General features: G+C 42.9%; 5 protein-coding genes across 5 annotated transcripts; all 5 read right to left on the reverse strand.

Annotated features, from left to right (window-relative positions):
- Positions 1 to 492: 492 nt before the first annotated feature.
- LOC310989422 (calpain-15-like) lies at positions 493 to 29,988 on the reverse strand (the record flags this gene model as incomplete). Its single annotated transcript, XM_083976486.1, has 14 exons — positions 493 to 670; positions 1,415 to 1,593; positions 3,169 to 3,314; positions 5,453 to 5,691; positions 7,269 to 7,430; positions 8,238 to 8,390; positions 9,473 to 9,598; positions 11,088 to 11,311; positions 12,074 to 12,257; positions 13,427 to 13,635; positions 17,029 to 17,480; positions 18,968 to 19,253; positions 20,587 to 20,953; positions 29,828 to 29,988. The coding sequence occupies 14 exons, from the start codon at positions 29,986 to 29,988 to the stop codon at positions 493 to 495; spliced, it is 3,066 nt and encodes a 1,021-aa protein (XP_083832612.1).
- Positions 29,989 to 38,460: 8,472 nt separating this feature from the next.
- LOC310989797 (trypsin-like) lies at positions 38,461 to 43,917 on the reverse strand (the record flags this gene model as incomplete). The annotated part of the gene is made up of 6 exons (XM_083976946.1): positions 38,461 to 38,730; positions 41,630 to 41,769; positions 42,215 to 42,483; positions 42,568 to 42,727; positions 42,856 to 42,876; positions 43,866 to 43,917. The coding sequence occupies 6 exons, from the start codon at positions 43,915 to 43,917 to the stop codon at positions 38,461 to 38,463; spliced, it is 912 nt and encodes a 303-aa protein (XP_083833072.1).
- A 2,045-nt stretch (positions 43,918 to 45,962) lies between these two features.
- Positions 45,963 to 55,705, reverse strand: LOC310989798 (chymotrypsinogen A-like; the record flags this gene model as incomplete). The annotated part of the gene is made up of 7 exons (XM_083976947.1): positions 45,963 to 46,223; positions 46,757 to 46,896; positions 47,907 to 48,175; positions 48,259 to 48,421; positions 48,548 to 48,568; positions 49,293 to 49,404; positions 55,634 to 55,705. The coding sequence occupies 7 exons, from the start codon at positions 55,703 to 55,705 to the stop codon at positions 45,963 to 45,965; spliced, it is 1,038 nt and encodes a 345-aa protein (XP_083833073.1).
- Positions 55,706 to 56,688: 983 nt separating this feature from the next.
- On the reverse strand, positions 56,689 to 58,955 carry LOC310989799 (chymotrypsinogen A-like; the record flags this gene model as incomplete). The annotated part of the gene is made up of 6 exons (XM_083976948.1): positions 56,689 to 56,949; positions 57,159 to 57,298; positions 57,765 to 58,033; positions 58,118 to 58,280; positions 58,404 to 58,424; positions 58,871 to 58,955. 6 exons carry the CDS (start codon positions 58,953 to 58,955, stop codon positions 56,689 to 56,691), a joined length of 939 nt encoding a protein of 312 aa, XP_083833074.1.
- A 3,800-nt stretch (positions 58,956 to 62,755) lies between these two features.
- On the reverse strand, positions 62,756 to 73,825 carry LOC310989800 (transmembrane protease serine 9-like; the record flags this gene model as incomplete). The annotated part of the gene is made up of 13 exons (XM_083976949.1): positions 62,756 to 63,040; positions 63,884 to 64,023; positions 64,391 to 64,662; positions 64,747 to 64,915; positions 65,036 to 65,056; positions 65,402 to 65,492; positions 66,044 to 66,052; positions 70,269 to 70,466; positions 71,659 to 71,798; positions 72,292 to 72,560; positions 72,649 to 72,805; positions 72,900 to 72,920; positions 73,768 to 73,825. 13 exons carry the CDS (start codon positions 73,823 to 73,825, stop codon positions 62,756 to 62,758), a joined length of 1,830 nt encoding a protein of 609 aa, XP_083833075.1.
- Between the last annotated feature and the right edge of the window lie 70,354 nt (positions 73,826 to 144,179).

Genomic DNA, 144,179 nt, shown 5'->3' on the forward strand with positions numbered 1-144,179 from the left:
CTTTACTAAACTATTCTTTCACATTCTCGTTGGTTTTGTTTTGTTTATGTCTCTTCATGCTCTGCTTGCTTTTCTGCAGGAGGTGGAAGACGTTGAGTGTTTCACAGGGTTTGAGGGTGTTTACAGATGTTTATGTTCTACAGGCATAAAATAAAAGCTACTGTTGAAAAAAAAAAACGTAATTAAAGTGCTCCAGGAATGTGTATTATGTTGTGTTTGTGTTCTTGTGGTGTGGCCAACTTTTTTTTGCACTTTGCAGCTGCACCTGAATAAAGCAGCAGAAACAACCATGTTTCATAGGGAACTACTTTTGTCCACCAAAGAAATAGTCCCTGTGGAGGAAGGAGACAGAGATGCGTCCTGTCAGAGTCAGTGAGATGTTTCAGTCTCAGAGCAGCTCTCAGTTTGTACAATATGATATGATGTAAAACAGTCCAACACCGTCTCACAGCTGTCGGACCCGATCCCGATCCCGGTCCCAGAGGTCAGAGGTCAGAGCGGTCGAGGCTGGTGCAGACCGGCCGTCTCGGGGCTCAGGGCCGGACTGTGCGTGGCCTTGGAGGGACTCCAGTTCCCCAGAGACGCCTGCACGGCCTTACGGTGAGCCAGTCTGTGTGTGATGGAGAAGCCGGCGTTTCCCTCCAGCTGAGACAAAACCACCAGCACCTGTCTGAGAGGGAGAGAGAGGGAGGGAGGAAGTCACATGACTGAGCACACACACTTCACAGAGAGAGGTTTAAAGGTCCAGTGTGTAATAATCGTCAAGATTTATTGGCAAAGTCTGAATATACTACCCATGAATGTATTAGTATAAGTGTATAATCGCTATAAAATAAAATCTGTTTGGTTTTCGTAGCCTTATTCTTTTATATCTAGCTGCAAACTAGAATCTGAACTCTGGATGTCACGGTTTTCCTCCCATTTTACACACAACAACCTGTAGGCTGTTAATGTTGCAGACATTAAAATAGTTTAATTGGACGTTTCTGTGTGGTATTAAGCTACATTCGTTACATTTAGATTGAAAGGATTGAGTTAAGTAAGAATTTATTTAACTTAATGACTGTATTCTCATATTTATTAAGACTTGAGGTGCAGTTTTTAGACCTCTGACCTCATCTGAGCACTTTAAATGGCATAAGTGGGTAAATTTTGTCTCCTTTCAATATTAAATTTATATAGAAAAATGTTTAAAGAATTTTTTTGGTTGTTAAATTGATTATTTTGTTGTTTTGAAGTGACTCAACGCGATACAGCTTCAGCAGCGCGCAAAAAAAGTTTCACTGAACGAACCCCGTCGGCTCGGTTTGGCAGGTTTAAAAAAAAGCCAGAGGTAAAGATGTGTTAGTTGGCCCTCGGGCTGGATGTGTGTGTGTGTGTGTGTGTGTGTGTGTGTGTGTGTGTGTGTGTGAACCTGTGCAGCGGGGGGATGCTGTCGATGGTCTTGAGGCTGCTGCGCGTCGACACCACGTTGAAGCTGTCGCTGCAGTCACACGACACGTGCAGGTGGTGACGGGGATGACGGTTCTCCACCATGACGATGAGCCCGGCCCAGCCGTGGGTCAGGTAGTAGCAGGTCATCCCCTCCCGGCCCTACACACACACACACACACACACACACACACACCACACACACACCACACACACACACACACACACACACACACACACACACACAGTGTAAAAAACAGTTAAAGGGAAACTATGTAAACTCAGTTACTGTACTTTCCAGACTATAAGCCGCTACTTTCTTTCTTTTTTCTCTGCTGCACCGTGACACAAACGCGCTCCGTAACCCGTAATCTTTTGTTCATGATGGTTAAGACTACACAAACACACACGTCGTAACATCGTATATGTTATGTAACATTTTCCACCGCTCCATTTATTGATTTTTCACCAGCTTCCTTGTAAACAAATGCACATGGAGGAGAGGAGCGGAACCAGAACAGACTGTCACAGTTCCCTACTGTCTTTCTGTGTAAATATCTCATGTTACAACATGAAAACCTCCCTCTTATATTCAAGTGTGGCCGATATATGTATTTTCTTTTAAATTTTAGCTGGTACGGCTTATACTTATAGGTGGCTCTATAGTCCGGAAAGTACGGTAACTTTAAATGTATTCACTTTCAAACTTTTTTGTAGACTTCTTTGTCTGTTTACGATGATGATGTTATTGTAAATATCATTATGATTTTGTCTTTATTTGTTACTTCGATAAAGACTTCAAGTATTTCATGTTCACAAAACACCATGAATAAGTAGAAAAAGCATTTCCTGAAGAAAATGCAGGTGAATAAATGAAAGTAGCTGAAGTTATGGCTTTAAAAAAGTGTTGAAAATCCTGCACATTTATACTGGAATCTAAGTCTGGAGTCTCCTCCTCTGTGTCTCTAACCCTCCTCTCCTCCATGTGCATCTGTTTTCAACGAAGCCGGTGAGAAATCAATCCATGGAGCGGTGGTGGATAAGGTTATTTATCATCTACCATGTTACCATGTGTATATCTGTGTAGTCTTATCTGTCATCAACAAGAGATTACAGGTTACGGGTTAGCGCGTTACGTTTGTGTGGCGGTGTCGCCATGGAGACGAGAGCTGGGACACCGGGTCGGAGGCTCTGATCTTACAAGGTTGGTTTTCAGCCAAGAGACGCTCCATTCTCCCTGCAACTAGTTACTAGTCACTGATTTAAAGGGATAGTTCAACATTTTGTCATATTGGCCCATTGCCATAATCCCTATAGTCATAGCAGTAGGTTCGTTACCTTTAATTGTCGGTGCAAGCTATTTTTAGAACGGCGGAGCAGAGCCGTGAGCTGCTCAGAGCTACGCTACGGAGGCTCATTATGGGATTTCTTGGTTCCCCTCATCAAACTCATCAAATACACAATCCAACAACTCCACAAAGCTCTGGTGGACAAGTTGTGAGCTGCACATTCACCACACTATGAGATAACACAACGTTACCAGACAGAGTTGTTTTAGAGGGAAATTCATGCAAAACCGCTGATGCGCGTTGCCTTCAAGGACAGTTTTTCGGCAAACAGTGTCTGTATTTCCCTCTGGTTTTGTGAATAAAAAGTTTTTGCAGCATAAAAACACAGAAGAACATGAACATGACTCCTCCTGCTGAGCCTCTGTGTTTATCGACGTGTCACTGTCACCTCGTGTCTCTCTCCTTTGGTCTCCGTCAGCTGGACGATGGCGTCGGCGATGGTGGTGTTGGACGCCGTCACCTGCTCCACCATCACCAGTCTGGAGCTGTAGACGGCCAGCGTGAAGCCCGGAGCCTCGGCCCGGCCCCCGCCCGCTGGAAACACACAGCTACAACACTTAGACAGTGTCCCACCGAGGGAGGGGGGTTAAAACCACTGGACTACAACACATCTGGGTAACCCTTTTAATTTACAGGCTGTTAATTACGTAATAATGTCAAGAAATAACAATTAATTGTGTCATAATGCCTAGAAATAACAGTCGATTTCATAGTAATGTATAGCCTAGAAATAACGATTGATGGCATAGAAATAAAATATCAGTCAATTGCAACGACATCTGGCCTTTCCCAAAAAATCCAAAGCATGAAAAGCATGTGTAATCTTTTACCTTTATGAAAAACATGACATTACTGTGAAATTGACTTTTATTTCTAGACATTATCACGTAGTGAACAGCCTGTAAATTAAAGGGTTTCCCACATCTACAGGTCGGTGCCGTTAATGCAACAAGATGATTAATAATCGATCATCTGAAGTCACCGCAGCTGTTCAAAGTTAATAATTTTGAGGATTTATTCTTGTATTCAAATTAAAATGTGTTTACTTTAGGTTGTGTTTGTTTTGCTCTCTTTGGTTTAGGAGGCAGGTGATGTGAGTGTGCTGTCAGTCTTGTTTACATAAAGTCTTTGGATCAGGTTTCAACTCTTCTTTTGTTTGAGAAAGTTGTTTAAAATGATGAAATAAACACATAAAGCCTCATGCAGCAGCAGCAACAATAGGGACTTTAAACAACGGCGGATTTTGCGACGGCTACGGCACCCGGAAATAGATCTTATAGCCGGCTGATCTACTACGGGGAAACAAGCGATCTCACGTAGTCACTACAACGCCTGGTTCAGATGAGTGGATTACATGGTTCTCATTGTATTTTTGAAATGAAACGTGTTCTCCAATTGATAGTGACACACTAACCTATACATTACATGTTTCAGCAAAACACATTCTGAAAATGTAAAGTATGGAAAGTTGACATGGTAAATCTAAATTCTTAGATTTGTTCACATCATATAATAGCAAAAACCCTTATTCTGAAATTAAATTGCCGTCTAAGCATAGAGCAACTCCTCTCTGGCCCTTTTGAGAGACATTTTGACATGACAGCCGCAGCAACTTGCTTAACGACTACTACGGATTTGACAGCTAAGGCACCAGCGTCAGGAGAGATTTATTTCCGGATGCCGTAGCCTTCACAAAATCCGCTGTTGCTTAAAGGGATAGTTCACCCAAAATTGAAATTTCACTCATTATCTCCTCCCCCTCATGTGGACTAAGGGCTGGGAGAAGTTTCAGAGTCCTCCGTGGCTTCTCTGAGTTACAGGGGGTCTCGGCGTAGCACTGCATGTCCATATAACGGTTGCAAATGGATACCAACTGTCTTTCGTACCAAAAAGACACACCAAAAAACATCCAAATACCTCCATGCTGCTGAATTCGAATTCGTCCGAACCGGGAAGAGGAGCTTTGAGAAGCTTCCGCTACAAAACAAGCTTGAAATATAGACATATTTAATTTTTTTCGGGACAATTTCTCATGTCGGGGCTTCAATACAAGAGGGACATTACATACGAGCAGCATGGAGGTATTTGGATGTTTTTTGGTGTGTCTTTTTGTTACGAAGACAGTTGGTATCCATTTGCAACCGTCATATGGACATGCACTGCTACGCCGAGACCCCCTGTAACTCAGAGAAGCCACGGAGGACTCTGAAACTTCTCCCAGCCCTTAGTCCACATGAGGGGGAGGAGATAATGAGTGAAATTTCAATTTTGGGTGAACTATTCTTTTAAGTCACAAGACATCAATGATGACAGACTGGGACTAGACTAAGTGGCAGAGGGATACGACCACGAGGCGGCTCTACGTTGCTTCCTGTTTCCTGTTTCCTCTCACCAGCAGTTACCCAGAAGTCCCTATTACAACCTTCATGATGGAGGAGTTTCTGCAGGATCAGACTTACAGTAGTTTCAGACACGTGCTCCTACTAACATGGAAACTGGTTGTGTTTTGTTCGACCTGTAGAGAACTGCTGCTGCTGCTGTTGTTTTGTAGTTACTTACTACCTTTAAAGGACGATTCTGGGTAAATCCAACCCGTGGCTCTAGTTTCTAATATTTTAGCTCTAACAGACTGAATGTTTAGATTCAGACAGGAGGTGTGTTCATGTGTTTACCTGCTCCCTCTGTGCCGCTGCTGCTGCCGCTGCTGCAGCTGTGCCAGTGGTTGAAGGCGCAGCACAGCGCTGCGTACTCGCCCGGCTCCAACATGACGTCGCAGCCCACGAACCGGCGGACGGAGCGGCGGCTGTGAGCGAGCAGACGGCCCAGAGCCAGAGTCCCGCAGCCGTCGTAGGAGGCGCGGAACACCAACACACACAGGTCCAGGAGGTGACTCTCCGCCGTGTCCCAGCGCCTGAGGAGGAGCAGGGAGATCAATACCCGATCAATACCCGATCAATACCAGATTAATACCAGATTAATACCAGATCAATACCAGATCATTACCAGATCAATACCAGATTAATACCAGATTAATACCAGATCAATACCCGATCAATACCCGATCAATACCAGATCATTACCAGATTAATGCCAGATTAATACCAGATCAATACCAGATTAATAGCAGATCAATACCAGATTAATACCAGACCAATACCAGATTAATACCAGATCAATACCAGATTAATACCAGATCAATACCAGATTAATACCAGATCATTACCAGATCAATACCAGATCAATACCAGATCAATACCAGATTAATGCCAGATTAATACCAGATCAATACCAGATTAATAGCAGATCAATACCAGATTAATACCAGACCAATACCAGATTAATACCAGATTAATACCAGATCAATACCAGATCAATACCAGATTAATGCCAGATTAATACCGGACCAATACCGGACCAATACCAGATTAATACCAGATCAATACCAGATCAATACCAGATTAATACCAGATCAATACCAGATTAATACCAGATTAATACCAGATCAATACCAGATTAATAGCAGATCAATACCAGATTAATACCAGATTAATACCAGACCAATACCAGATCAATACCAGATTAATACCGGACCAATACCAGATTAATAGCAGATCAATACCAGACCAATACGACTGATAACAGATAAAATGAAGTCTGAACTGACATTTCATACAGTTTAATTACTATAATGTACATTTATGTTTTTTAAACGACTTCAATCTTCCTGATCTTCGTCTAAAACCAAACAGAACTGTATTAAAGGGATAGTTCAACATTTTGGCAAATTGGCCCATTGCCATAATCCCTATAGTCATAGCAGTAGGTTCGTTACCTTTAATTGTCGGTGAAAGCTATTTTTAGAACGGCGGAGCAGAGCCGTGAGCTGCTCAGAGCTACGCTACGGAGGCTCATTATGGGATTTCTTGGTTTCCCTCATCAAACTCATCAAATACACAATCCAACAACTCCACACCGCTCTGGTGGACAAGTTGTGAGCTGCACATTCACCACGCTATGAGATAATAACACAACGTTACCACACAGAGTTGTTTTAGAGGGAAATTCATGCAAAACCACTGATGCGTGTTGCCTTCAGGGACAGTTTTTCATCAACAGTCTCTGAATTTCCCTCTAAAACAACTCTGTGTGGTAACGTTGTGTTATTATCTCGTAGCGTGGTGAATGTGCAGCTCACAACTTGTCCACCAGAGCGTTGTGGAGTTGTTGGATTGTGTATTTGATGAGTTTGATGAGGGAAACCAAGAAATCCCATAATGAGCCTCTGTAGCGTAGCTCTGAGCAGCTCACGGCTACAAAAAATAGCTTGCACCGACAATTAAAGGTAACAAACCTACTGCTATGACTATAGGGATTGTGACAATGGGCCAATTTGACAAAATGTTGAACTATCCTTTTAAATGAATATTATTTGTGTTGATGTAATATTTAGCGGCGCTGACCTCTTGTTGTGTCACTCCGTGCTCCTACCTGCTCCCCTGCTGGAACAGCGCCAGCTCCACCGACGTCCTCTCCAGAACCGTGATGGACACCACCGTCACCGGGACGTCGGCTCCTCGGGGGAAAACGCCCGGGACACGGAGCTCCTGCCAGTCGGAGTGGATCTTACAGATGTCGACCGAGTCAAAGTACCTGACGGAGACAGACACACACAGAGGTTCTTCTGTCTTTTACATCTCCAGGAGACAAAGTGAAGCCTCGTTAAAGGGACATTGTGTAACTTCTCCTGTTATCTAATCACGAAAATCGATTATTTCGTTCAAAAGTACGTTTTTCAGAGATCTAATAAACATTTCTTCAGGGCTGAAATCATTCGTTTTATTTATTTATATAATCAAACCACTTATTCCATCTCTTCAGACATTCTGGTTCTTGATTTCTGACTCTATATGTAATTTTTTTCCATTTCCAGAATATTGTTTACAGTTAATTTCCAGTTGTTAAAAGAAGGTGAGATAGATTTGAGAAGAGAACTGAAGAGAACAAATTTGTGTATGTATATATTGTATTTTTGTTTCTATTTTATGCCTTTTTTTTTTCTCCAACTGTCTTTGTCCCACCCCCCCTCCCCTTTTATTATTAATACTCCCCTTACTATTATTATTATTATTATTATTATTAGACTACTATTATTAATATTATTATCTTATTTTTATTTTTTATTCTTATTTTACTTTTTATTTTATTCATTTATTTTTCCTTTGATGTTTTTCACAAAAAAATGTCATAAATGTTGCAGGAATGTTCCAGTGACTGATAAGATATGTGCTGGAATATGAACTTTGATGGCTGTCGTCCGTCTGCCATCTAACCGATTTCAAGTGAATGCAGCATGAAAAATACGACTGAGTTGCTTGCGATCTACAACCGCACTGCTAGATGGGAGGAATTCCTACACAATGCACCTTTAACCCATCGACCAATCAGCCGTCGGTTTACCTGATGAAGTCCCAGAAGTCCATCCAGAAGAGTCCGTCCTCGGCTCTCTGGGCGCTCAGCTCCCTCTTCAGCGGCGGCGGCCAGCTGGGCCAGTCGTCGGCCCACGGTCCGGTCCAGGAGAACCGGCCCCACGGGTTCCTCAGCTGCAGCAACCTGGACCAAAGGAACCAGGAGAACAGGTCGTTTCCTCCCATGAGACCACTCTTCCCCTTTCAGAATAAAAGCTCACAATATCCTGATGATTTGCCTTGAAAAAGTCTTGATAGCCCTTGAGCTTTTCCACATTTTGTCACGTTACAACCACAAACTTTAAATGTATTTTATTGGGATTTTATGTGATAGACCAAGAAAAAGTAGAGCATCAATGTGAAGTGGAAGAAAATTATTCATGGTGCTCAAGATTTAAAAAATAAAAATCCGAATACTGTGGCGTGCATATGTATTCAGCCCCCTGAGTCAATACTTTGTTGAACCACCTTTCTCTGTCTTTTGGGGTTTGTCTCTAGCAGCTTTGTACATTTACAGCTGCAGTTTTTTTTTTGTTTTTACATATTTTTATTGTTTTTTGTTATACAAACATACAGCAGATATATCCACAGTAATAACAAAGTATGATTAATTAAAAGAAAAGAAAAAAAGAAAGAAAAATGCAGTTACAGAAGAAAAAAAATGTAACATCAAATGTTTACTTGAGGTGGGGTTAAAGAAGAAATGAAATAAGAAATATAAATGATAATGGCTGCAGAAAAGATTACAGGGTTAGAAGCAGGAGTTAACTGTTGTGCATGTGAGATTGTCTTTGATCTCTGAGTGACTGGCAGACTTTTGAAAATATGGCAACAGCTTCAGTTTTTGCCCTTTTTTCTGTGCAGTGACGTTCAGGGGTAAAAAATCACATTAACCAGGTGAGAGAAACACTTTAAAGAGCTGTTATTTTAAAAATACATATTTCTATATTGGACCCTGAACTGATGTAGTTTTGTTTCATAATCACACTGAAATACTCACTAAAATAACAATATAAGTTGGCATTTTTTTTGTTTGCTCTTATTAATGAAAGAGAACATGCTGCAGCTGATTTTACAATGCAGCACCTGCATCTGCAAAATTGTAACGTGGCAAAATGTGGAAAAGTTGAAGGTGTGTGAATACTTTTGCACGGCTATGTAAATCTGTGTAGTGTTGAAACAAAAAAAAACAATCCTATGCACTTCACCGTGTGTCCTCCTCATCACCTGTGAGAGTCCACGTCCCGCACGTCGAGGACAGAGTAGGCGTGTCGCGGCCGCAGACCCAGAGACTCGTACTCGCTGTCGTCCACCTTCATGTTGCCGCCGCCACACGACGCCCCCATCAGGAAGCTGAGGGAACAGACAGAGTTTATAATATAAATATTTATCAGACATGTCTTTTTACTTATAAGGTCTTATTATGAGGAAAGCATTCCTGCTCACCTCAAAGACTATTTCACCACAAACTCTCAGGTCCACACTTATTCAACTCGTCGAGCGTTAGATCTGCATCCTCCAAAATGTGTTACAACCAGGGGTCAATATACAATACGGTACAGTGGTGTCGAACTATGAATACATATTCCCACTTAGCAAAAAAATGCTCATCTGTACAAGGTTATACAGTAGGATGTCTGAAACACCATTTAATTTTTGTTTTGTAAATGGAACTGCTCTGGCATAAGTAATGGCTGTACTGACATGACACATTTTTTATCTTCTTCTGTAATCTCCTTGAAATTATTTCTTGTTTGTTTTATTTGGTTTGTTCTTTAGTAGATGTCTTTTGTTTGTTTCTTAATTTTTAAATTGTACTCTTTATGGTTATTCATATATTTCGATTATTATTCTTTTTGTGTAATTTCCTTGTACATTTTCATTTATTTCTATGGTCTATATACTTCTGATTGTTCATTTGTATATTTTGTTTTCTTTATTATAATATTATATTTTATTGTTAACTATAGGTGGAGGCACCTGATAAGCTCCTTGAGTTTTTGCCTCTTCCTGCACTTTAAACAGGGTTCCTACAGCTTAAGCCAAGTTAAATTTAAGACTTTTTAAGACGTTTTTAATGCCACTTGAAATGAAATTTAAGACAGACTTCACATTAAACACAAAAGCAAAAAAAAAGCAAAAAAAAACGTCACCACATACATAGGGTTAGGGACAATTTTACCCACTTTCCTATGTGGTCCAAGGTAAAGCAACTGCTACATGAATGATTGGGGGGGGGGGGGGGGGGGCTATGAGTGAGATCATTTAACAGCTGTGTAGTTGTGGAGAGGAGATGATGAACTAAAAAGGACACGTTTGCTCGTTCGTATGTTTCCATCCAAAGTGATTAAAATAACTGGGAAATGCACATTAAAAGAAATTTGAGTTCTGTGTGTTTCCATTAAAAGTACGGACTTTGGTGAAAACTACAAACTCGCACGAGTTTTCCACAGCTGTCCTTTCAAAATAAATGCATAAAAAGTCAGAAAAAAAAAAAAAAACTGACTCGGGAGCTGGTGGCGGTGAGAGATTTAGCGTTGACGGCCGCCACTAACTTCTCTATGTTGGAATGATACCAATTATTTAGAGATTTGAGACTAATTACAATCATAAAATCCCACTTACCAAGTGTTAACATTTTTAAGACATTTGAAAAATTGATTTAAGACATTTTAATGCCAATTAAGGCCTTGTTTTTAGATTAATGAATTCAATGCCTTTTAAGACTTTTTAAGGATCCGTAAGAACCCTGTTTAAATTGCTAAATTGTTACTTTTACTTGTGTAATTTTTAACTGTGAAAATAAATAAAATCTAAAAAAACCTCCTCCTCCCTCTCTCACCCTGCTTCTTTGGAGCTGAGCATCTTGGCCCAGATCAGGTCGGTGTCGATGGGCTCCTCCTTGGGGTTGGTGGCGCTGAGCTGCAGGGCCAGAGACTCGCACGGCGCGCCGGTCAGCGTGGACAGACCCTCGATGGCGCGGCCGGCCTGCAGCGCAAAGTACGAGCCGTGCAGCTTGGCCAGAGCCTTTTCTATCAGAGGAACCCAGAGCTGCTTCCTCTGTGCCTGTGGAGACACAACGATTCAAGTTTGTTTATGAAAGACTTCCTGTTAATACTTCATATCGCAACTAACTGAATAGCGTTCTTTCAGTCGCCCCTTTAGGACTGTGCTTTTCCTTCTACGGTCGCTTAGAAATATCAACAACTTTACGGCCGAGTATTAGGGCCACATTGAGAATTTTTTTTTTTTTGAGACTTTAACAGAATAAAGTCATCATATTACAAGAAAAAGTCACAATTTTACAAGAATAAAGTGGAAATTTTGTGAGGAAAAAGTCGTCATTTTACAAGAAAAAAAAAATGTTACAAGGAAAAAAAGTAATCTTTTTTTGAGAATCAAGTGGAAATTTTACGAGAAAAAAAACAAAATTTTACGAGAATCAAGTGGCAATTTTATGAGAAAAAGATAAATTCACGAGAAAAAAAACAAAATTTTACTAGGAAGAAGAAGTCAATGGCAATTTTTTGATGAAAAAAAGCTGCGATTTCCATCTGGTTCTTTAAGCAGGATAGATGCATTTTTCTTGCATATTCTTTTCAAAGTCCTGATACTGAAGACAATGAGGTGCTCATGTGCCAAAAGATTAAGTATCTCCTTGTTTGTGAAACCTAGACTGAAGTACAACTTCACAAAATGCTCCACGGCCTCATTTCAACAACTTTCCTCCTCTCAAACATATATTATGACTTCATTCTCGTAAAATTATGATTTGCACAAAAATTATGACTTTATGCCTGTGCAGTTGGGTGCAGAAAGGCGGTTGACCTGAGAGAAGAGGAGGTGGCCGCTGTCGTCACACGGCAACATGTCGTCCACCAGCACCGTGGTCCAGGAGCCGTCCTTACACAGCCGCACCTGATAGGCTCCTTCGGCGCAGAGCGAGCGCGTCACCATCACCTTCTCCACCAGCTCCGGACGTTCAGCCAGGACAGCCAAGGCACTGAGGAACCTGAGGTCTCACACACACACACACACACACACACACACACACACACACACACACACACACACACACACACACACACACACACACACACACACACACACACACACACACACACACACACACGATTACCTCATTATTTCATGGTGTAATCACCTCTGTAACCCTTTAAAAGGAATTTCTGCCCATTAAATAAAAACGTTCACCTAGGCTCCGAGATTAAAGGTCCAGTGGGTAATGATTGTCAAGGTTTATTGTTAAAATCTGAATCTACTACCCATGAATATATTTGTATAAGTGTTTAATCGCTATAAAATAAGATCTGGATTTGGTTTTTGTAGCCTTATAATTATTCTTGTATATCTACATATAGCAAGGGTCTTGCTTTAGAGAGTGTCGCCATCTTGCACCGCCATGTTTGTACGGCAGCCTGAAGGGAAAATCCATTTCCAACAAACACTTAAACAAACTTGAGGACGAACTGATTAGAGTTTAGTGGCTTAAAGCCCCAGTATGTAGGAATTCCCCCCATCTAGCGGTGCGGTTGCATATCTGAACGTATTCTTGATGTTGCATTCAGGTGAAATTGGGCAGACGTCAGACAGACAACAGACGCTGCATGTAACAGGATAAACAAGTGTCTATGTAAACAAGTGGTCCGCCAGCACGAGGCAAAACAATACAGGCAATGTGACAATATGTTGTCATGGTGATGTGGTATTGTTTTACCGTCTTTCTCTGGTGGAGTAAAATGACATCCGGTTGGTTTGCCGACGGCCGTCTGCCTGACTGCACCTGAATGCAACACCAGTGCCTCCGTCCTTCCTCACACTACACAGTGGTGACAGTTTTAACAGGCCGAGCCCACAGCTCCGCTCAGTTTCCGTGGTTACCTACGGTCACGATGCAACATGGCCGCCTCGGTTCGGTGCGTCGCCCACTTATGTATTTGTAACGACTTGTAACAACTTGTAACAACTCATTCTAAGGAACCAGAAAGCTTTCATTTGTATGCAGCTGTGATTCCACTTCAGTGAAATACGTATAAATACAATATGTCTTTCATAAATTTATGACAAAACATCTAAGTGGCGGAGGGATACGACCACGAGGAGGCGGCGGCGGCGGCGGCGGCGGCGGCTCTCGGTTGCTTCCTGTTTCCTGTTTCCTCTCACCAGCAGTTACCCAGAAGTCCCTGCAGGATGTCGGACGGGCGAGGCATCCGGAAAACGGACCACTTCACCGCCCGCTCTCGGAAGTTGGAGCAGTTGATTTCTTGAGGACGAAGCCACTTCCTGACGCGGTGCTGGACGCTGTCGTCGGTCGGGAAGCCCACGGACTTCGGACTGGGAGGGAAACTGTCGTCCACAAACGTCACCGCGTTCTGAAGAAGACGAAGAAGAAGAATCGTCATTACAGCAAAGAGAAAACTTGAAACTACTACAACGTAGTAAACGTCACTGTTGTTGTTATATAACTTTTACCTTCTTCTTACTGCCCCCTACTGGACTGGAGGTGTGAATGCATTTGCCCTGACTTCACTTCATTACTGTTAGAATCGTCCACTTGATGATACAAGCATAACATTTTTGCGCTAATACTGTCTAAGCATCACTCTTTTGGAAAAAGGCCCTGGCTGCTCCAAAAATTCAATATGGCGGCCATTTTTCAAGATGGCTTCCAGGTATTGTACCAATATGTCCGATATAAACATGTTATTATCAAAATCAGCTGATTTTGGTCAAAAGTATTTTATTATGAGTGCCACATTTCATTATTACAAGTGAAGATGGCGAGCAAGATGTCCGCATTGAAACCAGTTGGAATAACTCATGATCTATTAAACATACAGTAGAAACACAGTTTTTTAGTTCTTTACAAAAGTTTTGGGGGTTTTAAATCCCAATAGACCTGTTAGTTTTCTTGTAAGAGCAGAACTTTAGTAGGTGGAAGAAAGTTGAACCCCAAAAACCTGTGTATAGAACCAAAAACTGTGGTGTGTCCCAAATCGCGCACTTGTGCACTTACACTTAATATTTTGAGTGCATAAGTGCGTTCACACTGAGCAGTGCGCGAAAATGTAGTGCGCTATGCGCACTCAATTGGCGCACTCAAACGGCCAGAAAATTGAGTGTGGATCGATGCATACTTTCCACACTTAACGGCCGCCATCTTGGTGACGTAGCGGAAACACGTCACTACTTTTCAAACGGCAGCGGTTGCTTTGAGCAGCGACGGAGCTGACACCGGCGTAAATGTCTTTAAAAAACACTCTTAACAGCACAACAACAACACTAACACAATAAAACACAACTTAATAGCTCGTTTTGATCGGCAAAAAGCGCTGTCAAGTGCCGGCGATAGGGTTACAACGGCCGGTTGCTATGGTTGCAATCAGAATTTAAAAAATAGAAGAAGCAGCTGTCGAGTCATTTCCGGTCAGTGCGCAGCAGCAGTGTTTGATTTGAGACGGTACTAACCTGTCGAAATTTGAGTGCAGTGCACTGCTTTACAGTGTACTGTAAAGCAGTGCACTGAGAGAAGTGTGCGATTTGAGACACAGCACTGGTTTCACGGCGGCCATCTTGCACGCCATCTTCAATACAACATTTCACATGGCTTTTATGACTAAAACAACACCTGTAATGATGAAATGTGAGACCCATGAAATACTTCAATTAATTGATAATTACATGCTGATATTGGACATATTGGTACAATACCTGGAAGCCATCTTGAAAAATGGCCGCCATATTGAATTTTTTGAGTGGCCAGCGCCTTTTTCCAAAAGAGCGATGCTTAGCGAGTATTGGTGCCAAATTTCATGCTTCACTATCACCAAGTGAACGATTCAAATGGAAAACGACATTAATCTGCTGCACAGTGGAAACAATGAAGCTGGTGACATCAGGGGCCATTGGGGTTTTTTGTCTTTCCATAAAAGAAATTAGCATTGTTTTTTTAATTTTCTATACAACAGTTATCACATCATACGACCTCATGAGTTTGACTTTGTCCAGTTTTCTCCCTGAACTCAAATATTTTCATTCTTTGTCTCAGTTTAATACTGATTTCGCTTTTTGTTTCAACTCGTCTTTTCTCTTTTCGTGTCTTTTCTCTCTGTTCTCTGTGACTCATGAGCTCCTTCACCTCATGTGGAAACTATGTAACAGCCGGAGCTGAAGTCGTCCTCGGTGAAGACGGTGGAAACTCAGACGACAACAGCTGGATGGCGTCACGGCCCAGGGTGGAAACAGCTGTGCACATCTGCTCCGGTCCAGAGAGCAGCTACGCAGCTACGCTCACATTAACTGGTGTGTGGGTGAAACATTGTGTTTTCAGATTCTGTTCAGTTTGAACACGACACAACTAATTCAAACAGAAAACAATAACTACAACTTCCAAACCTTTAAATAAAGAAGATCAAAGAACGCGTTCCTCTCAGTGTTGTTTTTGGCAGGCATTTTAGATTTAGTCTTAGTCTTTTTGACGAAAATACTTATTAGTTTAAGTCAATTTTAGTCATTTCTATATGTGATAGTTTTAGTTGACGAAAACTCAAAAAGGTTTTAGTCTAGTTTTAGTCAGTTAACAAATTAATTCAATAAAGGAATGGTTTTACACATAATGTTTCCACCCAATGGCAAATACTTTATGGTCTATGGTCTAAGGATTATGCATTAGCCTACACACAGATAAAGTGGTAACAGTAGCCTGGTGCATTCAGTTTTTTTTCTGCTGGATTATATTTAAAATACGTCCATATATCTTCTCGTCGAGTGACGGCAGGTGTGTTGAGCAGAATGTGCGCTGCATGCCAGGTGGTGGGTGTGACCACACAAGGATGGGATGCAGCAGCGTTGCAGATACTTTTTGATTTTAATTGACAGATTACACGCACAATAAGCAGAAATGTCATGCATTTTGAACATCTGACCATCCACCCACCCACACAGCAGTGTTGTTCTTCTGCCCCAACTCATATTTGTATTTGTACTTTTCTTGTTCTTGCATAAAGAAACCACATCTAAATCCTAGGAGGTCTAATTACACTGGGGTTTAACTTCACATTAAAAGCCCCTGACATGAGCAGGATAGTTTGTCTTTAAACCGACTAGACTTCATCACAGTGAATGGACCTGGTTGTTGTTGTTGTGTGGTTTAGTTTAGTTTATTTAAAGTGTAAAATCACCATGGTGCAACATGGTCTCGGTACGCTTTGCAAAATTAATTACAATAATTTACACAAACAGTTAAATGATCAGAAAAAATACAGGCCAAATAGGCAAACATAGCCTACTGTGGAGGACAGGAGAAAGAACAAACAAAGAACGCACAGGGAGATAGGACACTCAAATTTTGGGGGAACAACCAGAAGATGAGAATTTACAGAGCGGAGAGGGGGCGGTGTGGAATATAGGGTATGAGTAATTCAGACAGGTATGATGGAGCCAGGCCATTCAATGCCGTATATGTAAGGAGAAGGACCTTGAAATCAGCTCTGGCCTGGACCGGTAACCAGTGGAGAGATTTCAGGACTGGAGTTATACGACTGTGTCTATGGGTTTTGGTCAGTATTCTAGCGGCTGAGTTCTGTACAAGTTGAAGGCTATGAGTTGTAGAGGCGGGAAGACCGGAGAGGAGAACGTTACAGTCGTCTAATCTGGAGGATACTAGAGCATGAAGGACAATTTCAGCGTTGAGACGGGACAGAACGGGGCGGATTTTGGCGATGTTACGAAGGTGAAAGAAAGCTGATTTGGTGTTTGTGTCGCACCTCTCTGCAGAAGCTGACGATGTTCTCCCACAGCTCCTTGGCCTCTCCCTCGTCGCTCTGCCTCAGCGCCTCCACCAGCATGCTCTCCTTCCTGCGGTGCGGCGGCGGCGGCGGCGGCCTCAGCAGCGCGGCGTGCTGCTGCGGCGTGTGGCAGGCCAGGCAGTGCTTGGCCCGGACCTCGTTGATGAGCGTGCACGCCGGACACGACCACTCCTCCGTCCTGTTGACGGGCGGGAACGCCACGGAGGAGGCGTCGGCCGCCGGCGACAGAGGCGACATCTCCTCTTTCAGGATGCTGAGCCTGCGGCCGGACGGCGGCGGCGGCGGCTCGGGCTGCGACGGATGAGACACGGCGAGGGAGGACGGAGACGGGCTGATGCTGTGAGTCTGACTGAGACAAACATCTGGAGGAGGAACCTCTCTGCGGCTGCAGGGAACCGGGTGGTTGTGACCTGACGATAGAGAGATGACACAATTACTGGTTTTAACAATTAACCATAACATATCGGCAGATGTGGTGCTAAAGTGAAGGTAAATGCACAGATACTGGTCCATTTATATTTACCTAACGTCACACTGAATTGGGAGGAATTTAAATGTAAGCGTGTCATTTGTAATAATAATAAAAAAACCCTGAATAAAATAAACTAATCGCATTCAGTGGCGGCTCCAGAGATTTTCTGTTGCAGGTGCTATGGGGATGCTCAACACTTGAGAGAAGGTGCTTTGAATTTTGGGGTGTTTCATTTCATTATGGAAATGAACCCCCCCCCCTCACGCGATTTGTGTTTATTCATCTTAACAGAGCGCGCGAGGGATTAATACACACATTCACACAGGCTACACACACATACGGGCTACACATGATACACAGACACACAGCTGAGTGGCCGAGGTGCGGCACGGAGAAATGCGCATCTGGTGGCGTGCCCCCCCCAGTGGGTGCTCAACCTGGTCAGTCGAGCACCCACGGAATCGGCGCCTATGCGCGGCACATTAACTATACTTGTTCCGTGACTATAAGCAACGTCTCTGCTATAAGCAAATGTAAAAGTATTCAACACAAGGGCTATAGATACAACATAGATAAGCCTGCCAATGTAAACCTCTGAAAATAATATCTCTGTGATAACGAGCGGTGTGTTGCACCTTCACGGTCCCAATTCTTGGGGGTGCTGGGCAGGTGCTATGGCTATGATAGGGGGAGCTACAGCGCCACCTAGTGCCTCCCTGGCGCCGCCACTGATCGCATTTGGTATAGATGACACTCAATGACATTTCCCCAGGGGGATTAATAATTGGTCATATATTTATAGATAATAATTTTATGTAAATAATTAGTAATTTAAAGGAATAGTTCACCAAAAAATGAAATTCAGTCATTATTGACTCACCCTCATGCTGATAAATATTCCGGAGTCAAGGGATATAGTCCAAAGTTTACTGGAAACTACGTCAACAGGACATTTTTACAGCCTAAACAGTCCTGTGTTGAATTTGTCTGGTGTGCGCTCTCGCGTTCACGTGATGCACGTGGACGTGACTGGACTTGCCTCAATGAGGTAGTTTCCAGTAAACTCTGGACTATCTCCCTTCAGGACACTTGGATTGCAGTGGACGAGCAGTGTGGAGGAATATTAAATGTTTTTTGTGTAGTTTTATGGACGTTTTTGTGTCGGGCCCTATTACGCTCATATAAAGTTTTCGTTGGACTACGAACCGGCCTCCCGGGTCTCCAGATGCACTTTGAGGAATAAAAAACTACTCCAGAGTATTCATCAGCATGAGGGGGAGTCACTAATGACTGAATTTCATTTTTTGGTGAAATATTCCTTTAAGTGTATTTTGGCTATTACACATTCATTGTGTATAAAAGAAATTAAGTAATGCATGATAATCGTGATAATCAATAAACACCGTGATTATGTGACATCACTACCTGACGAGGACGGCGTGGTTGTGTAGGACGCCTCCACCGGTAAACACTCTCCTCTGGTGGATATGGAGAGCGAGAGCCCCCCCGCCGCCGCCGCCACCGGCTCCATCTCTGTCTGCTGCTGCTGCTGCTGCTGAGCTCCCGTTTGGTCGCAGACGTCGGGAATGAGCAGCGCCTCGGCGGGGATCTGGGGGAGGGACAGTTTGCGTGGGCCGCCGCAGGCCGAGCAGGACATGGAGGTGGGCGTGTTCTGCAGCGTGCACCTCAGGCAGTCCCACGTCAGGTCCTGCTGCTCCGCCGCCACCGCCGCCGCCGCCGCCGCCGCCGCCGCCACCTGCTGCCATAGACAAAGATATTCAATAAATGGAAAGATACTCCATGAGAGGCTGCTCAAATGATAGAAATGGTTTCACTTCCTGTCTCTCTAAGTGGGCGTGGCCAACCGTCACCACCTCGTCTGTGATCGTGTGTGTGGATTTATACAATTTGTAGGTAGATGAAAGTGAGATATTTATATTTTCTTATGATAACATTAAATATTTACACTACTAACAGTCATATTTAGCATGACAAAAATAATTTAAATCATTTTGTTTGACGTTGCCTAGGAGATCTGTGCCAAATCTGGCGAGAGTGTGTCGTCGTAGAGACAGAGACAGGTCTGGAACAAAGTGGATTTTCTCCTGATGTGTCCGACTGAAAGTTGCCATGTTGGTGTCAAACTGTTCAGAAGAGATGTGGCTTGTGAAAAATGAGTCCAAAATTTACTTCAGTGACTGTGGGGAGAAAGAATCGACCATAATCGGTGTTCACGTTCAGTTTTCCCATTGGAGTCAATACATTCCAGGCTGCCTCTGGTCTCCCTAAAGGGGCGTGGCCGTGCAGAAGCCTAGTGACATCATACAGGAAGCTGACTCCTCATGGAAGGTCTTGGTTTATAAACCATACACCATCTTGGTAAGGGCAACTCTCTCCCTCAGAGGATTAAGCCTCTGCTGCATGTTCTGCTATAATGACCAGAACTTGCTCAGTTTTTGTCCGACTTCAAAACGGTTTGATTTTTTATGAACGTCTATGCAGTTATGATGCAGCATATTTAGAATCACGGATCATTTTAATCATGTACTTTTTTTTTGTAAAAGTAACATTATAGTGACATTATGCAAATAGTTAAAGGGACAACAAGGAGTTTTGGAAAAGTGAAGTGTCTTCACACTACATTTATGAGCCTCCGTACCGTGAAATTCTTTGACCGGCGCAAGACAGACTCATGTTTTCATTCATCAAGAATTAAAGTCAGAGGTTGGAAGACGATCACATACCGTCGTAGTTCCCACCATATACGGAGATTCGGCGGCGTTATTCTCGCTATTAAAGTAATAGCTACATACTGATTTATTTTTCACAGAGTTATGAATCGTTTTTTTTTAGTGCAGATGACTGGATCACCATCTACTGCACTGTAACTGCAGCCAGAGTCAGAGCAAGTTGCCCGTTCCAATATGGCCGACTGTGATCTACGCCTGCATGCATGTAGTCTGATCGATCTACCCCCTTGCCTGCTGCTGCTGCTGCTGCTGCTGCTGCTGCTGCTGCTGCTGCTGCTGCTGCTGCTGCTGCTGCTGCTGCTGCTGCTGCTGCTGCTTCCTGCTGTGCTGCCGGCTCTGCTCGGCGGCCGGCGGCCTCAGGGGGCCGGAGCAGCTGCTGGAGCGCTGGGGGCGGAGCTGGAGCTGGAGCTGATGATCCTCCAGCGAGTCGTAGCCGCAGAGCGAGCAGGCCGGGCTGCCGCGCGAGTTGGCCAGCGTGCAGCGAGGACAGGACCAGCCGCCGTCCTCCCGGCCCGACCCCCCCGGCCCCGTCCAGCGGGCGTCGGGGCGGCGCCGCGGGGCCTCGCAGATGGAGCAGCGGGGGGCGCCGGCTGCGTTCAGGAAGGTGCAGCAGCCACAGGCCCACTGGCTCCTCTGCATGGGCATCGAACCTGAAGAGAAACTGGAGGGAGAATCAGAAAAAACTGAATCAGAAAAACATTTATTGTCCCTGCAAAAAGCTGTGGAAACTCTTGTTGGACGTGTTCACAGATGTGCATAGAATAAAAGAAACACAAGTTAAAAACACAGTACATACACATACAGAATAAGGCCATTGAAAAGAGTTCATAATGAGTTCATGAGATAAATGATTTTTTCACTAAGTTTGTCCTTGCTTGAGGACACTGTAGTGATTCCATTCATAACCATTCACCTCATACAACTTTTAGACGGCATTGATAAAGATCTATACGTATAAGCACTATCCAGGTTGTATGAGGACAGACAGAGGTGTAAAGTAGTAATGAAGTAAAGTACCAAAAAATGTGATAGATAGATAGATAGATAGATAGATAGATAGATAGATAGATAGATAGATAGATAGATAGATAGATAGATAGATAGATAGATAGATAGATAGATAGATAGATAGATAGATAGATAGATAGATCTTTATTCATCCCAAAGGAAATTCTTCTGCCAGGATGCTTCAAAGGGAAATGTGCAAGGAAGATGTTTTTCTTTTTTATGTAATAATGTGAGAGCAAGTGGGGATGTGGAGCATGGAGGTTTAGGTTGGTTAGTTTGTAGGGAATCTCTACAAATTTGGACTAAAAGATGAACTGAATCACATTTGGTGATCAAAAGGTCAAAGGTCAAAGCAAGCTGCCGCTCCTTTTCAAGCATTCGTTGTTAATTGATTTGAACATTGGCCTTGTTGTTTGGGACACGATAACATGTATTAATCATTTTATATGTCTTTCCTTTTCTCTCTTTGTAACATGTTCGAAATAAAGAATAATCAATCAATCTATCCAATCTCCAATCTGACTCTGGGACTTAACCTGGAACTAGTCCGTGGTGGCGGAGGGATACGACTTCTCCTCACAGGTAATAATAATTAAAGTTCTGAGCTGATTTTGTCTCATTATTAATAGTCACGTTCACGTGTCGGCAGCTGAGCTGTGGTGAGGAGCAGAAACATGAGAACTGTCTTCATGTGAAAACTCTGGATTCAATCTCTGGAGAGCAAAAGGCAGAAAGAAGCCGCCGGAGCAGCAGCAGCAGCAGCAGAGGAGGAGGGAAAAATCCAAATATAAACGACTGCATTAACACTTCTTGCATTTTCTACCCTGTGGCGGCTCAGGGGGAGAAAATTAAAATGCATGAATATGGAAATGATAGAACAGAAGCAAAAGAAGAAGAAGAAACAGAAGCTGCACCACAGTTTAAACTGTTTCTGTTCCCTCACGTTCGGTCTCGGCCCGACGCCAAACACGCTGCAGAAACACAGCCACACGTCTGAGATCTGCTCCTGATTGTGCTCGGAGCAGACCCAGATTATCTGAGCTGAGCCGAGGACGGCGTCGGGCCGGAGGAGCCGAAGTGGAGGAGGAGGGGGGGGGGGGAGTAGGGGGGGGGTCGTCTCTGTGGAGACTGGCCCACATTTTCTCAGTGGCTTTGGCATCGGGCCTGAAACTCCCGGCACAGAGCGACGTGGACGGAGCGGAGCGGAGCAGAGCTCAGGTGTTACACAGTCAGCATCACCTGCTGCTGAATATTAATATTTATTACACTATAAACTTCACGTTATTATCTGTCCTCTGTCTTTCAAGCTTATGATTTTTTAAGAATTTGCACTTTAAAGGAATAGTTCAACAAAAAATTTAATCCAGTCATTATTTTAAAGCAGAAGTAAGCGATCCGGTGGTTTTGTCTAACTTCCTGTCAGCCGATGGAGTTAGCAGTCCCCGCCCTCGTCCCTACGTCACCACATTCAGGCGCATCCCTTGGCTGCACACACAGAGAGGACCGCCCCTTTATGCCGTTCTCTCTCCTCATTGGATAAAGGTTGTAGGATACGAGAAAAGTTTTCTCCTCGGCTCAGAGCAGAGCAGAGTGACTGACAGACCCGTGTTTCAGACCAAACACTCTATAGAAGTGATTGCTGTCGGAAGATATAACTATTTAAGACTTAGATTAACACAAACATTCACCTTACTTCTGCTTTGAGTATATATTTTTTTGGCATTTTTGCCTTTTTTTTTTAATTTGACAGCACATAGTGAGATAGACAAGAAAGGGGGAGGCAGAGAGAGGGGGAATACCATGCAGGAAAGGTCTGCCCGACGCGGGATTCGAACCGGGGACGCCTGTGTTGAGGACTGTAGGCTGTGTTGAGGCTGCCTTAACCACTGCGCCACGCACCACCCCAAAATTCAGTCATTAGTGCCTCCCCCTCATGCTGATGAATACTCCAGAGTAGTTTTTTATTCCTCAAAGTGCATCTGGAGACCCGGGAGGCCGGTTCCTAGTCCAACCAAAACTTTATATGAGAGTAATAGGGCCCGACACAAAAACGTCCATAAAACTACACAACAACCATTTTATGTTCCTCCACACTGCTCGTCCACTGCAATCCAAGTGTCCTGAAGGGAGATAGTCCAGAGTTTACTGGAAACTACCTCATTTAGGCAAGTCTGGTTTCGGGTAAACTCTGGACTATCTCCCTTCAGGACACTTGGATTGCAGTGGACGAGCAGTGTCGAGCAGCAGATATTTAAATTCTATTCTCTCTTCTATAAACCTTTTCGTGACCAAACAGTTCATTAATTAATCATAGATAACTGTCAGACTAGATGAAGCTAGAAAAACTTACATGAAAGTTAGGCCTACTTTTAATTATGAATTATATTAAATTAACCTTCTAAAACAGAGTCAAAGCTCCTGGATAATTTCCTGATAATTGAGGTGTAAGGGCTTCAAAGCTGTTATTAATCAGCAGTTATAAAATGTGTCACCTTACTCCCTCTAGATCTTTATCTGATTGGTTTACTCGTGATTTTTTTTTTCTCACCTCAAACACTTTTGTAATTAAGAAGTTTGTTCTTATGAATCAGGTCTGACAGTGTGCAGCGTCAGCGCATTGACTTTATTTATAGAGAAAACACCATTTTTTTGTCCTGATGTCTTCTTTCACAAGACATTTAGACACGTTCAGAGTCTGATGTGTCGCATGCTGCACCTCGTCCTCCACCCGCTGTGACGGTGCACAGGGAAAACGATTTATGTTCAACATGAAATGATGGAAAGTTGGAAACGGTTTTCTGCTGCACAGAAGCTCAAAGTAAAAGATTCATTGTCATTTAAAGCTCCAAAAGACGTTTGTGTTAAAGCTCCATACAGTGTAAAGGTAGATGTTTCTATTAAAGCTCCATACAGTATAAAGGCAGATGTTTGTGTTAAAGCTCCATACAGTATAAAGGCAGATGTTTGTGTTAAAGCTCCATACAGTATAAAGGTAGATGTTTGTGTTAAAGCTCCATACAGTATAAAGGCAGATGTTTGTGTTAAAGCTCCATACAGTGTAAAGGTAGATGTTTGTGTTAAAGCTCCATACAGTATAAAGGTAGATGTTTGTGTTAAAGCTCCATACAGTATAAAGGTAGATGTTTGTGTTAAAGCTCCATACAGTATAAAGGTAGATGTTTGTGTTAAAGCTCCATACAGTATAAAGGTAGATGTTTGTGTTAAAGCTCCATACAGTATAAAGGTAGATGTCCATGTGTAGTGTGATTATAAAGCAGCTCTAGGTTCTATATTAATACTGTGAAAGTATCAAAGCCTCAGTCCTAGTACTAGTAATGTGTTGTAATATTGTCTATTTTCTACTTAAAATGTATTTTAACCTTTTGTATTGTAACACCAACCTGCCTAGAGGACTCCAGATGGAAATTAGCCCACGGGCTACAATCTGGCACATTTGCACGTACTACGGTACATGTTTTATTAATGTGCATTGTCCTGACTTTTAAATAAATAAATTACAAATTACAAAAATTACAGAGAAATGCACACAGCCTGTATTCAGAAACTGAGCCTTAAAACCAGCCGTCAGGACTTCCTGTCACTTTGTGATGTCACAACAAAGCCCCGCCCCCTCACCACCTGGACCCACCATCCAACAACTTTGCATGATTTTGTTTTTTTCTGAGCGTTTTATTATGAAATGCTCTATTTTTATTAGATCACTTTAGAAAACAGTCATTTATTGAGAGATGTAAAACCACGCTGACATCAACTGATCAACATTTCAAAAATAAAACAGGAAAATATGAAGCTTAAACGTCTCTGGAACTACTGATTTGTTTGATTTGAGATTGAGAACAATAGTAATTGAATCTATTTTATGAGTCTCTGTGTTTATTGTTCTTTTCTTCCAGACGTCCCTGTTTATGAAGTGCACTCTGATCTCTCTGCACCAGACCAGATGCTGAGTGGTCTGGTCTGCAGATCTGAATCCCCTCCGGAAAGCTCAGATGAGCTTCTCCAGACCAATCGTCTGCCGTCCAATCACCAGGGATTTCCCCGGTGGCGTTACATTTCCTGTCAGCGAGTAACTTGACTCCCGCTGGCGGCGAGTCTGACGCTGGCCGGGACAGTGTGGCAGCAGAGAGGGGACGGACGCTGCCGGACGGAGCAGAGATGCCGACCGAGACAGAGATACAGGAATAATTCATAAGTGGAGGTTTGAGGACGCTCGGGGAGACTGAGGTTTATTTTATATCGACCGGCTCATGGAGAATTCATGACGACGTTGCTCCACTGTAGAATATGAATTAAATATCCACTCCGTTCAGCCGCTGCATTAAAAGGCGCAACTTGTGGCGTCTTATCATTAATAAATCATCATAAAACTCACAAAACGACGGTCGCAGAGAGGAAGAAACTCACATCGGGAACATGTGTCTGCTTCCTGTTTTCTGGAGCTCAGAAGACACCGACACTCAGAGACGTGTCAGAGACGTGTCAGTGCAGCGGCAACAACAACTGGAAAAAGTCCAGGGACGTTAGTGAGGACGTGTTGAGTCCGGCTCTGTCCTAACTTCTTCAAAACTACTGTTTTAAAGGGATAGTTCACCCAAAATTTAAATTTCACTCATTATCTACTCACCCTCATGTCGATTAAGAGCTGGGAGAAGTGTCAGAGTTATCTGTGCCTTCTCTGAGTTACGGGGGGGGGGGGGGGGGGGGGGGGGGGTCCGCGCAGCAGTATTTGTCCATATAATGGTTGTCAATGGATACCAACTTTCTTTGTCCAAAAAGACACACCAAAAAACATCCAAATACCTCCATGCTGCTCGTCTGTAATGTCCCTCTTGTATTGAAGCCCCAACATGAGAAATTGTTCCGAAAAAAATGTAATAAGTCTATATTTTAAGCTTGTTTGTAGCGGAAGCTCCCAGTGTCTCGGTTCACTGCTCTTCCTGTGTCAGTGCACCGGCGGAACAATTTCTCATGTTGGGGCTTCAATACAAGACGGACATTACATACGAGCAGCATGGAGGTATTTGGATGTTTTTTGGTGTGTCTTTTTGTTACGAAGACAGTTGGTATCCATTTGCAACCGTTATATGGACATGCACTGCTACGCCGAGACCCCCTGTAACTCAGAGAAGCCACGGAGGACTCTGAAACTTCTCCCAGCCCTTAGTCCACATGAGGGGGAGGAGGTAATGAGTGAAATTTGAACTTTGGGTGAACTATCCCTTTAAGGCACACATCCTCTACATCTACTACTACTATATACTGTAAATTCTCAAATAAAAGCCGAGTCTCAAACAGACGCCGGTTTCCTGTACTGGACCGGGTCTGGCTCCAGCTGGCAAATAAAAGCATCAAGGTTTCAATTAGAAGTCGAGTCTGTTTCTATTTTCTACAAGTTCTTGTACGATCGCCCATTTGAGCAGGATTATTCATATGTTTTAGACCCGGTGTCACCGGTTCTCGTGTTGTTCGGAGCGCGCATTTATTCAAAAAAAGTTGAATGCTTTAGTGCTGATTAAACTTGTAAATGAATCCTTCTGTTCTGACTCTGTTAAACAGGAACAACAGAACCAGTGGAGAGGAGTTTCCATCTTTGCTGAGCAGAAGATTTGTTCTAAATTAAATAAAAGCCTGTCTCTCCAATATAAGGTCGGTTCAGCAGGTGAAGCAAACAAAAGCCCAGAGCTTTTTCTATTGGAGGATTCACGGTTCTCTTAATATCATCAGTCCTACACAGATGCTGCAGATCTTAAAGGGATACTTCAACATTTTGGCAAATTGGCCCATTGCCATAATCCCTATAGTCATAGCAGTAGGTTTGTTACCTTTAATTGTCGGTGCAAGCTGTTTTTTAGAACAGCGGAGCAGAGCCGCGAGCTGGTCAGAGCTACGCTACGGAGGCTCATTATGGGATTTCTTGGTTTCCCTCATCAAACTCATCAAATACACAATCCAACAACTCCAAAATGCTCTGGTGGACAAGTTGTGACCTGCACATTCACCACGCTATAAGATAATAACACAACGTTACCACACAGAGTTGTTTTAGAGGGAAATACAGAGACTGCTTGATGAAAAACTGTCCCTCTTGACTTTTCGAGTCATAGAGAGAGACTTGCGAGATGTAATATTCAGACATGCAAACTTGTCGTAGGAGGAAAAGGTATTTTTTTTAAAGTAAACTACTACAAACAGTCATTTTTAATAATCTTCTGGATCAAAACTAGATGGTCGAAGCTCATCGCGGCTTTTTCTTTTAACGTTTTAACTTGGGAGTCTATGGAGATTGACTCACTGTTGGAGACTCACTCTAGTGGTCAGGGGAGGAACTGCAGCTTCTCTGAGGTTGATGCTCACTAACTGGATCTAAGTTTATAAAACACCTAGAAATGATTATATATAAATTATTCATTTTACCTTCAAAAGAATCAACAAAGATCTGTGTTTTTATTCCCCAAATTTTGCCCCCAACATCAGCACACACGCTGAGCGAACTGTTTGGTGACCTCGGGTTCGCATGTCTGCTTTTTTTTGCTGATAATGTTGTTACAGAGGGTTTTAAATGAAATATTAAACGGCCTGTGGCGTCGAGGCTGCCTGCTCTGCACCGGTTCACCCAGTGTCTGAACCTCGGGCTGTGGAAAACACAACATGTTTATCAGAGGAAGTGAAGTGTCCCGGGGTTTTGTTTATGAGCAGATGAGGAGGGTGTGAAGAGCCGAGTTCACGCTGAATCTACACGTAGAGGCTGAGACACGACCACACACACACACACAAAGACAAACAGAGACAAACAAACAGGGTTCACAGGAATTTTCTCTAGACTCGAGTATTAAACTGATGTTGGAGGACAACAGCAGGTTTCTGCAGCGCGTTACAGTGAGAGCGTCTCAGCTCAGAGAAGCACGACTCGTTAAAGAGATAGTTCACCCAAAATTGAAATTTCAACTCATTATCTCCTCCCCCTCATGTGGACTAAGGGCTGGGAGAAGTTTCAGAGTCCTCCGTGGCTTCTCTGAGTTACAGGGGGTCTCGGCGTAGCAGTGCATGTCCATATGACGGTTGCAAATGGATACCAACTGTCTTCGTAACAAAAAGACACACCAGAAAACATCCAAATACCTCCATGCTGCTCGTATGTAATGTCCCTCTTGTATTGAAGCCCCAACATGAGAAATTGTCCCGAAAAAAAATTAAATAAGTCTATATTTCAAGCTTGTTTTGTTGTGGAAGCTTCTCGAAGCTCCTCTTCCTGGTTCGTCAAAACAAGCTTGAAATATAGACTTATTTAATTTTTTTCGGGACAATTTCGCATTTCAGGGCTTCAATACAAGACGGACATTACATACGAGCAGCATGGAGGTATTTGGATGTTTTTTGGTGTGTCTTTTTGTTATGAAGACAGTTGGTATCCATTTGCAACCGTTATATGGACATGCACTGCTACGCCGAGACCCCCTGTAACTCAGAGAAGCCACGGAGGACTCTGAAACTTCTCCCAGCCCTTAGTCCACATGAGGGGGAGGAGATGATGATTTCAATTTTGGGTGAACTATCCCTTTAAACTGATGTTGGAGGACAACAGCAGGTTTCTGCAGCGCGCTACAGTCGGAGCGTCTCAGCTCAGAGGAGCACGACTCGTTAATGAAATATAAAACTCATTAGGTCTGATGTTACACTCACTGATGTTCATTATCTGAACCAGCACGAGTCTGTTGACAGGTTTGAGAGAAGAGACATTTCCTCAGGGGGGATCCCACTGTTCCTCACATTCGCCTTCACGACCACAACGCTTTGCCAAATGCTGCATTTAAAGGGATAGTTCACCCAAAATTCAAATTTCACTCATTATCTACTCACCCTCATGTGGACTAAGGGCTGGGAGAAGTTTCAGAGTCCTCCGTGGCTTCTCTGAGTTACAGGGGGTCTCGGCGTAGCAGTGCATGTCCATATAATGGTTGTCAATGGATACCAACTTTCTTCGTCCAAAAAGACACACCAAAAAACATCCAAATACCTCCATGCTGCTCGTATGTAATGTCCCTCTTGTATTGAAGCCCCGACATGAGAAATTGTTCCGCCGGTCAGTGCAAATCACGTGAGATTTGCACTGACACAGGAAGAGCAGTGAACTGAGACACTGGGAGCTTCTGCTACAAACAAGCTTAAAATATAGACCTATCTAATTTTTTTCAGAACAATTTCTCATGTCGGGGCTTCAATACAAGAGGGACATTACAGACGAGCAGCATGGAGGTATTTGGATGTTTTTTGGTGTGTCTTTTTGGACAAAGGAAGTTGGTATCCATTCACAACCGTTATATGGACATGCTCTGCTACGCCGAGACCCCCTGTAACTCAAAGAAGCCGCGGAGGACTCTGAAACTTCTCCCAGCCCTTAGTCGACATGAGGGGGAGGAGATAATGAGTGAAATTTGAATTTTGGGTGAACTATCCCTTTAATGACTCCCCGGGAACTCAGACTGCTCTCCCTCTCTTCCCCTCTTACCTGCGCTCTCGGTGCCTGCTGGGTCGGGGAAGCTGCCGGGGGATGAAGCTGCTCTGGCTGCTCCTCAGACAGCCCATGACGGGGGAGGGGGGCAGGGCTGCACCCCGGGGGGCAGCTTCACCCTCGGCCTCGTCAACGAGGGAGGAGGTGGAACTTCCCATGATGCCGCTGGCTCTAAGTGGAGAGGCCCTGAAAGAAGAGAGAATAAAACACTCAGAGAAAGTAAAAATCCTGCAAAGTTGTTGTTGGATGGTGTTGTCCAGGTGGTTAGGGGGCGGGGCTTAGTTGTGACATCACAAAGTGACAGGAAGTCCTGACGGCTGGTTTTAAGGCTCAGTTTCTGAATACAGGCTGTGTGCATTTCTCTGTGGACTCAGGCTTTGATACTTTCACAGTATTAATATAGAACCTAGAGCTGCTTTATAATCACACTACACATGGACATCTACCTTTATACTGTATGGAGCTTTAACACAAACATCTACCTTTATACTGTATGGAGCTTTAACACAAACATCTACCTTTATACTGTATGGAGCTTTAACACAAACATCTACCTTCATACTGTATGGAGCTTTAATACAAACATCTACCTTTATACCGTATGGAGCTTTAACACAAACATCTACCTTTATACTGTATGGAGCTTTAACACAAACATCTACCTTCATACTGTATGGAGCTTTAATACAAACATCTACCTTTATACCGTATGGAGCTTTAACACAAACATCTACCTTTTACAAATATCTAAGTCTTTAGTTGCAGTCTTGATCAACAAGATGTATATATTAGTGTTAGAAAATTCACATTTAACATTTTAGACAAGGTCAGAAAGATTTCTCATAGACAACCACTGTTACATCAACATACTCTATATATCTAAAATCTAAAATATTGGCATCATATTCTATTAAAAATGACTTGTATTTTCACATCATATTCAACACTGGCTGTCTTTGTGAGGTAGTCCTCCTGACCTTGTTTAATATATTTAATTGATGGTAACACTTTAAAACAAAACAAATAAAAAAAATAAAAAGATAATTAACCGTAAATTATGATAAAACTTATTTAAAATATAAAAAATTAGATTTTCCCTGATGTGCATGCATTTCACCTCTGTCTTATGTATTATGTCAAACAGTGACAGATGTGATTGACGGATCAACTGTCATGACACAAGTGACAGAAAACTGAGAACTGATGCATCAAATGTTGTTGTTTCTTTTTTCAAACCGGAAAGAGGAATATTCTTGATAAGATAAGATCCCTTTGACCTCAGACTGCGAGCTGTGTGATATTGATCAGTTTAAAAAGAGCCACTCAGTCGACTCGACTCGACACACACAACAGGGTATAGGGTGACATTGCTGCGACTCAGATGGAGGAAACACACAGATGTCATCATGTACTGTCATGTGCTGCTTCAGCTGCCTCTGCTCTCTCCACTGTTTTGTCCTTGAACAAGGACTTAATCTCTCTAATAACCTCAGGAGCTCACACTTTAAAACACACACACACACACGGATACACACTCCTCCGAAGATTTCTATTCTCAACCAAAATCCTCTACTGTTTGTTTGCAGAAATGTAAAATCACATCATCTGAGTCTTTTATCTCCAAGTGAAAAAAATAACAACCATTGCAGTAACAATTGTAATTTAAAACAGTTAAACCTGCGCTAATACTGTTTGATGTGGTTTGCATGCACCCAGGTGAATTCCTCTGTACCTCGATGCAGATGCCTCCCTGCTGATACTGAAGTTCACATCAGACTTTATAGGTAACCTGGTGCACCTGCAGTGAACAGCTGGTGGCTGCTGGACGAGAAGCTGCAGCGCGAGCGGCACCGAGGAGCTGGAAACAGCCGGTGTCCTCGAGGAGGAGGAGGAGGAGGAGGAGGAGGAGGAGGAGGAGGAGGAGAGCAGAGCAGGACTCACCTGACCGCTGCTGCTGCTGCTGCTGCCGGGACGGGCTGAGCATGAAGAGGACGGACGATCCTGTCAGCTGTCTGAGGTCTCCATGCATCCTCCTTCCTTCCTCTAAGCGCCCATATGCACAGTCACCACCGCTCTGCTCACCATCACTGTCAAGCCACAACAAGTCATGATCACTTCCTGTTGCTGCGTTCAAAATAAAATGCCTACAGCAACTATATTTCTAACTGGCATCAAAACAGAATATGAAGGAAAACATAGCATGACTGTGTCACATATTCACTGTTCTCAGGTCGTTGAAAATTGATTGTCAATTTTTGATAATTAATAAATTGTTTGATTATGCTCTTTTTTTTTGAGGATTTGTGATTTTTTATGTCAAATATGATGGTAGTATCTTATGGTGTCTCCAACCATCTCGTAACATGTACAAGCAATAGAGAAAATAATCTGCAGATTAATCAATGATAAAAAAAAATATCCTTAGTTGGTGTTTAAACTTACAGATAAAGTGGTTAAGTTTTGTTTTCATTCACAAATAAACAAAAACTTCACTGTAGGAATCTCATGAGACACCAGTGGACTAGTTGGACTGTTGGATGTCAGATCATTACTGTGGTACAATATCATGTTAGATTATTAGATTAATTAACAATCAAATTATAATAACTGATTAATTTTAATTAATTGCTAAAAACTTCAAAACAAGTCCCTTTAAATGACATGCAAAGTCTGACTAACAGGCTAAAATCTACAAATCTCCAATTAGTAATGCTATTAAATGACCGAAATTACATAACTGCTTTGATGATTTTTTTTTTAATTATATATTTATCTTTTAAAGCAACAGTGTCAAAGTCAGCCCAGTCTTGCTTCACAAATGTGTCATAAATGACTGTAAACTAAATATCTCTGCCTTTGACAAAATGTTCATTATCTTTTAACTTTTAATTACTCAGCCATTTCAGAAATGACCAAAAATAAACATTCAGCAAAAACATCATTACCAACCATCCCAACTTAATCAATTAATTCAGAAATATGTTAATTAATACAATTATACGTTACATAGGTTATATAATATGGGCTAAAAGAGACCATCTTTAGAAAATAACATAAGAAGAATCTAAATGAAGTCTAGTGTCCCTGTCCATCCTGTCCTCCTGACTTTTATTTTGAAGGCGGCTTCCTGTTAATGGCGGCCTTACTGTTTTCAGCTTGTCGCTGCTCTGCTCCTTCAGTCCTCCGCCGCTGGCGACGAGCTCCTTTTCCTCCAGGGACATTTAGGACACCGGGCAGCCGTCCGTCGGGACATATCGACCTCTTCTTCGGTCCAGGACTCTGGAGGCTCAGTAGGACCCAGACTTCAGTTTAGTTCCGCACCCTCAAACCAAACTCCATTCAAAATGTACCATAATAACATCATCAGTCTTCATAGTAACGTTACTATAGCTACACGTAAGTTAACGTTAATCGAAGTTCCTTTCAAACGAACCGTTGCAGCTTTCTGGTTAATTCGGCACATAAAAATAATTATCACTAACTGACATTTTATGAAAAGAAAAATAAAAACTTTGTGTTTCTGTTATGATCTAACCACTACACTAACTCATAAGGAAACTATTTCAGTTGTTAGCAAAGTAATTAAACACTTTTAGATTTAGCTGATAGTAACGGCGGTTAGCTGTTAATCCGTCTTGTTAATTTACTGATTCACCGTGGTCGCCATTTTTTCCCCCTTCTTCATAAAATGGAAAAGGACGTGTTTCGTAGGCGGGAGTTTCGTCCCGATCCGCTGAAAAGTTTTGCTTTAGTTCGAGTTTAACGAAGTTCATCGTGTCCCTAGTTGGACGATTCTGACAATTACCGGTAATATGAAGACGAATCTGAGTCATCCATGTTGTTATTTTGTGTTGTCTCAAGGAAGTAGTTTTGTCCCGCCATTATGGTTGCGTTCAAGGAAAAGGCCGACAGTCGGACTTTCCAGGTTTTGTCCTAAAGATGAAAAGACATACAAAACCAAAAAAACGCTAAAACACTGCAGCAATTTGAATTTTAAAAATATATATTGGAGATTCAGCGTGACCTTCAGTTTCCACTGACGCCAATCTTTGTAAGTATAAACCATAATGGTTTTCTCAAATGACTAGATTTAAAAGTATTTTCCTTGCTGTTTACAGTTCGGTTAATATAGCAAACTAGCTAGCTAGCTTCTTTCCTAGAACTAAACTAGGAACGAAAAGAAAGCTTAATTTTATTGCTAATTTACCACTATATTTAACCCATTTAGTCGCCTACAGAAGATACATCAACAAACATCTGTGATGTTCTAAGTAGGCTACAATTTTGTAGCACCTGTCCTTTTCTAGAGTATTTCTATTTTATGCTATTTTATACTTTTTATCCCAGCCTGGTCAGTTGCGTACATGAACTGATGAAGCCTCTTGGATGAGAGGTGAAACGTCTTCCTAGACAAATAACTAAGTCCAGTTGCTTTCGATTTAACCTCCTTTGAAATATTTAGGGTAAGTGTACCTATTAAGCCCACCAAATCTGCTTTTCAGCCATTTTTAATATATACCACCCCAATTTAAGTGAAAACATTTTAGTTCAAATGACAGTCTAATGTCTAATTTGAAGTGTCAATCATTCATTTATACCAATTTTTAATGTTTTTATTGTTTAATTTGTCAAAATATACCAAAAATCTGGCATGGGCTTAATGGGTACTTAATGTACCCTTTAAGCCCATGGGTGTTCCAAATAAACCCACTTCATGATTTGTTGATAAATACATATATATATTTAAAAAAAAAATTAAATCCAAAGTTATTCTATTAAAATATGTAATCTCTTAGCTCTCAATAGCTATTTTAATTTTGTCTCCACTCCTCTCCTCGGCCCTGTAAATGGCATTTGAAATAAGCATGAACGGCCTATTTGCTGTGTTGTCAACACAGAAAAAGCTAAACTTACAACATGTCTTATCTTTGGAATGTAGCCAAAAAACTATTCATGAACAAAATAAAAATTAGAATGGAAATTACTCTTCAGTACTTAAGCTTTCAATATTTGTTGTCATTTTGTCTGTATCTCTATCCTACATTATACAATTGGCATTTACATCTGGCCAAACTTTCTGGTCCAGCCAGCTGGTCGAAAGTGTTTTAAGCTAGATTTCTGAAGACCCAATGACTGAGAGAAAGACAGTTTCCTGGTTCAATACTATTTTAAGGATAATAAATGAATCAATTTAAGTATTTACAACTAAACAAATAACTTTTTAAACATAAAAACACAGCTTAAATAGAAACAATTAATAAAAATGAATGAATTGGTCGATGCAATATCACTAATATTTAAATTTGGGTATTTAATTATCTGAATTATGAAGCTGATTGATTAGGTGAGGTCAAACTTAGGCAGGAAAATGGTTCAAAAGTCAAAAGGAAGAAACTCTCCATTGAAACACAGCCAGTGGGCTTAATGGGAGCAGGTGGGCTTAAAGGGAACATCAGTGAATTATTGGTTAAAAATCAGAATATTTTTATTCTACAAACATGACATTTAAAAACAACTACATGACATGAATCTATATAAGCTGCACTAACATAACATGAAAAGTATTAATTGATCATGTATTTAAGTAATTAGCTATACTCATTTACATCTGCCCGAAATGGAGTGATTTTTTTGCTACTGTCCCCTTTAAGCCCACTTGGTAAAAATGTTAATTAAAAAATAAATAAAGATAAATATTCATATCTATTATCAATTTAACAATACAATCTGATATTCTCCATACAAAAATGTAAACTATCCATGTTGATCATGCTTTATGTCATGGCAATGAACAATGCTATGCAGTGGCTGCATAGATCCAGCATGTGGGCTGTTTGCTAGCATGCTAAAATGCATATTTTGAATTCAAAAGAAAAACTATTTCTAATTCTAGTAAAATTCTAACACATGTTTTATTTAAAGCACTAATCTCTTAAATTTTGGTAACAAATGAGTACTTGGCTAAAGTCGGAGTAGAAATATGGAATAAATATTGTTTTTTCAGGGCATCAAAATCACTGAAGTTTTTTTGCAACTTCTTCGGGAGCAGCAGGCACATGTCACACATATGCTTCGAAAACTCAAGATTGACAAATCTGATTTGCTTAGAATAAAAAGTATGATTTATGTAACAAGCTGCTTCATTGGAAGAACCATGAACCAGCAAAAATGATGATGTACTTTTTTTTTTATTTGACTCAGAAGTCACAAGTGGGCTTATATGGTACATGGGCTTAATAGGTACACTTAGGCCCAATCCCATTTCACCCCTTGGCCCTACCACTTACCCCTACCCCTCCGTTTTGCGCGTTCACGTGTAGGGGTAGGGGTGTCCCAATCCCCGTTGGACAGAGGGGTAGGGGGAAGTGGTAGGGCTACATAGCCCTCCAAACGGAGATTTTTCAGAGGCACACTCCAAACGGAGGGGTATGAAAAGTTTCCCAGAATGCATCTTGCGGACGCCGGCAGCGGTGGCTGTAAAACGAAAAGCTGTTTTATTTCTCACTGTAGCGCGGTTATTACGTCACTTTATTAAGTTTTAATATTTTTTCTTGCGAGAAAGTAGCTGTTTAGGTCCCAAATGTGCAGTTAGTTTACCCAAATGACGGCGGGTTAGAAATTTGCTCCGACGATTTTTCGGAGAAGTGAAGCTCCAGGAGGAGCGGCTCCTCACAGAGACAGCAGCCGGTCTGCAGCGCTGCTCCACCGGCCAAATTACGTCCTTGTCCCGGTCCCGCCGGGAGAGAAGGCGGTCGTTAATTAACTTATCCGCGGGTTTTTAGAGGTTTACCACCAGCATGTTAAATTATTTTCAGCATTTAAATGTTGGTCTCATTGATGAAATCTGACAATTGTGGCAGTAGCACTAGTTTATTTGGATGAAAAGTTATGCTTCATGTACCAGTCAGAGGAGCAGGCAGCGCTGCCTCTGGGCTCTGTGTACAGAAATCACCACATTTACATCAGTAAATAAATGTTTTACAATGAACCGATCAGTCTGCATTAAGTTTTATCTTATTTTATTAAGTTATATGGAACACGCTATTTGATTTCTGGCAAAAGCTCGCCGCATCAGCTTACGTAAAAGCCAGTGAGACTACGTGATGACGTATGTGATTGTTGAAGGGGTGTCCCAATTCGGAGGGGTTGACTTTCTACCCCTACCCCTTGTAGCTCCGTTTCAAGGGGCGAGGGGCAAGGGGTAGGGGAAGGGGTAGGGGTAAAAAAGAGAAATGGGATTGGGCCTTACCCTAATACTGCACTCCATCTCAGAGGGAGATTATGTCAAATTTTATTTCATACAGCTAAATACCAGAGAAATATTGTATAGTTTAATGTTGGAGTGGCAGAATATCAATGACTGTATCTATATGGCATTGGAAAGGACTGAGGCAAACACTGGCACAGCTTTGCAGAGGAAACAGGTTATGTAACGCATCATAAACAGTATTGTCTCATCTTATATATCCCTGTTTGGAAAGAGACTCATTACTTCTGCATGTGTTTGTACTACAAACAAAGTACGCCCATACTTTTCAAATCCTGTTTTAGCCTAAAAGGGTGTTGGGGACATCTGTGGTATGCAAACTACTATATTTTACATCGTAAAAAATGTATAGAAATTATTTTCATAGTTTTATTTACCCATAGGATAGTAAAACTCTGTTTTTGTAATAAAGGGGCAAAAACAATCCAACTGGGTGTTTTGCAGAGAGAATCAAAAGACACCATTAAAGTAAGGGAGAGACAAATGAAAATATGATTACTGATTTTATTTGGTTTCAGGACAAATGAACCTCGAGGTATACAGCCAATCAAATATATGAGAGTATACAGAGCCTGCCAAAGGCATCAGCAAACTAAGCACCTGCTTAGGGCCCCGGACCATTATGGAGCCCCCAGAGATCAAGTCACTTTTTAAAGCTGTAGTGTTTAACTTATGTCGATCCATAGAGAAATTCTGCGTAATTACAAAAATCTTTAATTGTTGCTGTTGCAGTTTATACAAAAACAGATGATGTGTTTACAGTAAATGCATTGTCTATCGGTTTATTTTGTTACTTTTAGTGGGCCTAGGTGACATTCAGTATCCCAGTAGTCTCTCAATTTTATTAATTAGGCCTAAACCTCAGGCTGCACTTTTAGCTGAATTTGGTACCATGTCAGAATAAAAACCATAGATGGGTAAAAACATGCCAGGCTATGATGAAGATTCGTAATGACAGGTTAGAAAAACAAAATACATTTTTAGGTTAGTAAATAATCCATAATCAGTATTATTGACAGTAATAGAGGGCCCAAAAATGAAAAAAAAAATCCTTAGGACCCCATGTATGGAGACTTGGGCTGGCCCTGAGAGTATAAATTTGTTGTTGTTATTTGGCTTTATTCAGGAGCATTTATCCAACCTGACCGACTCATCGTGAAACCGAGGACGTAGACAGAGAGCAGAACACTGATCTGCCGCAGGTGATCTGTTTTGTTATTGCTGTGCTGATTTTATGCTGTCTATGTGTGTAATTCACAGTCCATCCATGTGTGTTTTTAACTGTCTGTCCACTGCTATTGTGATGTCATCTGTCTGAGGTCTTTGCCTCCTACCAGGCCATTGCTTAAATAAGAATGTTTTCTTAGCAATTTTGCCTGGTTAAATAAAGGTTGATGAAGAGGATGAAGATGATGACTCCGGTGGTTGGACCCACACTGGAGGAGGCTGCCGTGACGAAGCCCGGCTGGTTGGTGGTGATCTGGCCCTGGATCCAGGACTGATACCGTGACACTCTGGTGAAGCCTCCTGGAGCTTTGGGCAAAGCACAGCTCTTTCCGAACATGAAACTCGCCACTCCACCCTGGACCCACCTAGAGCCAGTTTTAGTCATCATGGGGCCGCCACCATCGCCCTGCACATAACACAATTAACACAACGGTTAGTAGAGGAAGACAAACTCAGATTTATAACTTTAGTTGATACCATTTGATTCCTGTTATTCTGCATGTGTTGTAGTGTTTGAAAATTACAGTTGCCCTGAGAGCTCAACTCACTGTAGCTTAAGAAAACACACGCAAAGACCCAGTTAAGATGACAGTACGTATTTGCAATGATATCTCAGTCATGCAATAAATGTACTTTTAGCTGAGCATTTGTCCTGAGCTGGGTACGTTACTTTTCAGAATTTGTGCATGTTTGTGTCTTTGAACATGTTCCAAAGCTGCAGTGAGTTGAACCTTCAGGGCCACCGTATTTTATGCCCACTTTCAATAAACCAATCATATTCCTTTCATAATGGTGTTTATTGTATTTATTTATCAGCATGTAAAGCTCATTATTTAATGCTGCACAACACACATGTCTTTTACTATTGTGTGTGTGTGTGGGGGGGGGGGGGGGGCTGCAGGATATGCAGGAAACAGCCTAATGTAGTAATTTTTAGTTGATAGAGAGACAAGACAACAGCTGTGTCTGAAATCCCTTTCTACTCACTATATGACCAGGCCATTTTGTAATGGTGTCTCGTGATTATTAATGTTCACTATAGAGTGACTCAATCTATCCCACAATTCACAGCGAAATGTAGTGAACATCCGATGGTCACGGATCGCCGTTACGATCGCGGTCGGAACGTTTTAATTTCTCAATGTAATACGTAATTAACTTTGTGGCGGTGTCTGAAAGTGTTTTTCATTTGATCAGTGAGTTCACTATATAGTCCAGTAATATAGTAGGGGATGAGTGAGTAATTTTGGACACAACAATGTCAGTGACTTATTTCAAATCACTGCTGAAACACATTTTAATTGACATACTCCTGATGTCCTTTTATTGCTTTTATTGTTTTTGTCTTAATGCATTTCTCCTTATGTCATTTGATGTGTCTGTCAAAGCACTTATTAATTGGTTATCTTTAGATTATTATTATTATCGTTATTACTATTATTATTATGGTGTCATAAAGAATAATATAATAATAATAATAATACATTTTATTTATAAGTGCTTTTCCAAAAGCTCAAAGACACTTTACATAAAAAAAAATAAGTTCAGTTCAACACTAATAATAAACATACAAAAAGAATGCAGGCCCCCTAGTGGTTGGGACGCCGGCGTCCCAAATCAATAACACACGAACGGCGTCCTTAATATAACGAAAAGTAGGCATGCTGTAATGAAAACTCCACCACAGACCTTTTAAGGACACTTTCAGCAACAGGTAGAAAAAAAAATGAAGTTTCTAAGTGCTACGGTTTTTTCACAGTCACTGAAAATGTCTCAAACAATATCAGACTACGGCAGCCCACAAGCGACGTCACGTCAACAACGAAGGTGATTTAAACATATATGTACCATCTGTACACCTCTTCTTTCACCACCAAAAAATCGTTTTCTGTCATATAAACAAAAGCAAAGCACAAAAATGCAGTTTTTACCCCATCAAAGGTTTAAACAAGCCTGCTCACTCAACACAAACAAACCCGGAAGTCATTTTCGAGTGCCGAAAAAGACGGACAATAATCAATAATAGACCCACTAAAACACTGAATAAAATTACAAGCTTACCCTTTTTTAAAAGCTGAACATGTGCTCGAAAATAATCCATTGATTGATTTTATCCATCGTGACCAGATATTCCACAGCGTTTTACGTAACTCCGCAGTTCTAATACTACTCGCATTCTCCGGCAGACTGCGCACCCGGTTTTGCGCATCTCTCGTCGCCTGTCAATCAAAGTCACGGGGGTGAAAACTTTTTGGTCCAATAGCAGAGACTCTAAGGTGTGACCTGATATATAATGATCCCTGATTGGGCAAAGCTTAAGCCTGCACCCAGCTGGTTCATGTGGTTCCCTCTCCCCCTAGTGTCAACATGTAAGCAATACAAGTCGACACAAAAAGTGTGTTTTTACTGCCCCAAGTTTAATTAAAAATAATAATAAAAGACAAAATGAACTATTTCAAATGTCCTTGTTAATTTAAGCCATCACTGATGGTTGTGGGATGTTTACTTCTGGAGTTTTAAAGGAAAATAACAATATAATACAGGCGAAAATAGGTAAATTCATGTTTGGATGGGTTTTGGACACTAAATATTCATCCCCAGAAATAAAATTTTCAAATGGCATTTTACTTATGTAACTGGTGTTCCTAAAACCCATCAAGTGTGTGATTGGCCCCAATAGGTTATCTGTTGGAAAAAAAAAAATCTCACTAAAATCTTGCAGTGTGCATTTTAGCCAAATTGGACAATTTTGGACACTGTACATCGCCAAGGGACACTGTTTGGAAAAACTCTATAGTGCCTCAGTAGTTTTACATATCAACCTAAAATTTGGTACACATGTGGACAGGGAGTGTGTGAACCATATATGTAAAATTCAACCTGTTTTATAATTAGGATTTTGATATATCACCTTTTCACCAAAAATTTCAAACTCGTTTTTTTTTTTTTTCAAAAAAAATTAGCAATTCCAGAAGCCCATTTTTTTATGGAATGACTCAATTCAATATTTTATACATATAGATGTAAAGGGACAAAGGTTGTCTTTCATTTAAGCCATAAACCATAGTTGTGGGATTAGTACTTCTGTGGCTATTAAGCTTTAATTGCAGTGATACAAAAACAGGCGGAAATTGCCAAAAATGGCCTCTGCATGAAGAGGTTAACATGGTCTTGAAGGTTGGGAGGTGAGTGCAGGTGTGAATGGGTTTGGGGAGTGAGTTCCAGAGGGAGGGGGCAGCGATGGAGAAGGCTCTGTCTCCATCGCTGTATGTACCAAGAGGTGAAAAGCTTCAAGACAGACTCACAGAGCAGATGTTCTTCCCTCCTGAGGAGGTGCCGGCACAGATCATGTTGTCCGTGATTCCTTTGTTGATTTTCTTGCACTGACTGTTGGAAATGATGGGAATTTTCACCTCCTGCAGCGGCTTATTAGAAGGAGGAGGTGCTGAGGAAGAGAAGATATGTAACATGTTAACAGAACGTTAACTGAAGGTTTGGGAAGAACCAAGTCCTAACTTCTCATATTCTGGGAAATTGTCTGTGATGACATGATCCAGTTTCACGAAGTAGCGAGCTGGGATCTACCGCCATCTTGGAAGTGCCTGACTCCGCCCCCGAACTCATAGCTGATCCAAAACAAGGAAAAGGGGTGGAGCTTGTGAGAAGCTGAGACTTGGGTGCTTGTCACTCAAAGAGGCCACGCCCTCAAAGTGATATTGTTAATAGCCGGCTACATGTTTATTTCTGCTGTAAAGTTAAAGGACATGTAACATGGGAGTCTGTGGGGACTGAAATCACTGTTGGAGACTCACTCTAGTGGTCAGGAGAGGAAGTGCAGCTGCTGTTTCAGTCACTACTCATTGACATTGATATATCATATATGTACTTACTGTTAGTCTGGAGGTATCCCCAGCCGGTGACCCAGGTATTCGTCCCTGCCTTGTAGACGCTGTCAGCTGCTGCCAGACACACAGGTCTGACCCAGTTGGTGAATGTAACCGGTGAGGACAGTTTCACCAGGGCGATGTCGTTATTGAATGTGTTGCTGTTGAATCCTGGATGACTGATGATCTGGCTCACTGTGCGGCGCTGCTCATTAGGATTTGACCCTGATAGTGTGTGATGTCCAAGGTAAACCGTCACACCAGAAGTGCTGGTACTGAGAACGACAACAAGACAACATGTGACTACATTTTTATTCCTCTGTTTGGACAGGTGAGATGTATGATGTGTCAGAGCTCACCCGCGGAGACTCTGAGCGGCCGTCAGGACCCACTGGTTGTTGATGAGGGAGCCTCCCCAGTAAAACTTGTTTACTATTACAAGGGCCTGCCATGGCCACGCCCCCTGAGCAGCATCCTGACCTCCTACGATCTTTGTGTTGAGCGGCGCGATGCCGCAAACTGAAGGTAAAGGATCAAAGTTCATGTTTGTTTGCTGCTTATCTGTGAGACACCGCGTCACTCTCCACCTGATGTGTTTTAATTATTCAAACCTTAACTGATAAATTAAATAACTGAGCCAAACTCACCGTCTGACTGAGCGTCGATTCCTGTGGAAGAGAGTAGGCACAAGAAATAAACATAGATCAATAGAAATAACAGTATTATAGAAGATGCCTATGTTTTTATTGGTATATTAGAGACCTCTCCCTGTTTTCTTTTCTGTCTATTCACACAGAAAATAAACATTAAACCATGTAGAAGTGATAACAGTGATTTATATGAACACAGCATCCCATCATCATTTCTGGGAAACACAGTTATATGAATTATATGAAACACAATATATCATGTTAATCATTGACCTTTACCAGTTTAGGGAGGAGGACTTTGTTCCTTCTTTATGCTCAGCTACAGAGCTGCAATTAAGAGAAGGTCGAACTGTTCCTTTGAAACTGAGGCTGTTTACATCCTAAATAAAAATCTAAGATTTCAAAAAGATATTTATACTTATATATATTATATAACAATATTGATATAGATGTAGATGTAGATACTTGTGGAGTTGTAGTAAAAAGCAACTGGACTCTTCAACGTCTTCAAGCAAGAAAAGAAGTCCAGTTGCTTTTTACTACAACTCCACAAGAATAAGATGACCTGGATGACTGAGAACCTTCACAGACGTAGATGTAGATACAAATGCTGTGTAAAACTTTCTATAGTTTCTTCTTTATTTTTGTTTTTATCTAGTTGTGATTTATTATTTTGTACTTGTTCTACTTATTTACCTGTGACACCAAGTCAAAATCCTTGTGGGCGTAATAGCTACTTGGTAATTAAAGCTGCTCTGATTAAAAAATAAAGAGGTAGTTTAACAAGAATGATGTATTTTAGGTGTTGTGTTGTTTCAGTGTAGAAAATGAGTTGATTCTATTGTTAAATACACAAACAGCACTGTAAGAATAAAATAATGAATTGTCTGAAGTTATCCAATCTGTTAAGTTCAGATATTTTTTTCACTGCCATCACTACAAATACAAATTAGCTGATCAACACTGATACTCTGCTGGAACCAGGTCAATTTAATAGGAATACTCACCTGTGAGTGTCGACACCAACAGCACGGCAGCACAAAGCAGCTTCACCTCCATGATGCAGACGGTCTTCAGACTGAGTCGAATCAGAGTCGCTACTGACGGAGAGATTAGTGACTCAAGAAGTGGAAGTCACAGTTTTAAATACCTCCTGTACACGTGCTCACCTGACTGCACCTGACCTGATCACATGACCACCAATTCTTAGCTGCAAAAACAATATACATGTCATATGATATTATAATAACCCCCTCAGGTGGAATGGGACTGCCACATTTTAGACTTTATTGCCGAGCAAGCAATGTTAAAATGATGACTAACAAAAACCCTATTCTCTGGTTGAACATACAGTAGAAAAGACCTGCTGTTACCCCTCTTCCCTTCAAGCCACGCTATTTTCAGCTCTACTCACTGTAAACCCAAATCATTAGCTACTTCAGTCATTTCCCATATGGTTGACCATTCAGTGACACTGGGATGCCATTCAAACTTGATAAATGTGGACTGACGGTATCCAAGACAATTGGCCAGAACTAAAGGAATCAGCAAAAGGCATGCAGGTATTGAGGACAGCTACTGTACCTTGGGATCCCGCAAAAAAAATGAGAACCACAAAGCCAAATACCTACACAGAGGAAGACAAGTCCTGTAAAGTCAGCTGAACAGAAAGATCATTCATCCAGACTGGAATGATCCCATCCAATTACTGGCCAATTATTTTCCTCCACCAGTTGCTGGTAACAGTGACTTGGGACTGCAAGGTCTGATACCCAATCTGTCATTTGGACTTGATAAGTGTGGTCGGATGGTTTCCAAGACAATCAAAAATCAACATAGCAGGTGTTGAAGACTGCTACAGTGCAAGTACCTTGGGATCCCACAAGCAAATGGGAACCACAAAGAGGCTGGAAGGAACTCAGCAACAGCCAAATACTTACACAGAGGAAGGCAAGTCTTGTAAAGTCAGTCAGTGGGGCTCTGTAAAACAGCTCGGCCAACTGCACAAGCCACCATCCAATGCAGCATGTACCAAGGAGTTGCTCTGTCCCTGCTGCTACTCTACACATGCCCGATCCCCCTCAGCCAGATTGGTACAACGAATGGCTATGCAGAGTGGAGCAACCATCAGTCACCTCCTCCATTGGTGAAGACTGAACTGAAGACTACCAAAAGGTAACATGGCAGATGTTGTGGACAGCTACAAGTACAATGGGACCCCACAAGCAAATTGGAACCATGTAGAGGCTGTAAGAAAATTAGCCACAGCCAAATATCTATACAGAAAAAGGCAAATCCTGAAAAATCATTTCACTGGCAAATCCTGAAAAATCATTTCACTGGAAAGACCAAGATCTGGACTATTACCATCTATGTCCTGCTGGTCATCAGGCGATAGAGGCCACTGATATCAAGATAAGTGCATGGAGGGCTTCACTCCAAGTTGAGCCCCCTGAAGCTGTACTCCAGGGACAAAGAAGGAGTCCGAGGATCAGTGAACATCAGAGCCACAATCCAGGATGAGACAACAAAGATCAATGAGTATCAGCAAGATGGTCTGAGTCTGAGTCGCTCAGTGAACACCCTGCACAGCAGAAGCCCGAAGAGGAATAAGAATTCAAACAAAAACAAACCCTTTGTCCATGAAGAAGTAATAACAGTGATTTATATGAACACGGCATTCTGATAAAATTACTGGGAAACAGGGTTATATGGATAATATAAAACAGTTCATTATGTTAATCATTGAACTTTACCATTTTGGGGAGGAGGACTTTGTTCCTTCTTTATGCTAAGCTCAATAAAAAGCTGGCAATACAGAGAGTTACACTGAAGTTGAGGCTGTTTATTGTCCAAAATAAACATCTAAAATTTCAAGAAGATATTCATATTATTATGAAAAGGATTGGATGGAGAATCAAAAGACACTGGAAAGTAAAGAAGAAACAAATAAAAGATGAATATTGATTTTATTTGGTTTCAGGACAAATTAACTTCAAGGTAAACAGCCTATCAAATATACGAGAACATAAACTTTGTTGTTGTTGTTATTTGGCTTTATTCCGGACCATTTGTCCGACCTGATTGACTCATCATTAAACCTCCTATGAGAGGACGTAGACAGAGAGCAGAACAGTGAGGATGACTCCGGTGGCTGGACCAACACTGGAGGAGGCTGAGAAGGTGACGAAGCCCGGCTGGTTGGTGGTGATCTCGCTCTTGATCCAGGACTCATACTGAGACACTCGGGTGAAGCCTGATGGAGAAGTGGGCAACGCACAGAAGAATCCAATTATGAAACTCGACACTCCACCCTGGACCCACCGGGAGTCAGTTTTAGTCATCATGGGGCCGCCACCATCACCCTGCACATAATTAACATGACAGTTACGGTTAGTAGAGGAAGAAAGTAGTGGTAACATTTGATTCCTGTTATTTATTATGTATCACAACTAATTATGAATGTACTGTTAGCTTAGTATTCGTCTTTAGCTGGGTACATTACTTTTTGCATGTGTCCTATATTCCAAAGTTGCAGTGAGTTTAACCCTGAGGGCAACCATATTTTAGCATCACTTGCAATAAACCAATCAGATTCCTTTTATAATGGTGTTGATTATATCTATTCATCAACACACAACATGCCTTTTTACTTCCTAATCATTTGCTTGTGTGTTAGTAGGTTACAGGTCAGGACATGTAGGAAACAGCCTATTGTGGTAATTTTTGGGTGATAGAGAGACAAGACAACGTCAGTGACTTATGACCTTATGACCTTTCATTTGACTGTCAAAGCACGTAAGAATAGGTTATTATTTTGTTATTGTTATTATTATAATTATTGTGGCGTCATAATGATATACATACAAAGGGGTGAAAAGCTTCCAGACAGACTCACATAGCAGACGCCCCTCCCTCCTGAGGAGGAGGCGACACAGATCATGTTTTCCGTGACTCCTGCGTAGAATTTCTTGCACCGAGTGTTGGAAATGACAGGAAGTTCCACCTCCTGCAGCGGCGCATGAGAAGCAAGAGACGCTGAGGAAGAGAAAAGATGTTCGAGTTAACAGAACGTTAAGCCAGAATCACACAATGCGATTTCAGCCTGATTCTGTCGTGGCCGACATATTCCCATTGTTGGGCCTGATTATGTGCGTCTGGAAAGAGTTAGAATGGACGTGTAGTGTGACATGACTGACGACAAGCGATTTTGCTCTAGGATGCCCCAATGTAAAGTCTGGCGTGTTCGAATTTCTTCTTCGCTGTCATCTCCTATGACGTGAACCTTGATGTTGACCAATAGGATGACAGAGTGCTCTGATGCATTGTTTACACACGGTGAACATGTGCTTCATGTGCACAATATAGATGGGTTTCTTGTGTACAAACAATATTAGGTGTGCACGCAACCAGAGGGCAAAAGACTGCTTCGGAGTGAACTGATATCAATGTAGATGCCGTATTGTTTGTAAGTTCTCCCTGACTCAATTGCAATAAAATGTAATTTCGTAGAAAAATATTTCATGCATCACAAATCAGAATAACACTTGCTGAAATGTCCATGAATTTCATTTAACTACCAGGTTGTGATGGTTGTTTTGGATGTCTACAATATCAGGAGACCCATATAATATTCCCAGTGACGAATGGATTTCAGATATGTCCAAATGGCCCGCTATCATATGGCCCGACATTTACAGTGATCTCATAGATTATTAGCCCAGTGTGTACACAAATGACAATTTGCGTGCATATAAGTCTTTATGTGCAAAAACTTTTATTTATGTTTTGTTTATATTATTTTTAGTTTTATGACACGGGTGCTGCACAGACTCTCGCCGCCTGTAGGACCTCCAGGACCCCTCCAGGAAATTATCATTACAGACCAAAGGTGGTTTTGTTAAAACATGTTTATTTCTGCTGTAAAGTTAAAGGACATTGTAACATGGGAGTCTATGGAGACTGACTCACTCTAGTGTTCATGACAGGAAGTGCAGCTGCTGCTTCTCCATCTTTCAGTCACTACTTCATATTCTAGTGATACTTACTGAAAGTCTGGAGGTTTCCCCAGCCGACAACCCAGGTGTTGGTCCCATCCATGTAGACACTGTCAGCTGCTGCCAGACACACAGGTCTGATGTAGTCGTTGAATGTAACCGGTGAGGATAGTTTCACCAGGGCGATGTCGTTATTCAACGTCATGCTGTCGTATTCTGGATGTTTGATGATCTGGCGCACTGTGCGGCTCTGCTCATTAGGATTTTGGCCTGATAGTGTCATACGCCCGAGGTAAACCATCACATCAGAAGTGTTGGTGCTGAGAAAGACAGCGAGACAACATGTGACTACTTTTTATTCCTCTGTTTGGACAGGTGAGGTGTGCAATGTGTCAGAGCTCACCTGCGGAGACAGTGAGCAGCCGTCATGACCCACTTGTTGTTGATGAGGGAGCCTCCACAGTTGAACCTATCGTATATGTGAATGCTGGCCTGCCATGGCCACGCCCCCATATCAGCATCCTCACCTCCTACAATCCTTGTGTTGAGCGGAGCAGTTCCACAAACTGAAGGTAAAGGGTCAAAGTTCATGTGTGTTTGCAGCTTATCTTTGAAAAATCTCAACATGAACTGAATCAATTCAGATTAAAATCTTTAATAATGATTAAATTAAACAACTGAGCTAAACTCACCGTCTGACTGAGCGTTGATTCCTGTGGAAGAGACACAAGGAAAAACACATACCGGTAAATCAATAGTAATAACAGTATTATAGAAGATACGTGTGTTTTTATTGGTATATTAAAAACATTTCACATTCAAAGTGAATTCCCATATAAGAAGAGCACAATTGTATGCAGTCGTTACAGAAAAATATACAAAACAAGAAATATATACGAACTACTACTACTTATAATAATAATAATAATAATAATAATAATAAAAATAAAATGATGAAGTGATAACTGTATCATATATTTCTAATATTATTTCTGGGAAACATTGTCACAGAGCTAATACTGTAACTACTGTTAATCGTTTTGGGGAAGGAGTTTGTTCCTTCTTTAAAAAAAAAAAAAAAAAAACACATTTTAATGTCCAGTTTCTTTTTTTATCTATATTTAGTTGATATTTATTTTTTGTACTTATTTACCTGTCACACCAAGTCAAAATCTTTGTGGGTTTTGTGTTGTTTCAGTGTAGGAAGTAAAGTTGTTTCTATTATATACACAAACAGCACTGTGGGAATGATATTAATAAAATGTCTGAATTTCCTATAAATATAGTTAATCAATCTGTTCAGTTCAGATATTTTTCCTCCGTCGTCACCACAAAGACAATTCAGCTGATCAACACTGATGCTCTGCTGAAACCAGGTCAATTTAATATTAATATTTTGCAATTTTTAAAAATAATATGTAGCAGGCAGCACCTCACCTGTGAGTGTCGACACCAACAGCACGGCAGCACAAAGCAGCTTCAGCTCCATGATGCAGACGGTCTTCAGACTGAGTCGAATCAGAGTCACTACTGACGGAGAGAGAAGTGACTAAAGAAGTGAAGGTCGCTGTTTTTAAACACCTGTACATGTGCTCACCTGACTGCACCTGATCTGATCACGTGACCACCAATTCTTGGCTGCAAAAACAATATACATGTCATGTGACACATTATTATAATCCCCTCAGGTGGAATGGGGCTGCCACATTTTTGACTTTATTGTCCAGCAAGCAACATTAGGATGATGACCTTTTAACTCATTGGCTGCCAGCCATTTTCAGAGCAGAGAGCCCCATACTGCCAGCCGTTTTAGAGCATTTTGACTGATCTTTCAAGACCCACAGAGTATTGTGTTCTATGAGTATACAGAGGCTACTAGAAAAAAGAGTAGACTCTCTTCTTTCACCAGGAAAAAAAAGTTTTCTACCTTTTTCCGTTCTTTCGTAATCGGGAGTAGAACATAGGCTGGTTTCACCAAAAACACCAGTTTTTGACCAAAACTCTGAGAAAACGAGCTTTTTGTGAAAAGAAACATGTCAAGCAGAACAGTGACTTTGACGTTAATATTTTTTTGCTTTAGTGACACCTCACACATCTGAATAGTGTTTTCCTTCTATAAAACAACACCGAGAAAGGACTTTTGATTGCAAAACAATAATTTATTTACAAATATGTAACTGTGTGCAATTTCAAGACTTGACAAAAATGAACTTTTTTGTACAGAACGTTGATAAGCTGTCACAGCAAAAGCGAATCGTGTGAGTGAGTGTCATGTGACTCCTCTCCTCTCCCCTTCTTCCTCTCCTCTCTCCTCTTTCCTCTCCTCTCTTCTCCTCTCTTCTCTCCTCCTCTCATCTCCTCTCCTCTCTTCTCCTCTCTTCTCATCTCCTCTCTTCTCTCCTCCTCTCCTCTCTTCTTTTCTCCTCTCCTCTCTTCTCCTCTCCTCTCTCCTCCTCTCATCTCCTCTCTTCTCTTCTCCTCTTCTCTCTTCTCTCATCTCCTCTCCTCTTTTCTCCTCTCTTCTCATCTCCTCTCTTCTCCTCTCTCCTCCTCCCCTCTCTTCTTTTCTCCTCTCCTCTCTTCTCTTCTCCTCTCCTCTCTCCTCCCCTCTCCTCTCCTCTTTTCTCCTCTCCTCTCCTCTCCTCTTTTCTCCTCTCCTCTCCTCTCTTCTCATGTGTGTGCATGTGTGAGTGTGTGTGGCCGTGTGTGTGCATGCGTGTGTGTTTTCACCACTACACAGAATAGTTCAGCTTTGTGTGGTAAGCTGTTGTCGTCAATGACAGCCAATGAGTTAACCACGAACAAAAACCCTCTGCCATGGTTGAACATAGAAAAGACCTGCTGTTACCCCTCTTCATTCCAGCCACCTCTACCCACTGTAGACCCGAATCATTAGATAATTCAGTCATTTCCCATACAGGTGAGGTGATCATTCAGTAATGACATTGGGATCTCATTCAGACTTGATAAGTGTGGTCTGATGGTATCCAAGAGAATTGGTCAGAACTTAAGGAATCAGACTACAAGAAAGAAACTCTGTGAGGCCTGACAAACCAATCTGTGCACCACAGACATCGACTACAAGATAGCCAATAACGTGATGCCTCGCAGATGAATCCTGGAATACTTGAACTCTACATCTTCAACAGGACTCTCAACAGGACTCTAGGAGCCTTCATCACGAGTTGCTCTGTCCCTGCTGCTGTTCTGCACAGACCTGAACCCACTAAGCCAGATCATTACAAAGAATGGGTATGCATACTAGCTACAGAGTGGAGCAACCATCAATCACCTCCTCTACACGGACACATTTAAGCTACGTACAGTATGACACTGGTGACCCAGACACCGACACACCACCAGGGTCTTCAGCAACAATGTTGGGATGTCATTTGGACTTGATAAGTGTGGTCGGGTCGTTTCCAAGATATGGAAATTGGTTAGACCTGAAGACTATAAGAAGGCCACCAAGCAGATGTGGAGGATAGCTAAGAAAATTTGCCACAGCCAAATACCCACACAGTAAAATGCAAATCCTAAAGAATAATCTGAATGGGAAGAACAAGATCTGAGCCCTCAACATCTACGTCCTGCTAGAGGCCAGTGATATCAAGACAAGGAAGTTCCTCACAGTGAATGAAGGGTTTCACTCCAAGTCCAGCACCCTAAAGGCTGTACTCCAGGGGGAAAGGAGGCAGAGGATCAGTGAATATCAGAGCCATCAAAAAAATGGTCTGAGTTGCTTGGTGAACACCCTGCACAGCAGAAGCCCAAAGAGGAAGAACATTTCAAACAAAAACAAACCCTTTCTTTATGAAGAAGTAATAACAGTGATTAATATAAACACGACATTCTGATGAAATTAGTTACTAGGAAACATTGAATAAATAATATAAAACACAATGCATTATGTTAATCTCTGAACTTTATCATTTTGGGAAGGAGGACCTTGTTCCTTCTTTATACTGCGATCAATAAAATAATTCATAGTATAATGAAAATAATTGAACGGTTCCCTGTATCCTTATCACAGTTCTCTGAAACGCTGTTCCAGATCTGTGAGGTGTAGAGACTGAATGTGAGGATGGAGGCCTGGATGGTTCATAATGTAGCAGCAGATCAGAGACCAGATCCAAGACCTGGGGTGACCCGATCCTCTTCCTTGAAGCAGAGACCTGGGTGATGGAGAAAATTATCAGTAGAGCCCAAAGTTGTTTTTGTTAAAACATGTTCTGCTGCAAAGTTAAAGGACATTTTAACATGCAAGTCTCTGTCATCCATGTTGGCCAGAAAACAATGAAAATGCTCTGTGCAGATATGCTGCAATTCACTGTAATCATTTGCGGCCAGTTGCATTTTAATGGCTGGCAATAGTCTTGATATTTTTTAACAGTGTTTCATGTGTCCATGCAAACCATTGATGAAGCTTACCCAATTTCACAAAGGAGATCCCATTTTCTTCATACAATTTCTCCAGTGCAGCAGTGTTTTTTGCTCCACCTTTTTGTAAATAAACATGCTGCAGCTTAAAGCAGAAGTAAGCGATATTTTTGTGTTAATATAAGTTTTAAATAGTTATATCTTCCGACAGCAATCACTTACATAGAGTGTTTGGACCGAAACACGGGTCTGTCAGTCACTCTGCTCTGCTCTGAGCCCAGGAGAAAACTTTTCTCGTATCCTACAAGTTTTATCCAATGAGGAGAGAGAACGTCATGAAGGGCTGTGTGTGCAGCCAAGGGATGCGCCTGAATGTGGTGACGTAGGGACGAGGACCAATAGATCCATGACGAGGGCGGGGGCTGCTAACTCCATCGGCTGACAAGAGGTTATGGTGCGTTCAAGTCGTACCAGTTCGATCTAGTACGAGTTCACGGGTCGGAAGTTACGAGTGGCCGTTATAGTGACTTTCACAGGTAAAACAGGTCGGAAATACACGAGTGGGTTGCCTGGAACGCTACAAAGTCGTAAGTCGTGACTTGAAGCTGTAATTTACGGTTTCAAAAGCCTGCCTGGAACGCAGCATTAGCCAAAACGACCGGATCGCTTACTTCTGCTTTAACCACAGAGTGATTAAATGTCTCACAGTTAGGAACGTTATGATCAGTTGATTTTTTATGCAGTTTTCCAATGTGGGCACAGCAAGTCGCCGTAGTTTTGGCACAATGCCGTTGTACAAACCGATGTTAACAGCAGCCTGTGGACAGACCAACTTTGTTATCCAGTCATCCAAGCCTGTGTCTTGGAAAAGCCTCACAAGTCAATCTGTTATGGCCTGCTCAGTTCGGTCAGCACCCAGTTCAATTAGTCCAAGAAAGTCCAACGTAAACTCTGGATGGAGACACAATGTAAACAAATTCCTGCTCATTTTTTTTGTGATGTCCTCATCCATCAACAAACTGCAACTTAGCACTTAACTCTGACATTCACTCCACTCTGCTTCAGTAAAGTAATATCCTCAGAATAGGAAGACATGGGACGTGCGTGTTTAGCTTGCCACTGTTCTTCATTTAGCTTGTCTCACCATCTGGAAAGTGGACAACTGGATATTTCTTCTCGGCTAGCTTGTTTAGGTACATGCTGCTATATATGCAGCCTACTGAGACTGTTATTATTCTGTCACCTGAGTTAATGAGGTGCACGTGTCGTGTGTTTGGAGCTGACGAGAGAATAAAGAGTGAGACAACGCGGCCCTGAGGAGGAACTGTGAAGGACTCAGCTGTAAAAACACGACCGAGTCCAGTAGAGCTGTAACTGTGTAGTGGAAATGCGTTCAAACCTAATGGTAACTATCCTGGAAATCCTGCTTTCCTGCACATTGTTTTAAAGCAGAAGTAAGCGATCCGGTCGTTTTGGCTAATGCTGCGTTCCAGGCAGGCTTTTGAAACCGTAAATTACAGCTTCAAGTCACGACTTACGACTTTGTAGCGTTCCAGGCAACCCACTCGTGTTTTTCCGACATGTTTTACCTGTGAAAGTCACTATAACGGCCACTCGTAACTTCTGACCCATGAACTCGTACCAGATCGAACTGGTACGACTTCACAGGTCGGAAATACACGAGTTACGGGTTGCCTTGAACGCACCATAACGTCTTGTCAGCTGATGGAGTTAGCAGCCCCCGCCCTCGTCATGGATCTAATGGTCCTCATCCCTACGTCACCACATTCAGGCGCATCCCTTGGCTGCACACACAGCCCTTCATGCCGTTCTCCCAGGAGAAAACATTTATCGTATCCTACAGTTTTTATCCAATGAGGAGAGAGAACGGCATGCAGGGCTGTGTGTGCAGCCAAGGAACGCCGTGAATGTGGTGACGTAGCGACGAGGACTGTTATGGTGCGTTCAAGGAAACTCGTATTTTTCCGACCGTGAAGTGGTACCAGTTCGATCTGGTACGAGTTCACCGGTCGGAAGTTACGAGTGGCCGTTATAGTGACTTTCACCGGTAAAACAGGTCGGAAAAACACGAGTGGGTTGCCTGGAACGCTACAAAGTCGTAAGTTGTGACTTGAAGCTGTAATTTACGATTTCAAAAGCCTGCCTGGAACACAGCATTAGCGAAAACGACCGGATCACTCACTTCTGCTTTAACATAAGAAAAAAAAAAGATTTTCTGGGATAAAGGGGCAGATTACATAAGATTATTCTTCTTTCTGCTCCCTTTTGTTGAGATTTGGGAGGTTTTTGTTTTTATTGTAGCTTATTCAAATGCAAGATCATTTTTCTGACTGATTTATTGCCCGATGCCATGTATCTCGCTTTCTTTCCCCCGCCCTCCGCCCGTTGTCTTCGTTGTCACTTTGTTGTCACCTTGTAGCCGCTCACATGGCTAATTAATATGCACATGCTGACCATATATGGTTGTGTCTAGGCATTCCGGGGGCGGAATATGAGGTGTGTTCAAGTGCGCACCATTCTTGGATCCAGTTTGATTTATCAAAGAGAAATTGCGGAGAGTTGTGCACGCACAGTTTGATAGATCTGAAAAAGGTGTAAATATTTTGGGTGTCTTTTCGCCGTAGGCCTAAGCAAAACATTTAGTAGCAGCAGTTGTACACTGCTTACTTACAGTTTTGATAAATGAGGCCCCAGGCCCTGAGCCAGAGCCCAGACGCTCACAGTTGCAGCTTCTCCGCGGCTCATCCGCTGCGCTGTCCATGGTGCTGAAGGTCACAGGTTAACTTGACAAACAAACTGCAGCATAGTTCTGTTTGTTTATCATGTGTGTCAGTTTTGTTTGGGACTTGATAGTTTAGTTGTTGAGTTTAAGAACATCACTCCCTCATCAAATCAGTGATAGGCATGCTGAAAAGAAAAAAGAGAAAGAGACGCGCCTGGGTATCACAGCTGTGTAAAAAAAAAAAAAAGATGACGTGTCGGAATAGCGATACCAAAAAGTGTCGGAATAGCGGCATGTCTAGATAGAGGGATGTCGTAATAGTGGGATGTCTAAATAGAGACATGTCGGAATAGCAGGATGTCTGAATAGCGGGTGGACCCCCTTGTTTATTAGCAATCGCTTTCACCACATTCATGTGCCCCTTGCTCTTTTCATGTTTATCAAATAGAGGATGATTGAAATTATTTGATCCTTTATAAAACACACCTGTTTTGTCTGCTAGATGTGGATGTGAGCGACAAATCGTGCACCACATTTCAGTGCGCTCCTTAACATCAAGCCACAGCACATCTTGGAGCCACTTTTCAACCTGTCAGAAAAGTGCGCGGTGACACATGTGACGTTACAAATTTCTTCATTTTTGTCGCACGTGTACCTGCATACCCGTTGTGTGCACCACGGGATATCGGTACTGGTAGTCAGGAGTCTTACCCAGCTGGGGACCCATGTGCTCATCAAGGTCTTGTAGACGCTGTCAGCTGCTGTCAGACACACAGGTTTGGCGTAGGCTAGTGGGTGAATGTAACCAGTGAGGACAATTTAACCGTAGTGTTGTTATTGAGGCTGTTGTTGCTGCTGTATAGTGGATGTCTGATGATCTGGGTCACTGTGCGGCTCTGCTCATTAGGATTTGGGCCTGATTGGGTCTGATTGTGTGTGACGTCCGAGGTAACCCGTCAATACCCTGAACAGGAGAAGTCCAAAAAGGAAGAACATTTCAAACAAAAACAAACCATTTGTTTATGAAGAAGTAATAACAACAATTAATATAAATAGTGCATTCTGATACAATTACTGGGAAACGGGATTGAATAAATATGAAACACAATACGTTATGTTAATCATTGAACTTTACAAATTTGGGAAGGAGGACTTTGTTTCTTCTTTAAAAGCTTGCAATAAAGAGAGTTACACTGAAGTTGAGGCTAAATTAAAATCTAACATTTCAAGAAGATATTCATAATATTATGAAAATAACTGGACGGTTCCCTGGATTGGTATACTTTTTAATGACAGTTGTTCATTTTTGCTTTTATCGATATTTACTTGGCGGAAGAAGGGGACCAATGATTAGTGAGCACTAGAGCCACAATCCAGGATGAACCAAAAAAGATCCATAAGAAGATGGCCCCAGGTGATGGGTAGCTTAGTGAACACCTTTCTCAGCAGAAGTCCAAAGAAGAAGAAAAGGGACAAGAGGCAAGAAGGCAAATACAAACCAACTGTGTGTTTTGAGAGAGCGATCATCAGACACCGGAAAGTAAAGAAGAAACAAATGAAAATATGAATAAAAAAAAGATTTTATTTGATTTCAGGACAAATGAACCTCAAGGCATACAGCTAAACAAACGTATGAGAACATAAACTTTGTTATTATTTGGCTTTATTCAAGAGCATTTATCCGACCTGACTGACTCATCATTAAACCTCCTATGAGAGGACGTAGACAGAGAGCAGAACAGTGAGGATGACTCTGGTGGCTGGACCGACACTGGAGGAAGCTGAGAAGGTGATGAAGCCCGGCTGGTTGGTGGTGATCTCGCTCTTGATCCAGGATTCATACTGGGACACTCGGGTGAAGCCTGATGGAGCAGTGGGCAATGCACAGAAGAATCCGATTATGAAACTGGACACTCCAGCCTGGACCCACCGGGAGTCAGTTTTAGTCATCATGGGGCCGCCACCATCACCCTGCACAGGATTAACATGACAGTTATCTCATGTTGTCCCGTTATTGCTTTGATTGTTTTTGTCTGAATGCATATGTCCTTATTACCTTTGATTGGTTGGTCAGAGCACTTAGGAATTTGTTATTATTTTGTTATTATTATTATCATTATCATAGTGTCATATAGAATAATGTGGATACAAAGAGGTGAAAAGCTTCCAGACAGACTCACATAGCAGATGCCCCTTCCTCCTGAGGAGGTGCCGGCACAGATCATGTTGTCTGTGACTTCTGCATAGAATTTCTTGCACTCTTTGTTGGAAATGACAGGAATTTCCACCTCCTGCACCGGTGCATGAGAAGCAAGAGGCGCTGAGGAAGAGAAAAGATGTTCGTGTTAACAGAACAGATAACGTTAACTGAAGGTTTGGGAAGAATCAAGTCCTAATCTCTCACATTCTGGGGTGACATCTGGGACCCCCCCCCCCCCCCCTAACTCATAGCTGATCCAAATCAGGGCAAAGCAGCGGAGCTTGTGAGGAGCTGAGACTTGGGTGTATGCCGGCTTGTGGCAAACATAGGCTGAAGCTGCCTGTCACTCAAAGAGGCCACGCCCTCTATTATATAATTCTGAACATAACCACTTGTAATGAAGGAGGAAATTATCATTACAGACCAAAGGTGGTTTTGTTAAAACATGTTTATTTCTGCTGTAAAGTTAAAGGACATTGTAACATGGGAGTCTATGGAGACTGACTCACTCTAGTGTTCATGACAGGAAGTGCAGCTGCTGCTCTTCATCTTTCAGTCACTACTTCATATTGATACTGCTACTTACTGAAAAACTGGAGGTCTCCCCAGCCAGTGACCCAGGTGTTGGTCCCGTCCATGTAGACGCTGTCAGCTGCTGCCAGACACACAGGTCTGATGTAGTCGTTGAATGTAACCGGTGAGGACAGTTTCACCAGGGCGATGTCGTGATTCAACGTCATGCTGCTGTATTCTGGATGTTTGATGACCTGCGTCACTGTGCGGTTCTGCTCATTAGGATTTGGGCCTGATTGTGTGTGACGCCCGAGGTAAACCATCACTTCTATATTGCCTGACCTGAGAAAGACAACAAGACAACATGTGACTACTTTTTAATCCCTCCGTTTGGACAGGTGAGGTGTATGATGTGTCAGAGCTCACCAGAAAAAACAGTGAGCGGCCGTCAGGACCCACTGGTCATTGATGAGGGAGCCTCCACAGTAGAAAAAGCCTAATATGTGAAAACTGGCCTGCCATGGCCACGCACCCTCAGCAGCATCCTGACCTCCTACGATCCTTGTGTTGAGTGGCACGGTGCCACAAACTGAAGGTAAAAGGTCAAAGTTCATGTGTGTTTGCAGTTTATCGGTGAGCAATCTCAATATGAACTGAATCAATTCAGATTAAAATCTTTTATGATTGCATTAAACAACTGAACTAAACTCACCGTCTGACTGAGCATCGATTCCTGTGGAAGAGACACAAAAAACACATAGATCAATAGAAATAACTGTAGTATATAAGATACCCTATGTGTTTTTGTTGGTATATTAAAAACATAATTTAACATTCAGAGTAAATTCTCAGATAAGAAAAGTACAATTGTATGCTGTCGTTACAGAAAATATACAAAACAATAAATATACTACAACTATAATTATTATAATAAAATGATCACAATCTTTGTTCATGAAGAAGTGATAACAGTTCTATATATTTCTAACATCATTTCTAGGAAACATTGTCATAAAGTTCATTAATCCGTTCAGTTCAGATATTTTTCCTCTGTTGTCACTACAAAGACAAATCAGCTGATCAACACTGATGCTCTGCTGAAACCAGCTCAATTTAATATTAATATTTTACAATATATAATATAATAATATAATATAATAGGGAGCAGGTAGCACTCACCTGTGAATGTCGACACCAACAGCACGGAAGCACAAAGCAGCTTCACCTCCATGATGCAGACGGTCTTCAGACTGAGTCGAATCATAGTCAATACTGACGGAAAGAGAAGTGACTAAAGAAGTGAAGGTCACTGTTTTTAAATACCTGTACATGTGCTCACCTGACTGCACCTGACCTGATCACCTGACCACCAATTCTTAGCTGCAAAAACAATATACTGTACATGTCATGTGACACATTATAATGACCCCCTCAGGTGGAATGGGGCTGCCACATTTTAGACTTTATTGTCCAGCAAGCAACATTAGGACGATGACCTTTTAACCACGAACAAAAACCCTCTGCCATGGTTAAACATAGAAAAGACCTGCTGTTACCCCTCTTCATTCCAGCCACCTCTACCCACTGTAAACCCAAATCATTAGATAATTCAGTCATTTCCCATACAGTTGAGGTGATCATTCAGTAGCCTAATGACATTGATTGGGATGTCATTCAGACTTGATAAGTGTGGTCTGATGGTATCCAAGAGAATTGGTCAGAACTTAAGGAATCAGACTACAAAAAAGAAACTCTGTGAGGCCTGACAAACCAATCTGTGCACCACAGAGATCGACTACAAGATAGAGCCAATAACGTGATGCCTCGCAGATGGATCCTGGAATGCTTGAACTCTACATCTTCAACAGGACTCCAGGAGCCTTCATCACGAGTTGCTCTGTCCCTGCTGCTGCTCTGCACAGACCTGAACCCACTAAGCCAGATCATTACAAAGAATGGGTATGCATAGGGGAGAGTGGGGCAATGTGAGACACCGGGTAATGTGAGACACCCCCTATATCTAGAAAACGGAACACATTTATGGTCATCTGACCATTATGTTTTCAAGCCCCTTCCATTTCCCCATGGCTATGAAGGAGAGGACCTCATGATGCTGTGGAAAGCATGTTTTTTTCACAAAAATATGATTTTTGCATGTAAAAGTAAATTTTCTTGCAGTCAACTTAATCAACTTTTGTGCCAAAGCAAATTGATTCAGGTAGAAAAACTTCTATGATACATGATGATGAACTACCAACACATAAAACCATGTAATGATGCTGGCTGAAAATTAGCCTGAATTTCTAAGAGAGGTCGTTTTTTCTAAAATAGGGGTGTTGGGGTAAAGTGAGACAAATGCTGCGGGGTAAAGTGAGACCATGGATGTATTATAATAAATCCATGAGTGAGACACTGTGAGCACACCACACACAAAGATTTACACTAGAATCTCGTCCCCCAAGCCAGAAATCTTGCGTGATCAATGATCTGTAGCCACACTGCTTTGTTATGCTAGGTGCTCTCAGTCAGCTCACTTTTTTTATTGGTTAATTAACTCAATTTTAGTCATATTCCACTTTGTCGGCTCCCCACACACACAAAAGGACTTTTGATCAAAATGGTCACCATTGTCGGGGCCTACAATCTGACCCCCAGACTATCTAACTGGTTCTATCTGTCATTTGAATGTTAATTAAAACATTTTGTGTTGTATTTGATTTTGGTTTTGAGTCACTTTGCGTTGGCTTAATTAAAGTGCTTAATTGACCAATCCCCATGATTCTGCTACTAGTCCCACATTAGTTCTGGAAAGTGTGGTTGTCAAGCTAGCTGTCAGGACTCTAACTGTTACAACATGTGTTGTTATGGTAGTTTCAGAGTGGAAAAAGTAAGTGTATCAGTTTACCCCATTGATTTTTCTAGTCTGTCTCAGTTTACCCCTGACCTGGGGTAAAGTGAGACACGAGACCACTTTTTTTTAAAACAATCATATTTTCACTGTCCTTCGTCCTAAATACATTCTGATAATTTCCATTGCTAGGCAACATCCTGAATTAATGGGAAATGTGTAAATTTTACTGATAAATCATTTTAGCTCGCTTAGAGGGGAGCAAATGTAAAAAGTGTCTCACTTTACCCCACTCTCCCCTACTAGCTACAGAGTGGAGCAACCATCAATCACCTCCTCTCCATGGACAAATTTAAGCTACAGTGACACTGGTGACCCAGACACCGACACACCACCAGAATCTTCAGCAACAATGTTGGGAAGTCATTTGGACTTGATAAGTGTGGTCGAATTGTTTCCAAGAGACGGAAATTGGTTAGACCTGAAGACTATAAGAAGGCCACCAAGCTAATGTGGAGGATAGCTAAGAAAATTTGCAGTAAAATGCAAATCCTGAAGAGTAGTCTGAATAGAAAGAACAAGATCTGGGCCATCAACACCTACGACCTGCTAGAGGCCACTGATATCAAGACAAGGAAACTACTTAGCCTACAGTACAGTGCATGGAGGGTTTCACTCCAAGTTCAGCACCCTAAAGCTGTGCTCCAGGGGGAAAGGAGGAGGCTGAATGTTACGCCCCAGAACTTCATTGGCCCGGAGATCAGTGAAGATCAGTGAACAATGAAGATCAGCCATCAGAGCCACAAAGATCAGTGAACATCAGAGCCGCAATCCAGGATGAGACAACAAAGATCAATCAGGAAGATGGTCTGAGTTGCTTAGTGAACACCTTGCACAGCGGAAGCCCAAAGAGGAAGAACATTTTAAACAAAAACAAACCCTTTATTTATGAAGAAGTGATAACAGTGATTAATATAAACACGGCATTCTGATAAATTACTGGGAAACAGGCTTGAATAAATAATATAGTAAAATACAATGCATTATGTTAATCACTGAACTTTACTGTTTTGGGAAGGAGGACTTTGTTCCTTCTTTATACTAAGCTCAAGTTACACTGATGTTGAGACCGTTTGCGTCCCAAATAAAAATCTAACATTTTAAAGGTTGAATATGGAGAATGTTTATTAAAAGCTATATTTTTTCAAAAATAACACATCCACAGGGCATTTAGAGGGGTGCAGAATAGAAAGTATTGCTTTTCCATAAAAACTGACACCAGGTTAGAGGCTCTGATTGCAAGCAAGCCTCCACTCTCCATGTAACAAGTTACAAGTAATTTATCTAATATCACAATTAGTCCGAAATTGTTTAATGAAGGTAAAATGAAACATAATGTGGCCCAGGCAGGATTTGAACCCCAGTCTCCCAGGTAAGAGACCATTCTATCGATGGGATACATAAATAAAATATCGTGCATAGTTCTCCTCTGTGCTCCTCTGATCAGAGTGGCCTCCCTGACAACAGGGACTATCTTGATTAATAGATGGTGGTATTCTGCTCATTCTCCATATTCAACCTTCAAGAAGATATTCATATTGATGTTGAGCTTTGCAGCTTTCACTCATGCTGAACTCAGAGAATAAGCTGACGGAGGCAGAGATATTCTTTAGCTTCTTTTAGCATATTTATTTGAGACTAGCACACACTCACATGTTTCTTGAGCCATGGAGGAATGAACTCCCAACTTCCACCGTACAGAAAACAACACTGGGCGTGGCTTAAACAAAACATGATGACACAGCATGAGCTTCTGGCCTTTATGCTTACGACTCACTGTGGTGAAAACAAGATACTGCATCTATACAAACAGCAGTACAATCACATCTCACATTAACACAGTCTTAATATGTATAGTCGTAATATGAAAATAACTGGACAGAGAATCAAAAGACACTGGAAAGTAAAGAAGAAACAAATTAAAAGATGAATATTGATTTTATTTGGTTTCAGGACAAATGACAATAAAGAAGAAACAAATGAAAAGATAAATGTTGATTTGGTTTCAGGACCAATGAAAGTAAAGAAGAAACAAATGAAAAGATTAATGTTGATTTTATTTGGTTTCCGGAGAAATTAACCTCAAGGTATTCAGCCTATCAAATGTATGAGAACATAGACATTGTTGTTATTTGGCTTCGTTCAGGAACATTTATTCAACCTGACTGACTCATCATTAAACCTCCTATGAGAGAGAGCAGAACAGTGAGGATGTCTCCGGTGGTTGGACCAACACCAGAGGGAGCTGGAGCTGAGTAGGTGACAAAGCCCGGCTCATTGGTGATGATGTGGCTCCTGATCCATGACTCATACCGGGACACTCGGGTGAAGCCTGATGGAATATTGGGCGAAGCACAGATGAATCCAAGTATGAAGCTCGACACTCCAGCCTGGACCCACCGTGAATCTGTTTTAGTCATCATGGGTCCGCCACGATCACCCTGCACAGGATTAACACAACAGTTAGTAGAGGAAGACAGGCTCAGATTTATAACTTAAGTAAAAGTAGTGATTCCAAGTGTTTTAAAATGATGGTGGCCCTGAGGGCTCAATTGCAAAGACCCAGCTAAAGAGGCAAAGCCAACAGTACATATTTGCAGTGATATCCCAGTCTTGCAACAATGTTATAATCATTAATTATTATAACAAACCAAACAAACTCACCTTACAACACTGAAAGATAGTGGTCTTCACAACTAATTGTGAATGTTTCTTAAGCTGGGTATGTTACTTTTCAGAATTTGTGCATGTTTGTGTCTTTGTACATGTTCCAAAGTTGCAGTGAGTTGAACCTTCAGGGCCACCATATTTTAGGCATCACTTGCAATAAACCAATCAGATTCTTTTCATAATGGTGTTTATTGTATTTATTCATCAGCATGTAAAGTATTTAAAGCTTGTTGTAATGCTGAACAACACACAACTTGCCTTTTTACTTCCTAATCATTTGCTTGTGTGTGTGTTAGTAGGGCTGCAGGATATGCAGGAAACATCCAATTGTGGTAATTTTTGGCAGAGAGACAAGACAACGTCAGTGACTTATTTCAAATCACTGCTGAAACAGATTTTTAATGATTCATGATGTTGTCTTTTTTTTCTTTATCTTTTTTTATTCTCTCCATGGTGTCCTTTTGTTGCTTTGGTTGTTTTTTTGTCTGAATGCATATTTCCTTATGACCTTTGATTTGTCTGTCAAAGTACTTAAGAAGTGGTTATTATTTTGTTATTATTATTATCATTATTGTGATGTCATAAAGTAGTGAAAAGCTTTCAGACAGACTCACATAGCAGATGTTCTTCCCTTCGGAGGAGGTGACGGCACAGATCATGTTGTCTGTGATTCCTGTGTAGATTTTCTTGCACTTTTCGTTGGAAGTGATGGGAATTTCCAACTCCTGCAGCGGCTCAGAAGAAGGAAGAGGTGCTGAGGAAGAGAAGAGATGTTAGTGTGAACAGAACAGTAACTGAAGGTTTGGGAAGAACTAAGTCCTAACCTCCGCCTCCAAATCAGGACAAAGGGGCAGAGCCTGAGAGGAGCTGAGACTTGGGTGCATAGTGGCTTGTGGCAAACATAGGCTGAAGCTGCCTGTGACTCAAAGAGGCCACGCCCTCATTTACATAATTTTGAACATAACCACTTGTAATGAAGGAGGAAATTATCGGTACAGACCAAAGATGTTTTTGTTTCTGCTGGAGACTGACTCATTCTAGTGTTCAGGAGAGGAACTGCAGCTGCTGCTTCTCCATCTTTCAGTCACTGATATATTGAGATATTGATACTGGATACTTACTGAAAGTAAAGAGGTCTCCCCAGCCGGTGACCCAGGTGTTCGTCCCGTCCTCGTAGACGCTGTCAGCTGCTGCCAGACACACAGGTCTGATGTAGTCATTGAATGTAACCGGTGAGGACAGTTTCACCAGGGCGATGTCGTTATTCCACCTCCTGTGCTGGTTGTATCCTGGATGTTTGATGATCTGGATCACTGTGCGGTTCTGCTCATGAGGATTTGGGCCTGATTTTGTGTAACGTCCGAGGTAAACCATCACATTTTCGGTGCGTGCCCTGAGAAAGACAACAAGACAACATGTGACTACTTTTTAATCCCTCTGTTTGGACAGGTGAGGTGTATAATGTGTCAGAGCTCACCAGTAAAAACACTGAGCGGCCGTCAGGACCCACTGGTTGTTGATGAGGGAGCCTCCACAGCGGAACCAGCGGTATCTGTGAATACTGACCTGCCATGGCCACGCCCCCTCAGCAGCATCCTGACCTCCTACAATCCTTGTGTTGAGCGGCACAGTGCCACAGTCTGGAGCTAAAGGGTCAAAGTTCATGTGTGTTTGCAGCTTATCTGTGAAAAATCTCAACATGAACTGAATCAATTCAGATTAAAATCTTTTACAATGATTAAATTAAACAACTGAGCCAAACTCACCGTCTGACTGAGCGTCAATTCCTGTTGAAGAGACAAGAAAAACACACAAATCAATAGAAGTAACAGTATTATAGATGATACTACATGTGTTTTGTTAGTATATGTATGTTGTTTCAGTGTAGGAAGTAATTAGATTCTATTGTTAGATTGATAAATACACAAACAGCACTGTGGGAATAATATTAATAAATTGTTCCGATTTCCTGTAAATAGAAAGTTAATCAACCGGTTCAGTTCAGATATTTTTCCTCTGTTGTCACTTCAAAGACAAATCAACTGATCAACACTGATGCTCTACTGAAACCAGGTCAATTTAATATGAATATTTTACAATATTTTTTATAATATGGAGCAGGCAGCGCTCACCTGTGAGTGTCGACACCAACAGCACGGCAGCACAAAGCAGCTTCACCTCCATGATGCAGACGGTCTTCAGACTGAATCGAATCAGAGACAACTGACAGACGGAGGAGTGACAAAGAAGTGAAGGTCGCTGTTTTTAAATACCTGTACATGTGTTCACCTGACTGTGACTGGCCTGATCACCTGACCAACACTAATTAGCTGCAAAAACAATATGTCATGTGGTGTTTAGCTCAGTTGGTAGAGCACCCGCCCCATGTGTTGAGGCTATAGTCCGGCCCTATCCTGCGTGTCATTCCCCCCTCTCTGCCTCCCATTTGCTGTCTCTCGCAACTATCCTGTCATTAAAGGCAAAAAAGCACCCCAAAAATATATGTCATGTGACAGTGACACTTTATGATAATCCCCTCAGGTGGAATGGGGCTGCCACATTTTAGACTTTATTGCTGGGAAAGCAACATTAGGATGATAGCCTGTTGGTGACAGCAAAAAACTCCTCTGCTATGGTTGAACAGAATAGACCTGCTGTTACCCCTCTTCTCTTCAAGCCATGCTATTTTCTGCTCTACCCATTATGTGGTCAAATAGTATCCAAGAGGTCAGAGGTGAAAGAATAAGATTACCAAAAGGCAAGATGTTAAGTACCTTGGGATTCTGCAAGCGAATAGGAACCACAAAGAGCATACAATGAAATCAGCCACGGCCAAATACCTACACAGAGGATGGCAAGTCCTGTAAAGTCAGCTGAACAGAACGATCAAGAAAGATTGAACAACACCTACAAAACGCCCTGCTGGTCATCCAGATGGCATCGACCCCATCCAACTACTGGCCAATACTGTACCTGTCTCTGTACAACATGGAAGCTCCTGATGAGCAGGGCCCAGATACTGTAGGGATTGGGGGTCCAAAGCACCAGTTGCTGGTAGATAAAGCAGTGACCTGGGACTGTAGGCCCAACAAACCAATCTGTGCACCATGGGGATCGACTACAAGAAGGCCTATGACTTGATGGATCCTGGAATGCTTGAACTCTACATCTTCAACAGCAGCCTCCATCATGAACTCACTGGGGCTCTGGAAAAGAACTCTAGAGGCCAACTTCAAGCCAACTGCACAAGTCACCATAAAATGCAGAATGTACCAAGGAGTTGCTTTGTCCCTTCTGCTGCTCTGCACAGGCCTGAACCCTCTCAGCCAGATCATTACCAAGAGTGGTTATGCATACTAGCTACAGAGTGTTGCAACTAGGGGTGTCATCGACTAAGGATTTTCATAGTCAAATCTGATTTGTCAGATTTTGCCTTTCCGTCATTGATTCATCATCTCATTTGTGTCTTTTTCCGCTCTGGAAAAAGTTAAAACACCAGAATGAACACATTTCACATGTCAGTTGGCATGAGATAACAATAACAGGACCTCCTCCATCTATCCTTTTCCTGAGCTCACGTGCATGACATCACTGTCTCTCTTTTGGAGACGGTGCAGCAATGACGAGTATGAGTGTGTGCTGTGAATTAACAAGTGCGTATGGGGAATGAAAACGTGAAGTCCCAAATGGTCGACTATTTGGAGACAGCCAACCATCAATCACCTCCTTTACATGGATGAATTTAAGCTACAGTATATGACACCAGGTGACCCAGACACCGACACACCACCAGGATCTTCAGCTACAATGTTAGGATGTCATTTGGACTTGATAAGTGTGGTCAGATTGTTTCCAAGAGCAGGACATTGGTTAGAAGACTGAAGAATACCAAAAGGCAACATAGCAGATGTTGAGGATAGCTACAAGTGCCTTGCGATCCCACAAGCAAATGGGAACTATGAAGAGGCTGTAAGAAAATTAGCCACAGCTAAATACCTATACAGAACAAGGCAAATCCTGAAAGTCATCTGAATGGAAAGAACAAGATCTGCATGGAGGGCTTCGCTTCAAGTCCAACCCCCGAGGGTGTACCCCAGGGGGAAAGAAGGAGGCCGAGGATCAGTGAACATCAGAGCCATCAAGATGATGGTGTGAGTTGCTTGGTGAACACCCTGCACAGCAGAAGCCCAAAGAGGAAGAACATTTCAAACAAAAACAAACCCTTTGTTTATGAAGAAGTAATAACAGTGATTAATATAAACACGGCATTCTAATAAAATTACTGGGAAATATGATTAAATAAATAATATAAAACACAATGCATTATGATAATCATTGGACACCATTTTGGGAAGGAGGACTTTGTTCCTTCTTTATACTAAGCTCAATAAAAAGCTTGCAATAAAGAGAGTTACACTGAAGTTGAGGCTTTTTACATCAAAAATAAAAATCTAACATTTCAAGAAGATATTCATAATGTTAGGAAAATAACTGGACATTTCCTTGGATCCTTAAACTGTAATGTTGCACACTGCACTTTCAATGATAGTTTCTTTTTCATTTTTGCTTTTATCTATATTTAGTTGGCAAAAGAAGGGGACCAAAGATTAGTGAGCATTAGAGCCACAATCCAGGATGAACCAAAAAAGATCCATGAGTAGTACATCAAGAAGATTATTAGTGAACCTTTCTCAGCAAAAGTCCGAAGAGGAAGAACATGGACAAGAGGCAAGAAGGGAAATACAAACCAGCTGTGTGTTTTGTAGGGAGAATAAAAAGACACCAGAAAGTAAAGAAAAAACAAATAAAAAGATGAATATAGATTTTATTTGGTTTCAAGACAAATGGACCTCAAAGTATACAGCCTATCAAATATATGAGAACATTGTGATGCCCATACTTGTCCCCTTGTGATTGTGTCTTTCTGTGTGTCAGCTGTTGGGTGTGTCCTTGCTCATGTGTCTCTTGGTGTGTCTTCTTCCTCCTGTCTGTCTGCAGGCGCTTCTCTCTCTCTCTCTGCTTCCCTCCTGCAGGCACACCATGTTGGTTTGGTTTGGTTATGCTGCCTTAAGTTCTCCTTTTGCTTCTGTTTCACATGATCAACACCTGCATTCATGCACTCTTCACTCACGCACACCTTACATCACTGATTTCACTGATCCTCCACACTCCATAATGTAAATATTTTCTTTGATGATTTAATTTGGTTAAATTTGGTTCAATAAAGCATTCATTAGAACATTTAGATAGTGTTGTCTCCCTTTTTGTTGTGACCCTTTGAGCCAGGTCATGACAACATAAACTAAGTTGTTGTTATTTGGCTTCATTCAGGAGAATTTATCCAACCTGACTGACTCCTCATTACTGAAAACCCCCGATGAGAGGCTGTAGAGAGAGAGGAGAACAGTGAGGATGGTGACTGATTGGTAGTGAATTATTCTGAAGTCGCTCCACAGTTGCCATCTTGGAAGTGTCTGACCCCGCCACCCAAACTCCTGGCTGATCCAAAACAGGGCAAAGGGGCAAAGCTATGTCAAAGCCAAGGACATTGTGACATGGCAATCTATGGAGACTGACTCACTCTAGTGGCCAGGAGAGGAACTGCAGCTGCTGCTTCTCCAACTTTCAGTCACTACTCACTGATAATGATATTGATGTTGATACTTAATGTGAGTCTGGAGGTATCCCCAGCCAGTAACACATGTGTTCGTTCGTAGATGTTGTCAGTGTCAGCTGCTGCCAGACACACAGGTCTGATGTAGTTGGTGAAATTAATCCGTGTGGACAGTTCAACCAGAGCAAGCAATGTCGTTATTGAGGCTGTTGTTGCTGTTGTGTAGTTGATTATGGGTCACTGTGCTGCACTACTCATTAGGATTCAGACCTGATTGTGTGAGATCTCCGAGGTAAACCATCAAGACAACATGTGACAACTTTTTAATTCCTCTGTTTGGACAGTTTAGGTGTATGCTGTGTCAGCTCACCTGGCTAAACACTGAGTAGCCATCAAAACCCACTGGTCGTTAATGAAGGAGCCTCCACAGATAAATGAGCTTTCTATGCTGGCCTGCCATGGCCACACTAATGAGCACATCAGCAAGATGGTCTGAGTTGCTTAGTGAACACCCTGCACAGCAGAAGCCTGAAGAGGAATAACATTTCAAACAAGAACAACCCCTTGTTTATGAAGAAGTAATAACAGTGATTAACATAAACATGACATTCGGATAAAATTACTGAGAAACAGGATTTAAATAATAATAATATAAAACACAATGCATTATGTTAATCATTGAACTTTTAACCCATTTTTTGGGGGAAGGAGGACTTTGTTCCTTATTTATACTCAATAAAAAATTTAAGCTCAATAAAAAGCTTGCAATAAAGAGAGTTACACTGAAGTTGAGGCTTTTAACATCAAAAATAAAATTCTAACATTTCAAGAAGATATTCATAATGTTATGAAAATAACTGGACAGTTCCCTGGATCCTTAAACTGTAATGTTGCACATTGCACTTGTTTTGTTTTTTTTCAAGATTGTTCCTATTTCATGTTTGCTTATTTCTACATTTAGTTGGCAAAAGAAGGGGACCAAAGATTAGTGAGTATTAGAGCCACAATCCAGGATGAACCAAAAAAGATCCATGAGTACATCAAGAAGTTTTTTAAGTTAGTCAACCTTTCTCAGTAAAAGCCCGAAGAGGAAGAACATGGACAAGAGGCAAGAAGGGAAATACAAACCAGCTGTGTGTTTTGCAGGGAGAATCAAAAGACACCGGAAAGTAAAGAAGAAACAAATGAAAATATGTGTATATATTTTATTTGGTTTCAGGACAAGGTATTCAGCCTATCAATATACGAGAATATAAACTTTGTTGTTGTTATTTGACTTTATTCAGGAGCATTTCTCCGACCTGGCTGACTCATCATTAAACTTCCTATGAGAGGACGTAGAGAGAGAGCAGAACAGTGAGGATGACTCTGGTGGCTGGACCGACACTGGAGGAAGCTGCTGTGATGAAGCCCGGCTGGTTGGTGGTGATCTGGCTCTTGATCCAATACTCATACTCGGACACTCTAGTGAAGCCTGATGGAGATTTGCGCATAGCACAGCCTTCTGCGTTTCCAAAAATCGTCACTCCACCCTGGATCCACCTGGAGCCATTTGTCGTCATCATGGGGCCGCCAGAGTCACCCTGCACAGGATCAACACAACAGTTAGAAAGACAAACTCAGATTTATAACTTGAGTAAATGTAGTGATACCATTGGATTCCTGCTATTTTACTAATAGACTAATACTAAGCTAACAGTACATGTTTACTATACTGTCTCAAAGGGAATATCCACACACTGGATTAAGGCTCCCATTTATTGGATAATTGCAAGGTTTCGACCAAACGTGGTCTTGAGGAAGACCACGTTTTGTCGAAACGTTGGGCACTTCCAAGATGGCGATCAGTAGATCAGTAGATCCAGGCTCTCTCTCTTCGACCAAATGTGGTCTGTGCCTGAGGAAGACCACGTTTGGTCGAAACCTTGCAATTATCCAATAAATGGGAGCCTTAATCCAGTGTGCGGATATTCCCTTTTTTCTTTTTCAATGATCCTATATGACTATCCGGCACTTGGCCTAAAATAGGCACTGGATGTGCGCACAACTACTCTGTTTTTCTACAATACTGTCTCAACCATGCAATAATCATTATTTATTATAATACACCAAACAAACTCACTTTACAACACTGACAGGTAGCCGTCTTCACTACTAATTATGAATGTACTGTTAGCTTAGCATTCACCTTTCGACGGGTACTTTCTAAAGTTGCAGTGGGTTGAGCCTTCAGGGCCACCATATTTTGGGCGTCACTTTCAATAAACCAATCAGATTCCTTTTATAATGGTAAACTGCCAACAGAATGTGAAGCTAAGTGTTCAAGACGTGTGGTTATGTTACACAATACCCAATATATGATATACTTGATATGATTTGATACATGATTTCAATTGGTACAATAATGTTTTGCATTTTCATTGTCACTCAGTACAGAACTATTAATCCCATATGAGCCAGTACACAGCCTTGGATCCTGGATCAGGATGTGTCTGGTTGTTCCCCAGTTGAGGCCTTAATGTGAAGGTGACCACACCTCAACTTTGGAACGACCAGCCTGAAGAGACGAGGTAGAGTCACACTCTCATGATGCTGTCTTTCCTTATTATCTTTTTATTGTCTCCATATCATCCCTTTATTGCTTTTATTGTCTTTGTGTGAGTGCATGTGTCCTTCTTATGGACTTCGATTTGTCCGTTGAAGCACATAATAATTCATTCTTCTTCTTATTATAATGTTATAAAAAACAAGAGAAAAGCTTCCAGTCAAACTCACATTGCAGATGTCTTTCCCTCCTGATGCGCCAGCACAGATCATTTTGTCCGTGACTCCTGATCCGTAGATTTTCCTACACTGACTGTTGGAGACAATGGGAAGTTGTACCTCCTGCAGCGGCTTGTTAGGAGGAAGAGGCACTGAGGAAGAGAAGAGATGTTAGTGTGAACAGAACATTAACTGAAGGTTTGAGAAGAATCAAGTCCTAACATCTCACATTATGGGGTGATGTGACCCATTTTATCGAAGGAGAGAGCTTGGATCTACTGATCGCCATCTTGGAAGTGCCCTGAGTCCTAACTCAAAGCTGCTCTAAAACAGGGCAAACGGGCCTATGAGGAGCTGAGACTTGGGTGCATGCTGGCTTGTAATAATAATAATAATAATACATTTTATTTGTTGGTGCCTTTCAAAGCACCCAAGGTCGCCTTACAGATAAAAGAACAACAATAGAAAACAACAGCACAGATAACAGAAAACATTAGAGCAGTACAGTAGCAAAATAAAGTAACAAATAATAAACATGCAAAATGGATGGATAAACTATTGGGATTAAAGGGAGTAGGCCGACAGGCAGAACTTCATCCTCCTCACTCACTACTCATTGATATTGATTTAGATATTGATACTAACAGTTAGTCCGCAGGTCTCCCCAGCCGGTGACCCAGACCTTCTTCCCGTCCTTGAAGACGCTGTCAGCTGCTGCCAGACACACAGGTCTGATGTAGTTGGTGAATGTAACCGGTGAGGACAGTTTCACCAGGGCGATGTCGTTATTGAGGCTGTTGCTGGTGTATAGCGGATGTCTGATGATCTGGCTCACTGTGCGGCGCTGCTCATTAGGATTTGACCCTGATTGTGTGTGACGCCCGAGGTAAACCATCACACCAGAAGTGCTGGTGCTGAGAAAAACAACGAGACAACATATGACTACATTTTAATTCCTCTGTTTGGACAGGTGAGGTGTTTGATTGATGTGTCAGAGCTCACCTGCGGAAACACTGAGCGGCCGTCAGGACCCACTGGTTGTTGATGAGGGAGCCTCCACAGATATATATGCTTTCTACACTGACCTGCCATGGCCACGCCCCCTGAGCAGCATCCTGACCTCCTACGATCTTTGTGTTGAGCGGCGCGACGCCACAAACTGAAGGTAAAAGGTCAAAGTTAATGTGTCTGCAGCTTATCTGTGAAATCTGTGGTTTTATAATGATTGGATTAAACAACTGAGCCAAACTCACCATTTAACTGAGCGTCGTTTCCTGTGGAAGAGACACAAGAAAAACACATAAATCAATAGAAATCACAGTATTATGTTTATGTTGTGTTTTTATTGGTATAATAAAAACTTCACTTCACATTCAGAGTAAATTTGTCAGATAAGAAAAGCACAATGTGTGGAAAAAAAGAATTCTAACTAAATTAAATATAACTGCTCTGCAGAGGATGAAGTTTGCATAGTTTATGACCTTCATGATGTAATATTAGATAATAGCCTACGCCTATTACATAAGCACTTTACGACCACTTCCTGTTGCCTCCACTGTCTAGTCACACATGAAACCTTTGTCCAACAAAAAGTGATAATCTAACATCATTTCAGCTGAACAGCTACATATAATATTGTGTACATATTTTTTTCTTTTGCTTTAGTTTCTTCATTATATCTGTCTTTATTTTTTATTCATTTTTAAAAATAAATATGTAGTTGCTCATTTTTTGTACTTCTAATTATTTACCCGTCAAAATCCTTGTGGGTGTAATAACTTTGGAAATAAAATCTGCTCTGATTCTGAAATAAAGGCATAGTTTAACAGGAACAAAGTCACAATTTAAAGTGAATTTAGTGTTAATTTAATGTTTTATGTTGATTTAGTGTAGAAAGTGAGTTGACTCTATTAATAAATATACAAACAGCACAGTGGGCATAAAATCATTAATTATCTGACGTTATAAAATCTCTTCAGTTAAGATATATTTCTTCTGTCATCACTATAAAGCCAAATCAGCTGATCCAACACTGATGCTCTGCTGAAACAAGGCCAACTTAATAATAATATATATATTTTTTACAATGTTTATTTATAATATGGAGCAGGCAGCGCTCACCTGTGAGTGTCGACACCACCACCAACAGCACGGCAGCACAAAGCAGCTTCATCTTCATGATGGAAACGTCTCCAGACTGAGTCGATGTTGATGGAGGAAGAGGTGACTTAATACCTGTACATATATATTCACCTGGCCCCACCCACAAACCACCAACTCTAACACTCTATCAATGATCCACTGACATCCCGTAAACGACTATATGCTGAATCTGATAAAATATTTTATGAGTTCTAATCCAGACTGAAACTCTCATAACTCGACGTCATGTATACAATTTTATTGTACATTGTGCATAGAAAATGATTCTATCAGCGTCTCTCAGGTTGCAACATCTTTGTTCCATCTTATCAGTGAGTAAATGAATGTGTGACTATAGGTTATATCAATGTTTAATGTTTATGGTGGCGTCGTGGCGATGAGCAGAAGGTAATTCTTCATGTGAAATGAAACTCAGAGAAAAAGCTCTGAGTTTCAATTCCTCCCTCAACAACCTAAGAAAACGAAACCTGAGCTAAGAAAACAAGAATGGCTGCTATAATATAATATAATATAATATAATTAGTTATGACCAAAAATGTATTTACAGTACCTGGATGACATACTGTTTGACATACTTGTCAGTGTGAATGTATGTACATATCAAAATTGGCGGGGAATATTTTGCATCAAAACCATTCATACCAGTGGTAATGCGAAAATGTGACAGAAGCGATAAATATTAAAGGGACAACGAGGAGTTTTGGAAAAGCGAAGCGTTTTCACACTACATTTATGAGCCTCCGCACGCACCGTGAAATTCTTTGACCGGCGCAAGACAGACTCATGTTTTCATTCATCAAGAATTAAAGTCAGAGGTTCAAAGACGATCACATACCGTCGTAGTTCCTACCATAAACAGCGATTCTGCTGCGTTATTCTCATGACTCGCCGCACTGACCGTCAAGGCAAGGCAAGGCAAGGCAAGGCAATTTTATTTGTATAGCCCATTTTTACAAACAGTTTGTCTCAAAGGGCTTCACATGGCATCATAACAACATCCTCTGTCCTTAGACCCTCACATCCACTGAGGAAAAACTCCATGGAAAACCCTTTTAACAGGGAAAAATCGGAGAAACCTCAGGGTGAGCAACAGAGGAGGGATCCCTCACCCAGGACGGGCAGACGTGCAATAGATGTTGTTACAGACAAGAAAACAGTTTACAGTTAATGTCAACAATTCGTGCAACCTAGGAACCACAAGTCTGGGTGTTTGGGTGTTTCACTGGGTGTCCCCCAGGGGTCAGTCTTGGGTCCACTTCTCTTCACCATCTACCTCCTTCCCCTGGGCACACTCCTCCGTCACCATGGGGTCCATTTTCAGTGCTACGCTGATGACACACAGGTCTACATCTCCTCTAAACCCACCACTGCCATCCCATGCTCCCAACTCTCTCATCACCTGCCTTGAAGACATCCGGAGCTGGATGAGCAGGAACTTCCTGAAGCTAAACGGCAATAAAACTGAGGCACTGCTCATCGGCTCCAAATCCACCCTCACCCAATCACAACACACCACAGCTACACCCATCATCATCGACGGAATCCCTGTACCCTTCTCCTCCCAAGTCAAGAGCCTCGGCGTCATCCTGGACAACACCCTCTCATTTGCACCCCATATTCAAAACATCACCCGGACTGCATTCTTCCACCTCCGCAACATCTCCAGACTCCGCCCATCACTGACCCAATCCAGCACTGAAATCCTGGTTCACTCATTTGTCACATCACGTATCGACTACTGCAACGCCCTCCTCACCGGACTCCCCACCAAACTCATCAACAGACTGCAGATCATTCAGAACTCAGCTGCCCGGATCATCACCAGCACCAAATCATCTGACCACATCACCCCTGTTCTCATCCAACTTCACTGGCTCCCGGTGCAATACCGCATCCAATACAATACAATCTGGACCTTATTTCTAGCATAAAATACAATCATTTACTCACTCAGATAACTTTGCTTCGCTTTTTAATCTTTATTTTAGACCTGGCTGCTTTTATCACTTATCTTTAATGAGATGTGCAATATTGTTGTCATTGTGTTTTCTATGTGTTGCATGTATATGGTCTTCTGTTTGGTGCTACTGTGGTAACAATGTAGGCAAATTTCCTGCAAAGGATTAAAAAAGTATCTTTAACTTGAGAACGGAAAGTAAAGAAGAAACAAGTGAAAATATGACTACTGATTTTATTTAGTTTTAGGAAAAATGAACCTCAAGGTATTCAGCCTATCAAATATAGGAGAGTATACATTTGTTGTTGCTTTGGCTTTGATTTGGCTTAATTCAGGAGGATTTATCCGACCTGACTGACTCATCATTAAACCTCCTGTGAGAGGACGTAGACAGAGAGCAGTACAGTGAGGATGACCCTGGTGGCTGGACCGACACTGGAGGAAGCTGAGGAGGGTGGGGAATGTGAGGAGGGTGGGGAGGTTGAGGAGGTTGAGGAGGGTGGGGAGGTTGAGGAGGTTGAGGAGGGTGAGGAGGTTGAGGAGGTTGAGGAGGGTGGGGAGGGTGAGGAGGTTGAGGAGGTTGAGGAGGGTGGGGAGGTTGAGGAGGTTGAGGAGGGTGGGGAGGTTGAGGAGGGTGGGGAGGTTGAGGAGGTTGAGGAGGGTGGGGAGGTTGAGGAGGTTGAGGAGGGTGAGGAGGGTGAGAAGGTGACGAAGCCCGGCTGGTTGGTGGTGATCTTGCTGTTGATCCAATACTCATACTGGGACACTCGGGCGAAGACTGATGGAATATTGGGCGAAGCACAGCCTCTTGAGCTTCCAAAACTCACCACTCCACCCTGGACCCACCTGGACCCACTTTTAGTCATCATGGGGCCGCCAGAGTCACCCTGCACAGGATTAACACAACGGTTATTAGGGGAAGACAAATTCAGAATTAAAACTTCAGTAAAAGCTGTCAGAGCCACCGTATTTCGGGCATGTGTGTTTTAGTAGGGCTGCAGGATGCAGGAAACAGCCTATTGTGGTAATTTTACAATATGGGAGACAGGCAATGTCTGTCAGTGACTTCAATATTCTTATTGACATACTCCTGATACTATCTTTAAATATTTTTTTTTAATCTATCTTTATTTTATTGTGTCCATGTCATCCTTTCATTGCTTTCATTGTTTTTGTCTGAGTGCTTGTGTCCTTGTGACATTTGGCTTGCCTATCAAAGCACTTCAGAATTGGTCATTGTTAGGTTATTATTATTAATAATAATAATAGAATAGAAGGCAAGGCAAGGCAAGGCAATTTTATTTGTATAGCCCGTTTTTACAAACAGTTTGTCTCAAAGGGCTTTACATGGCATCGTAACAACATCCTCTGTCCTTAGACCCTCTGTAGATGTAGATATCATTCAATCAATCAATCAAATCTTTATTGCAGACACAATATCTGGTCCATATTAACAAAGATACAAGATACAAAGAGGTGAAAAGGTTCCAGACAAACTCACATTGCAGGGGCCCTTCCCTCCAGAGGAGACGCCGGCACAGATCATGTTGTCTGTGATTATTCCATAGAGTTTGTTGCACGCACTGTTGGAAACAACAGGAATTTCCACCTCCTGCAGCGGCTTATCAAGAGGAAGATTCTCTGACGGAGAGAAGAGATGCTAGTGTTAACAGAACATGAACTGAAGGTTTGAGAAGAACTAACCCCCAGAATTCCACTGGATACACTGGAGATAGGAGAGGAAACACTAAACAGACAAAGGAAAGGCTGAGCGACAGACTGAACTATGACTGATGGTGAAGAGATGATGTCCAGGGTTGGGCACTGTGAATATCGATAGGGAGGGAGTTCCGTAGGGTTGGAGCAGTCACACTGAAGGGGGGGGGGGGTGAGAATGTAACACACTCAAACAATGTTACGTTGGTATATGACAGCCAGCAACCACCACGGCGAACAGAATGGATAGGAATAACATTTGCAGAGACCAAGTGAAATTTGTATTGGGATGCCTTATGAATGTAGCGGAGGCGTAGTAGTAGTCCGGGTGATTCGCTGACGTCTACACAGAGCAAGAGAGGGGTATTTGAGCGCCATTCCGGCAGCGGCAGGTAGCAAGCTATGGTTGCTAGGGAGGGAGAGACTGGTGCTGAGGTCCCAGGAGAAGAAACCTGCTTGCTAGCAGGGGTAGCTTGACAGCTAGGCTACAGATGCTAAGGCAGCTAGCCTTAGCCCCGGACCGCTGATCCCAGAGAGGTTGAGCACCGCAATGTATTAGCAGAGAAGTGCAATCTACAAGCTCTTGTAGTCAGATGAAAGTATGAAGTAGGGAACTTGAATTAAGTACAAAAACCTAATGAAAGCAAAATAAAACAGACTGACCGGCTGAGAAGCACACTGAGAACACCAGCATCCTCAATGTTACGGCCCTAGGCCGATGCGCCTCTCCCACCTTGTGCTCTGAGAGAGAGAGCTGGGATCTACTGTACATTACCTGGATCTGACTACGGTCAGGTCTGGATGTTAGACATTTTGGTCTCAGGTCTGGTTCAGTTACTTTCACAGTAGGTAAATAAAGATGAACACTATATCTGCAATTGTTCTGGAGCCATTCAACAGTGGCCATCTTGGATAAACTCCTGGCTGATGCAAAACAGGGCAAAGGGGCGGAGCCTGTGAGGAGCTGAGACTTTGGTGCATGAAGGCTCATGCCAAACTTGTCACTTATTTATATAATTTAGACAATAAACACTTGTAATGAGGGAAATTTTAGAGACCAAGGGTGTTTTTGTTAAAACATGTTTATTTCTGCTGTAAAGTTAATGGGCAGACAACGAGGAGTTTGTATTTGGTTATAAAGAGTCTTATATTAATGTGGATGAATCTACGTTGCCACTTATTAATGGTTCCATTATGGATAAAATACTGGCAGAGATGAGAGCTGGTGAAACGCTAGCATGGTTATTTAAAACACCATCTCTGATCTCTGCCTGCACATAGATACACAGACACGGGCTAAATGCGCTTTATCGCGCTAATTGCTCAGCCGTGGCGCTATATCGCGCAGCTGTGCATGGACGCTGGTGGTCACAGCTGTCGATTAAAGCAGAAGTAAGCGATCCGGTCGTTTTGGCCAATGCTGCGTTCCAGGCAGGCTTTTGAAACCGTAAATTACAGCTTCAAGTCACGACTTAGCTACGACTTTGTAGCGTTCCAGGCAACCCACTCGTGTTTTTCCGACCTGTTTTACCTGTGAAAGTCACTATAACGGCCACTCGTAACTTCCGACCCATGAACTCGCCCCAGATTGAACTGGTACGACTTCACAGATCGGAAAAACACAAGTTACGGGTTGCCTTGAACGCACCATTAATTAAAGAGACTGTGGCGGCCCGCCAGCGGGTCATGGGAATAACGCCGCCGAATCGACGTTTATGGTCGGAACTACGATTTTATCTGATTGTCTTCCAACCTCCGACTTTCATTCCTGATGAATAAAAACATTCTTGGCAAATGTTTTCACTTTCGTCCGTCTTGCACCGCTCCAAGAATTTCACAGTGTGCGCAGAGGCTCATGGGAAATGTAGTGTGAAAACATAGCAATCTGTTGAGACTGTCTCACTCTAGTGGTCAGGAGAGGAACTGCAGCTGCTGCTTCTCCATGTCTCAGTCACTACTCACTGATATTGATCTTGATACTTACCGCCAGTCTGGAGTTTTCCCCAGCCGCTGACCCAGGTGTTCGTCCCGTCCTTGTAGACGCTGTCAGCTGCTGCCAGACACACAGGTCTGATGTAGTTGGTGAATGTAACCAGTGAGGACAGTTTCACCAGGGCGATGTCGTTATTGAATGTGTTGCTGTTGAATCCTGGATGTCTGATGATCTGGATCACTGTGCGGCGCTGCTCATTAGGATTTTGGCCTGATAGTGTGTTACGTCCGAGGTAAACCATCACACCTACAGTGCTGGTGCTGAGAACGACAACAAGACAACATGTGACTCTATTTTATTCCTCTGTTTGGACAGATGAGGTGTTTGATGTGTCAGAGCTCACCTGCGGAGACAGTGAGCGGCCGTCAGGACCCACTGGTCGGTGATGAGGGAGCCTCCACAGAACGCTCTGTTTGCTATTACACTGGCCTGCCATGGCCACGCCCCCTCAGCAGCATCCTCACCTCCTACGATCCTTGTGTTGAGCAGCGTAATGCCACAAACTGTGAGGTAAAAGGTCAAAGTTCATGTGTGTTTGTAGCTCACCTTTGAAAAATCTCAACATGAATGGAACTGATTAAATCTTTTAGGGATAACTCTACATTATCCCGCTTACAGGACACGGCATACAAGTGAAATCATTAAACTGAGAGATAATGTTGATCAAAATACGACTTTTATCTATTCATAAATTACATCATTTAGCAAATCTGCAAGTCCGGTCACTTCTCTGCTGTTTAGCTAACCCTCCTCCCAGTTGGGTGCATTTGTTTTCAATGAAGCCTTTGATAATCAATCAGTGGATCGCAGCGCCGTAACGTAACCGTGCGGGGCCCCCCCGCGGCCGTCCGCCGCGGATGACGGCGGACGGACGGACGGACGGAGGGGGGGGGGCGGGTGACGGCGGCGACAACACAGCAGAACAATCCTGCCCAGGAGCTATCCATGGTTAGGAAGTCTCTTGAAATATCAAACGAAGAGGAGAACTATGGACTGTGGAAGCTTCAATGGCCATAATACAGAAGTTATCATGACGTGAACCATATGTTGCGGTGTAAAAAAAAAAAGGTTGATTCGGTGGAAACCCGGCTTAACGGGCGGGGGCGGGGCCCCCACGGCATGCGGGGGCCCCCCCGCCTCGCGGGGGCTGCGGGGGTATACTTTACGGCCCAGGTGGATCGATGGATTATCATATACAGTATGTTACCATGCGTGTATTTGTTTATTTGTATCTGTCATAAACAAGAGATTACAGGTTACAGTGGCAGTGCCACAGAGACGAGAGCTGTGACACTGATCTGATCGCAGGTTTGGTTTCCAGCCACAATGTGGAAGGCAGAGAGCCTCCACTCTCCCTGTAATAAGCTACAAGTCATTTATCTAACATCACAATGAGTCTGAAGCTGCAAAGGTGATGACAGTCTGTTATACAGAAATAACCGACCGTAACACAGTGATCGACCAATCAGAGTGCAGCATACAATAAAGATGTGTAATACAATGATTTAACAAACCTCTGCGGAGCCACCACATCACTTTCCACCTGATGTTTTAATTATTCAAACCCAAATTGAGAAATTGAACTGAATTGAGAAAAAACAACAGAGCCAAACTCACCGTCAGACTGAGCATCGATTCCTGTGGAAGAGACACAAGAAGTAAATATGGATCAATAGAAATCATACTTTTATAGAAGATGCCTATTTTTTATTGGTATAAAAACATAATTTCACATTCAGAGTAAAATCTCAGATAAGAAAAACACAATTTTATGCTTCTATTACAGAAAAAATATACAAAACAAATACTGTATACACTACAGTTGCAAAGCAGATTTCCTGAGTCCCTTGAACCCTAAAATTCAATCCTCTGTAAAGAACCTTGGTGTAGTCTTCGACAGCCAATTTAAACTAGCTAAACAGACCAGTGCTGTCGTTAAAACTAGCTTCTTCCAGCTACGTCTTTTAGCCAAGACCAAGGCCGAATTCCGATTCTCCCCTTAGCCCTAGCCCTTGGCCCTAACCCTTCGTTTTGCGCGTTCACGTGAAGTGGTAGGGGTGTCCCAATTCTGGTTCAGACGAGGGTTAGGGGGAAGTGGTAGGGCTATCTCGCCCTCGAAACTGAGATTTTTCAGGGGCACACTACGGACCGAGGGCTATGGCAAGTTTCCCAGAATGCATCTTGCGGCAACCGGCAGCTGATTTATTTCTCACTGTAGCGCTGTTATTACGTCATTTTGTTAAGTTTTAATATTTTTTCATGCGAGAAAGATCCCCAATGTGCGGTCGGTTTATCCACATGAGGCTGTTTAGACGTTTGCTCCGATGTTTTTCGAAGAAGTGAAGCTCCACGTTGGAGCCTCCACCTGTGGAGCAGATCAACGGCTCGTCACGGAGACACCACCCCGTCCGGAGAGCTCGTCAGCCGGCCAACCTCCCGACCTCGTCCCGGTAGAAAAGACGACCGCTAATTAAGGTTTTTAAAGGTTTACCGCCGTGTAGTTACATTCTTTTTAGGAGATAAATGCTGGTCTCATTGATGAAATGTAACAATTGTCGCATTAATTTGTTTGAATTAAAAGTGAAGCTTCATGTGTTTTGGACACAGGAGCAGCGCTGCCTGGGGGATCTGTAGCCTATACAGAAATCACCACATTTACATCAATAAATAAATGTTTTACAATGAACCGATCATTCTTCATTAAATGTTATTTATTTTATTAAGTTAACGTGGTTCTGAATAGAGGATTTGTGGCAAAAGCTCGTCACGTCTGCTTATGTGAAAGCCAGCAGAGACGACTGATGACGTATGTGATTGTTGAAGTGGTGTCCCAATTCGTAGGGGTTGACTTTCAACTCTACTCCTTGTAGCTCCGTTTGAAGGGCAAGGGTTAAGGGCTAGGGGTAGGGCTAGGGCTAGGGGTAGGGATGAAAAATAGAATCGGAATTGGGCCCAAGTCTTATTTCTCTGCCGCAGACTTCAAAAGGGTGATCGATGCCTTCATAACCACTCGACTAGATTACTGTAATGTTGGTCTGGATCAGTCCTCCCTTAACCGTCTGCAGCTTGTCCAGAACGCCGCCGCCCGCCTTCTCACTGGCAAGAAAGAACGTGACCACATCACGCCAGTCCTAGCGTCCCATCACAGGCTTCCGGTCAATTTCCGCATTGATTTTAAACTTATTTTTTAAAAATTGTTTTTAAAGCCCTTAATAGTCTGGCCCCACTGTACCTCTCCGAGCTCCTTGTGCGCCACACCCCAACCAGAACCTTAAGGTCGTCTGACCAGCTACTTCTGGTGTTGCTAAAAACCAGATTTAAGTCTCGTGGTGACAGAGCCTTTGCTGCAGCCGCCCCCAGGCTCTGGAATAGCCCCCCCCCCTCCACATTCGGTCTTCCCAGTCCCTGGAGACTTTTAAATCGTCCCTATAAACCCACTTTTACCACCTGGCATATCATTCAGCCTGATTCTATGTTGACCCGTGGGTTTCTCACTCCCTTTTATCTTTTTAACTGTTTCATGATTACCTGCACTGTTTGCCCTGTCCTATTTTTGTCTTTACATATGTTATTACTTGCTATTGATGTTTTATCAACCTATTATTGCTGCTGCTGCGCTAATTTATTCTTATTGTTTTATTTAACTGTTTACCCTATGTGCAGCACTTTGGTTGACTGCTGTCGTTTTAAATGTGCTATACAAATAAATGCTGACTTGACTTGACTTGACTTGACTTGATAAGAAACAGCCTTTGGGTGGAGCTGTGTATAAACTGTAAACAATATTAATGTGTACTGTAAATAATTCTTGCACATCCAGATGTTCCTGTCTGTCTGGCCACATGTTTTCATCTACATCACTCTATCAATTGTAACGATTGAAACAGATTCAATATTCCCCAAGATATTGTCATCCTCACTTTGTATCTCTCTCAACCTTATGTCATTGTTTGCAATCACCGTTGCACAAATGGCTTCTTCTTGTTGCAGAGTAAAAAGGGCTCAGTCTCCTCCAGCTCTGTGAGGTTGTCTTGTAATCCTATGTGATGCAGAGTAAAATTACTGTGCAGTACATATACTGCATCAACCAAAATTACTGTAAAAGTGCTTCCCACTTTTAAAATGCTGTAGTTCAGTACCGTACTGGAAAGATGGCAATTCTTTACTGTAAGTAGGTTGCTGTAATACACTACAATATAGTAAATATGTAGTGAATTAAAGCTGTAAGTCTAAATGTAAAAAGTAAAAAGTTCTTGTACCACTGTAAGTTTAATGCATGACACAATGACAGTAGTGCAGTGCAGATTGTTTAGTGCTGAATTACTGTCCAATACTATACTGTACTGTACATACCTGTTCTCCCTGAAATGTTTGAATAATTGAATTCACAGTGATTCTCCCTAACATTTAAAATCAGTTTGACAGATTTTGACAACTAGTTCAACAACTCTGTATGTAATGACTCAAGCAATGAAATGAGGACTATTAGTTTTATAGGGAGCTATTCAACATTCATAAGTATAGTTCATTTTGACATAAGCAAATGATAATGTTATAAAACAGCAGAGAATTGTATGAAAGCAACTGATACATGTCCAAAAGCTTTTGCAATTTGTTCAGAGGAATGGGAAACTGCTACTATGATGAGCACAAATGACTACATGTTGTGGAGGTTGAACTAATAGTTATGAGAATTTTCATTCTGATCTGAGAAAAGCACCAAAGCGATTGAGAAAAACTGTAATATGGAGCAGGCAGGGCTCACCTGTGAGTGTTGACACCAACACCAACAGCACGGCAGCACAAAGCAGCTTCACCTCCATGATGGAAACGTCTCCCGACTGAGTTGATACCGAAAGTGACGGTAACTGTTATTTATTTAAATACCAAACCTGGCCCCGCCCCGAAAACAACCAACTGTATTTATTTAATGATGCTCTATCAATGACCCACTGACATTTTATATTATTAAGTAGGCTACAATGCCCCCCCTTTTGGGTAAAATGTATAATCATCTTATTAGGTTTAAGCTTGTGTGGGAAAGAGACTTGGGAATAACCTATGAGGAAGAAGAATGGAGCAGGATGACTGGGGAGATGCTAAGCCCAATGAGAGATGCCAGGTCCAAACTCATATTCCATAGACCAGGGTTCCCCAATTAGTTTTCCCCAAGGGCCAAAGTATGTGAAATATTCCAAGCCAAGGGCCAGGTCCGGGTTTTTTTTTCCAGTGCGCCAATAAAAGTTGACTTATATACAGATAATGTTGTTGTTGCTGCTGCTGCTATCATTTTTTAAATTACTATTATTAGTAGTGCATTGCAGAGGTAATAATTTAGATCAGTGATTCTCACACAAGTTCACACAAAAATCTACTCCTGAAAAATAATTAGTCCAAAGCCATTGTTACCATGTTCTTACATTGACACAACCACCAACAATAGAGGCCTAACATAAAGGAAGACAATGAGAGGTGTGTGGAATTTATTTTGATATTCAAAATATTCAAAAATATTCAAAACAATTATTGTTGTGGCACACAACAGGAAAGGAGCATAACATTGTTAAGATACATTTGACATGAAACATTTCTGCATATCATCAACATTAGTGCAGAGTCAAGTATGAACTCATCTGTAAAATATCCAAACAGCTCACAAACACAAAAACACACATTTCAAACCTGTGTTCCTAGTCTTATTAGTAAAGAGCTCTGAGGAACCATATCCAGTCCTGCAACTCACCAGCTCCCTGTCAGAGAATGAACACAGAGACACACAAACATACAGACACACACACAGACAGAGAGAGAGAGAGAGTCTGTCAGATTGGCTCTTTTAAAATATGTCACATGTCATAAAAACACATCTATCTATGAACAATATTTTGAAAAAAATAATAATAATAAAAATAAAAAAAAGATATTCCATACCATTCAGTGAGAGAAGTGAGAGCGACGGGAGGCAGCAATCCGTCAGATGTCGGGCCTGCATTCTGTTGTAGCAATCCTGAGGCACTCTCCAAGATGTGCGTTGGATAGTCTGTTTCTGTGGGTCTTAAGGGAGTTCATTGACGAAAATGATGACTCGCATATGTATGTGGAGGGGACCATCGTGAGTAGGAGCATTGCAATAGCTCACGTGTTTTTAAATCGAGCCTGGGGAGCCACATCGAGCCAAAAGTCACTCACTGCAACATCTCGGTGTTGCACTTTGAGCAAATCAGACGTTCCCATCTCCAAGACCTCCATCTGAAGGGATGCCTCATCTATGGAAGGCAGCAGTCTTTTGGCTTCTGTAGTCCACTGGCCGTCGGCGGACACGGAGAATGGCTGTCTCAGGAAGAGAAGGATGTCACCTGAGAGTTTAGGGGAGCTTTCAAATCTTTCTTTGAAGTTTTCTGCCAGCCTGGTCACGAAATCCTTCATTGCAGCATCCTCTCTCTTTTTTGTCTTCTCGCAATGCTCCCACAGCCGCGGGAAGTGTAATTTTCTCCCTTTAATGTCCCTCTCCAAAAGTTTCAGCTTTGACTGGAAAGCATCAACCGCCTCGTACACGTCTGCGACAGTGTGATTTCTGCCTTGTAACTGCAGATTAAGCTGATTCAAATGAGACATAATGTCGCACAAAAAAAACACACGTGCCACAAAAAAAACCTTGTCGTCACTTAAAAACAGCTGGAATTCCTGCGCTTTTTGGCTCTGCAAGCTGGATAGAAATGACGCAAGCTCATCGCGCAGGTCACACACTCTTTCCAACACGCGGCCTTTACTCAGCCAGCGTACATCGTTATGCAGCAAGAGATCCTGATGTTCCGCTGACATTTCCTCCAGGAATGTTCTGAGAAGGCGATGTTGCAGACTAGAACTCTCCCGAACAAAATTAACCAGTCTGGTCACTGTATCTATTTCCCCACACAGTTTAGCGCACAGCACAGATTTATGAATTATGCAATGAAATGTCAGGAGCGCTGGGTTAACGGTGGCAAGTCTGCTTACCAAGCCCTTGTGTGGTCCAACCATAGACGGAGCCCCATCGGTGACCACGGACACGATTTTACGCACATCCAACCCGTTCTTCTCGAGGAACTGCATCAGCTCATTAAAGATGATTTCCCCAGTTGTGCGCCCAGGTAGAGGGAGTAAACAAAGGAGCTCTTCCCATAAAGTTTTCCCATCACAGAACCTCACAAACACAGCTAATTGTTCCATATCGGTCTGGTCACAGGACGAATCTATTGCAAGTGATATGGCTTCTGCTGTCTTTAAATCAGTGAGTAGACTGTAAAAACACTCCTCCGCTAAAACTTCCACTCTTCTTGTTGCCGTATTAGCCGACATGGCACCTGCTTTAATAGCGCCACAACAGTCTTCTTGTTTTTCTCATCGTGACTTAAAACCTCTCCAGCCATGTCTATTGCACACTTTTTAATAAAGTCAGCATCAGCAAAGGGCTTTTTAGCTTTAGCTAAGCTCCATGTAACTTGCAGGGATGCAGCTGTGGCGCTCTCCTGTGCAGATGTTGATTTGCTCATAGTTAACACAGAGTGCTTGTATGATGTTATCATGTTCGCAATTTTTTGTTTGCGTTGCTCCGACTTTGCAGGGTAGTTTGCAGTGAAACTTGCTGAATGCATTGTGTTGAAATGCCGTTTCAGATTTTCTGCTTTGCAGACAGCTACAGTCTGCATGTGAGGCATGTTGGCTTAGAATTGGCGTGGTCAGGCAAAATGAAACAAAAATTATCAGTCCAGTCAGTTTTAAACTGTCTGTTTTCTTGGTCAACTTTCCGCTTTTTACAGGCCATGTTGTTCTTTGTTTCTTCATAGTCTGACTTACTTTGATATGCCCGGGGATGGCAGGCTGGCGCTGCTTAATCAATGTGCATGTGCAGTTTGTTTTTGTTGTTTTCGCGCGCTCTAACTGCATCAAATGTACGGTGTGGGGTGAGGTCAAAATAACAGCGCAACAGGCGCTTTATGTGCGTGTGTGTGTGCGCGAGCACCTCGCCAAAAGATGAGTTTGCATTTCTGAATATTACTGCATTCGGTGCGGGCCAGATGTTTAGCCCGCGGGCCGCCTATTGGGGATCCCTGCCATAGACTATACTGGACACCAGTGAGGATGAATAGACTTGAGTCAAACCTGTGCTGGCGCTGGAAAAAAGATAAAGGAGACCTTCTCCACATGTTCCTTTACTGCCCCAACTATGCTGCCTACTGGCAAACGAGACATTAAATGAGAAAAAAGCACAGTGGCTGGTCTTAGTTATTTTGTGTGATGTGTATTTGTTAACACAAAACTAATAAAAAGTAAAATAGGAAAGAAAAAGAAAAAATATCCTCTGACATCCCCCTATAAACAGACAGACAGACAGACAGACAGACAGATAGATAGATAGATAGATACTTTTATTGTCATTTTCACAACAATCTACTTAGGAGCTATAAAGTTCAATTCAAAGTGGGGAGAGTGCAGCCGACGATATTTTAAACCATTTTTTTTTTTGGGGGGGGGGGGGGGGGGGGGGATTCTGTTCCTTGCAATAAAGAAAGTTATGCTGAAGTTGAGGCTTTTTACATCAAAAATAAAAATCTAACATTTCAAGAAGATATTCATAATGTTAAGAAAGTAACTGGACAATTCCCTGGATCCTTAAAGCTGCCCTGTGGAGTTTTGCTCATTACGAGCCATCAGCCGTGTTTTTTTTCGAGTAGGCTACTGCAACAGTCAGTCTGCGCCGTTCGATGACGTTGGAACCCCCCCTTTCCCTCCCTCCCTCCCCGAACGGTAAGTGCAGGTAACCAGGCAACCAGATGACTGGCGAAGTAGGAAGAGAAAAAAAAGTTGTGTTCATTCAGCTTTGGCATTTATTTAGGGGTGTGACCTTATACATGTGTAAACGTTTACACGGAATGAAACTGTAAACGTTTAGTAAAAAAAATCCCTAAACGATATCTAGGCCTACACGCAATTTATTTTCATATTTTTATACATAGGCCTACATTTTGGGGGGGCTGGGTGAAAAATAGTCCCGCACACTGTCTTAATTTAGAGAAAACTATGATTTAATAAAAATGATGCTGTGACGCGCTTCCCTCCTCCAAAATGTGTGTAAGTGCGTTTTTTCTTTCCTTTTTTCTTGTCTTTTTTTTTTTTGCGAGCGAGTGTGATGGCGCCGCCACGCCGGGTCAAACATTGCTTTTCTGGTTGCCAAAAAATATTCTAAGCAAATATAGCCTCCCTAAACACAAACAAATAACCTTAAACGGATTGAAAAGGGTCTCGGGACATTGAAGACGGCAGAGGACCGACGAGACGCCTCTGGGCTGGTTGCTCCTGCCCGGTCTGTCCTCTCCTCTCATCCGCACTTCAGCACCTGTCCTGGGCTGCACCGTGTCGGCTCGGCTCGCTCCTCATTTTAAATGACTTTATTCCTTTTAAAAGTAGCGTAAACAATTTACTGTTCTGATCACTCATACGCGTGTATAGTTAGGCTATACGTTGCATTATTATTAGTTATAGCTACTTAAAAAATAAAGGACGGTGGAGTGAGCCAGGCTGTAGCCCAGGACAGGTGCTGAAGTGTGGGAGAGGAGGAAGAGACTGGGCTCCGCGGGGCTCTTGCAACTTGCGGCGGATCAGAGAGGGCGGAGGACCGACATCTTGGTCTCCTGGTACCTGTGCGGTCCAGGACCGCGGAGGTCAGCGAGAGGGGGGGTACGGTGGTCGACTCTGAACGCTCACCGGGCGGATCTCTCCAGTTACGGTGCGGTGCGTGTCGGGGGGGAGGCGGGCGGGACGAATCCGCCGGCGGGTCTCCACTGCTCCGGTGTAACACCGGCACGGTGGCTCGGTGGCTTGCAGTGTCAGTGCTTCCACCGGCTGCACATATCAGACTAGACAAAAATAAGATAACTGTTTACCAGCGCTCTAAACGTCAAATCCGAACGTGTTGCGTTGCATGCGTAATGCAAACATAATTCCCTGTGCGACAGCGCGGGAAAGTCGCTCCTCAGAGGCAATTGCGCTCATGGGTAAACCAGGGACTGTTGTGTGGTGGAGATGCGTTCAATGATCATCCTAATAAGTCGTTTGGCAGTGGCTGCAATGTAACGGACATTGTTTTATATGTATAAACTCCACAGGCCAGCTTTAAACTGTAATGTTGCACATTGCACTATTTCACATTTAGTTGGCGAAAGAAGGGAACCAAAGATTAGTGAGCAATTAGAGCCACAATCCAGGATGAACCAAAAGAACATGGACAAGAGGCAAGAAGGGAAACACAAACCAACTGTCTGTTTTGCAGAGAGAATCACAAGACATTGGATAGTAAGGAGAAACTGAGAACTGAAAGTATGAATGTAGATTTTATTTAGTTTCAGGACAAATGAACCTCAAGGTATTCAGCCTATCAAATATATGACAGTGTAAATTTGTTGTTGTTTTGGCTAAATTCAGGAGCATTTATCCGACCTGACTGTCTCATCATTAAACCTCCTATGAGAGGACGTAGACAGAGAGCAGAACAGTGAGGAAGACTCCGGTGGCTGGACCGACACTGGAGGAAGCTGAGGAGGGTGGGGAGGGTGGGGAGGGTGAGAAGGTGACGAAGCCCGGCTGGTTGGTGGTGATGTGGCTTTTGATCCAGGACTCATACTGGGACACTCGGGTGAAGACTGATGGAGCATCGGGCACAGCACAGCCTCTTGAGCTTCCAAAACTCACCACTCCACCCTGGACCCACCTGGAGCCACTTTTAGTCATCATGGGGCCGCCAGAGTCACCCTGCACAGGATTAACACAACGGTTATTAGAGAAAGACAAACTCAGATTTAAAACTTGAGTAAAACTGGTGATACCACTTAATTACTGTGATTTATTTTAAAATTACCGTGGCCCTGAGAGCTCAACTGACTGTAACTTAAAGCTATTTGCTGGAACTGTCACTATATTCTGATAGTCGGACATTACATGGGTAATTTAGGACAAAATCCAACTCCTCTGGCTCCACCAACAGCCTGTAATCATATCTGCCGAAATCCGACCGACCAACGGTTCTCCTCCAGTCAGGTAGAGGGAGCAGGAGGAGCAGCCAATCACAACTCCTACACATGTAGAAAGTGAAAGTAAAGTCCATGACAGTCGGACATTTCAAGATGATAACACACAGTCAGCTCTAGAGTTCTCAACGGGCCTGAAAATTACAACCCGAACCGACCCGACCTGCGGGCTTTTAAGCCCGAATCCGACGGAGCCCGACAAAAAAAAAAGAAAAAAAAAGAGCGCCGTGCTTTCTTTGCAGCGGGAGCGGGTGGTGCCGCGGCCGGTGACGCAGCACTCGTCTTCTGGCCCCTCCGGTACCAGCTCGCAAACAGGCGGGACTTAACGTACTGTTGTAGGCTGCATTTGCCCTTTGATCAGTGGGCAGCGGGCACAATTGATTACATTTCCGCCACGGGAACGGTGTGCCTCTGTGGAGATTTATCCACCAACCAGTGCGCAGCTGTTGACGCACCACAGCTGCAGCTGCGGATCGTCGGCATTTTCTGGCAGTAAAGTTTCAGTTGTTCTGCCCACAGCAGCAAAAGATGCAGAGTTGGATATTCGTCTGAGACTCACACATGAACAAACAACAATTTGCACCAAAAAACCCCCCTCAGAGTGTGTGCGGGGGTAGAAACTATCGATTGAGACAAAAAACGTTCTGACACCAGGCTTTTAACATGTTTACTGAGGATGTAAAATCATTAACATGGGGGTCTATGGAGAATGCTCCCTTCTGACACCAGCCCCCAGAGGAAGCCGAGGGGATTGCTGTTTTTTGAACACGGAAGTGAGCTTCACTTCTCAGACCCACAACTGCCCCCTTGGGCCCAACTCGTTGAGAACTCTAGTCAGCTCCCTCTTTTCACCTCTGTCAGCCCCCCCCCCCCTCCCTCCACACACAAGAAGAGTGTGTTTCATGGTGAGAGAGACATGAGATCTTGGAGATTTTGGAGTCTCCGGTTGCTATGGATACGGTACGTCTTTTGCGGGTGCGTTTATGGCTACTTTGTGTGTGTGCACCTGCACGTGTGTGTGTCTGTGTGTGCCTGTGTGTGTGTGGGGGGTGCTTGGCAGAGGTTCATAAAGAGACCTGATGGAGTATTGTATTGAAATTTCCCACCAAGTCGCGGAGTTTACTTTCACTTTCATCAACTTCGGCTACCAACTGGAGCTTTAAAGAACACACGCAACGACCCAGTTGAAGGTTAAGCTAACGGCACTTAGCAATTGACAGGCAGGCACAAACGTAAAAGAGTGAAAAACACACGTCGCCGGGCCGGGAAAAACTCAATAATGAGACGACAGAAGACCCGACGCCTGCCAACAAGAAGAAAGCTCTTCTAAAAGAAAAACCACAAGTCCTGTTTAAATTACGGGTTCATTGCAACAGGTGATTCACCTGCTCCAAGCTCCACTGTGTGTAATACAATGTGCGGGACCCAGCCGGCTCTCTGCCGCTTCATCATTTCGCAGAAAATTTACCCTGTGTTCTGGATTTAAGCAGAATATCCTGAGATCGCCACAAAAGCACGGAAACCCTGCTTCCATTACAAACATATTATGTTTGTGAAACTGAGTTTTCTGCAGCTTCAGCAGCAAAACGAGATGACAGAGTAGACAGGAACCGAGATGACAGACGGAGCATCACCCCCAGATGACTGACATTATTATTGTGATCCTATATTATGGTGAGTTGTAACAAAGAACGTAAACGTAAGAGAAAACTATGTGAACGTCTGGTCCTGTTCATACGCACATGCACCCCCCCCCCCCCCCCCGGTAAAATTTTCCACTGGTGACCGGTCCGCGGGGATAAAAAGGTTGGGGACCGCTGCTCTACTCCATAGCAATAGAGAAAAAAAACTGTTCTTTAGAGTACTGAATCACTAGAATCAGTTCATTGAAAAGATTTGTAAAAAAACAAAAAAAACCCAGTTAGTAGTACATTTAGTAAACGACACGTTTGTGAATGCGTGTGATTAGTAGTGCTGCAGGATTATAAGGAAACCTACCGTGGCCGGTTTTAGAAAACATTTTTACATATAAAACAAATGTACAAGTCCTGAAACACATTTACATTACTGAAAGTAAATTAACAAGAAACTAATCACTTTTACAAACCATTACCGGTACAGGCAACGACTACAGCTAGGAGACTGGCCACGGCGCAGGTACCAGTAGTGACGGCGGTGCCCGCAACCGGGACCACTGATACAGGTAAAGGTAATAGTGGTGACCGTTATGGCACCAGTACCGGTGCTGCCGTCATTACCGTTGCCGGTACTGGCAGCAGCACCGATCGCTGTCCATCTTGGGTCACCATGAACTCCATCAAGAGGTGAAAAGCTTCCAGACAGACTCACATCACAGGTGCCCATCTCTCCTGAGGAGACGCCGGCACAGATCATGTTGTCTGTGATTACCACTCTGTAGACTTTGTTGCATTCACTGTTGGAAACAACAGGAACTTCCATCTCCTGCAGCGGCGTATTAGGAGGAGCAGGAGGCACTGAGGAAGAGAAAAGATGTGAGTCATTTCATTTATTTATTTATTGAGTTGGGACAATGCACATTCATCAACATTGATGCGTTAAGCATCAGTGTAAATGCGCTGGACTTAGCATGACTGCTAAATTTCAGCCGAGTCCCAAAGCAGGTTCCTAGACAGCATGAACAACTTGAAAGACTTGAAAACCACGCAACAACACATCATACAATGGACAATTACAAATTAACATTAACTGAAGGTTTGAGAAAAAATAAGTCCTAACTTAGACATGTTTGTTTGCATCAATCTGATCAGATTTGTTGTGATAAGTAACTACAGGTTGCCGTAGTGACGTCACAACGTGGCGTATACGTGAGGACGTTGTTTGTACGTGCCTGTGTTATGCTCAGTTAGCAGTAGCAATGAAGCCAGTGAATAAACCAGCTCATTATCAGCACAACGGTTTGGTTCCTCTTTTATTAACATCGACACATGACAAGATTAATAATTAAAATCCACAAATCCCAGAACAGGATGAAAGCAAACACAGACACTGAATGCATCACAGTTCTCTGAAAGGCTGTTCCAGATCTGTGAGGTGTAGAGACTGAATGTGAGGATGGAGGCCTGGATGGTTCAACGTAGCAGCAGATCTGAGACCAGATCTGAGACCTGGGAGCTGCAATCTACCGTACATTACGTGTTGGGTTCAGGTCCTGTTCAGTTAGGTTACTATCACAGATTGTATAAAGATGGACGTAAACTCTGATTATTTTGAAGTCGTTCCACAGTGGCCATCTTGGGAGTGCCTGACTCCGCCCCCTAACTCCTGGCTGATCCAAACCAAGGCAATGAGGCTGCTCCAAGTTTCAGTCACTACTCATTGATATTATATAGATACTTACCGCCAGTCTGGATGTCTCCCCAGCCAGTGACCCGGACATTAGTCCCGACCTTGTAGACGCTGTCAGCTGCTGCCAGACACACAGGTTTGATGTAGTTAGTGAATGTAACCGGTGAGGACAGTTTCACCAGGGCGATGTCGTTATTGGATGTGCTGCTGCAGTATTGTGGATGTTTGATGATCTTGTTCACTGTGCAGCTCTGCTCATTAGGATGTGGGCCTGCTTGTGTGTTACGCCCGAGGTAAACCGTCACACCTACAGTGCTGTCGCTGAGAAAAACAACAAGACAACATGTGATTTTTTTTTGTGATTTCATTTTAATCCCTCTGTTTACCCAGGTGAGCTCTGACACATCATACACCTCACCTGTCAAAACAGTGAGCGGCCGTCAGGACCCACTGGTCGTTGATGAGGGAGCCTCCACAGGCGAACTCATATTCACTCATGACTCTGTAAATGCTGACCAGCCATGGCCACGCCCCCTCAGCAGCATCCTGACCTCCTACGATCCTTGTGTTGAGCGGCACGATGCCACAAACTGTGAGGTAAAGGGTCAAAGTTCATGTGTGTTTGCAGCTTATCTGTGAAAAATCTCAACATGAATTCAAGTTTAAAATCTTTTATAATGATTTAACAAACCTCTGTGGAGACATCGAGTCACTGTCCACCTGATGTGTTTTAATTATTCAAACCTGAACTGAGAAATTAAACAACTGAGCTGAACTCACCATCTGACTGAGCGTCGATTCCTGTGGAAGAGACACAAGAAAAACACCACAGATCAATAGAAATCACAGCATTGTAACACCACTCACTACAATATATTGTTGACACTTGATGATGTTTGACAGGTCCAGTTGTTATCTTGTATATTCTTCTGACTTCTTTTCATACTAATTGTGCTGCCTTAGTCATTTTATTGTGACCATTTTGTGTTTAGCTCCCTCTAGTGGTAATAGTCCCATAAAACATGTCACTACAGTATGTATTGTACAAGTGGGTAATTGTGCATACATACATGAATGAAAATGAAATGTAGGCTTATGTAGGTTACTCAGGTTTTAACTCTCTGGACCCCAGATACCACTGCCTGTTGATTCTATTGTTGGAAAAATACACAAGTCATGCTCTGGACCCCAAGCAACAATGTGTGGCCATCTTCATCGACCTGGCTAAGACCTTTGACAGCGTAGTAAACAAACAGCTTTTGACCGGGTCTATGGTGTTGAAGGCAGAACTAAAATCCATGAAAAGGGTGCGAGTGTAGGTGTTGGTTGTGTCCAGGTGCTGGAGTGAGCTGTGAAGGGCCAGGTTGACTGCATCTTCCACAGATCTGTTAGAGCGATATGCAAATTGGTGAGTGTCCAGTAGGGGGGAGGTGAGAACTTTCAGGTGGGAGAGAATGATGCGTTCAAATGTTTTCATAATTATAGATGTGAGGGTGATGGGGCGGTAGTCATTGAGGCAGGAGATTTTGTTGGATTTTCGCCTAAATTCCATCGGTCCTTCAAACAGCTCGTTAGCCTGGTTCGATAGCTAACTCACCAGACGCTCCCAATTTGTGAAATCTGACTGCATCTCGTCGCAAACCCTTTTCCATCTCAAAAGGTGTCCCACAGGGCTCAATCTTAGCCCCATATCAGTCCCCTTCTCAATATACATAAACGACATCCTCTCCTCTCCTCTCCTCTCCTCTCCTCTCCTCTCCTCTCCTCTCCTCTCCTCTCCTCTCCTCTCCTCCCCTCTCCTCTCAGCACATTTTGAACTGTCATTATCATTATCTGTTGTACTTTGTAGTTTGGCCTTGGTGTCTCGCACTCTCTCTGTGTTTCCACAGATCCACCGGAGCTCCATCTCTCTGCACCAGCCGCCGCCTGCATCCCCCCCTTCCTCCCTTTCCCCTGCTGTTAGACCGGCCTGCCCTCCCTTCCCATGGACCAGTCTGCCACCCAGTCCTCCCATCGAGCTGACCGGCTCTCCCTGCCTCTCCTCCCACCGGAAGCTGCCTCCATCACCTCTCCTTAACTTTTCCATGTTTCGCACATTCTGTGACATAAACTGTAAACTGTTTTCTTGTCTGTAACAACATCTATTGCACGTCTGTCCGTCCTGGGTGAGGGATCCCTCCTCTGTTGCTCACCCTGAGCTTTCTCCGATTTTTCCCTGTTAAAAGGGTTTTCCATGGAGTTTTTCCTCAGTGGATGTGAGGGTCTAAGGGCAGAGAATGTTGTTGCGATGCCATGTGAAGCCCTTTGAGACAAACTGTAAAAACGGGCTATACAAATAAAATTGCCTTGCCTTGCCATAGTTAAATCAGCTGGCAACTCATCTATTCACCTTTATGCCGACGACACAGTGCTCTATGCCAGTGGCCGCTCCCCTGACATCACTCTGGAAACACTCCAACAGAGCTTTCAATCCATACAGGCTGGCTTCTCTGCCCTCGGCCTAGCCATAAACTCCAGCAAAACCAAGGTCATGTGGTTTGGTCGTAAGTGTGCCGCCCAAGATGGTACCATTCTGGCTGCTGATGGCCAAAAACTTGATCTGGTATCCGCCTATAAATATCTGGGAGTCTGGATTGACAGCAGCCTGTCTTTCACCGAGCACCTGTCCTCTCTGCAGTCAAAAGCAGAGCCAGCACTCACGTGTTGGCCGCCATCCTGGCATACGGTGTTCAACGTGCATTCGCCACCACACTCCCCTCCAGCCACTCCAAACCTACACAGACTGACCCATCCGCTGCTGATTGATTAGATTAGATTAGATTAGATTAGAAAACTTTATTGATCCCCAAGGGGAAACTGCTTGGGGGATGTCCCCCTGGTCCCTGTTCCTATGCATTCAGTTCCACCTCTGATCACATCATACACAATACTGGACTCGGACCTTCTGTTTTCATTAACAACTCACCAATTCCTATCATCATCACTGAACGTAAGCAAACCAGACCACACCATGTTCACTCTATAAACTTTAATCACCTTAAACCTCTCCCAAAACATCAACAATCCGTAGGTCACCTGTCACCATCAATATGGCACTTTTAAATGTTCGTTCCCTTTTAAACAAATTGTTTATTATCAATGACCTGATTTTAGATAAAAAGGTTGACTGTTTATTTATAACTGAAACGTGGCTGGGCACAGACGCGCCAATTATTCTCACTGAGGCCTCCCCACCTAATTTTAACTTTTAACAGTGAAAGTGAAGATTATGAGTGGAGATGATCTTTCCAAGAGGCAGTAGATAAAGGGTAAAAAGAAGAGGGCCGAGTATGGAACCCTGTGGGACCCCACATGATGGGAGGATGAAAGGTCTCCAATCATAACAGAGAAAGACCTGTTTCTGAGGTATGAGGAGAACCATTCCAGTACTGGACCCTGAATGCCCACGTGGTTGGACAGACGGGAGATGAGAATGGAGTGGTCTACTGTATCAAATGCTGCTGTAAGGTCTAGGAGGACTATCATGGGATTTTTATTGTCAGCTGAAAGGAGGATATCGTTATGGATTTTAAGTAGAGCTGACTCAGTACTATGGTGGGATCTAAAACCAGATTGAAATTTTTCGAAGATGGCATTGTTTTCCAGAAAAGATTGTAACTGAATAAAAACAACTTTCTCTAAGACCTTGGATAAAAAAGACAGGTGAGAAACGGGCCTAAAATTAGATAAAATTGAGGGATCCAGGTGAGGTTTCTTAAGAAGGGGTCTGACCACGGCATGTTTAAAAACATCTGGGACGGTACCTGAGCTAAGACACACGTTGATAAAAACAAAAAAAAGTATGAAAAACCTCTTTCAGCACCTTAGCGGGGACAATGTCTGAGGGACAGTTGGTCGCCTTTAGCTTTTGCATGATCTCAGAGAGGAGGGGAAGGGAAACAGGGTCAAAATGATTAAAGACAGCAGTCGGGAGCACAGAGGCAGAATTCAGCCCATTATCTGCGACGTCGGTGTTAGCAGTAATTTTTTCCCGAACAGAAACAATTTTGCCAACAAAGACTTTTAAAAACTCTTCACATGTTGCTGTTGAAGCATCTGTGGGGCTACTAGTGGATGGATTAATAACAGAGTTTATGGTACTGAATAATACTCTTGGACGATTGCTGCTCGTAGAGATGAGTCTGGACAGATAAAGTGATTTTGCGTCTCTCATAGTTCTTTGATAAGTAGCTAACTTGTCCCTCCAGATACCCAGAAAAATGTGAGATTTGTGCTTCTTCCATTTCCGTTCTGCCCGTCTACAGTCTTGCCTAAGAGCACGGGTGTAATCATTCAGCCACGGATCAGCCTTGGACTTTGAGGATTTTATCCTTACAGGAGCTACAGAGTCAAGAATTAAAGTACAGGTAGAGATGAAACAGTCAGGTGAGGCAGGATAAAACAGGTTGTCTAAGGTAGTGGGATCACTATTTTGAAATGCTGATGCAAAGTCACTAGCAGTGGATGAGGTGATAATGCGGCGACGGCTAGGAGGTAAGAGGGGCTTAGTTGCAGAAGATGGCACTATTAGGTAGAAGAGTATGGGAAGATGGTCGGAGAGGGGAGTGACACTGATTTCTTTTACTGACACCGCGAGACCATAGGTGATTATTAAATCCAGTGTGTGACCAAGGTTATGCGTTGGTCAGGCCACTAATTGAGTGAGATCAAAAGAATCTAAAAGATTTCTGAAGTCATTTCCCAATTGATTGGCTGAGCAGCAGACATGTATATTAAAATCTCCGCAGATTAGGATCTTGTCAGATTTTGGTAAAAACTCTGCTAAAAACTCGGAAAATTCAGAAATAAAATTCTGGTTTGCCTTGCGGCTGAAATACACTGGGAACGGCTGCGACGCGAAACGTACGTCGCGCGACACCCGCAGCAGCTCGCGCCCATTCAGTCAATGGAAGCTCCTCCACCGGCCATGTGAGCGACGCGCTCTCCAGCGGCCGGCGCGCGGCGTTTCAATTCTTTTTCGCGCCGAGTCTATTTTATTTCCTCGTCGCATGGCTACGCGGCCCTCCAACAGGTAGAAAACTACAGAGAACTGTGTATAAAACGAATACATTACGTTTAAAAGTGATTAAAATAAATGTCTCATGTACCAGAGGCAAAGTCAGTAGCAGTGCAACATTATGGGGTTTGTTTTTTTACATTGTGGATCCATGATCGTGTAGTTAAACAGTTAATTGATACCATTTAATATAGTCTGCACTTGCAAACCCTACATAGTCAGCAGATTACCTGTGAAAAAGGTTCTGTCAATCCATTTTAACAGGAGGGATGTAAAAATGTGTTGAGATGCATAAAGTGCACTCATTTACTGCAGCTTGACAAGGTGAAGCTGACAGCTGCAACAACAAACAGTGAAGCCGCGACGCGTCGCGTCCGTGCCTGGTGTAGCAGTTAAAAAACTCCGCTCCGCCCCGCTTACGTATCGCTTCGTGGCCGTTCCCAGTGTATTCCTGGCGTTAGGAGGACGGTAGATAATGGCACACAGGATGGGACAGTTACTATCTAACACGAAGACCTGGAGCTCAAAACTAGAGTAAGTATTTGTTGTGATTAATCTGCATTTGAATTTATTTTTGAACACAGAGGCTACACCACCACCTCGGCCTATGGCTCGTGGACAGCTGAAAAAAGAGCAGCTAGGAGGGAGGAGCTCAGAAAAGGCACTGACATCACCTTCGGTTAGCAGCAAAAAATCCAAAGTGTGAGCAGAAAAAAAGTCTCCTCAGCCCCCCCGGCTGGTTCAGTTGTTATCAGTCATGCGTTCAATACTGCGTGCTGGAGGTTGCCAGACAGTACGCGGCTGCCCAGCCTGTTTGGATGGATACCATCACCCTGGTAACGTCCACCATGAACCAGTGAACACCATGGAGACTGAATGTCTCTGTCTCGTGGCGAACATCATCTGGGCTTGGTGGGGGGCCTATGGCAGTGCTTCGCCGCGCTGCTGTGGGCCCCTCGCTGGCCTGTAGCTGGGTGGACGCCAGCCACATGTTTTTAAGATCAATTTTATTTGTGTGTGTATGTGTGCGTGTGTGTATGTGCTGGGGTTGGGGCCTTGGGTGCGATAGGGCGGGATGGGGGTTGTTTTTAAAACATGTAAAGCACTTTGTGCTACATTTTTAATGTATGAAAAGTGCTTTAAAAATAAAGTTATTATTATTATGCCAGACTCAGCTTTCTCTACCAAAACCGCTCCTCGTTCACTGCCTCTGCCAAACACTCTCTGGTCCAGCTTACTGTACAACCACACGGCGATGTCATCTACAGATCCGACTGCAAAGGAGCACTCGAACGGCTCAATTCCTTTTGTGTCACTGTTGTCATATGTGCTTTTATTGTCTATATTTTACTGTTATACTCCCCCTCTCCCTTTGCCCCTTAGGAGGTCTTTCACCTCCTGCATCGCCGCCCCTGCTGTTAGACCGGCCTGCCCTCCCTTCCTATGAACCAGTCTGCCACCCAGTCCTCCCATTAAGCTGATCTGCTCTCCTTGCCTCCCTTGCCTACCAGAAGCTTCCTCCTTCAGCTGTTGTTAACATTTCCATGTTTCCCACATTCTGTCATAAACTATAAACTGTTTTCTTGTCTGTAACAACATCTATGTCCCGTCTGTCCGTCCTGGGTGAGGGATCCCTCCTCTGTTGCTCACCCTGAGGTTTCTCCAATTTTTCCCCATTAAAGGGTTTTCCATGGAGTTTTTCCTCAGTCGATGTGAGGGTCTAAGGACAGAGGATGTTCTTATGATGCCATGTAAAGCCCTTTGAGACAAACTGTTTGTAAAAACGGGCTATACAAATAAAATTGCCTTGCCTTGCCTCCTACCAGGCCATTGCCCAAATAAGAATGTATTCTTAGCAATTTCTGCAAAGGTTTACTACTACTACTACTACTACTACAAACGGCACAATGGGTGGTTGTAGTATATCGCAAGTAACTCAGTCGTATTTTTCATGCTGCATTCACGTGAAATTGCAGGTAACGGCATAAACAAGCCTCAATGTAAACAAGTGGTCCGTCAGCACAAGGCAAAACAATACACGTGACAATATGTTGTCATGGCGATGTGGTATTGTTGATGAATGAAAAACGGGCTTTTGAACGAAATAATTGATTTTCGTGAATAGATAACAGGAGAACTTACACAATGTCCCTTTAAGTTATTCACTCTGTTAAATAATAAATAATAAAGACAAATCAGCTGATCATCACTGATGCTCTGCTGAGACCAGGTTGATTTAATAATATTTTTTACAATATTTACTTATAATATGGAGCAGGCAGCGCTCACCTGTGAGTGTCGACACCAGCATCAACAGCACGGCAGCACAAAGCAGCTTCACCTCCATGATGGAAACGTCTCCAGACTGAGTTGATGCCAAGTGTGAACTGTTATTTAAATACCAAACCTGGCCGTGCCCATGAACCATCAACTCTATTAATGATCCACTGACTTCCAGTGAGCAACTAAATGCTGAATCTGTGTCAGAGTCATTTTTATTGTCCCTAGACACATTTTATGAGTTTATTAATCCAGACTGTAACTTTTATAACTGTTTAAAAAAAAAAATCCAACTTTGCTACATTTAAAGGGACAACGAGGAGTTTTGGAAAGCAAAGTGTTTTCACACTACATTTCCCATGAGCCTCCGCGCGCACGGTGAAATTCTTGTACCGGCACAAGATGGATGTCTTGCCAAGAATTTTAATAATAAATTAAATAATAACAAAATATTTATTTAGTTATTTCCTCTCTCATCCATGGCTGAATATGTGTTAATTTATATTTTTCAATATAAATTAAATAATCTATACCTCTAACGCAGTGGTTCTCAAACTTTTTTACATCAAGGACAAAATTTCGAAGCAAACACTAAAAATATACAAATATTTGTTCTGAGACTTAACTCATTGAGTGCCAACCACGTAATTTCTCGTTTTTCGTTCCCATGCGTTGAGTGCCAAAAACGAGATTTTACGTTTTTTGCTCTTTTTTTTAAATTATGAAACTAGACACTTTAACACACCTTATGTGTAAATTTGGGGACTCTACCACGAGCAGAACTGAAATAGATGACGATCAAAGTCTCATGACAGCTCATGACCAGCTCATGACCCCCCCCCCCAAATCACAGTTGGTTTTGTGAATAGAACAACAATTGTTGTATATATTTATCTTACACGAGCCCTTTGATCCAGAAATGTGAGTGTCAGAAGAGCGACAGGCACAAACAGAGCAGCTTTCATAAAAGACGCTCTATCTCCTTTTCTAGAAAAAAAGGAGGGATTTTGGTGAAACCCAGCCATGTTTAGCTTGACTTTTATCAGGAACGGAGGCACGTAGAAACAAACGGTTTGTGGCCATTTGAAGCAGAAATTTTCACCTTTCAAATGAGCCACAGTATGTGTTGGTGGCAATAATATAGAATACACTGTGGCTCTACAAAAATCGTCAAAAATGGTCTAAATTGCCGGTACACTTGACTAAAACTTTGGAAAGGAGCGCAGCACTCAATGAGTTTAAGAACTTTACTTTTTTAGTCAATGTGCATTCAAATTAGAGCCAATGGCGTGAATTTGTGGAAATACTGTAGAGAAATTTCTGGAAATAGTGGTAAAATTTCTTAAAATATAAAAACATTAATAAAAAATGTGGTAAAATTCTAAAAAAAAAAAGAAGTTTTTAACAAATTCTGGAAAAAAGTAAAATTTCTCAAAAAGGAAAAAGGTTTTTTTTTATCTGGAAAAGTGGTAAATTTTCAAAGAAAATAAATAATAAATAATAATGACAAATGAGACAAAGTTTACAAATTATATAAAAAAAGTGGTAAAAAACAAGAAAAAGTTGGGGACCCCCTTGAACCCCCTCAAGGACCTTTGAGAACCAATGCTCTAACAGACCGGAAGAGACAAACTGACCTGAGGCCTGTTTGAAGTGGCGCACACACATGTCCATGGTGGCGATGCTGCCGCTGAGCGTCTTGGTGCCTGAGACACAGAGAGAGTTCAACAGAGAATCAATTAATCGATCGATCTCATCAATCAATCAAGGTCAAGGTCAAGGTTTCTTTATTAATACCAGTTGGTATCAATCAATCGATCCAACTCCCTCTTCATCAGACCAGACCTGCTACGTAGGCGTGGAGACCCTGGATCTCGATGACCTGCTGACCCAGAGTGTGGCGGCCAGGGGGAGACCCATCGCCGCGATGGCATCCGTCACCAGAACCAGACCTGGAAGTTCAACCACGACACCACGACACAGTTCTCATCAGCAGATCAATCATTTACATTAAAGCAGAAGTAAGCGATCCGGTGGTTTTGGCTAACTTCTTGTCAGCCGACGGAGTTAGCAGCCCCCGCCCTCGTCATGGATCTATTAGTCCTCGTCCCTACGTCACCACATTCAGGCGCATCCCTTGGCTGCACACACAGCCCTTCATGCCGTTCTCTCTCCTCATTGGATAAAGGTTGTAGGATACAAGACTTTTTCTCCTCGGCTCAGAGCAGAGCAGAGTGACTGACAGACCCGTGTTTCGGTCCAAACACTCTATGTAAGTGATTGCTGTGGGAAGATATAACTATTTAAGACTTATATTAACACAAAGATATTGCTTACTTCTGCTTTAACACTGTTCTCTAGAGAAAACAGCTCATCACACTGTTAGGTTTATATGTTGTTTAATGTAACTAACAGAGATGGGGACTCGAGTTTGCGACTCGAACTCGAGTCACACTTAAGTCGCACCCACAGAGACTTCAGACTTGACTTGGACTCGTGCCCAAAAGACTTCAGACTCGACTCGGACTCGTGTTTTGAGACTCGTGAACAATCATTATTTTTTTTGGCGCGTGCCTCCCTCCTGACAGGACGACCAACGACCTTTTTTTTTTTTTGCCATTAACACACCACTAGCGGAGCAGCGCCACATGACCGGTAACGTTATTCAGATGGAGGTTAGATCTTCATATTGAACTCCTACAGAGTGCAGCCAAACACCAGTGTCTAAAGAGAGAGGAGCAGCAGAGCTCCTCTGACAGCGCAGTCAGCTGCTGTGGGTGAACTGGCTTTTTATTTTTATTTATTTTTTTAATAGCGGCACCGTCCGTAGCCTACATGTGAGGTACAATGTCCGTTTATTGTCAGACCTTCCTTCACGGGGACTAGCTGCTGCATAACTGGCACATATCAGGCTACTGTAGGCTAAATCCTCCTGTTTATTTATGTTTTTGCTGTGAAATATGACTGAAGGCCCATATGGAAGTCTGGACGTGTCGACACGCCCCCATGAGTTGACGGAGCTAATTAAAAAAATAATAACAACCAGTTCTTCTCTCAGAAACATGTGGTTCCAGAAAGGTTTTGCTGCACATAAAGATGTGAGCTATACCATCCAGATCTTATGACCTATAATTAACAGCCTAAATCATTTTCCATGTTGTTCATCTGGGTTTTCTGAATTCAACAAAGCAAAAAAAAGAGAAAAGGCCAGTGCAGAGGGGCAGAGCAGCCTTGATTCTTTCTTGACTCAGAATACAGTTTCCTTTAAAGGAAAGCTTTCATTGTGTGTTTTCTTCATATTGCATTGCAATATCCTGTCTAAAGTGATCATATAATAAACAACTTATCAATATAGATAAAGGAGTGATAATAACCTACAGTAAATGCTTTGAATTTCTTAGATATAGCTGTGCAGTATCCTCCTTAGTAGACCGGATAGCAGCAGATGATAAAGGGTCATTACAACCAGAAGAGACAGGAGACTTTTATTTTTTAGAGACTTGAGACTTGACTCGGACTCGTGACCATAGACTTGAGACTTGACTTGGACTTGCAAAAAAAGACTTGTGGACATCTCTGGTAACTAATATTTGCATCACATCATGGTTCTCTCCATCTTCATGACTTTGTATGAGTTTTTATCACCACTGTTACCGGAGTTTATACAATAAATCTACCTCACAGTTTTTATCAGCGTCTCTCAGGTCAGAACATCTTTGTTCCATCTTATCAGTGAGTAAATAAGTGAAGGCGTGACTGTTGATCAATGTTTAAAAGGGACATTGTGTAACTTCTCCTGTTATCTATTCAGGAAAATCGATTATTTCGTTCAAAAGTATGTTTTTCATTAATCAGTATTATACCATGGTCTGGGTGAATCCTCGATACTGATTGGCTGCGGGGTGTCCATTAAAAAGTGATAATGGACACCCATAAAGATGTTCCGGTAAAATTGCCTGATAACGTTCTAAATATTACTGCGCTGGCTCAAACGCTTGTTGGTAACCACGGCAACGGACACTCTGACCATAACAACTTTTTTTTTTTTCAGCGCCTCATGGCACTGGAGTCTGTAAACACACAAGCGGTAAGAAGTGCACTGGACCTCTGAAAAACTTTGTGTCACGTAACATTTAAGCCGTCACCTCACCTCCCTTCACTGATCAACTACCAGGCTGTGGCAGAGTCACTATGGCAACACGCTGCGGTCACAGCAGGTCCCTCTTTTTTTTTTCTTTTATCGCCGACGAGAGTTATTAAATAGTCCGCTCGGCTCAGCCGCTTAAAGACGTATGATTTTAACGGTAAAAATAACGGTTTAATATGTATTTATCTCGTAAGTGACCATGGTATAAGCGGGATAATGCCCGACGAGGTGTCCGATTATCAGAAATTAATGGACACCTCGTCGGGCATTATCCCTTACTTAAACCCCCCATCAACAAACTGAAGTGTTCTGGTAAGCTCTGAATGGGCTCCTTGTACAGCTGCACTACTTCCTGAACTTAATGCTGCTCCTTTGTTTCCTGTCTTACATTAACAGACAGACTGATTAATCCAGGTGTGTCTGAGGAGTCACGATGGTCAGACACACCTGGATTAATCAGTCTGTCTGTTAATGTACGGCTGTTGTGAACCAGCCGTTGTGAACAGGGCTGTTCAGAGAGGATGAAAAGAGCTGTGATGTTTGATCCTTGGGGGATTTTGACCGAAGCATGTCACAGACATGTCTTTAAGACACCTGGGAACTATTTTAATTTGTGGAAAAGCGACAGAATATGTCTCCTTTAAACATTTCATTTTAATATTTCACCCATTCATTATAGACGTGTGTTTACTGTTCAGTCTCCTCTCTGTCTCTCTTTCTCAGTGTCCTTTCAAATCCTGTTCGAGCCTAAGGGTGTTGGGTTTTGTGGTATGCAAACTATACCTTATACTCTTAAAAATGCACAAATTGATATTTATAGTTTTACCCATAAGATGGTAAAACTGAGTATTTTTGTAAGAGAGGCAAATATAAACCTTAAACTGTGTGTTTTGTAGAGAGAATCAAAAGACACCGGAAAGTAAAGAAGAAACAAATGAAAATATGATTACTGATTTTATTTAGTTTCAGGAAAAATGAACATCAAGGTATTCAGCCTGTCAAATATAGGAGAGTATACATTTGTTGTTATTATTTGTCTGCATTCAGGAGCAACCTCCTATGAGAGGACGTAGACAGAGAGCAGAACAGTGAGGATGACTCCGGTGGCTGGACCGACACTGGAGGAAGCTGCGGTGACGAAGCCCGGCTGGTTGGTGGTGATGTGGCTCTTGATCCAGGACTCATACTGGGACACTCGGGTGAAGAGTGATGGAATTTCAGGCAAAACACAGAATTCGCTTAGAAGAGGCATCACCACTCCACGTTGGACCCACCTGGACCCACTTTTAGTCATCATGGGGCCGCCACCATCACCCTGCACAGGATTAAAATTACAATGGCCCTGAGGGTTTAACTCACTGTAGCTTAAGAAAACACATGCAAAGACCCAGTTAAAGCTGAAGACTGAGGTTAAGCTAACTGCATTAGCCCTTTACCCATAATACTATACCTCAAACATTCGGAAAATACTGCAGTACTTGGTGTACTATAGTGAAAAAAATATTATTAATAATAATTATTATAATAATAATAATAATTATAATTATTATTAATAATTATATTATTATTGTTATTAATAATTATATTATTATTATTATTAATAATAATAATAATAATAATAATAATAATAGAATAGAATAATCATCAATCAATCAATCAATCAATCAATCAATCAATCAATCAATCAATCAATCAATCAATCAATCAATCAATCAATCAATCAATCAATCAATCAAATCTTTACTGCAGACACAATAATTAAAAGGTTCCTCACATAGCAGATGCCCTCCCATCCAGAGGAGACGCCGGCACAGATCATGTTGTCTGTGATTATTCCATAGAGTTTGTTGCACTCACTGTTGGAAACGACAGACATTTCCACCTCCCGCAGGTCTGACGGAGAGAGGAGATGTCAGTGTTAACAGAACAGGAACTGAAGGTTTGAGAAGAACTAACACCCAGAATTCCACTGGACACATATCCGCCCCACGCATCTGCAGCCGGTGGAAGCACAAGCATTGACTAGAATGAATAATTATTATAATAATAACTTGTGTAGTGCATTTCAAAATACCCAAGGTGCTAGGGACAGTATGTGGCTTATTTGGCTTTTTATTAGCAAAAATCAAATATCGCTTTCATAAATAGCCTGCCGAAGTCTAATCACAACCGTATACAAATGACCAACCATGTGTGTAAAAAAAAAAAAAAAACATTGAAAAAAAAACCTCGAAAGTAATTGGTCAAAGATATTGTTAGCAGTTAGCGGTCAGTTTGTGAATGTGTTTGTCCTCGGCGGCCGGCGGGAGGGGTGAGCGAGTGAGCTGAACGTTGGATGTCACGGTTTAGCCCTGTACTGTCTTTGAGGGTTAAAACGTTAAAATGTTGAGTTAAAGTTCATAATTTGATAATTAAGCAGGTCTAAAAAAGGTGTATGTGTTTTGGTTCAAAGAAACCACGTCAGAGTGAGTGGTCTTCTCGTTGGTTCAGAGAAACCGCGTCAGAGTGAGCGCTCGGCTCGTCAAGTCCAGCTATGCTGTGTTTTTTCTGTTACATGCTAGTTCTCATGCAAAAGGTGAAAAGATGAGCACAGACAGCTAAACAGACTGCCAAATAATATTGTTGGACGCTTTTGCCTTGGAGAATATATATCTGTGAGTATAGTATGTGAATAGCGTTACATGATTGTGTATTTTAGTGGTTAAGACATGATTAGTTATGTTTAAGCTGAATAGCCTATACTTTGCTAGCTGTCAGTAGCTTACATGCTAACTCTTCATTTTGCTAACCTATGGATGCTAATTGAAATGTATTCATACAATGTTACTGTAAGTTAAGTGTGTTTCTATTTGTGATAATTTCAGTTTTTACGGAGGAGGAGGAGGAGAAATAGTGGACTCCATTAAAGGACAAGAAAAGATCAAGCCTTGTGGTTTTTTGGAGAGCTTCTATCCGTTAACTGACTGTCTAGCTTTGCATAGCCACACGCACTGCGAGGGCAGTAGGGGAGAGTGGGGTAAAGTGAGACACTTTTTACATTTGCTCCCCTCTAAGCAAGCTAAAATGATTTATCAGTAAAATGTACACATTTCCCATTAATTCAGGATGTTTTCTAGCAATGGAAATTATCAGAATGTATTTAGGACGAAGGACAGTGAAAATATGATAGTTTAAAAAAAAGTGGTCTTGTGTCTCACTTTACCCCAGCTCAGGGGTAAACTGAGACAAACCAGAGAAATCAATGGGGTAAACTGATCCACTTACTTTTTCCACTCTGAAACTACCATAACAACACATGTTGTAACAGTTAGAATCCTGACAGCTAGCTTGACAACCACACTTCCCAAAACTAATGTCGGACTAGTAACAGAATGATGGGGATTGGTCAATTAAGCACTTTTTTTTCTCAACACAAAGTGACTCAAGAACAAAATCAAATACAACACAAAATGTTTTAATTAACATTCAAATGACAGATAGAACCAGTTAGATAGTCTGGGGGTCAGATAGTAGGACCCGACAATCGTGACCATTTTGATCAAAAGTCCTCTTGTGTGTGGGGGGAGCCGACAAAGTGGAATGTGACTAAAGTTGAATGTAACCAATAAATATGCGAGCTGACTGAAGAGCACATCATAACAAAGCAGTGTGGCTACAGATCATGTTTGATCACGCGAGATTTCTGGCTTGGGGGACGAGATTCTAGTGTAAATCTTTGTGTGTGGTGTGCTCACAGTGTATCACTCATGGATTTATTATAATGCATCCATGGTCTCACTTTACCCCGCAGCATTTGTCTCACTTTACCCCAACACCCCCATTTTAGGAAAAACGACCTCTCTTAGAAATTCAGGCTAATTTTCAGCCAGCATCATCACATGGTTTTATGTGTTGGTAGTTCATCATCATGTATCATATAAGTTTTTCTACCTAAATCAATTTGCTTTGGCACAACAGTTGATTAAGTTGACACCAAGAAAATTTACTTTTACATGCAAAAAATACATTTTTGTGAAAAAAACATGCTTTCCACAGCATCATGTGGTCCTCTTCTTCATGACCATGGGGAAATGGAAGGGGCTTGAAAACATAATGGTCAGATGACCAAAAATGTGTTCCGTTTTCTAGATACAGGGGGTGTCTCACATTACCCGGTGTCTCACATTACCCCACTCTCCCCTACAGTAAAAAAGATATTACACGGCGGGCTCAAGCATTAAAACACAATATTCAGCAAACATGAGTCTACGCTCAGGAAAATATTATCTTAAAGAAGATACCACTACACTGCTAGAAGAAGCTAGTGGAGAACAGCAAACAGAGGTTGTAGATCAAACAACAAAGAAGAAGATGACTCATCAACCACGTGATGCTAAGTCCCAGTCATCCAAAACATCCACTAGATACTCATCAACATCCTCTTCAGCCACAAAAGTCTACGCTAAGGCGAAAGCTGCGAAGGCTGAATTAGCTTTCGCTGAACGAGAGGCTGAGACGATGAGACGGAAAGCTGAACTGGAAGCAAACATGCTGAAGCAAAAGGCTAGCTTCGACGCTGATCTCCATCTCCTACAGTGTCAAAGAGCTGCTGCTGCAGCTGAAGCTGAGGCTACAGCCTTTCAGGAGGCAGAGGTTGGAAGCGGGAGGCGCAGCCAGCTTCCAGATGTCGAAGAAGATCCCCTCAGTACAGTTCAACGTACTTGTGAGTACGTCCAGCAACATTCTGACATGTTCATTCAGGAACAGCCTTTGGAACCTGTAGTCGTGGAGACACATGAAAGAAAAATTGATAAACAGGAAACACTGGACACTAAGCATAGAGTTTCTCATGACATCCAAAGAAACATACAGCCAGTCTACAGAGATGTGAAAAAAGAGCCAATAAGAAATGTAGGTCTGTTTGACACTTACCCTTATGGTACTCAGAACGCAGCTAACCATGAAAGAGAGTACTTACCTGAGTCTAAGGGCACACAAGACTTCGCGAGATATCTCATTAGGAGAGAGATGGTTAGTACTGGTCTTTTGCAATTTGACGACAAACCAGAAAATTATTGGTCATGGAAGGCTTCTTTTCTGAGTTCCACGAAAGATTTGAATCTTTCAGACAGAGAAGAACTAGACCTGTTAACCAAATGGCTGGGAGCTGAATCATCGGAGCAGGCTAAGAGAATCCGTGCAGTGCACGTCCTCAATCCCGCTGCAGGCGCTGCTATGGTTTGGCAACGTCTCGAAGAGTGTTATGGGACTCCCGAGGTCATCGAAGACGCACTGCTAAAAAAGATCGAGAACTTTCCAAGGCTAACCAATAGAGATACTATTAAGCTGAGAGAGCTAAGTGACATTCTCCGTGAACTGGAGTGCGCTAAGCAAGATGGTGCACTGTCTGGGCTCTCATATTTGGATACAGCTCGTGGGGTAAAACAAATAGTGGAAAAACTCCCTTATAACCTCCAAGAGAAATGGATCAGCTTTGGAAGCAAGTACAAGGAGGATTACAGAGTGGCTTTTCCTCCCTTCTCTGTCTTCTCAAGGTTCGTTGAACAACAGGCGAAGATAAAAAACGATCCAAGCTTCACTATAACCCCCAACAGCAGTCATGTCACTTCAAGGATCGAAAAGCCTACAAGGTACAGTGGTAAAGGGTCTGTGGCTGTACATAAAACTGACATCCCTGCAGAGTCATCAGGTCAGGCCAGTTCTGCGCTAAGGAAAATGGAAGAACCAGATCGTCAGTGTCCGATACATAGAAAGCCCCACCCACTGAAAAAGTGCAAGCTCTTTAGAAACAAAACTCTAGAAGAGCGCAAATCATACCTCAGAGAGAATCACATCTGTTACAGATGCTGTGGGTCTACTCAACACATGGCAAGAGATTGTAAAATGACTGTCAAGTGTTTTGAGTGTAACAGTGACAAACACATCGCAGCTCTGCACCCGGGTCCCCCTCTTCTGACCACACAGAGTGCGGTGGACGACAGAGATGAAAGCGGGGAGCAAAATGAAAGCCCACCATCTTCAGTCACCTCCAAATGTACGGAGGTTTGTGGAAGTGCAGACGGTGCAAGGTCTTGTTCCAAGATCTGTTTGGTGAAAGCATATCCTGAAGGGAAAAAGGAGAAGGCAATCAAGATGTATGCGGTGTTAGACGAACAAAGCAATAAGTCTCTTGCCAAGACAGAGTTTTTCAGTCTTTTTGAAGTGAAGACTAGCTCCGCCCCTTATACCCTGAAAACTTGTGCTGGGAAATTAGAGACTTCCGGTAGAAGAGCGGCTAATTTCACCATTGAGTCCATGGATGGGAAAGTAAAGCTTGCCTTACCCCCCTTGATAGAGTGCGACATGGTGCCAGACGATAGGACAGAAATCCCCTCCCCGGAGGTTGCACACCACCACCCTCACCTACGGTCAGTTGCTGGTAAAATTCCACCTGTGGACCAAGACGCACCAATCCTTCTGCTCTTAGGAAGGGACATCCTAAGGGTGCACAAAGTACGTGAGCAAATCAATGGGCTCCACAACGCACCTTATGCACAGCGGTTAGACCTAGGCTGGGTCATTGTGGGAGATGTGTGCTTGGGCACAGTTCATAAGCCATCAGAGGTGAATGTTTACAAAACAAATGTCCTGAACAACGGCCGCGTATCCTTCCTTAGGCCATGTCCAAACAGCATCCACGTGAAGGAAGACTATGGTGGTATGACCCAGCATTACAGTGCAACCTTCCCTGCATGTGACACGAACACAAGTCTCCATGAGAGTACAGACAACCTAGGGTGTTCTGTGTTTGACAGGTCAAAGGATGACAACAGACTAGCACTGTCCATTGAAGACAAAGCCTTCCTAGCTCTCATGGATTCTGAAGTCTACCAAAATGAGGAGAACAGCTGGGTGGCTCCTTTACCTTTTCGGGTTCCTAGACGACGCCTTCCAAGCAACAAGGAGCAAGCCTTGAAACGCCTCTGCTCACTTCGGAGAACCCTGGAGAAAAAGCCAGAAATGAGAGAACATTATATCAAGTTCATGCAGAAGATGTTGGACAGCGACCAAGCTGAGGTTGCTCCATCTTTGGACAAAGGGAAAGAGCACTGGTATTTGCCAACCTTTGGTGTGTATCACCCGAAGAAACCCAACCAGATACGCGTTGTTTTCGACTCGAGTGCTGAATGTGATGGAACCTCACTCAATGATGTCCTCCTTAGTGGACCGGACTTGAATAACACTCTGCTGGGAGTTCTTTTACGGTTCCGTAAAGAACCCGTCGCTCTTACAGCAGACGTGGAGCAAATGTTTTATTGTTTTGTCGTCCGAGAAGAGGACAGGGATTATCTTCGGTACCTCTGGTATGAGGATAATGACATAAGCAAGAATGTGACCGAGTACAGGATGAAGGTCCATGTTTTTGGAAACAGCCCTTCACCTTCTGTGGCCATCTACTGCATGAGACGAGCAGCACAAAAAGGTGAACAAGAACATGGTTCGGATGCAAGACAGTTCGTCGAGAGGCAGTTTTACGTAGACGACGGTCTCACCTCAGTCGCCACACCTGAAGAGGCAATAGATCTTCTCTCACGAACCAGAGAAATGTTGGCAGAATCCAACCTGCGACTACACAAAGTGCCATCAAACAGTAGTCAGGTAATGGAAGCGTTTCCAGTAGAGGACCGTGCCAAAGATCTGAAGGATCTGGACCTCGGAGTGGATCCTCTCCCCCTTCAGAGGAGTCTGGGTCTCTCCTGGAATTTGGGAACAGACAGCTTTACTTACCTGGTGTCCTCTGAAGAAAAGCCGTACACACGGAGAGGTGTGTTGTCAACAGTTAACAGTTTGTACGACCCTCTGGGCTTTGTTGCTCCTATAACAATGCAAGGGAAAGCACTTCTGCGGGAGTTGTCATCTGAACAGAGTGAGTGGGATGCTCCTCTCCTCCCACGAAAGGAGGCAGAATGGAACTCATGGAGAGACTCTTTAAAGGCTCTGGAAGAATTGCATATAAAGAGGTGCTACATACCAGTTTCACTGTCCTCCACACAGACAAAAGAACTGTGTATCTTCTCAGATGCTTCCACAGTAGCGATAGGAGCAGTGGCCTACCTGAGAGCTGCAGACACTGAGGGACAGTATCATGTCGGATTTGTCATGGGGAAGTCAAAATTAGCTCCTCGCCCTGCTCACACCATCCCGCGTTTGGAGCTCTGTGCAGCGGTGCTGGCTGTTGAGCTATACGAGTTGATCAGCGATGAGATGGACATCGAGATAGCCACTGTGAAGTTCTTCACCGACAGTAAGATAGTCCTTGGCTACATTCATAACTCTACAAAAAGGTTTTACCTCTATGTTTCCAACCGGGTAACTCGGATCAGACGATCTACACACCCCAACCAGTGGTACTATGTGCCCACAGATCTGAATCCCGCTGATTATGCGACCAGGTTTATGCCAGCATGCCAACTCCAACACAGCAGCTGGTTGTCAGGTCCAGCTTTTCTCTATCAGGACAACGCAGCGGAGATATCCGGATCTAATATCTTCGCCCTTATTGAGCCTGAAGCAGATGATGAGATTCGTCCGGAGGCTACTACCCTGGCAACCAAGGCATCAGAGTCTCAGTTGGGCTCCCAACACTTCGAGCGATGTTCAAGCTGGAGAACACTCTATCACACCATAGCCAAACTCATTCACGTTGCGGCATCCTTCAAAGGAAAGTCAGACAAGGCTGAAAAGAAAGGTTGGAAGTGTTTTGGAGATGCATCCAGCATATGTGAGCATGGGAAAGCCAAAGCTGTGATCATCCGCGCTGTGCAACACAGTTCCTTTAAGGAGGAATTTAAATGTTTTGAAGGTGGACAAACCTTTCCCAAGCAAAGCACACTCAAAAAGCTCAATCCGATTGTGGATGAAGATGGTCTGCTTCGTGTCGGAGGTCGTCTTTCTTGTGCTGATCTGACAAGAGACGAAAAACACCCACTGATCATCCCACACACACATCACATTGCTACACTACTTGTGAGACACTTTCACGAACAAGTAGCTCACCAAGGGCGACACATTACAGAAGGAGCCATCAGATCAGCTGGATACTGGATAATTGGGAGCAAGCGTCTGGTGTCTTCTGTCATTCACAAGTGTGTTACCTGCCGCCGACTGCGAGGAAGGTTGGAGGAGCAGAAGATGGCTGACCTTCCGGCCGACCGACTCACTCCTGAGCCTCCGTTCACCACTGTCGGCCTCGATGTCTTTGGGCCGTGGTCTGTCATGACACGTCGGACAAGAGGAGGATATGCAGACAGCAAACGCTGGGCTGTGTTGTTTACGTGCATGTCAACTAGAGCAGTGCATATCGAGCTGATAGAAACCATGTCAACAGACAGCTTTATCAACGCTCTCCGGAGGTTTTTTGCGGTTCGTGGTCCAGCCAAACTTCTGCGGTCTGACAGAGGAACCAATTTTGTGGGAGCTTGTAAAGAATTGAATATGAACACAGAAAACACAACAGTCAGGAAGTACCTCCAGGAGAAAGGCTGCTCCTGGGTGTTTAATCCCCCTCACGCTTCCCACATGGGCGGCTCCTGGGAAAGGCTCATCGGAGTTTCCAGGCGCATCTTGGATGCAATGTTACTTCAGTCGGGACCGACACGCCTCACACACGAAGTCCTAAGCACTTTCATGGCGGAAGTCATGGCAATCATGAACGCGAGACCTCTCGTGACCATATCCACCGACCCAGATATGCCTATGGTGCTCACCCCAGCGATGCTCCTTACTCAAAAGATGAGCGCGGTTTCAGCCCCTTGTGGAAACTTTGACTCAGCTCAGTTGTATGGCAAGCAATGGAAGCAAGTCCAGTGTCTTGCTGACACGTTTTGGAAGAGATGGAAGGGAGAGTATCTGTCTACGCTACAGAGCCGCAGGAAGTGGACAAAAGACAAACCGAATGTCAAAGAAGGAGATGTTGTCTTGCTGAAAGACAGCCAAGCCCACAGGAATGAGTGGTCAATGGGAATGGTTGTTAAGACTTTCCCAAGCAGTGACAACAGAGTCCGCAAAGTAGAGGTGCGGATTGTGAAGGATGGGACAGCTAAGGTGTTCTTAAGGCCGGTCTCAGAGATCGTAGTCCTTCTTTCAGAGACTTAATGTGTATTGTTTCCATAAGACATTCCCCTTTAAATTCGTGTGTATCTGGAGTGATATAATAATGTAATCATATCAAGCGGGGAGTGTACTGTCTTTGAGGGTTAAAACGTTAAAATGTTGAGTTAAAGTTCATAATTTGATAATTAAGCAGGTCTAAAAAAGGTGTATGTGTTTTGGTTCAAAGAAACCACGTCAGAGTGAGTGGTCTTCTCGTTGGTTCAGAGAAACCGCGTCAGAGTGAGCGCTCGGCTCGTCAAGTCCAGCTATGCTGTGTTTTTTCTGTTACATGCTAGTTCTCATGCAAAAGGTGAAAAGATGAGCACAGACAGCTAAACAGACTGCCAAATAATATTGTTGGACGCTTTTGCCTTGGAGAATATATATCTGTGAGTATAGTATGTGAATAGCGTTACATGATTGTGTATTTTAGTGGTTAAGACATGATTAGTTATGTTTAAGCTGAATAGCCTATACTTTGCTAGCTGTCAGTAGCTTACATGCTAACTCTTCATTTTGCTAATGTAGCACTTAAGATACACTCAGATTAGATTTATAGGTAGAAGAGAATACCAAACTGTATGTGGACTAGTATGTAAAGGAGGTTCGGCTCAGGAGCTATGGAGAATTAACAACGCACACAACGACTGAGTTGCAAAGAGAGTGTATTGACAAAAAAGATATATATACAGAAACGTTAAAGTGCAGTAATAATACTTGATACCCAAAATAATTAACCAAAATAAAGGCCTTTGGAAAAGAAACTATATACAAAGGTTCAATGTGACAAAGCATAAAGTGCTATCAAAAGTGGAGATTGTAGGCTACTCCACGCAGCTTTGACTTAGCTGAGGTTAATCAACTCTTCAACACACAATCATTCAGGTATACACAACATTTCCCCAATACCATAAGCAGACATGTACGCAGTGGTTAATGAAAACCTTAGACCACGATGCAAGTATAGTAGTATTGCAGAAATAATTACTGTTAACCCATAAATAACTGGAACAGGCTAAAGCTAGTGCTACCACACCACCTGGGGATCAGCCAGGCTTGCGGCCTGTGTGTGTGTCTTAGCTGCTCGTTTGTCTTTACTCTTCTGGGTAGCTCGCCATCCGTGTTGTCTTCGTCTTTATCTTCCTCTTCATCATCATCATCATCATCATCATCATCATCATCATCATCATCATCAGGGTTAAAAAGCCTGACCAGTATTAAGTCCAAATCCAGCACACATCCTCTTCACCAGCAGCAGCAGCACAGCATCACATCATCCGAACAGGCAGATAACAGCTTCTTCTTCAGTTGGAACATGACATAAGAGTTTGTCCGGCTTCCTCTTCAGTCACTGTCTTCCCACTGTTGCAGTGAAGCTCCGGCTCTCTGCTTCAGTCCTCTTGTGTCCGTATATCTCTCTGTAGTCGTGGATGTGTGAGTAGCACCGTGCCGTGAGTAGTGGACGGCTGCCTGGCTGGCGTGTTCTGTGAGCAGGTGCGTTTTCTTCCGTCCCCGGGGGAAAAGAGACGGCCCCTGAGTGACGTAGAGCGGCCTGATTGGCTCCGCTGGCTCAGCTGACCTGACCTGGTGGGCCAACCATGACTTGCCAGGAGTTAACCTGTCACTGGCGTTACATCCTCCCCTCTTGAAGGATTGCACGTCCCGCTGCATCCTCCCTGTGGCTGAGAAGTTACAGGAGCATCCAAGCCAGCCCACATCGGCACAGAGGACCTCACCACATCTGGACTGGGATCCACTAGAGAGCTGGTGACAGCATTGCTTAGGCCTTGAAACAATGACTGGATTACTGAAACAAGTGGATTTCCCAGGGTGGTGTATTGGAACCGCTCTGGTGGTTTCCTCTGTCTCGTGGGATATCTGACAGGTGGGTCAGGAGGCAACGGATTGCTTTCCAGCGGAGGTTCTTGAACATCATCACGTTGATTACTTTCAGTTAACACATCTGAGCTTACATCCTGGTCAACAGCATGCATATCAGGTAAGTTTCTTTCAGGTGATACATCACGAACAGTGGTAGGCTCAGGTGAGTTGTCTTTGTTAGAACCAGGTTCCATATTAAGAGCATTGTCTTGTCCATGTAAAGCAGTATCAGGAAATAGATTGGAATTAGCGTGTGAGAATGAAGCAGGTTCAGATTCATTACCAGCTCCAGGATCAACCTCATCGGGGATGTCAGCTGAGGTCGCTACAGCTGGGACAACCACGTCCCTTGTATCACTCTCAGAGGGATGAACAGAGAGTGGCAAGGGAGAGGAAGTCACTGCATGAGCTGGAGGATCTGCACACGTAAACTGCTGAACTGGATTCTTCTCGTACACTTTAATGAATGCAGATGGAGTGTTCTGCAGCTTTCGGGGAATAGGAATATCATAGTCAGAATCAGAATTAACATCCTCTTGTACCTGTGTATCACTGCTGGGACTTGACTGGCTACGGGTTTGTGGCCGTCGAGGCAGATTGACAGTGCCAGGAAGTTCAGGGTCACAGCTAGGCAAAAACCCACATGGAAGCAGCAGGTCTCTGTGTACTGTGCGTAAAGGTCCATCTCGGTGTTCAGGTTTTACAGTATACACTGGAAGTCCTCCTGCCCGTTTCACAACAACATATATGTCTGACTCCCACTTATCCGCCAACTTGTGCTTTCCTCGCAGCCGAACATTTCTGACAAGCACCCGGTCATCCACATTGAGTGTAGATTCAGTGATCCGTTTGTCAAAGCGTGCCTTGTTCCGGCCTGCACTCTTAGCAGAATTTCCACTGGCAAGTTTGTAACTCTCCTCCAGATGGCTCTTGAGATCTTTGACATATTGAGAATGTGAGGGCTGTGCAACATCAGAGGGAAGACCAAAAGCCAAATCTATTGGCAGACGAGGCTGTCGACCAAACATGAGCTCGTAGGGACTAAAACCAGTAGTATCATTCTTGGTACAGTTATAAGCATGTACTAAAGGCTTAACAAAGTCCTTCCAATGACTTTTGTCCTTGTGACTTAAGGTTCCCAGCATCTGAAGCAGTGTTCGATTAAAACGTTCCACAGGATTTCCTCTTGGATGATATGGAGTGGTTCGGACTTTCCTTATGCCAGCGAGTTGACAGAGTTCCTTGATAGTTTTGGATTCAAAATCCGGCCCTTGGTCACTGTGAAGGCGTTCTGGGAAGCCATAATGGACGATGAAACTTTCCCATAATGCTTTGGCAACAGTGCGAGCCTTTTGATTGGGAGTCGGAATAGCCACAGCATACTTGGTGAAATGATCAGTTATTACCAATATGTCCTTTGTATTGCTGCGATCGGGTTCCAGAGACAAAAAATCCATACACACCAACTCTAATGGACGGCTGGTAAGTATGTTGACCAATGGAGCTGCTTTCTCGGGAGGGGTCTTTCGCCGAACACAGCGATTGCAGGTGTGGATTTTCTTTTCAACTGTAGCTGCCATTTTGGGCCAAAAAAATCGGGCTCGTACAAGATCAAGCACACGCTCCACTCCCATATGTCCCATGTCATCATGGAGACTTTGTAACACCAGGCCTCTCAGTTCTGCTGGTAACACCAATTGAAGAGTGGTACTTGAACCTTGTTGTCGTGATCTGTACAGAATGTCATTTTTCAGAACCAAGCGATTCCATTCCCGGAGCAACAGAGGAAGCTCAGGAAGTTCCGCTCGAACGGTAGGTGATGGACTCACTCCTGATTCCAATTGCTGAACAACTTCCCGAATACAGGGGTCCGCTCTTTGCTTTTCCTTTAACTCACTTGCTGTTAGATGAGGAATCACAGGAAACCCACTCTCACCTCCCTCGAAGAGGGCACTTGGAATTGCTTCAGCATGACATGTAAGTGATTCAACCAAGGGTGAGTTGTGAGATCCACTTTCATCCACAGTCATAGTGTTACAAACAACATGCTTGTCACAAATGGCTTCAACTTCTGACTCAGACAGATGCTGTAAGGCAAACTGGCGGATTCGATCACTTTCTTTTTGGGAAGAATAGTCATTCAGCAGATCACCATGAGGACGTCGTGATAAAGCATCGGCATCTACATTCTGGCTGCCGGCTCGATACTGCAGCTTGAAAGTGAAAGTAGCAAGGTCAGATAGCCATCGATAGCTTATAGCATCCAGCTTGGCTGTAGTCAGAATGTAGGTGAGGGGGTTACTATCAGTGACCACTGTGAACTGAGCTCCATACAAGTAATCACTGAATTTATCCGTAACTGCCCATTTCAGAGCCAAAAACTCAAGCTTATGCGCTGGGTACTTTGATTCACTGCGGGTCAATCCTCGGCTCGCAAAAGCAATGGCTCGTAGCTTTCCTTCCTGCTCCTGGTACAATGCAGCACCCAATCCTGTGGTGCTAGCATCGGTGTGGAGGGTGTAAGGCAGTTTAGGATTAGCAAATCCGAGAACAGGGGCTGTAGAAAGAGTTTCAATGAGAGTTTCAAAGGCTTGCTGACAAGCGGGGGTCCATCGAGATCCAAAGGGCTCCTTTGGGTTGTGGTACTGAGGAGACTGACCAGTTTTCTTCCCTCGGTTGTGAAGGGGTGGATATCCTGCAGTGAGGTCGTTCAGAGGCTTAACAAGCTGGGAGTAACCTTTAATAAACCTCCGATAATAACCAGAGAAACCAAGGAATGATCTCAATTCTTTGAGTGTTCTGGGTTGTGGCCAGGTCTTCAGTGCTTGGATTTTATCAGGATCCGTCTCAACACCGTCAGCAGATACAATATGGCCAAGATATCTTACTGAAGTTTGGAAGAATTTACATTTTTCCACGGACAACTTGAGACCATATTCCTTCAGACGCTGCAACACTTTAAGCAGGCGGGATTCATGTTCCTCCAGAGTGTCAGAAAAGATGATTATGTCATCTATGAACACTAGCACCTCTTTCAGATTGAAGCCTCCCATACACTTCTCCATCAAGCGTTGAAATGTGCTAGGGGCGTTGGTAATGCCTTGGGGCATCCGGTTAAACTCCCAGAAGCCTAAAGGGCAGACAAAAGCTGTTTTTTCTTTATCCGATTCTTCCATTTCAATTTGATAATAACCAGACTTAAGGTCCAATACAGAAAACCATTTGGAACCAGCCAGAGCACGAAAAGCTTCTTCCATGTTTGGAAGGGCGTATGCATCTTTGATGGTCTGTATGTTAAGCTTTCTGTAGTCAATGCACAGGCGGACAGAGTTATCTTTCTTCCGAATAACAACAATCGGTGAAGAGAAGGGGGATTCGGACTCTCGGATAATCCCGGCCTCTGCCAGCTCTTGCAGGTGTTTGCGCACTGCATCCACATCATGCGGATGGATGGGTCTCGCCCGCTGTTTAAAGGGAGTCTGGTCATTCAGTTTGATATGATGTTTTACTTTATCAGTGTTCCCAAAATCCAGATCATGCTGTGCAAAGACTTCAGGCATAGCGTTGAGGAGTTTGGTTATCCTTTCTTTCCATTCAGCTGATACAGGTGAGTCAGCGAAATCAAACTGAAAGCGTGAAGGTAGCGGGGATTCTGGGGGATTGGACAGGTTATTTTGAGCAGAATCAGTCTGGTTTTTAATGATGCTCTGTACAACGCTCAATTCAGCCAACACAGTCTTCGGGGGAAGAATAATGTCGCGCCCAGTTTCATTGTGCACCACCACTGGAAGGCGACTGGAATGCTTGGAAGACACAGTAATAAGACAACTCGTCACCAAAACACCACAAGGTAAGGAAAAGTCAGATGGGGGTTCCATGAGGGCCCATTTCTCTGCATGGGGACCTCTATTATTCATAACACCCTGTAATACCACAGTACTAAAGGCTGGAATCACTTCAGGGCTGTTTCCATGGAGCTTTATCAGCCCCAAGTTTCCATCATGAGAATACTGGTGCCTCAATGCCATGATCTTCAACACAGCCCGATAACCATGATGTACAGGGATAAAACTGGGGTTGCACTGGCAATACTCAGCATAAAGGAGATCAAGCGTGTTGGTGCCAATTAACACTTGGTCACCGGTGGTTCCACCGTGACTGGGGACCACTAAGGCAAGAGTGGGGACATCAAGCTCCGCCCCAACAAACTCCTTCGGGAATGTCACACACAGCTCTACACACCCTAGATAAGGTACCTCTTGTCCATTGGCTCCTTCTATTTCTAGTAGGGTGGTTAAAGGCTTAATTGGTTGATCTGACAAAAACTGTGCATGATATGACAAAGGAATGGTTGTGACTTGAGACCCTGTGTCCAGTAGACAGGTTGTTGGGTTACCGGAGATCTTAACCTGCACCGTACTCTTCGTTCCCACCAGTCTTTTTGAGGGTGCTGACAGGTGATTATTTGCTTTGGCTTGTTTCAACTGTACCCGCTTTGCAGTGGGACTCGGTTCCTCTTCACCAGCTCCTGAGTGTCCCTCCACAGGAGCTGAGTCTAGTTTAAATCGTCCGAAGATGGAGGTTTAAGTTGGCGACGCTTCTCCTGCAACTGTGTTTTTTTGAATGCAACCAAAGAAGGGTTGGATGGTTGATCACAGTGAGATGAAATGTGGCCATCTTCTCCACAGTTAAAGCAATATCCAGGGCGAAGCTGAAAATTTGGCTTGCTGCTTGCTTTAAACTGCTTTCCGGAGTATCCTGGGCTCTTTCGAAAAGTGGCTGGATCAGTGGACCTGGCATGGCTCAATGGTGTATTTCTAGAGCCTGTACCAAAAGAAGAGGTCAAAGTTGAAAGTTGATTCTGTATCTGCGTCACCATCTTCTTAAGCTGCTCAATTTCAGAGGACTGCTCAACCACTGCACAGGAGCAAGCACTGTGCACATGGGAGGCCGCATGTGACTTTGAAGCAAGAGATGTTGGTCTTACTGAACCCAAGTGATGTTTCATACGGGAAGCTTTAGCCACTTGCTTATCCTCTTCAACACGGAGCAACAAAAGCAACTCTGCAAAGGATGGAGGATTGTCCTTCTTTTGCTCCAACTGGAGATCACTGATCAAAGCGTTATCCCAACAGCCTCGACAAAATTGTTTCAAAAGATGGCGATTCAAGTCAGTGAAGGAAACACCACCTCGTTTCATAGCTGTATTTAACACCACTTGAAGGCGGTGCAGATACTCAGAAGGCTTTTCTCCATTATTTTGCAATGTGCTTAGAAACTTGGCAAAACACTCATCTCCATCCGCCACTGTGCCATAAGCTGAGTTCAAAAGTTCAAGATATGCATTTGGTAGCGCTCGGGGCCCTAAATGCTTCACAATGTCGGCAGCAGGGGGCAGCAAACTATCAAAAATCTTGCGAGAGCGATCCAAATCAGACACAGAGGGATCAGTGAGAAACAAATCTACATTGGTTTGCCAAGTCTCATAATCAGCTTCATTACTGGGCCGTATAGATTTTCCAGAAAAAGCCCGGAGTCGAGAAGAACCATGAAGATGGGACACAACACTGTCGGTCTTGACAATGTGTTCTACTACCACTTTCTGAATTTCAGGGGGATTTATCACTTCCTCATTTGACAGGAGGGGCTGACGCTTAATAGTGGCAGGAGGGGCAAGGTAAGAAGCAAAAGCACTGGTCAGGCTGGGCGATGATTTTCCAATTGGGGTCGAAGCGGGAGATGCTTTAACGGGGCCTTTATTCACTGTCTCTGTTGTAGTAAGGGGCACTTGATCATCGTGTGGGTCAGATTTCACTTCAGGCTCTTTTTCTGAGGTCAGGGAAGAAGAGAATTTGACTAGCTCCTCTTGTAATAACACTTCAAATGGCTTTGCACTTAGCTTAGCGATGGCCTGCAGCTCCTCCAGGTAGGTCTTGGTGGCGCTGCTGCATGCGAGGGGACTGTATATGCTGGCCAATGAGCATATCTTATAAGTGACCTCAGGTGTGGTAGGACTTGTATAGTTTAACGGTAGCAAAGGTGCAAGAGACTGCATTGCAGTTCCATGTGTAAACTCAACAATACCATGTCTTGGAAATTCAGCAGTATCAATACCAAAAACACGACTTATCGAACCAAATTGCTCAAGGTAAGTTTCAATTTCTTTGTCTCTGTCAGTGTTAGTTAAACCAACTATTACTACCGAATCTGGGATTTTTATTGACTCTCCCAACACAATTTCCATGATTTAAGTTGTTGATTTATACCCCCCAAAAAAATGTATGTTCATCAATTCTCAACACAGCTCCTGGCTAGCTCGCCAAAATTATGTAGCACTTAAGATACACTCAGATTAGATTTATAGGTAGAAGAGAATACCAAACTGTATGTGGACTAGTATGTAAAGGAGGTTCGGCTCAGGAGCTATGGAGAATTAACAACGCACACAACGACTGAGTTGCAAAGAGAGTGTATTGACAAAAAAGATATATATACAGAAACGTTAAAGTGCAGTAATAATACTTGATACCCAAAATAATTAACCAAAATAAAGGCCTTTGGAAAAGAAACTATATACAAAGGTTCAATGTGACAAAGCATAAAGTGCTATCAAAAGTGGAGATTGTAGGCTACTCCACGCAGCTTTGACTTAGCTGAGGTTAATCAACTCTTCAACACACAATCATTCAGGTATACACAACATTTCCCCAATACCATAAGCAGACATGTACGCAGTGGTTAATGAAAACCTTAGACCACGATGCAAGTATAGTAGTATTGCAGAAATAATTACTGTTAACCCATAAATAACTGGAACAGGCTAAAGCTAGTGCTACCACACCACCTGGGGATCAGCCAGGCTTGCGGCCTGTGTGTGTGTCTTAGCTGCTCGTTTGTCTTTACTCTTCTGGGTAGCTCGCCATCCGTGTTGTCTTCGTCTTTATCTTCCTCTTCATCATCATCATCATCATCATCATCATCATCATCATCATCATCAGGGTTAAAAAGCCTGACCAGTATTAAGTCCAAATCCAGCACACATCCTCTTCACCAGCAGCAGCAGCACAGCATCACATCATCCGAACAGGCAGATAACAGCTTCTTCTTCAGTTGGAACATGACATAAGAGTTTGTCCGGCTTCCTCTTCAGTCACTGTCTTCCCACTGTTGCAGTGAAGCTCCGGCTCTCTGCTTCAGTCCTCTTGTGTCCGTATATCTCTCTGTAGTCGTGGATGTGTGAGTAGCACCGTGCCGTGAGTAGTGGACGGCTGCCTGGCTGGCGTGTTCTGTGAGCAGGTGCGTTTTCTTCCGTCCCCGGGGGAAAAGAGACGGCCCCTGAGTGACGTAGAGCGGCCTGATTGGCTCCGCTGGCTCAGCTGACCTGACCTGGTGGGCCAACCATGACTTGCCAGGAGTTAACCTGTCACTGGCGTTACACTAACCTATGGATGCTAATTGAAATGTGTTCATACAATGTTACTGTAAGTTAAGTGTGTTTCTATTTGTGATAATTTCAGTTTTTACGGAGGAGGAGGAGGAGAAATAGTGGACTCCATTAAAGGACAAGAAAAGATCAAGCCTTGTGGTTTTTTGGAGAGCTTCTATCCGTTTCGTTAACTGACTGTCTAGCTTTGCATAGCCACACGCACTGCGAGGGCAGTACAAGCCCCAATACTAGTACATACTGAGGCTTTAACATAAGCATGAGCAGGGGTTTGGGGGTGGGGTTAATGACACAGATTAAGGGAAAGAAGAGAGGAAACACTAAACAGACTCAGAGCTCCAGACTAAATTTTTACTAGGAGCACAGTGGCCCCTAATTTTAGGAGTGCAAGCAGAAAATTGAGGGGTGCACACCGATATTGACTTGCAAAGTAAATTTTCACATTTCCTCTACTTTTCATTGTATTTTGATAAATGCAGAAACTAAAATGTTTTTAATTCACATTTAATTGTGCAACAGTTTTAATGATAAATAATAATAGACAAGTTATAGCCTTCAGCTTAAATACTAAAAATATGTTAATGTGCCAGACCCTCGTCCAGAGAAGAAGGGTCTGGCTGGTCCGCCTATGATATGCGATCTGAGAAAAAAATGCTCCGGCCGTTTGGAATTCTTTCAACCAGTCACAATCGTTGCGGTCGGTGCCATAGCAACGGTGCGCTTGCAAAATATTGCCGGTTGGAAACTGGATTTGGGTCCGTGGTGTAACAGGGGTCCGCCCGCTATTCAGACATGTCTCTATTTAGACATCCCACTATTACGACATCCCTCTATCTAGACATGCCAGTAGTCCGACACTTTTTGATACCGCTATTCCGACACGTCGTCTTTTTTTTTTTTTTTTTTTTACAGCTGTGATACCCAGGCGCGTCTCTTTCTCTTTTTTTTTTCTTTTCAGCATGCCTATCACCGGTTTGATGAGGGAGTGATGTTCTTAATCTCAACAACTAAACTATCAAGTCGCAAACAAAATTGACACACATGATAAACAAACAGAACTATGCTGCAGTTTGTTTGTCAAGTTAACCTGTCACCTTCAGCACCACGGACAGCGCGGATGAGCTGCGGAGAAGCTGCAGCGTCTGGGCTCTGGGCTTATGGCCTAGGGCCTCATTTATCAAAACTGTAAGTAAGCAGTGTACAACTGCTGCTACTAAATTTTTTGCTTAGGCCTACGGCGAAAAGACACCCAAAATATTTACACCTTTTTCAGATCTATCAAACTGTGTGTGCACAACTCTCCGCAATTTCTCTTTGATAAATCAAACTGGATCCAAGAATGGTGCACACTTGAACACACCTCATATTCCGCCCCCGGAATGCCTAGACACAACCATATATGGTCAGCACGTGCATATTAAGGACGTGCTTGTGAAAAGAGGGGGAGATCATAGACTTTAAAAAGAATGGACGTAGCACCCATGTAGGCTACTGCGCCATCTTGGATTTTAGATCAGCTGAGACCGAGCTCAGTGGATGTGGCAATCAGCTGTTGCAGCGCAAGTGTATGTTTAACGGCAAAAAAAAAAAAGAGCGATCGTCCCCGCGAGCGTTGTAATCTCATTGTGTATTCGGTTAATGAGCGTCGGTTATCGGTCGGAAAGAAAATTCTAAATGTGCATCCCTAATTGGGAGTCCATGGTCCAGTCCATGTACACTAGATATTCATATAAGCTACTGTGCCACACATTGGCGAGTTTATTACATAATGCACCAAATGATTATATTTTCTTCATTAAAAAAGTGCAACACCCGCAATTTGTGATAACTGATACAAAATGTAACAACCTATTACAAAATGCGGCAAAGTTTATTACATATTGCGTTCGAGATTTTTATTACAAAATGTGGCAGATTATTACAAAATGCGGCATTATTACATAATGACGTGAAAATGTATTACATTATTACATAATGCGGCGTTATTACAAGCCTCAAAACACATGTGCCAGACGCACAGAGGCATGCATAAAACACAAATTTTGACCAATTCATACTGTTTAGTTGCTTTTTTAGTTAACTTTAATTTGTTTTGGATTTTTTCAGTTTTCTCAGTCAATTGACTGAGATATAAATCTCAGTCAATATGAGAGATCGAGCCACTCAACAGTTGCCATCTTGGAAGTGTCTGACTCTGCCCACTAACTCCTGGCTGATGCAAAACAGGGCAAAGGGGCGGAGCCTGTGAGGAGCTGAGTCTTTGGTGTATGAAGGCTCGTGGTAAACATAGGACTGACTTGCCTGTCACTCAAAGAGGCCACGCCCGTAATTACATAATTTAGACAATAAACACTTGTCATGAGGGAAATTTTAGAGACCACTGATATTGATGTTGATACTTACGATTATTCGTGATGTATCCCCAGCCGCTGACCCAGACCTTCTTCTCGTCCTCGTAGACGCTGTCAGCTGCTGCCAGACACACAGGTCTGATGTAGTCGTTGAATGTAACCGGTGAGGACAGTTTCATCAGGGCGATGTCGTTATTGGACGGGGTGTTGTTGTATTCTGGATGTCTGATGATCTGGATCACTGTGCGGTTCTGCTCATTAGGATTTGACCCTGATTGTGTGTGACGTCCAAGGTAAACCATCACATCAGAAGTGCTGCCTCTGAGAAAAACAACAAGACAACATGTGACTACATTTTATTCCTCTGTTTGGACAGGTGAGGTGTATGATGTGTCAGAGCTCACCTGCGGAGACAATGAGCGGCCGTCAGGACCCACTGGTCGTTGATGAGGGAGCCTCCACAGATGAAACCATTGTATGTGTTAAGACTGGCCAGCCATGGCCACGCCCCCTCAGCAGCATCCTGACCTCCTATGATCCTGGTGTTGAGCGGCACGGTGCCACAAACTGAAGGTAAAAGGTCAAAGTGCATGTGTGTTTGCAGCTTTTCTGTGAAAAATCTCAGCATGAACTAAAACGATTCAATCTTTTATGTAAGGGATAACTCTAGTCTACATCATCCCGCTTATCACATTATCACATGTCGTAAACAAGAGATTACAGGTTACAGGGCGCGTTTGTGTCGTGGACTCGCGGTGCCACAGAGACGAGAGCTGTGACACCGGGTCAGAGGCTCTGATCGCAGTTACAAGTCATTTATAAGAACGCTGAGGACGGCTGACTGTCGAAACGCGTCCGTTTTCTCGCTGCTGTGCAGTTTCATGAATTAAAAGTGTTAAACTTATAGTGAGTGCTGTCAAAAACTTTTTTGTACTCAGTTTACTTTTCTTATACTTGGAGTTGAGCACGCCGAGTCTGCTGATTACCAAGTCATTTATCTAACATCACAATTAGTACGAAGCTGTTTAATGAAGGTAAGAATGAAACATAAGGTAAATATCCTGAATAAACTGAGCCAAACTCACCGTCAGACTGAGCGTCGGTTCCTGTGGAAGAGACACAAGAAATAATTATAGCTGCTGCGCAGCGATGGGTCGGGTCCGGGCTATTTTTTTTGGCAAATTTAGGCAAATTCTGAGCAACAAACAGGACAGTTGAGCATATAATGTTCATTATGCACCAGTTGAGGATTGAACCCACAACCTCTAGAACCAAAGACCATTATCTATCGTATTGAGCTAATTGACAGGTAGCAGCTCAACAGTGGCTTCACAAAATGAGTAAGGCTGTAAAAAGAGCACTGAAAAATCTACTCTAAGATTTTGTATATTTGTTTCCCCAAAGACCATCTGGTATATTTATGTGTTATCATCAACTCCCTTGTTGGGTCTTGAACCCACAACCTCTGACAACCAAGAAACAGCACCTAACTCACTGAGCTAATTGTCTAGAAGTGAAACGTGCTGTGTGTTGTCTCAAATAGACTCAGGGAGTCAAAGCCAGGAAGCAGGTGTCAAGGCAGATTTAAAAAATGGTCAAAATGTACATATACCACGGCCTGTCGTGATGTATTGCTTAAGTACACCACAAATAAACTGACGCCCTGGGTTATTCCAAATCCTACTCAACAACCTCAGTTGTGGGACACCACCACCAGCCGACTCCACTGCAGTTTTTGAACAACCTCACTTTAATAGGATGGATTATTCTTAAAGGGATAGTTCACCCAAAATTCAAATTTCACTCATTATCTACTCTCCCTCATGTGGACTAAGGGCTGGAAGAAGTTTCAGAGTCCTCCGTGGCTTCTCTGAGTTACAGGGGGTCTCGGCGTAGCAGTGCATGTCCATATAACGGTTGCAAATGGATACCAACTGTCTTCGTCACAAAAAAACACACCAAAAAACATCCAAATACCTCCATGCTGCTCGTATGTAATGTCCGTCTTGTATTGAAGCCCCGAAATGCGAAATTGTCCCGATGTTTGTAGCGGAAGAGGACGGACCCTGGTCTGTCCAAATCGGACAAACCAGGAAGAGGAGCTTCCGTTACAAACAAGCTTGAAACATAAGCTGTGTCTCAATTCAGGGGCTGCAGCCTTCGGAGGACCCAGCCTACGCAGTCTCCGGAGGCAACGGCTTCGGAGGCTCCTCCGGGGGCCGCGTCAACCGTCGGTAAATGAGACGGTCTAGCCTTCGGAGCATATCCTGATTGCATCCGAATGTAAACAACGGCCGAACGTAAACAACAGCGTAACGTTAAACATTTGAAAGTGGCGCCTGCAACGGCTCTACCACTTCTCCGCTCCTCACTTTTTTAAATATTTTTTTTAATAAGTAGAATAAATACACAGGTAGTTATCATTAATATACTAATAAACAAACCATTGAACAGCAGCCAGGGGGCTTCAGGCTATTAAGTGAATAGAGAATAAAGAGCAGAGTGATATGTTTTCATAGCTTTATTATTATTTGAGTCAGATGCTTTGCCTCCGCTCCTCACCTGTGCAGCCAGAGCAGAGCTCAGCTCAGCGGGCAACCACACCTCTGAGCCGGCCGCAGAGCCGGGTTACCGTGGCTACAGCACAGAGCCGGGTTACCGTGGCTACAGCACAGAGCCGGGTTACCGTGGCTACAGCACAGAGCTGCTCCGTTCGATAGCTAGCGGCTAGGTTGCTAATAACAACAACGGTGCAGCAAAGCATCTTGGGATATGGGAGGCCGCGAAGGATAGTAGCGATGCATCCTCCGAATGCAGGGGAAAGGAGGACGCATTTGGAGGAGCCTTCAAATTGGGACGAATTGGGACAGGACAGCCTTCGCAGCGCTGTGACATAATTGGCCTTCAAATGCAGCCTTCGAAGGATGCAGACCCTGAATTGAGACACAGCAATAGACTTATTTAATTTTTTTCGGGCCAATTTCGCGTTTCGGGGCTTCAATACAAGACGGACATTACCTACGAGCAGCATGGAGGTATTTGGATGTTTTTTGGTGTGTCTTTTTGTTACGAAGACAGTTGGTATCCATTCACAACCGTTATATGGACATGCACTGCTACGCCGAGACCCCCTGTAACTCAGAGAAGCCACGGAGGACTCTGAAACTTCTCCCAGCCCTTAGTCCAGAAATTTCAATTTTGGGTGAACTATCCCTTTAACTATTTCCTGATCTTGTTTAATTTTTATACTATATACTTTATTTATTTCTCACGACCACGCAAGTAGTATGGAGCACAAACAATAAAACAGTACAAATAATCAGACATAGCAAGAGGCAGTGGAGGCTGTACATACTTTGTACATACATCTCTGACCAGGACAGAGCAGAAACTATCACTTAAACAGAGGAAGAACACATTTCAGAAAAGCACCTAGCTTATAAATAACTTTTCTTTTATCAGACTGTAATAACAAAATTAGTTTAAACATAGATGGGTGACAAACATAGTATTTAGGGAGGTATTTTTCTCTTAGATATACAATACATGTGTTCTTGCATTCAAACAATGCAAAACAATTATTTTAACATTTTATCTGCCCTGCAAGAGCACTTCTATCATTTCATTTATTTATAATTTCATTTGTATTGTACTTTTGTATATGAATTTGTTCGTACTTTCACTGTCTTTGTGGACACACAAATGTAGCATAGCCACGGGAGAAATCCTGTTTAGTTCCTCTTTAAGCTGGTCTGCTCTCCCTGCCTCCCTAGCCTACCAGAAGCTTCCTTCTTCAGCTGTTGTTAACATTTCCATGTTTCCCATATTCTCTGTTGTAAACTGTCTATTGCACGTCTGTCCGTCCTGGGTGAGGGATCCCTCCTCTGTTGCTCACCCTGAGGTTTCTCAGATTTTTCCCTGTTAAAAGGGTTTCCTATGGAGTTTTTCCTCAGTGGATGTGAGGGTCTAAGGACAGAGGATGTTGTTACGATGCCATGTGAAGCCCTTTGAGACAAACTGTTGGTAAAAACGGGCTATACAAATAAAATTGCTTTGCCTTACTTCAAAATCCTTGTGGGTGTAATAACATTGGTAGTAAAAATCTGCTCTGATTATGAAAAAAAGAGGTAGGCTAGTCTTACAAGAGTAAAGTTACAATTTAAAGAGAATAAAGTGTTAATTTTAATGTTTTGTGTTGATTCAGTGTATAAAGTGAGTCAATTATATTGTTAGATAAATACACAAACAGTACTGTGGGAATAAAATAATTAATTATCTGAGGTTATTCACTCTGTTCAGATATTTTTCCTCTGTCGTTACTATAAAGACAAGTCAACTGATCAACACCGATGCTCTGCTGAGACCAGGTTGATTTAATATTAATATTTTTTACAATATCTATTTATAATATGGAGCAGGCAGAGCTCACCTGTGAGTGTCGACACCAACACCAACAGCACGGCAGCACAAAGCAGCTTCACCTCCATGATGGAAACGTCTCCAGACTGAGTTGATACCGAACGGAGAAATGAGGGTCACTGTTTTTAAATACCTCTACATATTAACTTACCTGAACAAACCTGGTCCTGCCCACAAACCACCAACTCTAATCATTTATGACACTCTATCAATGATCCACTCACATCCTGTAAATGACTATATGCTGAATCTGCTATTACTGTATATTACGGATGTTTTTATGAGTTCATTAATCCAGACCAAAACTTTTATAACTGTGTCTATATAAGTTACACCATGATTAGTATCAGCGTAGGAAAATCCAACTCCAACTTTGCAACATTAAAGTCAAATTTTATTTATAGCTCAATGTCATTTATACAACTTATTGTACATTATGCATAGAAAACAATTCTTAGAAAACACAGCACTTGGTTGAAGATTAAATCTGCAGTTTTTTAAAGTTCCTAAATATTTCCCTTCAAATCAAAATTGTGTCGTATGATGAAAGGGATAGTTCACTCAAAATTGAAATTTCATCTACTCACCCTCATGTGGACTAAGGTCTGGGAGAAGTTTCAGAGTCCTCCGTGGCTTCTCTGAGTTACAGGGGGTCTCGGTGCAGCAGTGCATGTCCATATAACGGTTGCAAATGGATACCAACTGTCTTTGTAACAAAAAGACACAACAAAAAACATCCAAATACCTCCATGCTGCTCGTATGTAATGTCCGTCTTGTATAGAAGCCCTGAAATGCGAAACTGTCCCGAAAAAAATTAAATAAGTCTATATTTCAAGCTTGTTTGTAGCGGAAGCTCCTCTTCCCGATTCGTCCAAATCTCTCGCGATTTGCGCCGGCGTCAGTAATCACACTGCAAATCTCGAGGAAGAGAAGCTTCCGCTACAAAACAAGCTTGAAATATAGACTTATATCATTTTTTCAGAACAATTTCTCATGTTGGGGCTTCAATACAAGACGGACATTACATACGAGCAGCATGGAAGTATTTGGATGTTTTTTGGTGTGTCTTTTTGTTACGAAGAAAAGTGGTATCCATTTGCAACCGTCATATAGACATGCAGTGCTGCACGGAGCCCCGCTGTAATGCTGCGTTCACATGGAGTCCGGTAAACGGCAGATGGCATGCTGGACTCCATGTTAGTGGACGAGAGAACGACGGTAAAACTTGGGGGAGCACGGCAAAAAAATATCGTGCACGGCAACGGCAAACGGCAATGCCGTCCCAAGTTCAAATATTTTAACTTTTGCCGTCTGCCGTGACGATAAACTCAACCGAACGTGACGTGTGAGTACGAGTATGTTGACATTGTCATAGCAACATGGTGAGGCGTCTTGCCGTCGTGCCGTGCCGTCCGACAGTTTGTTTTTACCGTTCCGTCCAGCGGCATTTGCCGTTTACCGGACTCCATGTGAACGCAGCATAACTCAGAGAAGCCACGGAGGACTCTGAAACTTCTCCCAGCCCTTAGTCCACATGAGGGTGAGTAGATAATGAGTGAAATTTCAATATTTGGTGAACTATCCCTTTAATATAAAATATAATAGAGAAATGTTTGGATCCAGGTAAAATAAAAACCTGCGTCAGTCTCAGTAAGTGCAGAATCATTCATTTAAAAAAAACAACCTTTATAACATTGTGTCATAAATTCAGAAACCAGAGTTGTGTTGATCCAACCAGTTGACCTGAGGGTGGCGCTAGAGAGGAGTTAGCTACGTTGTACGGTTTGTCCTCTGTACGGTGGCCTGTTCAGGACATTTAGATCATTTCTAACACAGTCTCAGTCTGAGTCGACCTGGTTTTGGTTTGGTCGTAGGTTTGTGGTTCTGTGGGGAACGACGTCCCCTGAAGGCACCGCAGGGTCTCTTCTTCTTCTTCTATGGTGCTTTTCTCCAAACCTCCTCTCCAGAGATAAAGGTAGCTTTGATGTGGAGGGCGTTATTCTCATGACTCGCCACGAAACCGAAAGTAAGGAAACGCTGGTCGGCTCGCCCAGCATTTCCGCCACCACTAATAATAACAAAATAACCATAGAGGCAAAACCATATATTTATCTAAAATGGGCCCATTAACAAGTGGTAACGTAGATTCATCCACATTAATATGAGAATTTTTTATTGTCGCGGAATTTTTCGTTCTGCCGATGGAGAAACTCCTTGTTGTCCCTTTAATTTATGTTTTTCAATATAAATTAAATACCTCTAACGCAGTAGTTCTCAAACTTTTTTACATCGAGGACAAAATTTCGAAGCAAACACTGAAAAAATATACAAATATTTGTTCTGAGACTTAAGAACGTTTTTTTTTTTTGTCAATGTGCGTTCAAATTAGAGCCAATGGCGTGAATTTGTGATGCGATCGCGGCAATGGGTCTCCCCCCCGGCCGCCACACTCTGGGTCAGCAGGTCATCGAGATCCAGGGTCTCCACGCCTACGTAGCAGGTCTGGTCTGATGAAGAGGGAGTTGGATCGATTGATTGATTGATTGATTGATTGATTGATTGATTGATGAGATCGATCGATTAATTGATTCTCTGTTGAACTCTCTCTGTGTCTCAGGCACCAAGACGCTCAGCGGCAGCATCGCCACCATGGACATGTGTGTGCGCCACTTCAAACAGGCCTCAGGTCAGTTTGTCTCTTCCGGTCTGTTAGAGCATTGGTTCTCAAAGTCCTTGAGGGTCCTTGAGAGGGTTCAAGGGGGTCCCCAACTTTTGGCGTGAATTTGTGGAAATATTCTAAAGACATTTATGGAAAAAGTGGTAAAATTAAAATAAAATAAAAAAAGTGGTAAAAAAAAAATCTTGAGAAAAGTGGTAAGATTTGTAAAAAAAAAAAAAAAGAGAGAAATTTATGGAAAAAGGGGTAAAATTTCTTAAAAAATAAAAAAATAAATTAAAAAGTGGTAAAAAAAGAAAAAAAAAAGAAACATCTTGCGAAAAGTGGTAAGATTTTTTTTTAAAAAGGTAAAAAGTTTATAGAAAAAGAGAAATTTATGGAAAAAGTGGTAAATTTTCTTAAAAAATAAAAAAATTAATTAAAAAATGGTAAAAATTCTAAAAAAAAAAAAAAACATTCCAAAAATATATATATACTATATATATATATTTTTTTTTCCATCTAGAAAAGTGGTAAAAGTTCAAAGAAAATAAATAAATAAATAAAATATATAAAAAATAAAAAAGTGGCAAAAAGTTCCCCAAAAAGTTTACAAATTCTAAAAAACAAGAAAAAGTTGGGGACCCCCTTGAACCCCCTCAAGGACTTTGAGAACCAATGCTCTAACAGACCGGAAGAGACAAACTGACCTGAGGCCTGTTTGAAGTGGCGCACACACATGTCCATGGTGGCGATGCTGCCGCTGAGCGTCTTGGTGCCTGAGACACAGAGAGAGTTCAACAGAGAATCAATTAATCGATCGATCTCATCAATCAATCAATCAATCAATCAATCAATCGATAGATCGATCCAGCTCCCTCTTCATCAGACCAGACCTGCTACGTAGGCGTGGAGACCCTGGATCTCGATGACCTGCTGACCCAGAGTGTGGCGGCCGGGGGGGAGACCCATCGCCGCGATCGCATCCGTCACCAGAACCAGACCTGGAAGTTCAACCACGACACGACGACACGGTTCTCATCAGCAGATCAGATTTTACTAATATTTGCATCACATTCTGTTTTTTCAATTTTTATGACCACTGTCACCACTGTTACCGGAGCTTATACAATAAATCTACCTCACAGTTTTTTATCAGTGTCTCTTAGGTCGAATCATGTTTGTTCCAGCTTATCAGTGAGTAAATAAATTAATGCGTGACTGTTGATCAGTGTTTAATGTTTATGGTTTATGTGAAATGAAATGAAACTCAGAGGACAAGCTCTGAGTTTCAGTTCCTTCCTCAATAACCAGAGAAAACTAAACCTATTATAGAATATAATAATGTACTACTTTTAGTCGATTTCGCTGTGTTTACGGAGATTTTTATCAAAACGTTTTTGGTGAAGCTGCGTTTTCGTGCCAACAGACGGCCTGAAAACAAGATGACTGCTCACATAAAAACATAAAAACATTTTAAAAAAACATTCCTTGGTGTTAATCATCACCGAAGCTCAGTGGTTTGTAATGTGACAGTGATGTCACAGAGAGGGGGCGGAGCCTCGCGGCCTCTGACCTGAGGGGTGGGCTCGGTGTGCGATGCGCAGAGCAGCCGGGTTGGTGTGGATCCCGTCTGCGATCATCCCGTAGAAGACGGTCCGACCGGCGGGAACCTGGTCGCTGGTCAACAGGCCCACGATCCCGGGGTCCCGGTGGTGGAACTGGGTCAGAACCAGAACAAATCATCCTTATTTACACTGATCCATGTAGTCTGTTCTCCACTGATTCTGTTTTATTTGTAAAAAGGTGCTACATAAAAAGGTTTGTATTATCATGGTTATTATTTAAAAAAACTTCTGTTTTAATTTGCTTCTGTATTTATCTACCTTCATATTAAACCCCCTTTTCATTATTACATATAGCTGCTCGTTTAAATCATTTCCTATTTTCATTTAATCCGTTAGTCATGTTTGTTTGTTGTGATATTTTATATAGATAGATAGATAGATAGATAGATAGATAGATAGATAGATAGATAGATAGATAGATAGATAGATAGATAGATAGATAGATAGTGTAGGAGAATAAATTATGCAAATCGTATCACAATCAATCAATCAATTTGTTTATTTCGGGCATGTCAATTTAAATCATCATCATCACACTTCATCTTAGTTCAAGTAATACAATACAAATGGCCGAAAGGGAAAGCGGGAGAAGCAAAAGCTGATCTAGTCCCGCCCCCATTACCCACAGAATAAAAATCTTTATCATAATCTTTTCTTTTCTTTTTGCTTTTTTTTTTTTACATTTTGATATAACATTCTTTTACTTATGACATTTTGACATAATATGTTACAGCAGTAGGTAGTATACAGAGCTGAAGTTTAGCTCTAGACAGTACATTCAGATTACGTGTGTGTTTGCACATGTGTCCATATTTGTCCGTCATGAGTGAACAAGAGTCTCATCTTGTAGCCTGGCATGTCACAAAGTCACAGAGTGGTCCAATCGACAGAGAGCAAAGTCCAGTGTACTTATTATTTGTTGGGATGGTGTGAGAGCCCTTTTATGCCATCACCTCATGTTCTTGGTAAGGCGCCATTAGGATTGCGAAACCCAGGACACCCAAGATTTGAACCAGGTTACCATGACCATACAATATTGGGAAATACACCACACACATAGTGATAAGAGCCAAGTTATGTGACCAAAGGTCCAAGATAAATTATATTGAGCAGTTCCCCCCCTTTTCCCTTCTGGGTTACAGTAATGTTGCCAGAAGTCTGGTAAACAGGATAGCACACACACACACATAGCCTGGGTTTGGTATAAAAAGCCATGTCACTCTTTGAATTGTTGAAAGATATCTCGACCCTACGCTGGTTACGGTGCCGTGTTGGAATAAAGAGATCCCCATCTGATACCTGTGTCTCGATCGTCTGATTCCTCTTTTGATGCACCTCGTTCTGCCACAACGATAGATAGATAGATAGATAGATAGATAGATAGATAGATAGATAGATAGATAGATAGATAGATAGATAGATAGATAGATAGATAGATAGATAGATAGATAGTGTAATATCCTCTCTATACTGACTGTGAGAATATCTAGCTTGCTGTAGCATCAATATGCTGGACCACTGGAAGAGACGACCGACCACATTCAGGTGTAGTTTCACACTGGTTGTTTATTTCCTGAAGTGTGCACATAACCATTCAATGAGTATAGCGTCACCTACTGGTGTGGTGGAATAACTGCAGGCTATTATGACCAATACATCACAACTCCTCCCCTCTTATTCAATTACCGCTATTCATAACAACACTAGCCTGATAATGGGTACAGTAGCACCAAACTAAACACTTACATCAGATGAACAACTTTTTCTTTTTTTTTTCTTTTAATTATTATTATTATTTTTAATGTCTCAAAGAAACAACAGACTAACTTAGGCTAGGGGGTAGACTGCCCCATCGCCTAGAGTGTGTCAAGGGATTATTCTGCCCTTTTCTTCAGACAACACTCTCTAACTGAACACATTCAAAACATTCACCAGTTTAAAGAGTCAGTCTATCTGGTGGTTTGCGGTCCCGCCTTGGGTACCGGCTCAAAGTCTGTTGGTGTGTCGCTGGAGTGTCAGTGTGAGCGATGTCTGACTGACCTGTGGATGTAGTGACACACTCACTGACAGGGCTGGGTGTCTCTGGCTTTCCACCAATGTCAGGCGGAGCAGGTGGACTGTCCATGCTGGGCATCGGCTGCACATCAGCTGCAGCCTGGACGATGTTAGGGTGACATGCCATCATCTGATCAGCATGACGATTCCACTTGTGTGTTGATCCCACACTGACCTGGTAGGATACTGGACCAGCCTGTGATGTAACGGTTCCAGCCGACCACTTTTCCTCTCCCTTCCGGTAATCCCGGACAAGGACTGGGTCGCCGATGCTGAATGACCTGGCCTTAGAGCGCGCTGCCCTGTAGGTACACTGAGCATCTTGTGCCTGATCCACCACCGCTGCCACACTCGGTTTCAGCAGATCAAGGCGAGTGCGAAGCTTGCGGTGCAGGAACAGCATTGATGGTGTCTCCTGAGTAGTTGTATGAGGCGTGTTTCTGTACTGAAGCAGGAAGGCATCCAGTCGCTTTTGAACAGTTGAGGTTCCCTTTGATGATTTCAGAGAATGTTTAAAGGTCTGTACAAAACGTTCAGCAAGACCGTTAGTTGCCGGGTGGAATGGAGCTGAGCGTACGTGTTTCACGCCGTTAGATGTCAAAAAGCTGGCAAACACCTCGGACGTGAACTGCGGTCCATTATCACTAACCAGTACTTCTGGAACTCCATAATGGCTGAACAGACCTCTAAGCACCTGTATTGTCTTCTCTGACGTGGTTGAGTCCATTAGAACAACTTCAGGCCACTTAGAGTGGGCATCAACCACAACAAAGAACATGCGTCCCTCAAACGGGCCGGCGAAATCAATGTGGATACGCTGCCATGGGGCTGCGGGCCAGGGCCATGGGTGCAGGGGTGTAAGACTAGGTGTTTTCTGGATGCGTTGACTTCGATCTGAGCATCAAGACCCGGCCACCACACGTAACTTCGTGCCATGGCCTTCATCTTGACCACTCCGAGATGTCCTGTGTGCAGTTCTTCCAGTACCTGTTGACGCAGTTTGGGTGGGACGATCACCCTATTTCCCCACATCACACAGCCTTGGAGCAAAGTCAATTCATTCCTCCGTACCAGATATGGCGAGAGACTACTGTCCGACTCTTTGATGGTGGGAAAACGGCCGGTGGATACCATCTCCATGACCTGAGATAGCGTAATGTCTGATCTGGTTTCTCGTCTCACGTCAGCACAGCGCATGGGCAGACATTCCAGGTGGTTAATAAGGAACGTGTCGATTGTCCCCTGTTTGTCCTTGTGCTGCACGGGAAGTGGCAGCCGGGACAATCCGTCAGCGTTACCATGGTCAGCAGCACGCCGATACTTGATGGTGTAATGGTGCGCTGCTAGTAAGAGTGCCCATCGCTGTAGTCTTGCTGCAGCCATTGAAGGGATCGCCTTACTAGGGCTCAGAATGGTTGTTAGCGGGCGGTGATCTGTCAACAAAGTAAAGTGGCGACCGTAAAGATAGGAGTGAAAACGCCTAACTCCAAAAATGATTCCTAGCGCTTCTCGCTCAATTTGAGCATAGTTTTGCTCTGCTTTGCTCAATGTTCTTGAAGCGAAGGCGATGGGTTTCTCTTCGCCGCTGGGCAGTTTGTGGGAAATGACAGCTCCCACCCCGTAGGGCGAAGCATCGCAGGCAAGTATGACTGGAAGTGCTGGATCATAATGTGTTAGAACACTTTTGCTTGCGAGCTGTTCTTTTGCTTTACAGAATGCCTCGTTACACTCTTTTGACCACTCCCACTTCACCTCTTTATGCAGCAACGCATTCAGTGGGTGGAGTAAAGTCGATAGGTTTGAGACAAAACGTGCATAATAGTTGATGAGTCCTAAGAAAGAGCGCAGCTGACTTGTGTTGGTTGGCTCAGGAGCGTCTAGTATGGCACGGATTTTGTCAGGTGACTTGTGAAGTCCTTTTGCGTCTATTACGTGTCCAAGATACTCCAGTGAACTCCGGAAAAACTCACACTTCTCCTTTTGAACTCTCAACCCGAATTTTTCCAAACGGTTGAGTACAGCCTCCAAGTTTTCCAGATGATGAGCGTCATCTTTGCCTGTTACAAGGATATCATCGAGGAAGCAGTGGACGTTGGGGAGCCCCTGCAACACTTGGTCCATGATCTTCTGGAAAATTGAGGGTGCAGATGTTATACCAAAAGGTAAGCGATTGTAACAAAACATGCCTTTGTGTGTTGTGATTGTGAGATATTTCCGCGAATCTTCACTGACAGGCACCTGGAGATAAGCTTGTGAAAGATCCAGTTTGCTGAAACGATGGCCTCCGGACAGAGACGCGAACAGATCCTCAATACGGGGTATTGGATAATGCTCAATGCATAAAACTGGATTAACGGTAACTTTGAAATCCCCGCAGATTCTGACACCACCATTCTTCTTGATGACAGGGACAATTGGAGTTGCCCACTCACTGAACTGAACTGGAGAAATCACTCCTTGTTGGAGTAATCGATCAATTTCAGCTTCCACTTTAGGTTTCAATGCGTATGGGACGACGCGTGCCTTACAAAACTTTGGTTGTTGGCCTGGTTTCAGTGTCAGGGAGGTTTCAAACCCCTTCAGCGTTCCTAGAGTCTCACTGAAAACTTGAGCATGACCACATAGAACATCTTCAAGTGTCTCACGGGCCTTGTGTCCTGTTCTCATTTTCTTTATTTCACGCCAGTCAAGCTTTATGCTCCTTAGCCATTCACGGCCAAAAAGTGGGGGTGATTTCCCTTTAACAACGTATAGGGGCAGTCTGACTTTCTGTTTATTCATCTTCACCCATACTTTCACCATGCCCTCTGGTAACAGCATTTCCCCTGTGTAGGTTTTCAATACTACATTAGTCTTTCGTAGACGAACATGGGCAAATTTGGCTTTGTACATCTCCATTGAGATCAAGGATACAGCTGCACCGGTGTCTAGCTCCATCTCAGTAAGATGACCTTCAATCTTGGGTCTAATCATCATCAAAGACGACCCTGCATTTTCCTTTTTGACTGCCATAACTGGCTCTGTGTCATTGACCACTGCTGACACCATATGCAATGTCAAATCAGAGTCTGAATCTGATGTAGACTCCTTTTCACTGTCATTAGCATTAGCTCCAACTTTGTGAATTTTGCCTCTTTTTCCTCTTTCAAACTGTTTCCTTGGTTTCATTTTTGTTTCATATTTTTCTTTGGTGTACTTTTGGTCACTCTTTTTATTTCTGCACAAACGGGCAATATGGCCTCTCTTTTTGCAGCTGTGGCACTGCTGCTCTCTGTAATAACAGTCTTTTTCATTATGATTAGTCTTGCCACAACGGAAGCATTTTTCTCCCCCTTGTGGTGGAGAGAAGGACACAGCATGCACTCTCAGAGACGTTTTTAAGTGCTGAGATTCTCTAGCTACGGCTTCCATTGACATTGAAATGTCCACAGCACGCTGAAAAGTTAATGCTTCATCTGTTAATAGTTTTCTCTGGATACTTTCATTGTTCAGGCCACACACAAATCTATCGCGCAAAGCGTCCTGCAAATGAGTGCCAAAATCACAGTGTTCCGACAGCTTCTTCAAAACGGCTACGTACTGTGCAACACTCTCTCCCTCCTCCTGATTTCGTTTGTGGAAACGGAATCTCTCCGCAATAATAATGGGCTTTGGAGAGAAGTGATCACTCAAAATCTTCACGAGCTCCTCGTACTGTTTACTTCCTGGTTTATCTGGAGCGAGTAAACTGCGTAGCAGTCCATATGTTGTAGCCCCCATTACACTCAAAAATACGGCAACTTTCTTTGTCGCCGGGACATCATTTGCTTCGGCAAAATGTTCAAACCTCTCGACGTACGTCGACCATTGTTCCGCGGACTCGTCAAAGACATCAATATGACCGATGAGCGCCGCCATTCTCGTGGTCTCTCTCCCGCCGTCAACTTCTCCAACGGATTCGACTTCCGCGACCTCGTCCTCATCTGACGGCATAGGTGGGTTACTTTATCTCGTCGCCAATTTGTAATATCCTCTCTATACTGACTGTGAGAATATCTAGCTTGCTGTAGCATCAATATGCTGGACCACTGGAAGAGACGACCGACCACATTCAGGTGTAGTTTCACACTGGTTGTTTATTTCCTGAAGTGTGCACATAACCATTCAATGAGTATAGCGTCACCTACTGGTGTGGTGGAATAACTGCAGGCTATTATGACCAATACATCACAGATAGATAGATAGATAGATAGATAGATAGATAGATAGATAGATAGATAGATAGATAGATAGATAGATAGATAGATAGATAGATAGATAGATAGATAGATAGATAGATAGATAGAGCCGGTGCATATTCTCATTTGTCCAGGTCATAGTATTTCAAAGGAGGTTAAATCGAAAGCAACTGGACTTAGTTATTTGTCTAGGAAGACGTTTCACCTCTCATCCAAGAGGCTTCATCAGTTCATGTACGCAGCTGACCAGGCTGGGACTGGTCCAACTATCTGGTGTGGAGACTCACTATTTAACCTCTTGTGTGGGCGTTTCACAAGGGTGATGATGTCACTGGTTCCCTTTTGTGCTCCAAGTGCCAACGACAGTCGTTGGAGTGACAGTCGTTGGTGGGAAGTTGGTTTCGACTTCGTTAGTGCCCTATTGTTTTCTAACAACAGTCGTTGGAGTCACTTGCCACTTGTGAACAGTAGTTGTTCTTTGAGGCTAGATTGTTGAGTCTCCTGGGAAGGGATGAAAGGGCAGCATTGTAAATTGGAGATAGGTGGTGTCTCAGACCTCCTCCCCTGTTGAGGGTTGGTTTTTCTACTTTAACAAAAATGGCTTCTTTAACTCCTCTTTCAAACCACCTGTCTTCTCTGTCTAGGATTTGGACATTGCTGTCCTCAAAGGAGTGGGCTTTCTCCTTGAGATGTAAATGAACAGCAGAGTCCAGTCCTGAGGAGTTTGCTCTCCTGTGTTGGGCCATGCGTTTATGCAGTGGTTGTTTTGTTTCTCCAATGTAGAGGTCTTTGCATTCCTCGTTGCATTGGACTGCATACACCAGATTGCTTTTGTGGGTGTGTGGTGTTCTGTCCTTGACAGAACACACTTGACAGAACAACCTCTACATTGGAGAAACAAAACAACCACTGCATAAACGCATGGCCCAACACAGGAGAGCAAACTCCTCAGGACTGGACTCTGCTGTTCATTTACATCTCAAGGAGAAAGCCCACTCCTTTGAGGACAGCAATGTCCAAATCCTAGACAGAGAAGACAGGTGGTTTGAAAGAGGAGTTAAAGAAGCCATTTTTGTAAAAGTAGAAAAACCAACCCTCAACAGGGGAGGAGGTCTGAGACACCACCTATCTCCAATTTACAATGCTGCCCTTTCATCCCTTCCCAGGAGACTCAACCATCTAGCCTCAAAGAACAACTACTGTTCACAAGTGGCAAGTGACTCCAACGACTGTTGTTAGAAAACAATAGGGCACTAACAAAGTCGAAACCAACTTCCCACCAACGACTGTCACTCCAACGACTGTCGTTGGCACTTGGAGCACAAAAGGGAACCAGTGACATCATCACCCTTGTGAAACGCCCACACAAGAGGTTAAATAGTGAGTCTCCACACCAGATAGTTGGACCAGTCCCAGCCTGGTTAGCTGCGTACATGAACTGATGAAGCCTCTTGGATGAGAGGTGAAACGTCTTCCTAGACAAATAACTAAGTCCAGTTGCTTTCGATTTAACCTCCTTTGAAATAGATAGATAGACTTTATTGATCCCAAGCTGGGAAATTACAGTGCAGCAGCAGCATTACACAGACACACAGTGACGATAACAGAATATAAAGAACAAACTAGTAAAATAGTAAAATATAAAGAACAAACATAAAATAGCAATAGCTAATAAAATAAAATGTAATGTACAAAAGTAGCCTATATACAAGAAATTAGCATATATTAGCAGTAAAGACAGTAAATATTATTTTTAGTATTAGTTGTATTTGTAGTATTATCTTAATAAAAATCTCTTTGTGGTAAAGCTGGTTCACTTTAACTCTCTGCTTCATTTAAAGAGGTCATAGGTCAGAAAAAGGCGTGTGTGTGTGTGTGTGTGTGTGTGTGTGTGTGTGTGTGTGTGTGTGTGTGTGTGTGTGTGTGTGTGTGTGTGTGTGTGTGTGTGTGCGTGCGCTCATTCATTAGGCCTCAACCTCCTGTACAGACTAATCACTAGACACAAACAGCACCATATAGATTTATACAAACAGTGACAATCCACCATG

This window comes from Trachurus trachurus (genome assembly GCF_905171665.1).
Source record: "Trachurus trachurus genome assembly, chromosome: 8".
NCBI lineage: Eukaryota > Metazoa > Chordata > Actinopteri > Carangiformes > Carangidae > Trachurus > Trachurus trachurus.